Genomic DNA, 121,896 nt, shown 5'->3' on the forward strand with positions numbered 1-121,896 from the left:
CCTTGTGCCCTGTACACTGTAAACTGATTCGAGCACAATATGTTAACCAACAAAGAATTGTGAAATCTTTCGTTGTTAAAGGACATCTCTTGATTTTCATCTAATTTTGGCAATGAGCATGAGTTTTTTTGCAGTGTATAGTAGCAATTCACATATAAGAGCCAGCATATTTGCGGCCGTATTGTGTCGGGGACACTGCAAATAACTTCCTTACCGTTAACAATGCTTGTTTGTTTGAGCCTGTACACACTCACTCACACACGCACACACACGCACACACACATGTGTGCATAACATGGCATAGCACTTAGGCGGAGAAAAACACGTATACGTATTACGTATACGACTAGTTTTCCATTCTCAAACGCAGACAGCGGCCAGAAGGCCGAAAGCGAAACAGAACAGAAACAACGCCGACGGTGAAGAAATCATCTCGAGAGTTTGGCGAAAATGTGAAAAATTCAAACCTCGAAGGGTCCTCTAAGTGCAGATTGTGCACGTGAGCTGAAATTTTAATGAGCAGCCTACGTAGTCCTGATAGAGGCATATCCTCGGACACGGACACTGGCACTTGGGCTCCAGTTCTGGTTCGGGTTCGGGTTCGGGTTCAAGTCCTTCCCCCAGGATCGACAGCCAGCTGCCTTTGTATGGTAAATAGTGGGGGCTGCGAGTGTGTTTGGTGAATGCGTTCGTTAGACTGCTAAATACATGGAAGGGTGACTTTTTTCTACACTCCAGATGCACACTGCAAGAAAGACATATTCAATTCATGTGTTGTCATGTGTGTTTTCCTCTAAAAGTGTCGTTTAAGCTTGAGTATGTGGTTTTCAGTGCATGGCCACTAACTGAGGTGTGTATAAAAACCTGATGGCACTTTGTTAAGCATACGCAACGTGGGCCGCAACGAAGGTAAGTGATTTTTAACTTATGCCAGTCGGTGTGGAAAGCATAAGTGTTGTTTGCGGTCTCCAGAATGGAGGACGATTTCAACCCACTCCCCCAATTCGACTTTAACTGAGCTTTATCCACACCTCTGCGCGAAAGTTTCATGGTCCCCATGATAGGATAAATTTATTTTGCAAATAAGAAAAAGGAATTCAGAAGACAGGGGACGGGAGACGGGGGACTAGAACAAGGTCGATTAGAGTCGGGAAAGAGGAAAGTTTTGCCTGGCCTTTACGCTCAATAATAATGCCCACCTAATGCGGAGGGGGCTTTGGTTGGGTGGGTGGCATCGAGTGGCTGCCAAAAAACTGACGCAAAGTTTCTTCAACCGGAAATTAATTGTCCTGACCGCAATTTCCAATGTCCTTAAAGACCAGTCAGCAAACTTCAAAGCAGCAGCAGCAGAACAAAGCAGCCAACTAAAACAAAAGGCGGCCAAGAAAAATGGCCCAAAAGAACAAGCAAGAGTACAAGGGTAATATGTTTGAGTTCTTAAAGGCGAAAGTCGGTCTGGGGCGGCTAGTCCCCCCAAAACAAAAAAATTTCGACAAGCACGAGCAGATAAGCTCCCAGAGAAATGTCCCTATCTGCTCTGCTGTCCTGCTCTTCTTTTCGTCCTTTCTTGGGCCAGAAGACGATGTCGTCGTGGACAACAAAATGTGCTGCTAAGCATATTAACTCAAAAATGCACAAAAGCAAAACATAAAGTGGCCAAGACGTCCAGAACTCGTCCAGACAGCCAACGAGCACCCAGATAAGATCCTAGCCGGGTCTGGAACATGTAAATGACTTCAGCGGGCGGAAGAGGAATTGCTTGTCGCTGTCACGCGGCCAGAAGACGAGGCGAAAGCCTGAGAAATCGCCAAGGAAAGGTAGTGCTGCACAGTGAAAAAAAAGATACCACCCATTTGATACGCAAATTGAACCCACTATCTTAGCAACCTTTTTTAATTACTCACGAAGCAGCCTAAGCCTGTGCAGTGAAAGAAGCAGTCAGGAAATGCCTGGTTGCACAATTTTTGGACACCCTTCCCCAAATACTCTTACATGCATTGCGACAAAACATTTTCCATTCCAAAATGCAGTACATATATTTGCCAAGTATATCGGTGGTGCATACTACGATTATCCGACAGCCAGTTAGGTTTTAGAAAGATTTTATCTGCGGTGTAGGAACAAGGGCAGTGCAAAAGTGTAACGACCAGGACGATGGCGCTGTGCTGGCATTTACACAGTCGAGTAATAAAACCCAAAAGCTATGCAAACATTATTATGCGCCGCCCCCTGCCTGCTTTCCACTCCTCAAAATGTTCATGAAGAGTTTATGAGATGGCAGCACAGTCGAGTTGACCAGGTCCGTGAAATGACGTCGCACCAGCATCTTGGGTGGTCAGGGACACTCGATGGACCTCGGATGGATTGCAGCTATGGAATACTTTCTGTCCAGGAATCCGTACTCCAGACTCTGGAGACAGGCCGCAGGCCTAAGCAGCTTACAGAGATACAGGGCTTCCTAAGTGGCAGATTACTTGGCAGCGGAGGCGGCTCTGCACAAAATGCTTCTACACAGATGCAAAAAACAGCCCATGTCAATTTGAATACTAAATTATTAATAACTATTTACTAAGTAAGTATTCCAATCGCCGGATTAATATTCATGCAAGCACTGCTATTCAGTTTTCAAAATCATTAAATTACTCATCATAGCAAATCAATCAAGGCTTCTCCGCTTGAGCAAGTTGATGAGCTTTTGTCAACTGAAATTTATTTAAGTCCCCCTTTCAGGCTATGAATACTTAATGCAAATCAATTGCATTAATCACTGTGAAATGTTGAACTTTCCCAGCCATGAGTGCAACATCATTAATAGAAGACTTAATGTCAGTAGCCCTTATCCACGTCTATCGATTTTGGACAAGGATGCGAATCCTATTAACCCTTGAACCGGGATTACTCAGTGTCCCCTCGTTTTGTATTTTCTGCTGTTTATTGTTTAAACTCAAGAGTGGCTCATGTGAGTGGAAAAGTGGTGGATGGCATCCGAACTGGAAACTGGCACATTGCGCCATCTCCTTGGCATCCGGTTCGGTTCGGTTCTGTTCTGTTCTTCTTTCGTCTGGTTTGGTTGCAATCATGCAATTTTAGCTTCAATTGAATTGAAACAATATTTTTCTTTTCCGTTTCCGCTCTGCCGCTTGTGCTATTTTCCCCGAGATGCCCCCAAAAAAATATATATATACTATTTTATATATTTTCGTTGCTTGTCGGTTGTCGACTGTCGGCTGCTGGCTGCTGGGTGAGTTTACAATACATCGCGTGTCTTTCGCTTCAGTCGGTGGAAAAGTCCTCCACCTGTCGGTGCTTTTACCTCTTACCTTTTACCTTTCAACGGCGGAATGCACCAGAGGATCCTGGCAGAAAACTGGGCACACCGCAAACAAGGCAAGCACGGCAAGGATGCGAGGAGCAGCGAAAAGGAAAAATTTATAAAATGTGAAAATAAAGCGGGTTTACTGTATTTTTCATGGCTTTCGCTGGCCCTCCTCTCTTCCGTTCGTTTGTTTGGTCCACCCTTTTTTTTCCAGGGCAAAAAAACAGCAGACGAAAGCGGATGAATCCAGGCCAGGGAGAAGATAGAAGATGTGCACATTGAGGAGTCCAATTGCAGCAATTCAATAAGGACAGCAGCCCTGCAGAACCAGGCAGAACCAGCATGAGTGGCTCCTTCGGTTGGAATCCTTAGGTTGGGCTCCTTGGATCCTTGGATGAAATAGCAGTGCCGGAATAGAAAGGCCGGTCGTGGAAACAAATAAAGAATTTGTGATTTGGAAAATTAAATTTTTCGCTCAAAGCACACTGATGCCCCGTAATAAAATTAGGTATTTTGAATTCGTTCGCGATTTCAGCGAGTGCTTTTCACTTGGTCCTTTTGTTGAAAGAGTTTTCCCTGGATTCTTTCGCCTGATGCCACAATAATTGGATCTTTACTTTTTGGCTTATGATGGGGAAAAAGCGTGTTTAGAAATAAATGTCAATTCAATAAATCGAATTTAAGCAAGAATTTGGATTTCTTCACTCAGCAGGTTGCCTATTATTCTAGATGATTCAGTTGAGCATGATTCTGTTGAACTGAAAGGGAGTAATTAATCGACTAATAACGCCCATCGCCACCAATTACTAGCCATTGAAATCTAGCCACCTGACAGAATGGCCAAGTTGCACAGCACATGTCCTTTTGCAATATCAACGTTCGTGGCAAACAACAAAATTAGTGAGCAAAACAGGGCTGCTCTGCAATTAGCATCATGAGCACCATGCAATTTTGATGACCAAATTGCCATAAACCGGTCAGTGACACATACTCCGCAGTCTGCAGTCCGCAGTCTGGACTCTGAAAGTCCGGAGGACACTGTACTCAACGGGGCGATAATCACGGAACACTGCACCGCACGCTGATGCCAATCAAAATTCAAAATTTCGACAGTCCGGCCGACCACGCCCCCCTTTCCCCACTCCAAACAAAGGGGGCGGACGCAGCGGTGCGTGGCTACGTCGATAAGTCACGGACAAAATGGTCAAATGTCAGAGGAGCAACGCGGTTGAGATCATCACACCGACCGGTGCACTGGAAAAAAAGTAGCATACTATGCACACTTTATTGGTGAGTGAATATCACTATGAAGAACATGAATACCTGGGGATATTTTCGTTGAAGTTACAGCTTCCTTTTACTGCATACAATTAGACACCTCTATAAGTAATTTTTTGTGATAAGTCAGACGTTTGTTTGATTGCGTCTAAAAGTGGTTATTCCACTCTTTCAATGATTTGTTTATAATATTGAATTTCCTGCTTCACACCACTTTTTTTGTCCAGTGCATCGTTGAATTTCGGGTCACTCGTGGTATTAAAGCAGATAACACATGCAAATAGGCGGCTGGGAATATTCAGAAGTCTGCGCCATGGTTAAAGTGCAGTTTCGGTGACTTGAAAGCGCGTAAGAGTCCGCACACATCCGGCAGTGGGACGAGGTGGAGATGGTGCATAAAACTCCATTAGAGCCATAAAAGTTAAAAGCATTTCGCCTGGCAACTGGCAACTGCCAACTGCAGATTCCCGACGCGACGCTTCGGGCCTCAGACTCCAGAATTCAGACTTCAGTATCCATACTCCATACTGCAGTATCCAGACTCCTGAATCCAGAATCCAGAATCCAGACTGTCGACTGCCAAGAGCCGGGAGCGTACGTTCGATTGTTGCTGCTCAGTGATTGGAAATGGAGGAGGATTGGGGACTGGGGACCGGGGACATGGCGGTGTGCTTGGATGGCATTCTATGGGTAATGGCAAACGCAAACGAAATACAATAAAAATAAAACGAGTAAGCGAAAAGAAAACGTTTGCCGGCGTAGTGGGTTCCGTTGAGAAGGAAGACGGCGCATTAACCAAACACCGTGAGTGCCAGAGGCAACAATAACCGTGCTCCTTGGCTCCTTCCCAGAGTTCTTCACCAACCATTACCTCCTCCCACGGTGACAAGCGACATGTGCATGCGAGCGAGCAGGATCCTTGGTCCTGCACAAGTGTTGCCATCTGCCGATTTCAAAAGTCAACAGAAACAAGCTACTCCGATAGATGGAAATTATCTTTATAGTTTCATTATTTCTATGGTTTTAAAATCACTTTTAAAGGTATCTTGCTGATTAGCTTTAAGCTATCTTAATACTTTCCAGATTGCAGATGCAATGAAACTGGCAGCACTGCGCTTCACTTCACTTTGGATGGCTGGGCACTTGACACCGGCGGCAGCTGCATCTCCGGGATATCCACACTGAGAGCTCCGTATGGCGGCTGACAACGGAACTGGACACTTATGCGCTCCCGCTCCGTAATTAGCAAAGCAGGCCAGGCCGGCCAAACAAATGTGAACTTTTAATGAAACGGAATGGCCTCAGAAAACCAGAAAGGAGCTGCGTGCCCCGGGTCGCATCCCATTGCTTTTGTATCGATCTGGCCCCGATGACGATGACGATGTTGGTGGCCAAGCCAAACAGAAGGGGGCATCAACGCACGTGATAGCGTCGAAGTCCACCTAGTCTGGTCCAGGAAGCTGGAGATAGGGATGGAGCTGGAGCTGCCTGGAGCTTTTAATCCAACCCACATAATAAACGAATCCGACACGTCCATGCAGTTGCTGGTTTCTGGTCGACGGCATCGGGTTGTCAAAATAATTAAAGACGACAGCCGAAGGAAAATGATTATTTTTTCGATACAAGCCCGCATCCACACAACCCATGGTCAGTTACCCACAGTGGAGTTAAGTTACACGCAGAAAAAAATAACTTAATTACCCACCAATTCATCATTTTGGTTTAAAAGTCGAATCAAGTGTTTGAGCTGATTTTTTAAACGATTTCACTTTTTATAACGATTCCATTACGAATTCTGACGCGAAACCGTGATTATACATTTTTCCGAGTGCTGACGTTCTGCCGTTTATGTTCTGCATGTGTGCGATGGCTCCGAGGTGTTCACCTCGCTGGATGCGCTGCTACCTTTGACCGGACCCGGCCAAAACAATTCCTGGCATCGAGGGCATCCATCAATAACCACATCACGTTTTTGTTATAAATTTGTTTTATATATTTTTCCATGGCAAAGCAGCAAACTCCGCCGCCCACGAACACTGCCTGCCGTTGAACACTTTATGTGCAAATTTATATGGCAATTCGGGCGAACACACACACGCACACACACGAAGGTGAGGTGTAAATCCTATTGCCTTGCCAAGTCTGAGTGTGTGTGTGCCTTTAATCAAAGTTCTTGATGCGTCAAATCCTTGTCGCGATGCCTACAAATTAACTTTTCCACCAGCGAGTCGCAAAGTCAAGCCGAAAGTTTCCAAAAAGAAATTAGCCCGATTGCGCGCCGGTTCATTGTGCGAATGTGTTTTAATTTTTTTCACCAAATGGGGCTCCTCAATGAGCTCCTCGCGGAAAATTAGGGTAGGGATCTCCGAGCAGCACTCAAACTGCAATTATGGAACTTGAAGTAAACTTGCTGGGAAACTCAAGCTGCAGTCACAAAAGCTGCAAGGGAGAGAGAGCGTGTTGCATACATGGTAGTAACCATTAATGCAACATCACGGGGGGAAATACATTTGCAAGGAAACTTCTTCGTCGATGCATGAAAACGTACACAGCAAGAAATGGCAAAAGTTGTGTACTCATACTCATCAAAAAGAGAAATCACCGATTTGTAAAGCACCAATATATTTAATGGCCCAAGGAAGGATGTTCTCCTTTTCACTGCATACTTTTAGGCACTGTTAAAGGCGATAGCAAAACTCATATGGTTTTTCTCCCGTTTTTACCTGCCAATACCCATTGAGCTGTTTTTTTCCATCCGTGTAGCCCACTTTAAGGTGCTTTCCTGCATCAAGGACCCTCTTTAAGCCCACGTTCATTTGGGTAATGACATTTTATTCACATCGCAAGCATAATGAAAAATCTAGCGAGCAAGAAAGAAAACATTTCCTGTTTACATTCTCAAAATTGCCAAGTTGCAATTTATGGCGCGATTTGTTTATTTTCATTTTTTGCTTTGTTTCTTTTATCAAATGTGTGTGTACACACGCTGTGCCAAATGCATCTGTGTCTGTGTCCATGCCTCTGTGTTTGTGTTTGTGTTTGTGAGGGGTTGTCCTGCTTTTGTTGCAGTGTGTGTGTGTGTGTGTGGGCGTGCCAGTCTGCTACACATTTTACAGCTTTGTGCGCTTGAAACGTGCCTGCTGGACATTAGTCGCCGTTCGCATTGAGCCCGGTCCACTTGTCGAACGACGCCGGACGCTGAGTCGCAGGATGGCATGGGAAATGGGCGGGGGGAGGTGGCGGGTTCAGAGGTTCAGGAGGTCACACACATTGAGCAGAAGAATGCAATAATACATGGAACGCAGCAGGGAAAACAGTTCGGTCAGACAGGCATTTCTTCTCGAGAGGAGCGCACAATAACCAGCTTGAAATAACATGGAAATGGTGTTTTGACGACTAAAGGATACTCAGTGCTGACAGGTTGCGTTATCCATACAAGTAGATATAAAGTGCAGAAGAAAAATTAATATTTTTTAGATTAAACTGTATTTAAAAAGTGGATTATAGGCGAGTTTACCGAACATTAAACGATTATACGTTTTGGTAAACGAGTTAACCTAATAGTGTCCGATATCCACGTTATCCTTCAAGTGAATGTCGAATGACCTGTAGCTTTGCCAGGTTTATTGACAGCTGTACATCGATTGCTTGCACTGAAGGTGTGATTGATTGGCACCTTCTTGCCGCATTGCGTATACGCCCCGTGGAGCTGCTGCTACAAACGTCACTCATTATCTCACGGTCCACGGGCCAGGCATATGCAACCACCCTCCAACCCGCCACCCACAAAACACATCGCACCACTTAGATAGAACAACATCCAACAGTACCCAGTACCCAGTACCCACCCACTGGCCATTTTCTACACTCTTAGATAACTTTTCACGCTGCGCTCTGTGGGCACGTCTTTTTGTTCTGAATACAAAAAACGCGCACAATGTGCAAAAGTGTAATGAATTTTTCCGCTGTTGGTGCACATAAAAGAAATGGACAACAAGGGGGGGGGGGGGGGGGCCAGGAGCGCCAGGACAAGAGCAAGAAAATGAGGGAGAAGGACCAAAGGACCCAGAGCAGCTGCATAGAAATATACTTTTTGTTTTCAGCACTCACAAAGAGCGGCTAATTAATGTCATTGTTTTTTGACGGCGCAGCGTCCGTTGCATTATTAAAAATGCATTTGCCAGCGGACGAGAAGCAGCAGGGATGCGTGGGCGAAAGGGGAAGGGAAAGGGGGGAAGAAGGAGGTATCACTTGGGAGGCTCCTTGGAAACCCTTTTGGAGATTGCCTGCAAGCATGCGTGTCCTTTGCGTTCGGTTTTCCTTCCTTTCGGCTGCTTTGTCTGGCCCAAACATCACATCCCATCACTTTCGTGGGCAAATAAACGGCGGCGACTCGCATACAAAGGACTAAAAGGATGTTTGCATAACAATTTCTATTGATTATTTTTGTTTGTATTCAACCGCCCTTCGTGGCAAACAATGCAGCAAAGTATGCAGGGAATTTCTATTATAGCCACAAAACAAAGGACACCCAAACAGCAAAGTTACAATGAAATGTCCCATACTCAATTGCGTGAAAAGTTCGCAAATATTATAGCTCCGAATAATTTGTGCCGCCAGCGAATTTTGCAGTGCCCAGGACATTGGCTAATTGAATTAGTTCACTTGACAACCCCATCCGCACCACCACCACCACCACCACCATCAGCACCACCATCAGCACCACCATCACCATTACCCGGCGGAATTCCTTCGAACGGACGTGCAACAAATTCATTTTGCAACTTTCGTCCTGACTGTTGTGTCTGTGTCTGCTGACCCGACTGTTGGTAATTATAATAAACAACAACTGTGTCCTGTTTACTTCATCATAATTAACATAATGGGACTTCAAGTACAAAGATGTTGACAGTAAACAAGAAAAATATGACAAGATTTTCATGTTGCCGTCGCCGTCGCCGCTTTACGATGCTCCCCTCCTTTAGCCAGGATTCAGGATCCAGGATCCAGGACCAAGAGCAAGACCAAAAGGAGTAGGAGCCGTAACTCTTTGCCCAGCTTGTCCTTGCGCCGCTTTGGCCATTTTTCCCTGTTACTCGATGTTTGTATTGTCATTGTCTGTCGCCTGAGCCGCCGCGTGTGAGTTTGTCAAGTGCACAGCAAGAAAAAAAAGAACTTAAAGAACCAGCTAACTTCGAGTTTAAGTACAATCAAACTGCAAGGTGCATAGAGATATCATATGCTATGAATACTATAGTGTTTTATCAAGTCATGTTTCTTATTCTATATAAACTTTAAAACACTTCTTTCAGTTTTCTTCACTGTACTCTTATGTAAGTGTGCAAAGGAGCCGCTGTAGGTCGTTCTGTATCTGCCGCCTTCGCAGGTCCTTTCTGCTCCTTGTGCTTCATCTGTGACGGCTTTGTTGCGTTTCGACCGTGCTGCCGTGTCCTTCCGCGTTGTCCTGGTGTAACGCACTCAAATTAATGCGACTTCATTAACACTGTTTACCCGTAAATGTGTCTCGTGGTCAGAGTGAAATGGTGGCGCCAGTTGGGGAAAAAGGAGATGCTGAAATTCCAGCATGCAAATGCTTTCACTTTAAGGCGCGCATATTCAAATTACACCGCACGAGGCACGAGGCAGTCAAAAAACCAACAAAGCACTCTAAAACAATTTACCCACCCATCTTCAGTTTTATTATTTTTTATTCCCCGTTACAGAAGCCCGATGCCTGAAGCCAGAAGCCTAAATTCAGAATCCTGAGGCTGACGTTGACGTTGACGCAACTTTAAAATGCGACATGTCATTTCGTACTTTTCAGTATTTCCCACCGAGTTGACGGTAATTTGGTTGGGGCCACGCCCCCTCCTGCCCCTGTCCCGTGGGAGTAATTTTGCGTTTTGTATTTTGCGGTTTTTGTGTGCTCAGATCCTGTTCAGCAGCTCCTTTTTTCGCGTTGCCTTCGGCTGCTTTTTTATATCACAATTTCACAAATTTACCAAGCTCTGTGTATGCCCATATGCCAGTCCATATGTGCGTTTCTGCACTGTTCAAAAAAAAACATATTTATAAAAAAAAATTGCATATTAACAACATTTTATTAATCAAAGAATTGGAGCCTTGCTGGAAATAATATTAAATTCGCTCAACCAAAATATTCAGCTGTGTATATACGAGTATCTGGCTGCACTGAGCGAAAAGCAGGCGACCGCAGTTTGAGGAGAAGTCTGCAAACCGCAGCACTGGCTGATAGGCTTTAGTCTGTCGCACTAATCAAACTTTATCTGAGTAAGTTTATGCTCGACTTTGTTCCACTCCCCTCTCACCACCTACCACCCACACCACCCAATCGTCCTTGTTGTCCTCAGTCTCATTTTGGCAGCTCCAAAAGCCGTAGTCAAACACAAAACACACACAAAATTTTGGCCATGTAATCAAACACATGCGGACCAGGACCAGGACCAGAACCAGCAGCAGCAGCAGCAGCAGGGGCAGGATGAGAAGGACGAAAAGGACGCGGGTGCTTCGCTCTTATGTAAGAGCAAACACACAGATACACATATACACAGAAAGCGGCGCACTCGCATGTATTTGTTTTAAGATGAGTTAGAAATATTCGTGCTTGGTTTGTTTTATGGCACCATAAATGCTTGTTTCATTGCAAAGTCGCACATTTATTTCCTTTTGGCGTTTTGCGGTTACAGTTTGCGCCAGGCGCATCCTTCCCAACATTTAGTTATCCCTTATACCCGATAACCTCCCTCCCCCATTAAAGGCACTCTTTCGTTGGTTTAAAGCAGCGCATGCTGTAGGAAATCGAATAACCTTACTTTATGTCCGATTCGAGGCGGTATATTGAAGTTGATGTGCCGAGCAATCGGAGGTTGGGGACGGGCAAGTCAGCGCGTTGTGATAATAAACGCAAATGACTGCTACGGGAATTCGGGAACAAGCGACGCCTTTTGCCCCTGGACAGAAAACGGAAACAGAACTGGGAGCTGCGAGCTGGGAGCTGGGAGCTGTGAGCTGGAAGCTGGGGGCACCAACAAAGGCAAGGGTGTCCTGGCGAAAAAGCGTGAAGAAACAGGACCACAACGGTAGCCCGAAGTCAAATACACAGCGAGACGAGAAGTTCAGAAATAAATTAAACAGAATTTAAGCAAAAAGTACTTCGCAGGTAGGCAACTAACTACTTTAAATCGGGTAGCATGAAGCATGCTTCAATAAAAGGTGACTTTTTATCTCAGTGTAACACGCAGTTTCGTATTTAGAGCGCGCGGCGAAATGATTTTGAAATTACAAAACAAGAAACACAAGATGCTGGCGAAGGAGAAACCCGAGCCGAGGCTCATTACGCATGCCAGCGTTTTGGGAATACGGCAAGTTCAAAACATAAGATGATGCCGCCGAGGGTTGAGGAGGCCGAAGGAGAAGGATACCAAAGGAGAGTGTCAAGCAGGAAGCAGCGGCAAAAGGACAAGGGCTCCGACTTCTTGAGAGGCGTTCCCTGTCCGTCGCAGTCGTTTGGCCGTAATGAGCTAAAAATAAGTTGGCTAGACCACAGCAGAACACAGTGGTAGCTACTGAAAACCCGCACCAAGGCGACACCGATGTGATGTGAGTTGCCTGCTGATGTCTGTGCATGGTTTATGCAATAGCAGCAGCAGCAAAAGCAGCAAAGCGGCAGCAAAAGCAACAAGGCAGCAGCAAAAGCAACACGGCAGCAGCAGAAGCAGTAGAAACAGCAGCAAAGTAAACCTCAATCAAGCGCGAGGGAAGATAGTACAAGGGGCCCACTCGTTGGGCGCCATTAACGTCTTCAACTTCCTGTTAGTGAATATTTCAATTATTAATGCCGCCGCTCACATCCACCGCCCTTTTGGCACCCGGAATACGGAATACACACACACACACACTCCCATAAAAATGTAAAGCAGCCAGGAGTCCTACCTGAGTCCTTTATCCTGCTGCGTCTTCGTCTTTGGCGGCTGCCTAGAAAACTTTAAGCTGATGACTACGGGGGCGTTTCGAGGGAACCAAGAGCACTGATGACGTCGTTACAGTAGTCGTTGGGATTCCCCCCTTCACCATCAACGCCCCGTTCATCCTTCTAAGCTCGGTGTGTTGATGGCACATTGTGCATTTTTCATAATATGCCTGCAATCGTAAGTGGGAAATGTCGCCCATGCCCATTAATGCAGTGTGCCCTGAATGGGGCATCTTCGGTGCGTCCGTGGACCACACAAAAGTGGCTTAGCGCAAAGCTGGAAGAAAGCGCGCTTCTCGCAGACCACTCCCCACTGTTCCTGTCTCCCGGGTACGGTGTGCTCCAAGCTCCAAGCTCTGTGGTCTGTGCGCTTTGTTAACTTATCCGTCGGGATTGAAAACAAGCTGGGTTCCTGGCTATAACTGAATGACTCACTGGCTGACTGAGTGACTGACAGAGTGACTGGCTGACAGATAGAAAACAGAGCAATTCGCAGCCGGCTGGCATCTTGACTGCCGTTGACATTTGAGGCAGTGGCCAACTGGGAGAAAGAGTGCTACACTGTGGAAATAGACAACTACGTAGTGCGCCTAGTTTATACATCGGTACAGAATCTTCCGGCAACAGCTCGTCGTATTTGGGTTTTTATTTTAGTAACAAAATAGCTCTTGCATTCCCAGTGTATCTGAGTAATTTCTTACGTTCTAAGAACTGGTAAACGCCTTGGGATGCAGCGCTTTGAATTATGCAGATGGGCAGAGTCCAAGTCGCGGCCAGTGAACTGGGAGCAGAGTGGGAACGGTGAAGATTGATGCCCTCTCTCTGGGACGGACCATTGAAAGTCGTCGAGGCGACGGGAACACGAACCACGTGCTTGGAATCCAACGGAACCATCCCTCATCAGTCATTGATACGCCTTCGTAATCGTTGTCATTGCCGCAATCTACGCCCAGTTCGGCAGCTCGATTCCGGACTTTGGCATATCCCCGGACTTCATTACGGCGCCGTGTGCACGGCGAATTCATTTACATTGGTCCTCAGGTTAATTTTGACAAATGGCTTCGATCTCCCTAATGTATTGGAGTAATTTAGCAAAATTAATGCCCTAATTAATCAGGCAGCAACCTCGTTTCCATACCCTGCACCACCCAGCCCATTCTACTATCCTACTACCCATAGACAATCTGTCCGTTATCTCGGCCTTATCGATGTGTATTGGCTGCCTGTCTATTTAGCAATCAGTTGCGCAGCTTGTCTATGTCTTACCGGTACTCGGATTGGGTTTGGGCATGGACACGGAGAGATGGAGATGGTAATCGGGATGGGGCTGTGGATGGAAGGTCGTATAATGAGGCTTAGTTTGTAGCTTAAGTCGGGCGCATGAGGTGGAACTCGAAACTCGGAACACGGGACTACGTGAGACCGTGAAAGGAAGTGTGCGGCCGGAGTGAGCACAATACGCCAATCAGTGTGGCAAATAAATTGGCATAGTTCGACCCACCTCCTGATGAGCACCGTATGCGTGTTGGCTTGTGTGTTCCTGGTCTCGTCTAATACGCAAAGTTTCTGATTTAATGCAGCCGCCGCTGGCTGGACAGCTGGATCTCGATTACGACCCTGATTCGAGATACCACATCTTGGCAACTTAGACATCCCAGTTTTAAGATGTTTGGTGGAACTAAGGAACCTAAGCTAACTTTAAGCTAAAGTTAATGGAAATGCAAATACTTACATCAGCTCTATTTAATACGCATATTGAAAGCAATATGAATTCCATTAAGGCAAGCCAAATTTAAATTTACTTCGGCTGTATCCCCTAAGTTTATTTACGTACTTTTAAAATTTTACCATTTGCCCCTAATTATGTATGTTATGTACCAGCATTTGAAATTTAATCTTACATTTGGGGAGCGCTGCTAACGGAAACCCGAGTCCTTTCCTAGCCCTTAGATTGAAATCAACAGAGATGGGCCCGGTATTTTATTGCATAATTATGTCATTAATATCGGAATCATAACAGAGCGACAGAGCGAGGAGATGCTTCCTGCGAAAAAACTCAATTGGTAACAAAGATATTTAGCAATTTCCGGGTGCGCGTTCTGCCGCCATGTTGATAAATTCGCCTGAAAATAATTTAATTTTGTAATTTTGCCGTTACGACGACGAAGACAACGACAACGAAAACGACAACGACGCAGACGACGGTGATGAGGACGTGGAGCAAAGGAGCCGAAGGACTTTGCCTCCTCAGCCGCGTAATTTTTCCACTTTCGCTATCGACTTTTCCGATGTCGCGTCGTTGTCGCCGTCGCCGAGAGTTGTCAGCTCGCCAAAACGCAAATTGGCATAAATGTTTTCAGCATTGACAAAACGTTTTTGGCATAAACACGAGGCCCTATCGGTATCCTTGATCTAAATTGTGCACAACCGCAAGCGATCAATAAGGACCTGGACTTGGATGAGTGTATTACAGGTCTAGGCGCCATTCGCCATCCGCCATTCACCATTCACCATTCGACGAGGTCAAGGATGAATGGGATGAGGTGAAACTGGAACTTTGGCGCCGATAAAGTTCATCCTGCCATCATGCCATGCCCCTTGGCAATACGTACTTGTGCCCACAATAAAAGGCGTTGTTATGCAATTAACAAGTTGTAAAAGCAATTTTAATAAGCATTTGTGATAGTAATTGCCGTTGTCGCTGGCTTTTAGCTGCAACTGCACATTTAGGGGCGACAAGATAGAAGAGTCCTGGCTGTCGCACGTTTTCTGCTGCGCTGGCACATTCTTTTAATTTCGCAATTAAATATTTAATGAGCTGCGCCCCGGCGACAGCAGACTCAGCATTGCGGCACTCATTAGGAGGCCAGCGATGCCAGCGGAATCTACAGATCTGAATAATTGTGGCGCGTAACGAGGCAGTTCTGCATTTTGGGCTCGCTTTAATTGCCGTAGTTCAGGATTTTAGCCAACTTAGGGGGCAGCAGCTCCGATCCGTATCATCGATCCATTCAATTTTAGCAGCAACTATGGCAGGGCAGCCCTCTCATTCGTCATGCAAACCAAAAGACGAGGGTTCAAAGGTTGATTAACCGGGCCAGTATGCACTGTATCGATTTATTTACTACTGCTGCATCAGTCATATAAGGTATCTTTGGAAAATGTGTCTAGAACTGTGCTGTGATATATGTTTTTGTAGGCCCTCTGTAGTTTGTAGCATAGAAAATGAGCTAATTGATGGGGTTACCTATTTCTTTCACGTGTACCTCGGCCGGATTCGTGGAAATGGGAACTGGGCCTGGTCAGGTGCTTAATTGTTTCCCATGTGCATATGGAATGTTACTGCGAATTCGAATGCCATCGTTTTATGTGCACTTCACATGCAATTGCAGAATTAATTGCATACTCTCAGCTGCTCTGCTGACTTAAAGGCTCCGTTCGTGCCGAATTCCCAACCGCAAATGCAAAAAAACTGGGCTTTAATCGTCGCAGGACCACAACCGCGACCACGCCCACCCTCGCCATACGCCCTTCGCAATTCGCCATTCGCCATTCGCGATTCGAGACTGGCGACAGGCAGTGCTATGTGCAATGGTCTTGCAAATCGAATGTCAATTTTCGACTCATTTCACGGAACACTTGAATTGGTTTGCAGGAACCAGGAACCAGGAACAGGAGCCAAAGCAAAGGCAGCTCGCAGGACTTGTGTTTGTGCTCTTTTCGTTTGGCTTAATCGCCGAACTTCTGTTTTCGATGGCATCGGCGACAAGTCCACTACACTGCTCCCTGACCCCAACTCACCAGCCAGTTTTGTTTCCTCGCCTTTATTACAGCTGCCTAGCTCAGACGATTGTCGGGGCATTTAATGGCGAGGGTGGATCGAAAAGAAGTGCCTAGGATTTGGGAACTAAATTTAATACATTTCACCTATCATAGTATTCAGTATTCATTGAGAATTTTAGTTCATGTCTTACTTTTTACTAGTCTTAAGTGGCATTAACTTTATTCTGAGCTGCATATGATTTAAAAATCCTGTCTCATCCCTCGCATTACAAACGCATACCGATTCCGGCGTAATTGCGGTGCGGATCGCTTTGGAATTCGCTGGTCCGGCGTTCGCTAAATGCTCTCAACTTTCAATATATCGTTGATGGGCGGCCGCGTACTTCAGCTGCAGATAGCAGATAGTATATAGCATTTGGCATATGGCATACAGCGCCGTTCAAGGCTCGTCGTCCAGTGGTTAAGCCCCCTAATTGCGTGGCCCGTAACGCCGGATTCTCTGTCGAGTGTGTGTGCGTGTGTGTAAGTGTCCCAAAAGTGTGTCAGAGTAACGGAGGGGTGGTGGGTTGGGGGCAGCGTGTGTTGCAATTTCTGAATCGCTTAAGTTGTTGCTGTTTCTGCGGTCGATTTTCCATTAAATCGAATCGTCCTGGCATTCGTATTGGTTTTTGCGGTCATATCACCGCCGTCCGGTGGTCATCTCACCCATTTCTCCAAGCCCACATATGCCCCCATCCAATCGAGAGCCGCCCACCGCATCATCGGCTCTTGTAATGGACGTGGTCTTGGCTATCGAGTGTTTACGGTAGTCAAGGAAATGGACTCGTGGCTCGTGTGTCTGTGGGGACTCGGCTGTGGGGACCCTCAGCTTTTTCGAGTTATCGAAGGATACGACAAAGTTGCATGGTAATTCCGTTCGCTGTGCATACTTTCCTTATGTGTTTTCGTTCAATAAGCGACAAAGTTCGAGGAAAAAGTGCGGAAATGGAAATGAAGTTGTGCAACAATGTTTTCCAACCATGGCACATAAATTATTATCGCGCGAGAGGGCAGCAGGACGAGGTTTGTCATGATGTTGTATTATGATGTTTAGTGTTTAGTTTCAACCCAGAGACCAAGAACATATGTATAAAGTATAGACTGAGGCGCACTTTCAACCCGTTTTTGGTGGCCTTGATGTTGGCGGTGTCCTCTGCTTTTGCCCTCTGCCATCTCCAGCACTCCATGTCCTTTGTGCAGCCAAGTGCAAAACTTTTCAATGGGCAGCCGAGTGGAATTGACTGCACACGTAACCGAAACGTTGGAAAAGTGCTCTCGGCAATGCCAGCAGCTGGCTGCGGGGCTTTTCCACTCCTTTGGCAGGACTTTTAACGAATTTCATTTAACAAACTGCCGGCTCCCCGGACACATAAAAGGTGTCGCACCAGAAAAGACGAAACAACGACCACAAATGCGCCAATTGTGTGTGTTATTTATGTGTGAGCACAGAGAAAAATGTGCGGATGAGCCAAGGCACCTCCGTAAAAATTCCTACCAAAAACATTTCAGTGTACTCGATTTTCTGCGCAGTGCAGAGTTCGGGGAGCGCTTGTTGATTATTTATGGGCCACCGAAAACGGGAACATTCATTAAATTTGTATACACAGCCAACGAGTTCGAGGATGTTGGATATTCATGCTGCGCCTGTGCTCCAAAATTGGTACATTCTATTTAGGGTCTTTCCAAGGAATGGGTTATGACCCCCTCCTGCCTCCCTGCCCCTCTGAGTCTCTTCCCTTATCCGGTATACATACTCGTATACTCATTAGCGCGTTGCCCGTTATCATCAATTTGCATTAAATAACGAAACGCTAAAAAAGTTTAACGACTAAACAAATTGCCAACTCCCCGACGCCCAGTAAAAGCAGCAACAAGAGGAGCTTGGGAGGCATTGGGTTGGGGGATTCCCCATTTGCCGTTGATTAACAGTTTGTGTGCAATTCCCCTTTGCCCTCTGAACCGAAGGAGAAGTGAGGGGGTGGTGGTGGTGATGGGGGTGATGGGGGTGGTGCCTCTTGATGTATTTATTTATGCGACACGCGAAATGATAGATTCTGCCCTCCACATATTTATCAAAATGAAAAGCAGAAAGGAAAGAAGAGAAACGAAAACAAAGCTCAAGGGAGCTGGCGATGCCGCTGCGGCACTGAGAAAAAATAAGGGTTCCTGTTAATAAGAAGGCTAAGGATCCAGCTTGAGGGACACTACCAACTATGCCATCAAAAATTGCATGTGAGAAATGCCGGCTTAAAGGACCAAACTGTAGTTTAAAGTTCATTAACTGAACATCATTTGAAGATCTGGAATAGATGCTCCAATTGCTGCCTGTGCATTTCCCCATATATGGTGAGTGGCGCTTCATGGAGTTGGGGCAGGCCATGTGGCACTTGGGTGGCACTGTTGTTGGCCTTTCAGGGCAATGCTAGGACGCAAGCTGAATGCCAAAAATGCGCTGATAAATTATATGACATGGCATCATGTGTCACACTGGAGTGGAAGCGATGGAGTAGGCAGCGATTCGGCACACAGGACACGGGATTCGGAACACAGGATTCGGAGCACGGGATTCGGGAGAACAAACACAAATAGACGTGCCAGGTTTCGAGGCGACGACTTCGAGTGCTGAGGTGACTTTGGCGGGCTGTCAAATTCGAGAAGTGGGAAATAATTTGAATAATCCCCATTGCTGGCGGAATTTGTCTAGCTTCGGATTCGGATTCGGATTCGGGTGCGGATGGATATGGATCACACCTGATTGCTGCCAGGGAACGCGCACAAATATTTCATCTTTATGGCTTTAATATCCTGTGTGGCTGCAAGCAGCTGCCAATATCCTGTCTGCATTTTGCTAAATTTCGGGGGATCAAAGCTGCGTCCTTTGCCCCCTCCCCCTTCCCAAAACAGATCAAACATATTAACTTAATATTTCGCAGCCCCCCCGACATTTCCAACAAAAGGGAGCGTTCGTTATATGAGCTTGTTTGTATGAGTATGAAATGACATTTTAATGCCACGTTATATTTTCATTGTTGTTGCTGCTTGTCGCCGTTGCCGTCGCTGTTGTCCTTGTTGTTGCTGTCGACATCATCGTCCTGACGCTGCGCCCTCACGTCCTGTGACGCAAGGATTCAGTCGGCGAGCGGAGCGCGCAAGGAACGCTTTGTGGCAACATGTAAAATCCATTTATTTTGACATGAAACACATAAATCTATATTTGATCCATTCCTTTCTCTCTAACTTTGCCGAGGGGTTGAAGGTGTGAAGTCATTTCCTTGGCTATAGAAATTCCCCGCTTTTCCGGCTTTTGTCTGCGCTCGTTGCTTTAAAAAATCAAATTTGACGTTTCTTATGGAAAATGACATTTATGCTTTCCAATTTCACGTTGCGTACACCCGTCCCTATATGAACTTAGTGCCACTGGGATAAAACCTTGAGTGCTCCAAATCGAATGGAATCGGATCTTTATGGCTCGCCTGCCATCGATGATGCTCTTCCGACTCCTGACAGCTGCACACTGCACATGGCACATGGCACACTGCATCATGTGGGTGAGCGTCTGGCATCAGTGGCTATTACCCATCCGGCATAATTGATTGCAAACAGTGTTGCAGTTGCAGATAGTCGGCTGCATCAGCAGTGCATCTAGCTGCAGCAAATACAGTGCCCTGCCGAGTGCCACGCCCTTCTGGGCCACGCCCCCGTGCCAAAGGCAAGTCTGTCATTAGCACTCTTCATTTCGGCCAAGATCTGGACTTATTCTATACTTTTAAAGCATACTTATCTAATTTTGAAGTTTCTGTTTTTTAGCTTCAAAAACTTGCATTTATGTATATAAAAAATTGGTTTGATCCGGCTCGCAGGACCAAGATTCATATTTCTTTGGAACTAGGTAATAAACTGCTGACATGCTAGCAATGGCATGGGTAATCATTATTTTATTCGAAATGCATTACCTTTCATTGGAAATAAATGCGCAACTGCAGTAGAGCATTTCGCACTCGACTCGCCAAGCTGTTAATGTGAATTATGTTGTTAGCAATGTTGCAACAATATTTGCTCCGCAAATGTCCTTCCAAGCTTGCCACGAGGGAGGGCTCTAATTCTCGATGTGATCCTGATGGCGGGATGCTGTTTCTGTTTCTGTTTCTGTTTCAGTTTCTGTGCCTGTGTCTGTGGTGTTCCTGCTGCCTCAACAGCATGCTGTTTCTGCTTGGCCTGCTCTTCGATGATTAATTATATTGCTTTTGTTCTATTTCTGCTGCGTCTTTTGCAATCCAACTGAGTGTGCCACTATTTGTTATTGTACGCGTTCGTGTGGGTGTGACAACCCGCCCGTATCTCGCATAATTTATATACGTATGTATGTACGAGTATTTACATATCTGCGTACTTACGAGTATGTACATGTAGTGTACATGTTACATCCCTGTGCCTCCTGCATGTGCAATTCACATTGTTCGCCAGCAGTGCATTCAAACAATGCGGTTAACACTCGACACTCACACGTTTATTGTATTTGACATTGTTTCAAAAGTTAAGTTGCGCTGTGGCCACATCGACTCACAACTTATGCAAGTCCTGAAACAGTCGTGTGCATGCTGGGCAATGAATTCATAAATCTGGCACGGCAATTGTAATCATGTTCCCGACATCGAGCTAACGTGAGCAGTTAAATAGTAGTTGTTGCATCTGCATCCTTTCAATAAATATTTTACACGCGCAGAAACACGCAGTTATTAATTCTCAAAAACACGAAGAGAAATACTCATACTTCTCAAGTATGCAGGCGGCTTTGTATACACTTTCTTAATCTTTTTTTTTTAGCAATCATTTAGAACAAAGCAAAATTAGTTAGTGATATAACAAAATTATTAAAAAATAGCTAAATAGACCATCATGCAACCAACAAGGCGAGCTCGAGCCAAAAATGTGACCAGGAAAAGGATAACTGGCGCTAAAGTGCCTAAAACTGATGCTCGGCAGCAGTTTTACCTAAAGACCCAATTCAAGGCAACTCGTCCTTGTCCAAAACAACAATCTACTGTGCCGCGGAGCCAGCGGATCTGGCGCAGGACAGTGGTGCAGACCAAGCCGAAGATAAAAACCAGGATCCCCAAGCTATTTCGCATGGATCGCCATACAGGACTTCCCGTGGACTACGAGAGGACTGTCAACCAGGTTATGCACTACGTGAATCCCCATTTGCACAATCCACCCAGTGCGGAAAAGGTTTTGGAGCATTTGCTGACCAAAATGCTGACCGAGGTCGTGCGACAGGGTGGTCACTGTTGGCAGGACACCACTCAACTGTGCTCCTTGCTGAAGAACAGCTGCCAATGCCACAGGTCGAGTCAGTTGCGCACCAAGGAAGAGAAGGAGAGGCGCGAAGCGAACGAGAGTTTGAGCCAATTCCATAGTGCTTGGTAAGTTGAAAGGGACATCCTGTAAGCCGTAATCCCATATACTTTATCCTTTTATTTTTTATCAGCAAACGGGGACCCTGTCGCGTACCCAGACCCAAACTTGGTCCCACGTACATGAGTAAGTTTAACTTTAACCAGCTGAGAATCAAGAGCTCTTAAAATAAGTTGGAAAACGCCACGTCATTAATATGAAAAGCTGGACTGTAAAAGCTGTAAGAGGTGTAAAATTGATTCAGGTGTAAAATTCGAATAAATATTTATGTCTTTTTTAAAGAGAGATTCTTTACAATTAGTCGTGATTCGGATAATAAAATGTAGTTATTATTTAAGCCAACTAATTCTTAAATTCCTCAAAAATTCTGTGCTTTTGTATGAGAGAGAGAAAATAAATCCCATAATCGGATATTGCTACCATTTCAGTTGTAGCTGTTGGTAAATTTAGTTAAACGTAATTTTATATACTCGTTTGTGCGTTTGGGTAAACTAGTTATGAAACCTAAGTCCTTAAATTGCAACGCTGTCTAATGAACAAACTTCTTCGCTCCAGCGCCTCATACTCACCTTGCACATTTAAATGGCCTCAAAGGCAAACATCAACATTGATTCAAATGGAGTTTCCAGAGCTGTGGCTCAAATTAAATTTCCAAATTGCATTTGTAAACTGTGTTCAACACTGCACTGGTTTGCATAGAGCAACGCTACATTTTGTGTAGAGGCTCTCGTTAAACTAACAACTGCCGTAAATAAATTCGTTCGTTCGAAGTGCAATGTCGAATGGTGAGTTGGGGTCATTCGGTCGGCTTCATATCTATGAATTTATTTGGCGCTCACAGTGCAAAAATGAAATGAGATTTATGGCCAGGAATTGTGTGGGTGGCTCTGATCCGTCGGGGTCACCAACTGGTGACCGCAGCCAGCCAGGCAACCGCAGTGTTTCAAACCCTGGCAATTATCGCCGCAGACAATGGCACTCGAATGCATTTAACAAATTGAATATAAATTCCTACCTTGCCTTTTACCTTGGCAAACACCCAATCAGTGGGCAAATCTTTTAATTAAGAAGTTTGCTCGCTCGGGGCAAAAGCTGCCATCCTCCATCGGGCATAATAAAATTCACGCTAAACTTAACTAATTTCGCGAAAACTCGATTGAACGTAAATAAAAGCCAAATGAAAATTTCACAGCAAGACGCCTTCGCCAAGGAATCCTGCTGAATCCTTACTGCTGTGGTGTTGCCTTTGGCTGGCAACGCGAATCAATGCGTTTGCGAATAATTCATAAAGGAGCAAAAAATAATATCAGTCGAGCGTGCTAACAACTTGGCTGCCACGCCCACTTTCATAACCGCCTTCATCTCCACCATCTTCTTGCCCACTTTTCACCTTCATTTGGAATGGAAGGCGAAGCTGTCGGCTTTAGTTATTGATGAGGCTGCTGTGCGTGTGCTGGATGAAAATAAAAAGGAAATGGGGCGCTTTTGCGGCATTACGTATACGTAATATGCAATCAATTCTCGCACAAAGAAATCTGTTCGCTTGTATGCAGATTGCATAAACGGTTTTTGAGCCTGCTCGGACAGTAAAAGCTGCTTTCAATATGACACGGCATGCCCGCCATCTCCACAGAGAGAAAAAAATCTAGCATTTCGTTCGGGAAACGAGCCTATTTGCAGGTCAGCGAAGTGGTTTTCGAATCTAAGTGCATTTAATTGGAAATACGAGTAATTTCTTTTGTTGCCGCCGAGCTGAGCGATTAATCCTTAATATAAATACTTTTGTAGCATTAAAATGATGCGATTAAGGGCATATGCAATTTTAAAATGAGCGAAATATGCGTTAAGCGTTGCGGCAAGTAAATGGTTTAATTTCTTAATAATACTCATTGTACATTAAATGTTGAATGATCAAAATTTTAGATTGTGACTTTGGTGCTTTTTTTGGAACAGTGCTCTGGATGAAGAGGGTATCGATGGCGGGGAGTGTTAGTAACAAATGCCAAGCCACGCCCATTAGTTATTCGCTGGAAATTATGCCAAAGTGTTTGGCCAACACCACCCACTTCGTCCTGCGTCCTGCGTCCTTGGTCCTTAGTCCTTTGCCCCTCATTGCTGCTCATTGGGAGCGACAGCTAAAAAGCCAGCTGCGATGCATTGATGTCAATGATGGCGACAAGTGCACTCCGCTTCCTCAGCCGCGTCCGCGTCCGCATCCGCGTCCACATCCGCATTGTGTCCCTGTCAGAGGCGGGAATCGATCGAGTGGCTGGCGGTGGAGGAGCTATTGGCCAGAGATTGGGGGCTTGGGGAATTGGGGTATTGTGGAACTGGGTGATTGCTGGATTGGTGGATTGGGGGACCACTTGAGCCAAGTTGACAGACAGCTCGCAACGAGCGCGCATTTAACATTGTCTGAACGAGTGCCATTGTAGAGGAGCACTTTTGCCAGCGGAGTGGAGCTGGAGCTGGAACGGGAGCTGGAGCAGACGCACTGCCAATATATATTTTTTGCCGAGTCCCGTGCGTGCGGAAAGTCGGTTAAGCGTCTGGTAAATACGCCAAGTAGCCAACTTGGTAGTAGACCACCCATTTTGCCATTCTCGCCATCCGGCGGAGCTTTGTGTGCACTAATTTGAAGGGGCAGCTCCTCCATTCCGGAGTGGATGGCTCTCCTCCGGCATAATTTGATGCGTTTTTAAAGGCAATTCCACGCCGTTTTGCGCAATACATTTGCCGGAACATTGCCAGCTAACTTTTGACCCAAGCGAATGTACTCGTCATCGGCTAATGCCAAAGGCTTGGCCAACTTGCCCGGTGGGCCATCATAGTGGGGAGCTTGAATGCAGAGAGGACAGGGTAAATATTGGAGTGGATAATAATGACGGGCTTCTGCTTACACTTGGCGGAAATGTGGAATATTTAGCCATCATTTTTAAAAGAACCTATTGCAAGCAATTTATTGCTTTTGTACTTTGACACGCCCATAGTGAACTACCATTGATAATCATATTTTTTGCCAGTGTCGACATTAATTTCAAAAGAGGACAAACCATAGGCTCTCGTTCATTTCGGTCTTTTGGGCTGCGCAACTTAAAAATGTATAATTTAATTTTGTGGAAAGTAACGCTGCGCGTGGCCGCTGAATATTCATGGCTAATTTATCAGCTGTCCTCCGCGTTGCGACTGTGACTCTTGCTCCGGCTGCTAATTAGCATTTACAAGAGCTAATTGGCATAAATGCCCAAGGAGCTGCACGGAAAACGGATTCTCGAGAGGTTGCTCCATTTCCAGCTGGAGTGCCACAGCCTTTTTGGCCTGGGATTTGGATGACCCGTTTGGATGGTCGAATCTGCAAAAGATTCGCTTTCCACCCACTCAAAGTGTGTGTTTATTTTGGCCAAATGTGTGTCCACTTAAAGCTTAGCAGGAGTGTTCAAAAGTAATCGTGTTTGCCCAGCGAATGAGTACTGCTCATTGGGCAGGACTTACAATCCACAATCGTCCTTATTTCCCCTAGTGAAACTCGCTATTTGCTCGAGTCCTTCATATGGGGCGTGTTTCGCCGCTGAAGAGCTGAAATCTTGTACTGTCTTTTGAGTTCTGTTTAACTTGCCCCAAAGTTCACTTCTCGCCCGAATTACTATCTTATATATTTTTTTCACTTATTGCAATCCTTGCTAGTGAAACAAAAAACGATTTAGTGAGGTGATGTGCACACACAGTAATGATTGCATCAAACATGAAAAGTGCAGGTCTTTGATTTAAGGCTGCAAATTATCAGAATCATATTTCTCTTTTAATTTTATATTTCTTCTGCAAAGAAGGCCAGTTGTTTACTCTCCGCGAAGTTCTGCATGATGGCATTATTTAGACAGCTGCTAATCTCTGCTGTTTGATGGCTGATGCCATGTTCCTGTTGCTTCGCGTGTTGTTTACCTTGATTTGGAGCACTTCCTTGCGAATGGGATCAGGATAAAAAAGGACGTGGCGCTGACTGCTGGCGACAGATGGCGTCGTGGTGGTTGGATATCCTGGTCACTTGGGGTGGCAGCTGCGTGTTGCCGACTAAATAAACAAGTAGTGACCCCCACATCCAAACGTCAGCGGCATTGTGTCTAGTTGTTCGGCTGCTCGGTTGTTCAGTTGTTCAGTTGTCCAGTTGTCCCATTGTCCTGTCGTCCTGTTGTCCTGTTGCTCTCGACATCCCAGCATCCAGTTGATTGCTTTTGTTGTCCTGTTGCTGGCGTGCAACAATATTGAGATATCGTCTCAAGTGTAAATTGTTATTGACACTCTGCGTGGCCCTCTGTTCGGCAAAAATATCATCGATGCCAACGTTACCCAGTTATTTCTGCATGGCTTCGACTTGTTTACACCAAGCTTTGTTTGCTTTTTGCATTTGAGGGAGTGTCTTGGTCTTTGCACTGAAAATTTAATTAAACTGCAAAATGTAGTTTCTCCTCTTTATGAGTTGCATGCAGTTAATTAAAGTCCAACTGAATGCAAAAAGACACTGGTATAAGTATTTCAAATCTCTTTAAGCCTTTGAATCAGATGAAATGGATGCGACTGTCGGGTGACTTGAGTAGGGTTCAATGCCTCAAAGTCAGGATCTCGACTTGTGCTGACCTTCATGCGTCAATTATACAGACTTACTATACCATAGTCGTATGTATTTTCCACAGATGGAGAAGGAAAATGATTGAATGGGACATCATCTGCCAACCCGCTCGTAAGCTGGGAATTTCGCAATAAAGTGAATCGTTTCCTGGCGCTCATTTCAATATTCTGTTTAAGCATTTTATAATATTATCATTGTGCCTTTTATATTAAATTCCGGAGGAGCGAGCAAACCAGCAGATTCATTTTTTATGTGCCCACATCCCTCATCCTCATCCTCGTCCATGTCCACGTCGCTGACTCCGACTCAAAGTCGTCCTTTCCGCCTGAGTATATGTTAATAAAGTGCGTAAACTCGACCAAAATATGTACATTGGAGGCCTGGGAAATATGCATGATTGTGTTTCCCCCCATAAAGCAAACACACAACACACGTACGGCCGGGAAATACTCGCATGCATACGAGGAGGACATAAACCAGCCCGAAATGACAAGAAAATCGTATAAAACCCGTCCGTTCTGCCCGCTGGCAGCCGTAAAGTGCAACGCAGTCACAAAATAAAGAAATATGGAGTCAATAAAGGCAAATGTTCCTCCACGGATCCGATAAGGCAGCAGGCAAATTGCAATTTTCTTAAGATTCCAGAAGGAAGTCGTTGACGTTGAAATTAAAGGCATCCCTTGATGGAGAATATACTCTTGGATATACTCCTAAGGAACCTTACACGATTATATTGATCAAAATTATAAGCTGGAAATGGTTCCTTGCTAATACCCTTCATGTAAACTCTCCCTCACAAGTGGCCAACAATCCCTTATTGTGAACTTACCCTAAGCCTAAAACCCTAAACCCTAAACCATTTCCAATCCAGCAACTTTCTATTAAGCATAATTTGTTTTCATTACGCAAAAGTTGTGCTGAAAACTTTCCCTCTATTTCACAGGCGCAGCTGAAAATTTAATTGGGCCCATGCCGAGAAGTCGGATGAAATTTATTTGCATGGGGCCTCCTCCATCATCACACAGAGGCCAAAATCATGCAAAATCAGAAGCCAAAAATCAAAAAATTGCCCGGGGCCTCTTATTTGTTCTACAATAGATGGAGGGGCCATGGGCATGGGCATGGGTTTGTTTCAGCAACCACAACAAACTTACAATCAAAGTTAAGTGCAAAACTTTGCTGGCCGAGTTCAGAGTTCAGAGTGGAATGGAAGTCATTTTCATTACTGTCGCGGCGATTACTCAGCGAGTGATTTGTGTTTGATCTCTGGGCCACTTTTCAGGGGGGGGGGGCAGCGGGGCGTTGTTAAACAAATGATTCGGCATCCTGATGGGACGACGGTAACAGTTCATTTGTCTCGTTTGCGAGCCAACTTCTAGTGCTCTAATGAACGATATCCTGCCAGATATCCTGTCGCTTGCTGTTGGATCTGCTGGCAACTGGTTTTCGGCCCCAAAAGCGGGGCTAATATGCAAAGGCTCTTATCTGAAGTGTGACGTGGGTAGGCGGCTATGCTTTCAATGCTAGATTCTCGATGGTTGATGGTGCTGCTGATGGGGATCGGTCCAGTCGAAAACAAACCCGCACAAAGCCGGAAAACGTGGCAATTGTGTGCCGGCCCAGCATCTCAAAACCATGTCCTCCCTCTACTGTGCACCTGGAGAAAAAGTTGGTCTAGAAGTTGTACAGTCGATGTTCAGTGATGTTCATAGAAATACCATCAATGTAAAATCTAGCTTTAAATGGAAAATCAGCCATATGTTCTTTCTAGCAGTGTAGTCCCCCCCAGTGGCTAAGGCGAAAATGTCCATTGTCTTCGACTCGTTGTTGGTGTCGTTGCCAAAATACAAATATTCATTTGTGTATAAGCTGTGAAGGTCGTTTTATGAGAGCAGCCAAACCGCAACAAGCCATTTCCACCGAATCCAGCGAAGCGTGTCGTCCTCTCGTCCTGACGTACAGACGTCCTGTCGTCCTGTCGTCCTGCGGTCCTGTAGTCCAGTGGCCCAGACCCCAAAAACCCAGACTCGAGCCCAGGACCCTGCCATTCATTTGGCTCGTTGTGCTTCATTCATTAGCTTGCTTTCCGTTTCCGCTTCATTCAATTCTCCCGATGCCTTCGCCGCTGCCATTCCACTGACTTAATGCCGTCGACATCGACTCCGACATTGACTTGGATCCGTAACTGTAGCCGTACCCGTACCCGTACCCGGTAACCGTAACCGTACCCGTGCAGCCCACAATCGTGGTCTATATCCTGCGTTAAATGTTGGCTGGATGTTTATTTCAATGCGGCAATTTTCGACTGACTTCTGCGGCACCCAATCCTCCGTCCCCAATTCGCAATTCATTTTCAATTTATCTTGCCTAATATCGACATGCTTTTAGGTATCGCCTTGGCCAGGATGCTTGGCTCCGTCGCCTGGAGAGCGAAGGAAAAAGGACCCCGCCCGAGATTGTGCGGCATTTGGTGTAGCTAAGCTGCCATTTCACTACTTGGCTTATCGACTTTTATTTGAGCATTATTTCAGAATTAATAATTCAATTTCGAGTCGCCGAAAGTGGAGCAGGCCAAAGACGCTTTTGGCCCAGGGCTGCTGGCTTGGGTAACTTTTCTTCTAGTTGGGTAGTTCTTCCTTTTCGGTTTTGACCCGCATTTTGGGCCGAAACGGAATCCCAAATACCGATTGATTCATTTGTGTGTCAACTGCACTACCATCGACCATGCTCTCGACCATTTGCTTGTTCCCATTGTGGACGCTGTAAATCTTTTGTTGCACTGGCGTCGCCATCTCCACGAGATCCCCCACTTTTTGTATTAACAATTCCGGCAAAGTGCTCCTCCAGCCAGCTCAACCGGCTCTGCCCACTTTCATCTATTTTAATAAAGTTAAAAGCCACCCGAAAATGGCTTCAGCTCAGCTACACTGAAAATAATGAATTCCCTATGTCTTTTTGGTCAGTTTATAATATGAGATAACTTTACAGTGTCTTGCTCAAGTGGCCAACAAGTACTTTCTTTTCATAATGCATTTTTTGCCTTATCAATATCATCAAAAAATATATCACACCGAAATGGTTTTCTGTGTAGTCTGTTAGTCTGCAAATCTCTGGTTCTTTTTGAAAGCTTGACGCACTGCCAGGCGCTCCTTGCAGTGCAGGATTCCAAAATTTAAACCAGTCTTTTGGTTATATTTACCGGTTTAGTATATTAGAGAGTGGCTGCACAACTTGGGCAAATCCTTGCCAAGGATGGGATGAGCGCAGAAAGCAAAAGGGAAAGCAGCGCACACAATCATTCATAAACATGAAGCGGTTGCTCCAGGTTTCCAACGCTTCTACCGCTTCTGACAAGTCAGCCGGTTGAGTTTTTCCAGTTGCACTTTTCCGTGCTCCCAGTTCACACTGCACAGTGTTTCCCAGTCAGCCACCATCGTCCTTTCGTCCTTTCATGCTTTCGTCCTGCTGGCAAGTGGAAAGTGCTTACATTTTTCTGGCAGCGGAAATGCATATTGCTTCCGGCCTTTTATTCATTTCCCCTTTGCATTTTTTGCGCATTTGCCTCTGCTGCTTTTGCCGCTTCTGTTGGCCAACATCTATTCCAAAGCCCCGCTTGCGATCCCAGTTTTGCTTTTGGGGGGTTTTTTTGGGGGGGGGGGGAGGGGATAGATAGGAATGGGGCTTCAGGTTTTTGGGAGCCCCGTCGAGGGGCTCTTTACAAATTTGTATGCTGCGGTCATGCCAAAATGCATTGTAAATGGAATGAGTGTGTATGTCCGTATGTCTGGCTCAGTGTAAATAAGTTTTGAGTTTGTCTTTCGCTGATGTCGACCGCACACGGTCTTCCTTTACACTCTCTCCATTTCGGAAGGCCAGTGCGAAGAATCAGCGGCAAAAAAAGTGCAGATTGTTATGGCTGTCAGGACCCGAAGCGAGCTACACCACACTGAGCGAAATATTTCAATGCGAGTGCATATGGCATCATGCTGATATATATATGACTTATAACACCACAGATTAATCTCTTAAAAAAAGTATTTCGGGAGTAAAAGTAGGCAATAATCTTGTTTAAAAATAAATATATTTAAATTCATCTGAAATGTAATTTATTTCCTCTAGCAGAATAGTATTTTGTTATTTGATTTTTTGATCCTAAAAAATTCCGCTTGGTTTTCTGTTTCAAATGTTTCTGCCTTCATTTCATTTACCATTGCAAAATACACAACATTCTATGGCGGTTTTTTGCCACTTAAAGGCAAGAGAAAAAAGTGAATACTCTTACACAACTTCAAAGACATTCCAAAGCGCTTGGCTTCCTTTTTAACATTCCAACATTGGCATTACCAACACCATATCCGATTCTTAAGCAACATGACCCGTACATTTCGTTTTATGGCGGTCTAATTTAAATTTTTCCAGTGCAACACGGTTTCAGTGCCAAATTTCACACACAGATACTGAGCGGTTTTCCCCGGTCTTTTTTTTGTTTCGTTTTTCGCCTTTTTTTTTTTGCCCGAGTCTCCGACTCGCTTTTCTCTCCTGACTGCTGATGATGTTTTTGTCGTTACGCTTTTGTGGCGTCGTTGGCTGGAGCTGATGTGTTTCTGCGGGTCAGGGGTCAGCTCCTCAGCTCTGTCGAGTGCCGTGAGAGGGTATCGCCATGAAGCGAGCCTCCTCCTGCAGGCCATCATTCGTGAGTGCTACACTAGAATTAATCTTTGTCAAACGGCGTGGCTTTCGAGTCCAGATGAGAGGCCCCGCCACATGGCAATTGAGATACATTGACTGGGTCTGGACTGCAAATCGAAGGACTTCAATCCAATCCCCAATTCCATCCACTACCAATACCAATACCAGAGCCAATACCGATACCAATACCAATGCCACGACCAGGATACGTGCACTATCTGCCGATCGGGTTGAGTTGGACAGGCCTAAGCCTCTTACACGGCCAAAAGCAACCCTTTTGCCATGCCATCCTGGCGGCTCATATGCATAACGTTCTCCGAAATTCGCCTTTGCCCGAAAGGCCTGGCAAACAAATTTGCAACCAAAGTGCTTCGCTCCGTGCACATTGGCACATTTTTAATACACTCCACTCCCTTCTGTGTGGGCGGTACGAGAAGGCTGAAGGACGTTGTGCACACCAAAAAAATTGTACAGGATGTTCTTTTCTGACTTTGGATTGTTATACAAGCGCTTTAAGTTTATATAAAAGGTGTAAGGTGCACAAATTAAAGGCTTAAACAAGTGCTGTGCAATTTTAAAATATTTTCTTTAATGTAAACTTATGCTATCTTTAGATAATTCTATAGAATTTCTTTTGTGCTTAGTTTGATATATTTTTGTTTCATTCTGAAGGACTCGTTCAGCTATAATTAATGGATTTCCAATGATTTGGCGCCCCAAGCATTTTCTTTCAGGGTTAAACCCTGAGGGTAAGTAACTCTAATCTCGTTCCGCACACAGAGAGTCGCCTCCTCGTCGAGTAACACGTGTCTGGTAGTTTTCAAGTGCTTGCAGCTTGATTTGATGTAATTTATTGAAAATTTATACAAATTTGTGCTTGTCTTTGCACAATAGCCCTCGTGCCCAAGGCCCAGACTCCAGGACCCACCAGTACCCACCAGTACCCACCAGTACCCACCACCAACCAGGACCACCCATCCACACAGACGCCTCGCCTCGTCTGAACTCGTTTGTAGTCCGTTATTGGCAAAAACTCGAACAGCCCGAGCTGGGAGTCTTGTGCATGTGGGTCACGTAGCCATGTGACTTATACGAAATGCAAATGAAATAGTATATTGGGTGGGTGGTCCTGTGTATCCTTGTGTCACGGCGGGTGCAAGTGGCAAACTGCCCACATTCGCCGGGGCTGGAGGAGTCCGAGTTTGAGTCCGAGTCCAAGTCCGTGTCCGTGGACACTTTGTGTGCCATGGCCATAGAATTTGGAATCCATGCCAGCAGCTGTAATAGAATTGGTTCTCTTTCGCTGTTTTCTTCTGGCTTGCATAAGATAAATGTGCGAATTTGCGCCAAGTGAAAGTGTTTTTGATAAATGTGCGAGGGACTACCACATCTCCTGCAATCGTAAATCGTGCCATCGAAGGACGCCCACTGATCCTTTGATTATTCAACAACAAACCTTTAAGGACTCGCAGCGAGTGTTTCCTGCCGATTTGCCGACTCCATGGCAACCAACGCTGCCCAGCATCCCATTGTCCGCCGTTTTGATATTTGTGCCATCCACACACTTGTCCAGTTTGGTGGACCTTCGTCCTTTTGCCCAGCCACCCGCCTGCTTTATGATTTCGTTTGATTGTTCGGTTGCTGGCGCTACTTTGTTGTGGGCCCAACCCAGCTGACTGTCTGCAACTTTGCTGATTTCATTCCTTGATTTCCTCCCGTTGATACCCTGCCTTGCGTTCCATAAATCATTTTGACACAGAATTTTAAATTTACATAGCTCAAGAGTTATTTGTATATTTCATTCGGATTTTCATCCCAAACGTACTATTCACTTTTCATGTGGAAAGCGAAATGTTAAGACTTCTGCTTTTCATAATCAAACACACAAATGTCCAGAATTTATATGGAAAGTGTATATTTTATACCTTAAATATATACAATGGAAGTTCCTTACTTGGTTCTGCGTTTTTTGCCCTTTATTTTCTATTTCAATTTCGTTAAGTTTTGCGCTTCTGGTGTCTGTCTTGGCTTTTCCTTGGCAGATACGTGTGGGTTTACGCTCGGACTCCGTAATAGAATTATTTGTATCAAATTGTGGCAACCGAAAAAATGAAATGAAAGTGGAGCAGCCAGGCCGCAAAAGGAAGACAGCAAGGCAGGAAGGCAGGAGCAACGCCAACGCACTCTAACACAATTGGAAACTTGCACAAAGGCATTTTTATTCGCCTATGCCCAGCATGCCCAGAAAGCAGCGCCCGGAATTGAATTAAAAGTTACCATTTTTTTTTTGCTGGCTGGCTGGCTGGCTTATCTGGGCCGCAAACATTCTGGGCTTTCTCCCCTTTTGGCTTTCATTGGCAAAAAGTGTTGAGCTGTGAAAGTTGGCTGGCTGGCTGGCGCAGGGCGAAAGTAATTCTCAGTCCAAAGATTCCCAGTTGCAGTTGCAGCTGCAGTGACAAATGAACTCGGGTCGGGGTCACCAGGCAGCAAAACCCGACTCTCAACCACCAACCACCAACCACCAGCCAGCAGCCCCCCAGCGAATCTGGAGCATATCTGGAGCATAACTATTCGATTTTGGCATGCGAATGCAATCAGCACCTGGCCGCATTCCCTCGCCGCTCCTCTGTCGTTATGACACGAGCTTTTGTGATCAATATGTTTTCGAGGACCGGGGAGCCACCTGCCACGCCTTGCAATTTGTTAGCATCGCGGGGGCCCTTCCTTTGCTCACAGATAGCAACTGCTGACAGGAGTGCTGTCCTCCTTCGTCCTCCATATCCTTTTTTTTTTTTTTTGTTCCACCCCCCAGCTGCTGACAAAGACGAATGGCAAGTGCGACGTTCGCGCAATCAGTGGCGGAATAATCAAAAATGAAAATAAGCATTGCATACTTTTCAGCGCGCCGCACGAGCAACGCGAAAGGAATCGTTGCCGTGGTAAAAAGAAGCTCGGAACACTGGATATATTTGCTGCGGGATTTTCAGTGAAGTGTGTATTGATTAACCTTTTTGCGGTTAATATTTCAGGTGGTTCCGGCACAGCATAAACCCATTTGTGTAGGTCTAGTTGCGACTTCAATTCTAATAGTCGGTTATTGTGGCAAACGGGTACAATGATTTATTCATATTTAACCATTTTTTTAATGCACTCCACCTACACTGCTCTAAATAATTGAAGGTGTAATCGTAGAGCATTTAATTTTATAATCTGTCTGATTTATATTGGTAAGTTGAGAATAGAACAATTATCTGTGAATATGGGGGTGTTTTTTTTGCTAGGCCCTGATTCCACTTGAGCTCGGCGGTTCAGAAAAGTTGCGCCCACCCACCCACAAACGACATTTTGCCCCCATTCCTGTTCGATTGATTTATTGAGAGATTAATGCCAACGATTTCCTTTACTGCTGGCGCGTTAGTTTTTTTGCACTCTGCCATATTGGGGCCATGAAAGCGCTACTGTCACTCCACTCTGCGGCTTTCTTTTCTTCCAGTGAGTCTGGGATGCTGGATGCTGGAAAATCCTCGGTTCGCCGGCAGCGTACACATGAGTTATTGGCCCGATAGTGCAAACACTTGCAAATGCGGTTTCGCATATACATGTGTACACATATATCGGCTAACCGGGGCTAAAACAAGACTTTGTATTGCACTAAAACATTCATAAGTTTGAGCGGTTCTCGGCTACCTGCCGACTAATCAGTTCTGGGGCCTCGAAACGAAACGACTAACGAAGTTATGCAAATTCCAGCCCACTGTCGGCATGAATCTCAATTTGGGGGCCGCCAGCAAAACTTGGGCATCCTTTGATGTTTGCTCAATTAACATAGGCGAGAACCTCACAGTCTTACAACCTCTGAACCACTGAAACTCAGAACCTCTGAATCTCAGAACCTCTGAACCTCAGAACCGCCGGGCCTGCAACACTTAAGCGGATTATGAAAGCAGCAGAGACTGGCAGGCGTAAGTCGTGATTTTTTAATAGCTAAACTTCGGCAGCGTCGCGAAAAGCGAAATTTTCCTGAGGAACGTGACTGATTCGCTGGGGAAACTCTAACCACAATGGCTCAGACACAATGTTTGTGTATATCTGGGCGCTGCAGAAGCGCAAAAGTGCAGTGGCAACAAGTTTATGAGTTTCACTCACAGCTACCGATAAGAAAATTTGAAGACATAATTACTATTGAATTGGCACCATCAAGTGCAACATTTGGGTTGTCATAATTTGGCAACATTTGATTCGACTATGAAGTGTAAGTACAATGCATAAGGCTGATAAAATCCACAGTTCATTTTCTTGTAGTGTACTTTCGGGAAACTTTCGCAGCCTAGTGTGCTTTGCAAAACTTTTCAACTATAGCTACATAAAGAGTCCTCTTTCGCCTCCGACAGCAATGTTTATTACGCACACACACACACACACAGAAACACATTGAAGCACCGTGCGCACCGCATCTTGTATCTTGCCACCGTGAACCGCACACTTGGAAATGCTTAATTTGCTGCCAAATATACATATTCCCGCTATCTGCCGCCTTCCACGGCTAACCAGAAATGAGCTTCGATGAGTCCAAATAGTTTCGTATTTCAGTCGAGCCTGCCGCTGCTAAGTGCTTCTCCTCCACATTCACGCTCCGCTCTCCAGGACACCGCTCCTCATCGCCGCCACAAGGATGCCGCGTAACTTCATCAGCGCTCCTCAATGCCTACAGAGAAAAAGGTTTTCTTTGTTTTAAATTCTAAGCAAATATGTTCTAATAGTTCCCAGTACTTCCAATTGTTGAATGAAACATTTAAATGTAAATAATGCTTATATAATATTGACTTGCTTACATATAAAGAACTTAGTAGATATGGAGCTCACTTATAAAGATCTTTATTGATATGCAGTTTACTTATGAAGAACTTCATAGATATGGAGCTTAGTTCTAAAAAAAAGAATAGAGAGAAAGAAAAGAATAGCTCACTTATATAAAACTTCATAGATATGACGCTCACTTATAAAGAACTTCATGGATATGCAGTTCACTTATGAAGAACTTCATAGATATGCAGTTTACTTATAAAGAACTTCGTAGATATGCAATTTACTTATAAAGAACTTCATAGATATGCAGCTCCCTTATAAAGAACTGCATAGATATGCAGTTTACTTATAAAGAACTTCATAGATATGGCGCTCACATATAAAGAACTTCATAGATATGCCGCTTACTTATAATGAACTGCATATACATATATATACAATTTTGAACAGTGTATCTAAGCGTTGCGGGTGTTGCACCTCAGCGTTTCGGGCGCTAAATGCATTTCGGCTGCTCCACTTCCACAGTAAGGAGTAGGTGAGTAGGTGAGTAGGCTGTGAAGTGGGTGGTGTGGCTGCCTATGGGTAATTTCCTACGCGAAGCCGCCAGCGAAAGCAAAGTTTAATTAATTTTCCTGCGGCTTTTGGCTTCGGTGGCGTGGCTCTTAAGTGGTTCTCCTCCATCAGATGCTCCCTTTTTTGGGGGGGGGGGGGGGGGGGGGGGCCCCCAGGTTTTATGTCTTTGTCAAAATACTGGCGCCTCGTATTTTCCAATTTTCACTGCTCTTTATTGCCCCGCCTGCGGGAAATGGCAGTTTCAATGGCATTGGCAGTTCATTATCTACAACAGCTACGTAAATTGACCGCGCTCGGCATAGTTGCAGAACTATATTTACCACAAAATTACACAAATCAAATGCATAATTCTGCTCTAATGCCCGACCAATGAACCAGCACAAAAAGATCAAATGTAGTGACAGCATTTGTTTATAGATTTGCGAACCGCAACGCAATCAATTGCATCCCAGACAAACGGGGTTGGGCATTCCAGACAGCCACCCACCCATTCATCCATCCATCCATTCAACAATCCATCCATCCACTGAGCCATTTGCTTTTGTCATGTAGAATCGACCACAAAAAAGTATGTAAGTGGATTAAACTCAACCACTCATTAAATTACGAGTGCGCTGCTATGAAATGGGGACCACAGCAACCGCAAAACATCCTTTGACTACGAGCCTTGTATTGATATGTCCTAATAACATAAATTGTCAAACAACTGAAATGCCAAATGTATGCGAATCAAGCGAATCAAGATTTTGCCCCTGAGTTCACACTTCCCGAGCACTTTAACGTCTAGTCTAAAAGTCAAAGTACCAAAGGGAAATGGCCGCAACGAAATATTCCATAAACTGAATGGATTTGGTGGCCATTAATGCGATTGTAGCACTGTCTGAAAAACCGCACCGGCAAGCAGCTTAAAGAACTGTCAGCTTTTCTCAAAGGCAATATCGCAGACCGACTTAAGGGCACCCACACTCTAACAAATTTTCCAGACTGGCAAACAAAGACTCCTTGTTTTGGGTAAAAATTACACTTAGTTTAAGAAATGTTTGCAATTGTCTTGTTGTTTTGTGTAAAAATGTATATTTATTACTTTAAACTTTTAAAATAGGTGTACATTTTAAAAAGAACATTTTTTTTGCAAGATAATTTTTGTAGGAGACATCTGAAGTAGCAATTGACGTTGCGATTCAGTTACGGTCCTTCGAGTCAAGTGAATGGCAAAGGGTCTCTGGCATCCAATGGACATATCGCACCGCAAGAAAGTATCCAGCGGGCAGTATCGGTGAAAGGAGCCACAAAGAAAGGCGCATCGGACTGCCAGATGCCACAAACGGCAAGTGGGTGGTGGCCAAAGGTACATACAAGGACCAAGGTCTTGGCCCCCGCAGTTGGAGCTGCCAGCATGGCATATTGGTTTTAGGTTTTTTTTTTCACTCCAACTATTTGACTTCCCCGTGGCGTGTTTACCCCAACTATTTGCGTTCGCCTGTTGTGCTCGTAAGCTCGCTATGAATATACATACATTGTTTGCATACCGAAGATGGTGTATTGAACCACAGCCAACTGAGACTCTCTTATCAATTAAAAGTGGGAAGCCACAGACAGAAAGGTAGGAATATTGTGTCAGGCATTCGTACAGTTAAACAATTTCGTCCTGAACTTGCAAGGTTATTTGGCACATAATTTCTTACATTTCTAAGAACAATTTGTACGTTGCATTGCATTTAAATTGAACAACTGAGTGAGTCAGCTCGATTTTTGTTTGGAGGGAATTTTTGCTGGCGACGGAGAAAACACAAAAGGCAGCCAACATTAATTGTCAGATGCCTTAATTGCCCGTTGTCGTTGCACCAAAATTCGCAGCAGTTGCAGCAGCATAATAAAAAGTATCTGAGGCACACGAACGAAACCCATGGCTAAGTTAGAATCACGCTGCAGATAGCTGGGTCAGGTCAGTTCGGTGCAGTTCGCTTCAGGTCAGGGCAGGATCTGGGATTCGGGTGTGGGATAGCCGGTTAAGGCCAGCCACTTGGCCAGAGGACCGAGCCTTGGAGCTCTGGGCTCTATTCTCCGTGCTCCATGCTCCGTTCTCCGGAGGTGCTGCAGTGGAGCTGACACGGTGACCTAAAGGCGACAACAGCCGCGTGTAGAATGGAGCTTGCAAAAAGGTACACGGATAGAAAAAGCAGCCATTTAAATTGCAAATATGGATTAAGGATTCAAAACATGAATATAAATATGAATCCTGTTCCATTCTCTTACACCTTTGTTGGTGTTTTTAGGTGCATTGTGATTGTTTTTGTACCGCTTCAATCCATTTTGCTGCTATCCGAAATCAAAGATGAAACTCATCTCTATATGCTATAGTTTTTTCACCGTGTGCCCGCAGCAGCGGCACAATGGAAGCAGCCCACAAACAACACACTGAAATTGTTTGCTTTGTGCCTTTAGCTGGATGGTTGGCTGGTTGGCTGCGGGAAAAGCCAGCAGTGCTAATAAACAATGGGCCACGGCAAGGGAAAATGGGCTAGAATGGGTCCAAGTGGGGCTGGGTGCTTGGGTGGACGCATCTGAGACTTCCTGGGCGCAACGAGCTGTCGCTACTAGATGTTTTTAGCTGTTTTACGCTTTTAGGGCAATTTGGGGACAACGTGGCGTATGCGTGTCGTGTCTACTGTCTACGCTGCCTTTGCAGGTGTCAAGTGCCAAGTGTGTAGTTTACCGCAAAGTGCTGCCCTGTATAGTATGTATAGTATATATGCATGTTTTAGTTTTCATAACCCGGAGCGCTAAAAAATAACAACAAAGGGCATTACATTTTCCATTCGAAAGGCACTGCGGCAGCTATAATGGCCACCGCATAACAGGCGCTCATATACATTCACACTGACACACACACACACACACACATACAGGGGCGAGACAGGACCTTAAATTGTTCAATTCAAAGGCTTCTGCAGAGCATTTACGAGCAACAACGGGAGCAGCAGGCGAATCCTGGGCCAGGACCAAAGGGAAACTCGTTAAATGCCATGGCTGCCTCCTGCATATATTGTTTGTGGCAGCATGTAAAGATGGGCCTCCTTTTCGAGGCGACTTCAAAAGGGAGTGAAAGTTTTCTTTGTCATCTATTAAGGCATTTCCTGCGAATGATTTATCCAGGCAGAAAAACCTTCAAAGCGAGTTCTTAAAGTTGGGAAAAGTTGGGCCCAAACACTTAGGATGTATCCACTCCTTTAACGGAGACCGTAATATTGCAAACATTTTCGCCTAACTATACGACTGTGTGTGTGTGTGTGCCCGAGCCAACAAATTAATTAGTTTTCAACACTCGAGTTACTTTAAATGGCAATTCGTATAATTAATTTCGCACACATTGGCACGAGAAGTGCAAAGCAAATCGAAATCGAAATCGAGTAGTAGTAGTAGTCGGAAGTGCTTAGTATGCTTAGTATCCTAAGGCCCAAGTAAAAGGACCTGTTCTGGGCCAGGTCAGGGGTCACACATTCAGAGACACGTATTCATATTGAGACTTCGAACCATCGACAGCCAAAGGAAGCAATTTTCCTGCCGAATGCGTTTGCACAAAGCGAAGATATTGCAGAATACACAGATATCTCTGCTTGAGTGTGAGCATTGGGATGTGCTTGCAGTGGTTTTGGGTTGTGGCCAGTCGCCCAGAACATCCAGAGCTGCCAGGACTTTAAGGACTCCCTGTGCAATCACTCAAACGGCTAAGAAATCAACTGCCAAAGTCATAAATTTTCGGTTTGCAAACTGAAAATTATTTCAGCATCATCCTTCTGCCGTCGCTGGCAAAAGTTAAATAATGCAAGGACTGCAAGAACTGCAAGGACGGCATGCGAGTTTGTGTGGGTGTCTAGAGCCAGTGAAAAATTGTGCAGAAATATTTAAACTGCAATTCCAAAGCGATTTGTTTTATGGCCCCCAATGCTCGAGCATTGTTTCGTCGGCAGCCAGAACCTAAGCGCTCCGGATCCGGATGCGGATACGGATCGACTTCCGGATTCCACTCCGCTGCAGCAGGCGGCGCGGAAAACTTAACTCGGATTTGATGTGGCCAAGCAGCTGTTAATGCTGCATGATTTATGCCCCCATTCCTTCTAGGCAGCTCATTATATGCCACTATATCAGGGCTGCGATGGCTGTGTGACCACGTCAATGTCGTTGGGAATTTTTCGGCTAGTACGTCCTGCGAGAGAGAGTCCTGCGAGGAGGATGTGTGGTCAATGCACTGCCACTTCCGGTTCCCCACACTTCCGCTCGGCGGTCGTAAATTTTATGCAGCCGCTTTGCATGTCCTCCAGTTCTACCCACTTCCCATTCCCCATTTCAGTTGGTTATTTTATCGGAGGGCAGTCTGCACTCCGTTGGAGCTGCCAATTGTCATCGCCAGCCTTGCAAGTCCGCGCTCGCATCCTGGCCATCCTGACAGACCATTGTCCGCCATTGTATCCTTTGGCCCATGATGTGTTTGGCCGCCTGCAGTTGGCTTGTTTTCCTTGGCCACCGCGATAAATCAACACGGGCAACCTCCATTTTTTGGTGGTGACCCCAGCCGAATGGCCTGAGCTTTAGGATTACTATGCATTAGTACGAAATTAGAACTATTATATTTATGGCGCAAATAGTCTGCACATCATTTATGCAGCGCACAGGTAAATGCCAAAAGGAGTAGAGCGACAAAAGTGAGGGAAAAAAGCCTAAGCTCATGCACTGCAAAAGAAATATCGAAAGGATTAATTACAAAATGCTACATTTTGAATTCCACTGCATGCTTAAAGACTTCTTTTCGTCATCCGTTGCATCGAAGACCCAGCTCAATTAACTAATATTCTAGGTAGATCTCAAATAAGTGTTCAAGATGTACCTTCCCGATTTTCTCTGTGTATCCACACAGCCATTAGACACGCCTAGCAGTCACTGTCTGGCGTTGGGCTGTAATAAAAACATAAAATGTTGCACATTATGCAAACAAACCCACATGCACAGTGGCTCCCACACGCACACACACACACACAAACACATCTCAGCTTTGGCGATGGCGCCGCATGTCTAACGGTTTCGTTCGCCATTTGCAAACACACACGCACGCACACAAGGACGAGGGCGAGGACGCACACAGACACGGATGGATACCTTGTGCTGAGCAAACTTTAGGCGTATCTCTGTGTGTGTGTGTGGAGAACATTAAATTTATTTGAAATTATTATTATGCGCATTTACCTAACATTTGCATAACCGTCAGCGGTTCGCAGGATAACAGCAGGAGCCCTTCTCAGTGGGCCAATTTGCGAGTAAAATGTGGCTGGAACTGGAACTAGAACTGGGCTACTGGGCCAGAGCACAAGCAAATGCCAAACAGCTTATAATTTGATTGAAAAGTCCGCGCGGAGTGATCCAGAATGAATCTTTTTTTTAGGGGGCCACGATTTTGCGAACTGTTGGCGCATTTATCATGCCGCAGGATCTGCAGTATTTAAGTGAAATAGTTTGAAAATAGTTGTGGCAAACAATATTATGCATTCGCTTAATGCGCTAGTTTATGGCGTCAACTGACCGGCATAAATAAGCGGCGATAGAAAAAATGCCAAATGGCATCCAGCAAAAAATAAATACCTATGAAAATAAAAACATGGGGCATAAATTAAAAGCAACGCGCACTAGAGCTGCCCACATCGCACACACAACGCACACACATCGCACAACGCTGCACACACATCGCAAAATTGTTTTAAATAATTAAATGCTGGCGCTGCACTTATTTACACATTTGCCCAACTGTGTGCACTGCCATAGGTGTGCTGCAGTTGCCAGAGGATTTGTAACTTCGAGATGCCCTACCACACATATCAGATTCAAAATTATATGTTTTATTTACATTATGCGTAGAGGATAAGCGTTTTTTGTATGAACCAAACCATCCTTGAAGTTGAAAATAGATTGCTGCATAAAAAGTAGCACCTTTTTCCAGATTAAGGGTGTTGCAAAGTTATGGAGTCCGCAGCTCTTTCCTGAATCTCCAGCACATGTATGCAACGGAATGGAATCTGGCATAGAGATGTTTTTATGTGTGCCTACACACAATAAAATTATATAAATATAGCACACGGGCAATGTGGCTGGCTTTTGCTTTATTTAACCGGTCGTTCATTTTATCGTGATCCGACGATATTTTGTGTTCCACTTTTGGTGCAAGGCTCAACACAGCGTGAGGGGATTGGAGAGCACAAAGGACTGATGGATGGTAACCGACTTCTCCCTGCCATCGAAGTCCACATAGATGTCGAACTCCATGTCGAAGATGCTCTCCTCGCTGGCCTTCATGGTGAACACGCCCTTGATGTACTCACCTGCCCTAACTGGCAGTGGCGTCTCCAGGTAGAAGACCGTTTGGTTCCAGTGTGTCCACGGTGCACAGGGCGATGTGCTGAAGCTGATCCTTTGGGTGCTCTTGCTGAATCCGACATCGAAGTAGGCCACCAGGGCGTGAACCCAGCCATTTCGCATGACCTTCAGCTCGAATAGCGAACGAAACTTGGCGGATTGCCGGCGCTCGGTGTACAGATCCAGCGATTTGACCAGGCACACCCGGCTCATCAGCTGGTCACCGGTCACGTGCTCCACCACCGCCTTGGACTCGCATCTGCGCCGGATGGCCGACAGGTCGAAGCCGTGCACATCGTGCCAGTAACCAAGATCCTGGTCCCGTCCCTTGATGGCCGCCAGATAAAGCTGCGCCGTATCCGGATAGATGTGGCCCTCGGCGGACAGCCACTTGTCCCGCGCAAATAGCACCGACTCCAGCATATTGCCAGAAAACAGGCAGTGGCTGTGGCAAAATGGTTTGGGGTATAAGGTTATCGGTGCGGAAAATAACTATCTGTATACAAATCAGATGGAACTCCACTGAGAATAAATTTACTGAATAAATAAAGAAAGTGGTATAACTGCAGGAAGTAGCTAACCATTTGGGAACTGCCTTTGGCTTGTCTACTTACCCCATCCAGTCGCACACTATAACATCCACCTTGTCGATGTCATCGGGCAGTTCAATGTCCTCCACTTTTCCGCGGATCACCGTTATAACATTGCCGAATCCATTATCCTGGGCTACCTGTTGGGCATAGTCCGAAATGGTGGCCGCATCTACGGCCAGGACCTTTTTGGCAGCCGCCTTGGCTGCAAACACCGAAAGGACGCCCATGCCGCAGCCCACATCCAGCACGATCTTTGGGATTGCAGGAATCTCTTTAGGTGTCTCTACAGGTCTACAAATACCAAACTACCCACCTTGTGCCTAAAGAACTCGTTGTCCTGAATAGCCTCGCGATAGGCTTTCATTTGCACCGAGTCCTTCAACAGCCATTCGTGTATCTCGATGCGGCCATAAAGTTTGAAATAATGTGCCTCCTGTCTTCGGCGATCCTCGCTCCTCTGATTGGCATGGCTATAGTCTTTATCGATCTTCAAATCGTCTGTTGCAAAGTCCTCCAACATGTTCAGTCGTAGAAGGCTAGCTTTTGCGAAATTAGCAAAATATATTCCAGACTGACTAAGCAAAGGTGTATTAATGTCAAGGATTTCGTTTTATCCAGGGCAGCATGCGCAAAATGGCTTATTTGGCAGGGCTAGTTTTTCATAATTAATTTTTTAAATTACCACCCGCCGCGGCCCGCACGTGCATTAACTAATTAAAAAGCTCATTAGCGTACATAAATCAGCGTTATGCAGACATAAATTTCATTATTACATCCAGCCAGCTCCGCTGACCCACTACACCCGCCGAACAAAAGGACGATGACGAGCAGGGGGGCAGCAAACAAGTTTGGTGGAGGAAGCCACCGGACGAGGGATATCATTCACTCCGCCAAAGACGACATCTTCGTCATCGAGTATCCCTCCTCCGCCGACTCCACGGAAAACAATGTCTTCGTCTAGTCGGGCTCGCAATTATGGTCACACTGCTTCCGGGCATTCCCAATTCGATTGTGCAGATGAGGGAATGGGACCGAGAAAGTGAAAAGCGAAAGATGCTCTTCCATTCGCCCGCTGTTCCTCTTCTTTTTTTGTATTTCATTTTTTTTTCCTTTTGCCTTCAGCAGCAACAATCGCTGGTTTCTTGACTTAAGCAGGGCACAGCAGAGCGTGAAAACATCATAAAGATGAGAAATTATTATCTGCCCCATATCCATGGGACAGTGGACGTGGGGGGAGAGCATTTAGCTGCTCTGTTAGCGGCCCTGAATGAAATATCACATCCTGCAGAGGAATAAAAATCAGCGTCGGTAAAAAATACACATAAGAGAAGTAAGCAGGAAGCATCCGGAGCTCGAACAGGAAGACGAGGATACACACCCACTCCCCCGGACGAACGATAAACGCTCGCAGCGTCAAAAGACAATGATGAGGCAGGATGGACCGGGAATGCGTACACTGAAAGAAAAATGTAAGTCATGACACATTTGTATATCAAATTGAATAATATGTGTGTATAAGCCTTAGTCTTGAGAGTATAACCTAGTAGAAACATACCTTGTTTGGAACACAATGTCCTTCGATTTTTGCTTGCCTATTCTATGGTTAATTATTCATCAGATATATACATAACATATATGATATTTCTTAAGGTGTATAGGTCTTTTGCAGGGCCTAAATCGGGCCAGGAATATGGTAGCTGGCAAATACAGAAAGTAAAGCCAAAGCCAGCATCAGAAGTGACGAAAAATTGTGAAAATAAAATATAATGGCAACGCAGGACTTGCTCGTCCTGGACTTGGGCGATAATTTTTTATTTGTATGACCGCCGTAGGCCAAAAGCAGGACAAAAAGGGTGATCGGTGTGGGTGGCTCACACACACCCACACAGAGACACACACACAGACAGAAGAGACAAATACAAACACAAGCACTTTGCGGCCATCGCCGTCAAGCTGCGCGTTATCCTTTGTGTAATTTCTGGTTTAATGAGGCGGCATTGGTATGGACGCGCCCACCTCTACAATCCGCCGCCCCCCTGCAAGGCCATAGGTAAGCATTTTTACACTCATACATTTTTACGAGCCGAGCATTAAGTTAAAATTTGTGTTAAATATTTTATTGTTTTTATGGCCACATGAACACCTTGCAGCGACACGAGCCGGGCAAATTATGGGGCAGCCCAGCAGCCACTGGGGATCCGGATTAAGAGACAATATTTCTGTGTCCTTGGCTATGCACATCGAGAAAGAGGCCACAAGGAACAGGACGTAGTTTCATGTTGATACCAATTTCCTAATCGCCTGGTCTGTAGATGTGTACAAAATGAATTTCGACTTTTACTACCAGAAGGTGATTAGGGTTGCTACCTTAAAGCAAGCATGATAAGCCTGTTTAATCGCTTTTTTTATATGGAAATTGGAATGTATGCTCTAATTGGAAATAAAGTTTAGAATATCATATATAGTATATAATATGGCTTGTTTTATAAAACTTCAATGTGCTTTGCCTCGGCAGCCTGATTGAAACTACGAAACTCTTTGCAACGAACACAAGCAGCAATAATCTAGTTTTGAAACTAACTCATTTTTCTCAATGTTTGTGAAAAGCATATTTTCACCCATAACACGTGCGCCTGTTTCTCTAGAGAACTGGACACACTCACTACGTGCGGTCATTAATAGTTGGCAACAGCACCTGGATCAGCACCTTTGAGCTGAAACAAATCGAGATTTGGGCGATTATGAAATTGGCAATTAGTTGACTGTCTTGTGACAGCTGTTCGATTCCAGGTAGTCCACCTGACTTCGAGCCCACCATATGGCTCTTCGACGCACTCGAGCATTCAGGGAATCGCACTTGACAGCCGTGGGGCGTCGACTCTTAGACGAACGAGCCACTTTGCGAGGCGTTCACCTGTCTGAAGTCAGAAATTAGTGACTTCGTCGAGAGAAGAGGGGGAGGGGGGAAGGACCTATTAACGGGCCGGGTGAATTATGATTACGGACGGGATGGCATGCATGGCTTTATAGCATGTAGCCCCCGATTATGTGCAGATTTATTGCAGCTAAAAATCAACGCTAATATAATGCATAAATCAGAGTGCCAAAATCAACATATATGTATAGTAGTAGGTACTTCGCTGTGTGTGTGTATGTGTGTGTGTGTGTGCTAGTGCACCAGAAGGAGGTCCTGCGAAGGATTCGGCAGAGTGGCCTGTGAACCAAGTGAAATTCAGCGAAAACGAAACATTTGGGCAAAGTCGTTGGGTGGCAAAAGTGGGTGGTTGCGAGTGGGTGGTTCCGAATTGGATGGTGGTGCTCAGAGAGCCAAGGAGAGTGGCCAGCATATTGAGGGCGTCTCTCGGCAGGAATTTCTCTTTTTGCAGATTTTCGCGCAGTCGCAGTGCTTTCCACGCCTTCCAGTGGCGGAGTTTTCCTCTCGCACGGCGGTCTGCAAGGGAAATATTTGGCACTCGAGCACGGGGAAACTGGGTTTTTCTCGGCCACGGCAGCAGATGTTGGCTAATTGAAGCGTTACAACGTAGGTCAGGCTCACCGCGAGCCGTGGGAACTTTATGACTGGCCAAAAGTGACGATGCAAATGGACCAACGAGATGCATAGGCAGCGTCCAAAATGCAGGTAGAAAACGTAGATCATCATGGCTGATGATGTACCGCATTCTTGGGCATAATTAAAAAGCCATTTAAGCAGGGGGGTTTCGCTCGCATTAACCAATTATATGGCCCATGGCCATGGGGTTACGGTTCTTTGGCTACTCAAACTGAAATGTTTTGGGTGTTTGGCACTTAACACATTTCCACATGGCTTCACTTTTTCAACTTTGAGCGCGCTGCGCAGGCGCTTTTCGCCTTTCCTGAGCGCCAAACGAGTTGGGAGTTTGGCGGAGAAACTGGTTTTTGGGTCACAGTCACATCGAAGGGCCCGCCAACAGTCGAGAACAGGTAAACTCGAGATAATTATTCAATGAAGCCGAGCGGCCGCGCAGAAGGGCTTCCCACACACGAAGAAAAACATGGTTAGTGTGTTGACCAAAGCAAATATTTGCTATACTCGTGAGATAGTACGATTATGTATTTATCGAAAGATATTTAAAGCATGGAAATCCTGCAAATAACCGATTAAATAAGCGTGTTTCTTTCGCTTTAGTGTTACACACACAATCGCCACATGAACTGCACCAAGGTTTTTTTAGAGTGCACTGCACTCCCCTGAATTCTCGGGTTCTCTGCGGTCCGGTCCGTCGGAAAGCCATGTCAAAGGGTTAGGACAGGTTCGCTTTGGCCAGCATCAGAAAGTATAAGAGAGTATAATCCGTCTCTTTCTGGACGAAGCAGCGCTCTCTTTCTCTCTCTCTCTCACACTCTCTCTCTCTCTGTTCGTGCAGCAAATGCTGTCTCTTTTTCGAGTGGCAAATCGAGCAGCACTGACGCAGATTCAGTACTCAATTGTTGTTCCACCACGGCGTACGTGAACGCGGACGAAATCCGTAGAGTCAAAAGCAATCAGAAATCCCATTTCAATCGCAGCGTTCAGTGGCCGTAAGTGCTGTCTCGCTCTCGCCATTTCCCAATGTGTGTGAGTGTGAGTGTGTGTGCGACTAGGAAAATTGTTCAAGTTATGGATACGCAAATTGATGGAAAATGATGGAGAGTTTAAAAGAAAAACAAAGCAAAAAGCGGGCGGCAATCAAGCGGAACGTCACAAATTCAAATCACCACCGGAAAAAGGGGTGGGAAAACGCTCTCCCAATTGTGCGTGTGTGCTTATGCGTGTGTGTGTGTGTCTGTGCTAATGTGGAAATTCGCTCGCGTTTTCGGCGTTTTTCACGCTCCTTTTTGGCCAGAATCGGAAAAACAGGACCACACCCGCGCGGGTGCAAAACTTGAAAATGTGAGGGGAAAAAAAAGCAGCAGAACAGCCAAGAAAAACAGCGCTGCAAGAAAAATTCCAGTTTCCCAAAGGATCGCAAAGAGAGTGACTGAGAGTTATAAGAGCTGAAAACTTGTACTGGCTGCAAGTTCTCAACTGGGGGGGTTTTTCGGGCCAGGACAGTTGCGCAAGTGAGCAGTTCCCGTTATTGGGGAATTTTGGCCAACAGGATAGCCGTTACGCATCAGCTGATTGCTTGGAAGGGAAAATATATAAGGTCCTTTAACTGCAGAAATGCCAGCTTAAGCTAGCGAAATAGTTTGATATTTCTAAAATTTTAAAAAAATTCCAATTTATTTTTATTAATAAGTTTCAATAACAGTATTCTTAATCGCGCTAATGTGATATTAGGCAGCGTTGTAAATGTTAAACTACCAAGTTTCCCATCATATTATTTGAGTGGCAGCTAGAAAACTCGTCGAGCATTTATAGCTTGCTCCAAAAATTGCCAAAAATTAAACCCCATATTTTCGCGCTGAGCGCTTTTCCCCGCTGCCTTGGAAAACTGGTTCTCTCTGTTTCTGTTTTTTGGCCTGTGCAGCCGCCGCGATTTTCCAGCGAGCTGTTCGACAGAGCCGTCAGTTGGAGTTTTCAAAAAACGCCAGGCAATTGGTGTGGCGGCTACGCACAGCTGTGAGTTTCAGTTTATGGTTTCGACCTGTGATTTTGGCCCGGCCAAGTGGAAAAAAAAAAACAGTGGGAGGATGCTAATAAAACAGCTCGTCCAGTGACAATTATATAATGCATATAAGGCTTATGAGGCGTGTAAGGCGTAGCCACCGCATTGACCCATGAGTCACGTGTTCCGGGGTGTGTGTGCCGCAGTGAAACTTGCGAATGCCAAAGGACCTTTGTTTGTTGACCAGACCCATACTCATATCCCCCTTGCTTTTATGCCGTATTGATTTTATTTGTTGTGCATAAAAGGCGCGTTTATTTGCGGACCCCTCGCATCGCCATCGGCATCGCCATTCATTTTACGCCTTATGTCTTATGAGTTTTGCCTTTGTTCTGAAGCACTCAAGCAACCATTTCCCCCCCAATCGAATTGGAATAACATAAAAAATCCTTTGTGCAGCCCCACGTAAAAGTCAACGGTTTCAAAGTCCTTCGTCAAACGCATACGCCCAGTGTACTCGAAGTAGAAAGTGTCATAAAGTATGCGATTATCCTGTAAACAAAGTGTAAAACGCGCCCAGTAAACGCCGAAAACGAAAGGCAAACAGCAAACAGCAAACAACTCCCGGATTTTACGACTTGAGCAATCAACTCGCTTGGTCACTCCACCAACTTGAGGACTCGTAGGACTGCAGGAGTGCAGGACTCTTGCAATTGGCCAGTACAAAACTATAGAATCGGATCTGGGCACGTCGTATAATGATTGCGCAAGTGAGGTGAGTCACCCATCGGCGGCCAAAACGTCGATATACTGAATTGTAATGTATGGGAAATCCTCGGGGAAAACTGTAGCTACAACTAAAACTAAAACATCGCAAATTGCACACACATTGCACATCGCACATCGAACAGAACAATCGAAATGCTGCCATGTCCGCAGGCTAGAATTTAATTAAAATTTATGAAATTTCAATTACACTGGCAAGTGTAAATAAGTGCGAGTGCGAGCATTAGGGGCCGCAATTCAATTACGAAATTTTCGAAAGGCCAGAAAAAAGCACTCTGGCCCGGAAAAACAAACAATCCAACTGGGCCAGAAAGCAGAAAAACAAACGGCAAATGTCAAGGCGAAGGGAAGGGTATGAAATCGAAGGGAATCGAAGGGATCGGTTTGCGAGAGGGGCTTGCAGTTTCGATGGCTCCAAAACGGATGGAGGGGCTTGATTGGTTTTGTGGCTTTTGTATCCACATCTTGCACCGAGCTAGCTGCCAAAGCGACTAGATTGACCATCTGCAGTTTGATATAACGAAGCAGCAAACATGTGTAACCACCGATGACGACAAAGACGGGGACAGATGATAAAGACAAAGGGTCGGTTATTAGTGGTTTGCCGGGCCCCAGGAAATTGCAATTCCCATAGAGGGACACCATACGGATACGGCTCCATGGCTTTGCGCTCCGCTTCACTCGTTTCACTCGCTTCTTGGCAGTCATTTATACGAATATTCGAATTTCGCCCGCCCCAATGCCTAATATTGATAAATGAAGTAGTTGTTTGCCCATTTGGCTCCACACAGGATGGGGTTACTCCACCACCCTCCTGAGGAGTACTATATGGAGTAAATTTGGGCCTGTCTGTCGACAGGTCCCTGAAATGCCAGCAATCATCGGCGGATCGATTTACCATTACATTTGCTGCATGCCAGATATTTACATGTAAATGTATAAAGGCTGTAAGTGGGTGCTTGCGTGACTGCCGACTAAGGTCACTTGGTAACCTATTCAAACGAGTTACGACCTCGCTTAAAGGCGATAACGATAACGATAGCGATAACTGTGCTCGCACACGAATGCAGTCAAAAAGCGACGCGCCATAAGTGTAAACATAAACAAGAAATTGGGGTCACAGCTTCGATTATCGGAGATTTGGATACTCTTTTCCCGCTTGGTGTATGCAATATTTTATAAAGTCAAATCCAAATATTTACACATTGCTTTATCATTAAGGGGATTTTCGTAACTTACTTTGCATTCAGTGCAGGTATATAATTTTGCAAAGAATGTTTAAACTCTTAAGCTTTTAAACATTCTAGAAGAAAGGAAGACTCTATTGCTGACCAAATCTTGACATGTCCAAACTTATTTTAATTGGAATTCATTCGGTCACTATATAAACTGTTTCAATGCTTTCTTGGGTCACCAAATAATGAAGTTCGGTTTCTTTCAGTTACTATATAAACGGCTTTAATGTTTCCTTGGGTCACCATAAATTTTAGTTTGAATTCTTTCAGTCACATTATGTAAACTCTTTCAATGTTTTCTTGGGTTACCTAGTATACTATTGTGAATTCCCTCAGTTACTATGTAAACTGTTTCCATGTTTTCTTGGGTCACCAAATTCCGCTTAAAAGAAAGTGTACCTATAACTTTGCTACGAAAGTAAAGCACCCACATAATTCAAAACAAAAGCCATGCGGGGTACGGAAGCTGTGGTCAGTCAGTCAGTGAGTCTGCTTAGAGTTTTTTGTTTTTTCGTGTTTTCGCTGGAATTTGTTGGAATTTGTTGGCTTCGTGGTCTCACAGCCAGATTATCCAACAATGTGAACTAGAGTGGACCCAAGCCTGAGAACTTTATCAGCCGCTTTTGGTGTTTTGGTGTTTTGGGTATACACACTCCGCACTCTCTCGATCGCCAACTCGATCGGACAACTCCAGAGTTGGCGCCCAAAAAAAAAAAAAAAAAAAACTGGCGCACATAATGGGACCGAGCGAAACTCGAGCCCAAAACACAAAACACAAAGTTCGAGATGAAGGCGTAGAAGTTTTGGATGTCGTCGGTTGGATGAAGAAGGGGAGGCCTGAGATCGGCTTACACTTGGAGCTGTGTGGTACATACGGGCTATGTACATCTACATCATTGGACTTCAGGTTCTCCGATCCCAGGTCTTCACGTATAAGAGAGCCGGACGTCTCGGCTCGAACTTGTTTTTCTTTTGCCACGATAGATACACAGAATTTCCTGCAGCAGCCGTTTGTTCCTGTATTGACGTCAGATGGAAACACCGAATGCAATTCGCAGTCGACGATCTTGGTAACGACGGCAATGGCAGCAACAGAGGACAGGTAGAAACACTGAGAAATATTACAATACCATAATACAACAAAGAAAAATATACAATCTTAAGGGAAAATATACGAAATACAATTGATACATGCCTCTGCTTACAATTTTGAATAATGGAACAAACAATTATGTTGCTTTACATTCTAGTTAAAGGGACTATATGTTTGTAATTGTTGGCTGGATTTTTGCGCAGTGCAGGGAAACCAACTCCCGAACATTCCCACACAAGTCGCTCAGGTGGAGTTGGGCGGGAACGGTGAACGGTGAATGGTTGGTGGTGGTTGGTGGTGGTAGTTGGTAGTAATGGCACCACATGCAGGGCTTCGCCTGTAGGTGCACCACTCAGACCCGCACTGCACTCATCACACCTCTCGGCACCACTCACCCACATCCTGGTGACGCTTTGTTCTGGGCTCTTGTTTTTCTGTTTTTCTGTTTTTGTTGGGACTTTACACTCCATTGGCAGTGAAGCGTTAAAATTGACCCAGTTGTTGATTTATTTTTACTGCTCTTCGAGCTGGGCAGTGCACAAGGCGAGTCGTGGCATTTCGCCTGCAATTGGATGATGGCCCGGGACCGGCAAAAATAATTCAAATTGAAATACAGGAAAAAAACGGGAAAACAATCCAAATTTGCGTTCCCATTTAAATGCATGAAACTCGCATTTCCGAATATTCGAGGAGTCAGCACGATCTGACTTCACTTGAATCGAAACGAGTCGAATCGAGTCGAGTTGAGTTGAAACAAAACGAATGAATCGCTTTAAGGTCTGGAGCTCCGTGCACGAATGCATTTTCAATTTGCTGGCTACAAATTCCGGAGTCGAGATGGCTGAGAGGCAGCAAGTTTGCAGTTGAAGTTGAAAATTGTTTGCATTTTTGCGCTTACGATAAAAAATAAGTACTGCTTTTATATGGCAGAAGGCCCTCTTCCCAGATAAAAAACGAAAACGATAAAAAACATAAGAAAACTCTGGCAGAGACAACTTGGCCGTCCCTCTTTTTGTCTCGTTGTTACTTCTCTTTTAATAACTATGCGGGTTGCTTTTTGTTTTCCTTGGGCCAAAACTTCTGGCCCAGAGAAAAGGGGTTTGCTGGAATTGCTGGAATTGCCGAGCGGAAAGAAGCTGAAAGTTGAAGTGCAAAGCCGGGGAAATTAAAATATTTCCATACTGCAACTTAAAGTTGCTCATTTGAATAAAATGTAGCGAGATTGGGCAGCCATAAGTTGTATAAGTTGGTTAACCAATTCGAAGGACACGAAAAGGAGGTAGAAAGCAGCCCTAAATACTTTTCCCAGGCCCGTTTCGGTGTTCATTATTTCGTTGCGACCATTAAAGTAATTTGCCACACTTGTCGCCGGCCATTAGGCCCCATTAAAGCGCAATCAGAAATCTGGTTTCCCTTCCACTCCTTGACCAATACTTGAGTATCAATTTGCAGAACGAAACCAAAAAGTTGCCAAAGTGTTGCCGCTGCACGAACCCTTTTTATTAGTTTTGAGATATCGACAGGACGAACCAGGACGAACAGAACCAACAGGACGACCAACAAGGGACTGGCTTTTAATAAGGCCATTCAGGCCACAGCGGCAAATAGTTCAATGGACTCGTCAAATCGCCCGCCTTGCTATTGGTGTGTTTTTCGCCAGCTTAGCCGGGAAAATCAATATCCTGGCAAGGTCCTGTGCTCCTTTGTTGGCCTGCGCTCGCTGAAAAATGTTTGAGTTTTAAAAAAATAAGTGTCCATTCATCCGCTTTGCCTGCACGGCACAAAAGCTATGAAATACTTTATTTAAATTCCAAAGATTTATCTTTGCAAAGGAAAACGAATTTCCAATTGCTTCATTCATTTTATTTCTGAAATATTTGTGCGCACTTTTAGGACTTCATTTCGAATTCTTTTGATGCAAATTAAAAACTAATTGATTGTTAGAAGTTTTCTGTAGAAGACATTCAGGTATTATGTGCAAAACCATGTACAAGTGCCTTTCAAATGAAGTTTATATGATTCAATTGAAATATATTTTTTTGGTTGACTGTTCACTAAGTTTGTATCTCGTTATTTCTCTCTCTGCACAAAACAAACATTTGCATCTGGTTGGGAGTGGAGGTCCTGGCTCTGGGGCGTTGTTGTTTACTTATTCAATTTGGAGCTGTTTGAACTGCGCTGATATGCCCATTACAAGGTGCCCTGCCAGCCATCGAGTGCGAGTATACGACGTGCTCCATGGCGTATACGTAATTACGTTTGTCGCTGCCACATCGCAGCCCCCCCTCCCCGCCACATGCCCCTCCGATTGCCACTTTAAAGCATGGAAATTTATTTATTGCATAATGGGAAAAGTTTTGCACTTCAGTCATGATTTGCCACTCCCTCTCCCACTCCATGTCTCTCACTCGTCTCCATCTTGTGCTATTCAACTCGCAGCATTTCATTTGATGCAGCGACCAAAAGACGTGCGTAAACAGGGTGGCCAGGATCCAGGATTCAGGATCCCAGGACCAGGGACCCAGAGACCCAGGGATCCTTTAGCCAAGTCGAGCGTCGAGTGCTAAACTTTTTTGCCCGAATCCCGTTTGGCGTTTTTTCTTCTTTTTTTTTTTCACCCGCCCGAACTCGAAATCAACTTTATGCCGAGGCAACGGCAGCAAAGTTTATGGTCATGTCCGCTGGCCGGGGGTCGGAAAAGCGAGGAAAATCGGATGGCGGGAGGCGGGAGGCGGGAGTTTCCAGGGGTGGCCGTTCATTAGCGTTGCCATTACATTTATTTATTTTTCTTCATTCCGTTCTGTTTCGCTGTGCGCAGGATGTCTGATATACTGGCACAGCGACGAGGAGGCATCCATCCATCCTCCTCCAACTTCCCATCACAGTCAGTCCAAAAAGTCCTGAGCAGAGCAGAGAAGCTGGAGACTAAAGTCCACTTTAGTTAGTGCGAGAGCTTTAGTTTCAACAAGTTTTAAAAAAGTTAAATGAGACACACGAACTTCACATAATAGTAAAGTGGGGGAAAGGAGCTTCCAGCTCTAGGACAGTAATCAGGTTTTGAGCGGCTCAAAGTCAAAGAAAATTCCCGTGCACGCATGTCTGCAGTTATTAGACCTGCGTGTCTTCGCTTGAATTGCGGTGGAAAAGTTTTTATTTCTGGGGATCCTTACAGGATTTATGAGCAGACAGACCCGCCACAGCCGACAGAGGAAATGAATACAACGCGTAAGCCAGAGCGAGCCGAGATGGAAAAGTTTGCTAAATTTTCACTTCCGCCGCCGCCGCTTTTCTTTTGCGCCTTTGATATTCCCTTTCACATCGTCCATTCTCCGACTGCATAAATAATAACACAAACTTTTATTATTAATTTTGCTTAATCGAAATGCCGCAATTAAGCATGAAGCGTAAAAGTTTTCCTTCTTTGTCCTCGGCCACTCCTCCTCCTTCTTTTGCCTTAACGCCCAGCTGACCTCCCCGTGCTCCATCATTTTTAGTTCGCGGAATAATTTTGCACTTTTACTCCGCCGAATGTTTTCTAAGAAAAAAGTTGGACGGCACTGGCGGTTTCTTTCGTTTCTTCGCTACAGAAACAGTGCGCAAAGTTTTCTGCACTTTCCGAAATATTATTAAGAATTTAATTGCTTCAAAGCGCCAACTTTTTCCCGTTGGCGAGTTGGGCGTTTCCATCCAGGATAATTTCGAAAAAACTGTAAAGCGCATAAGCGGACCCATCGTTGTGGCCAAGTAAAATTGCCAAGTCACATGGCCAAATACAATGGTCAATAAGTAAGCGTCACAAGTGAAACAATCCATTACGGCATCGTTGTGATGTGAATGAAAAATATGTTGCGTAATGGGGCAGTGCGATAAGAAAGTGAAAACTACGAGAATGGGAAGCACAAATAAATTGTAAAAAGTGGGCATAAACGATACACAAACACAACACAACACAACACCAATGCTCGACTCATTTCCTGCCCGTTGCCCGTTGCCATCGCACATCGTTCGAAATTAAATTTCAAAGGCCCGGGACCATTAGATGGCCCATTACTGGCCTCCTTTTTGTGTCCAGAGGTCCTGTCTGTCCCTCTCCTTTCCACTAAAGAACCTCCCACCTCTTTTGGTCTTTTGGGGGCGGGACAGGAACCCGCAAACATCCTGTTGATGTCAGCAAATTTTATTTATTTGTGGTTCGTGTTGTATTACAGCATTTTAGAGCAATTAAAATTGTACAATGGCCGGGGCCATTTTTGCATGGCCCACCGAAAAACTTGGCCGCAGTCTATTTGGCCGCATTTTTTTCTAGATCATTTAGCCACACAAGTGGCTAATGATATATTGACTTTGCCTGCGCCCGCTGCTGTGTTTCAAACTTTTATGGCTATTCTTGGTCTAATTGCCCGCGGCGGGAAGGTAAAACTCATTAGATTAAGTGATAGCAGTTCTCTTTATGGCCCTATCTCGCCAGGAATTAACTGAAAAATAGCCATGGATGCTGGACGCTAGATGCTGGCTGCTGGACGCTGGATGGTCAGCAAAAAAATAACGTTTAAGAATAATCGAATGGAAGTGGTTCTGCTCCATAATGTCTGCTCTCCAAATAGCCGAGTACTGTCAATGCAGCTCGGGAATTGCAACTGCTATCCATTGTTCTCTCGCTTTGGCCTACTTATTCGGGCCCTCTCCGGTTTTTCCACTTCGCTAACAAGCTTACGGACTACTGGCCTACGGGTTCATTCCCCAAACGTAATCCAAACAGGCGGAGAATGTAAAGTGGCAAGGAGGTGGGGTTGTTTCATTTCATTAAAGTTTCAAGGCGTGCCACGCTGCGTATGAGTGATACTAAAAACAAAGCTACGGCAGTTAAATGGGGCAAGGGGGATACATTCAAAACACTCGCTAGAGCTTTGAAGTTTACACGGAAATTAGTGAATAATGTACAGGTTTGTAAAAGTGCACAGAACTTAAATATGCGAGCGTAAAATATATTTTATATATATTTTATTTAGGTTCCTATTTAAAATCCTATTTTAATGACTTTTTTCCTGTGCACGAGTAGAAAACTCGCACATGAAATGGCCCTCTTCTTAACAGTTTTCAACGCAGTGTGCAAAAGTTGTAAAATTTGTTGTTTTGCGCCAAAGGGCACACACCCAAGATACATACACAGCACTTGGGGCGAAAACTGGCAGCCGAGTGCCTGTCGAAATTTCTTGGGGTGTGGCAGCGACAAGTCCGTAAAGAAGTCCGGAGTCCGGAGTCCTCAGTCCGTAGTCCTCGGTCCAAAGTCCTTACTCGCAGGTTCGGAGTGTAGGCACTCGCCTTTATTGGAGTGCAATGAGCTGTAGTCTGGTGCCCCTGTCCTAATGCCAAGTTGTTGCGCACAACATGCTTAATTAGTTTCTGAAACCAAAGGGGCTGCGGTCGGTCGGTCGGTGGGCGGTGAGCGGTGGGCGGGGCAGTCCTTGGCCATGTGTGAGTCAAGTGAAAATTATTTGCGGCTTCCAGTTTCGGTTGGCCAGCAGCGAGGGTTTTTAATTAAAAGTGCCTCTGCTGCCCGCCAAACCTGGCCCCATCCATTCCCGTCCATCATCAGCAATCCCCAGAACGCAATGCAAATGAGCCCGCCAAGTAGCCCGCCGTCGTCCGTCGTCCGTGGACTGTGGACGGAAGATCCGCAACGGAGATGTGGTGGCTGTGCTTACGGCGGAATCCCGAATCCTCAATTCTGCGCCGTGTGTGCAGCCAACCAAAAAGCAGCAACCAGCAAACGGCGGCGGAAGCGGATGCCATAAAGTGCTGCCACCGCATGGGTCGAAAATAAAATGGCCGCCGTGCGAGGCGAGCTACACTGAGCGGAAAAGTATATGGAAATGGGTGTTTATTATAAAAAGAAATGCAAGATTTCAGTGATTGTTATCACACTTTGTTTCCCCAAAAATGGATTGCATTTAAATATTAGCTTAGGTTAATGCGTTAGAATAAGTTACATTGTTTTCCGAGTGTATGGAAATGTGCAGCTAGCTTCGTGACGAATGCTGCTGCGTGGGAAAGGGGCACTCACACACACACAGACAAACACACATTTTAATGACATCGACGTGGCCGACAATTCAGTTATGGGTCTCATGGCACACCAACCAGCATAGCACACAAAAACGCAAATGGACGTGGGCGGGAGAGGGAGAGGGGCGAACCAATCAACTGATTTAGCGCACGATGAGCTGGCCCCCATGTCCTTCTGCCCATGCCCATGCCCACGTTCGTCCTTTTCGTCCTGGGGTATCAGCAAATGCAATTCGTTTGCTGATTTGTCATTGTTTGGTATGCCGGCTGTCCCCACAGCTCAACTTGAGCTGATTTACAAATGAAATCATACGCCATGGCGGGCATTTCGGTAATGAAAATTCAGTCATAAGGGAAATCATTTTTCCGGCTTTTGTTCTATTTTGGCTGTGCCTGTGTGCCAGTGCCTGTGCATCCTTTTTTCAGCGAGCAGGACGAACGGGCACCGCACAGTTAATGCGATTTTTGCTGCTTGCTTGTTGCCTGGTCTTTCAGTTTGGGTGTGGTTGTGAAGGAGAAGGATATATAGGTGAATGTGCAGGACGAGCCCAGTGGTGCTGAGGGATTCAAGTGTGCTCTATAAATAAATTTCGTTTTAATAAACTTGTCATAATGGCGCTGGCAGCGCAAAAAGTTTTAATAATGCTCCACAAACCTTGACGTTATTAAAATTTTACATGTCATGCCAGAAAGGATTAAATTCAACGCACATGGACTCCCAGTGCGTATGTGTGTGTGTGCGGGTGTGTGCTAGTGTGTGTGCCGATGTGTGCTTGTGTGTGTACTATTCTGTTCGCTACTCTCTCACCGGATGTATTAAGTTATGCATTAAAATGGCACTAATGACGTTTATACAGCACTGTCAGCCACGAAACTTTCAACACACACACACACACACAAACACACATCCTGGGGGAAGCTTTGCTCGAGTTACTTAATTGCAGTGACAACATTGAGTAAGGAAAAAGCAAAGGCTTTTCACCCTTCATCTTGTTTTCTCCTCTGGCATCCCTCCAGGAATGAAAATCGCTACAAAAATGCTTTGCCTGCAATTTAAAATGTCTGTGTGGGTGGCTCCTGTGGCTTTTTGTATTTCTGTGTACTGGGGGAAGTTTTACGGCAGCTGCTTATATCTCTATGTGTGGCCATGTAATGGCGTAGAGTGCGGCAAAAACCGGAGACAGAGGGTTTCATTTTGTACGAATTGAGCGAATTCCGTTTAACGCATTCCGAATAATTTAATTAAAAGCACGTTTCCCGCTTTGTTTCCCCACCGCAAATGACAGGGAATTTCCTTAAACCTCAGCTTTTTTTCCATACTGCATACTTGTGTGGGCGATTCATAAAACACGCTTGGGTGCCATTTCAATTAACTGCAGCGCTACCCGAAAGTGGGGCCCCGATCACGATCCTGAGATAAAGTAGCGGCTGGAAAACTATCACACAAAGGCAAAGGAATACGTAAACCAAAGCCTAGCATCGCACCCATTCTGCCATCGACTTTCAACACGAGTTTTACATTAAAACGCAAAGTTTTATTGCCAAACAGGCGAGGAAAAGTTTGCTCTATTTGTATAGGAGCCTTGTAAGTTTCTGGGCCGCTCTTTTGTTGGGGATACCAACAGCACCAGCACCAGCACCCCCATCTCAATCTGCTAAGTGGTGTCCTTATCAGTTGTAGCTACAACATATTAGCTGCTTAATTTCACGGACGTGTGTGTGCGCCCTCGCCTCGGAGTGTTGAAATGGAAAACTTTTGTTTATTAATTTGTCAACGGCGCTTAGGACGCTGTTTCACGTTGTCCAAGATGGTCGATAAGGTCTACCTGTCTGCAAAGAAAACTTTTTGGTAAGAACGTCGCTTGAAGGACGTTATAAATATGTTAAGCTGATACAGCTAACATGAAACGAGTTTTGGGATAGTTTGCTAGTTTTTAGGATAAAACTTCTACATAAGTATCTGATAAATGGGATTTCTAGATGGCTGAGTTGATCCATCCCCAGAACAGGGTATGGGTATGGAGGCTAGTGGGCGGCTTGGGAGGATCGCTGTTGACACTTGACGTCTGACACTGACGCCTGTGATGGATGACGGCTGAGGAACGTGACAGCTTCATCAAGTGCAGCCAGGTGCGAGTGTGAGTGTGAGTGCGAGTGCAAGGCGTTCATTGATGGCAACATTTACCGCAATCCAGCAGCGACAATGCAATCCCTCTGACAGAATCTCACCCATTCTTCTTCTTTTTCCAATCCCTCTTCCAGATGACGCCACTGAAGGTGAGAAGGATACGTTAGGAGCGGCGTCGAACTATGGGAACAGAGGCATGGGCGTGTGCGCGGACCTCGGGTCTCATCGATGGTGTCGGGCATTGAGCACCCAGCACAAAACCGAGAAATCGAAGGAGCAGCAGCTACAGCAGCAGCAGCAGCAGCAATCCCAATCCCCGGAGAGCCCAGAGGAGCGTGCTTCCAGGTGTCGAGGAGCCATTGACAGGACAACGACAACGACGATTCCCGCTAGCAAAACGCTGACGGCATCGCCAGCGAAAACGGCAGCATTCACAGTGAAAACGACGAGGAGAAGACGAAGCCGACGAAGGGCAGAAGGCAGCTCCATCTGCGTACCCATCCCGCGGCGGGGTCAGGGGTCAACGCCAACGTTACAGGTGCTCCAGTTCGTTTTGGTCTCGTTGCTGGCCCTTCTAGCGAAACATGCCCAGGCGCACAATATTCCAGGTGAGTGAAATCGCAATCGAGTTGCTTAATTAAATCTCTCGAAAGCCTCGACTATTTGCGGCCAAAAATTTCATATGAAAATTTGATGGACGATGCGCTCTTATTTCTGTTTTCATCATCTGAAGAGCGAAAAATGCGTAAAAATGCGCATGTGTGGAACTTGATTTTTATCTGGTGTTCACGGCGCTCGGGAAAATTTAATGGCGCACAATAAGCGGCTTACGTGCGCCCAAAGCTGATTACATTTGGCAATTAGTGGACAGTTGGGCGCAGCATCGGCCATCGGCCATCAGCCATCGAGTTTTGACCAGTAAACCACTGGCCAAAAAAGAGAGAGTGGAGCTTTTGTTTAGCCCTCTTGATTTATTCGTTCCCAGCTCAATAGGTGCCCCTAAAATTCAGTAATTCGTGATTGTAAGCTTCAATGGGCGTATGCAGCAATAACTGGCTTAAACCATTTTCGATAGCCGTTTTAGTGATTACGCTATAAAATCAAAGAGAATTTAGAAACTGCGCTTGAATGTTGTAATACATTCTCGGCCAAATTTAGTTAGGTGACTGCGATCTAAGAAAGGTTACCCATAACTTTGAAAATTTCTTCGGAATGCCTTAGGTTAACTGGCCATCAAAGAACCTTTTGTGAACTACAGCAGCCCACTAAATTCGATGAGTTGACCTTCAGGCGAATATTCTGCGCTATTTCCTGATAGTCCTTCCTGCGCTGCCGAAGGACATTAAAAGTTGCCACTGGCTGCGCTCAATGTACCGTGACGTTCTTCGTTCCCAGCTCGTCGAGTGAATTAATTCAATTTAATTTAGCCGAAAATTGGAAAAACCGCTTGAGATTCCTTTGCCATGGCAGCGCAATGGCCACTTTGCAGAACGTTCGAAAGGTCAACGGCAACGGTCTACGGTTTTTCCGGGGGGCGTGACACTGCCACGATGGGAAAATAGCAAAATAAATTCCTCGATGGCGACTCCACTTGGCTCAAATCAATGAAAACAAAATGCGCCTCGCTGAATAACTCAGGCCAAGACTCGTGTCAAGTGCTCGGCGGTGGGTGGCTAAGTAAAGTGGATTGGGGGCTTGGAGCTTGGGGCTTGAAGGGAAGAGAAAACGTCTGCCTTTGGCTGAAGGACATTCTAAATGGAATAATGAAACCACTTTTGCATGTTAACGCCATCAAAAGGCGCGACGGAGGCGAAATACACGCGGGTACTTTGACATCCTAGCTTCCTGACTTCCTGACTTCCTGCTACCCTCGAGTACTTCACTTGGCTCTCGGCGACATGTCTGCAACATTATCAAAGGGCAATAGACGAACAAGTGCCTTGGCAGTGCACAGAGAGAAAAAGCGTGCAATTAACATTAGCTGTTTAGTAATTAGTCAAGGTTAGGTTAGGCAACCATCGAACAAAAGTATAGCTGCATACTCTCCCTTCCTTCTAGTAGAATCCCAGTAACTTTCTATCGAATCTAATATATAACTTATCACTCTTTTGTCCCAGTGCACGCCTCTCGGCATAATCACCATTGCCAACCCCATCAAGTCGTTGTCGTTATTGTTTTTGTGTCGCTCCTGATGTTGTGCTCCGTATTTTTTTCGGTAGCCGGAAAGCGGAGGCTGAGTGGCGATGCAAATAGTCTGCCAAAGCTGGCCAAGTTAACATAAATTTATGCAAATGCCAAAGTCAACAAGCAAAGAGTGCATAAAGCGACCCAGCGAGTCAGTGAGTGAGTGAGTGATTCAGTGGATGAGTGAGTGACTGACTGGTTGAGTGTCTGGTGGAGAGCGGCTAACAAAGACCTCATGTAGCTGGAGCCCAAGTCCTTGACAGGCTTTTTCCACATCTCCGATGGATGATGGGACGAGAGCTGATGGGGGAATTAATGCAAAACGCATTAAGTTGATTTTTTGCCGGACAACGCCCCAATCAAGAGCGGTCTGCCCGCCCGAACAATTGCCTTCGGACATGGGTAGTTTGCTTAACCCTATTACCGACACAGATACGGATACAGATACAGATACAGTTGGATCTACAGATACAATAGAGGGCGTGGGGGGATGGATGGCTGGTGGTGGCATGTGCAGGCAGGTCAGAAGTTGTTTGTTAACAAGTTTAGGGTCAGAATGCCAGGGCCAGAGATTCCGGGTCCTCGGCAGCAGCTGCACTTCGGTCACCATCGCCATCTTCAAGTGGCGTCCACACCCACACCCACACCCACCACCTACACCCACATGTGTGTGTGTAACAGGATATGCTCCCATATTGGATTGCTCCTCAGTTTGCTGCTGTTGTTGTCCTGCTGTTTCCGACAATTCATTTGCATTTCCGTTGCCGTTTGCCGCTTGCCGGGCTTTGAGCTCTGCTCCAATTGTAAACGAAATTTTCAGCTTGGCTGACCATGTCAACGGCTCAGAATAGCTCACTCCTCTCACTCACCCGGAGGCGGACTCTAGGTTTGTGAAGAGGGGGTGCGGTGCATACATAAATAATGCCCAGCACATTCGCACCTCGGGGCAGTCAGCAGGACCAACCAACCACAGCACAGAAATAAAGCGTCCATCAAAGCCAGGAACAAGGAGCCTAATCAGCGCCTGTCAAGTGCCCACCGCAGTCCATCCTGCAATCCTGCCACCTTTCTCCCAGCCGCAGACAGGTGACAAACGCTAATGAAATGTCACTACTCGTTGCGTTGCCAAGTCAGAAATACTCTGTTAAAATGCTAGTTGCTAGTTGGGAGGTGTTCGTCAAACTGATTTCTTACTCAGTGTGTGTGTGTGTCTGGTCAAGATATTAACTCAAGGAAAATGTTCCACAACTGAAATATGTACAATGGTACAATGTCGGAATATTTAAATACCTAATAAATACTTTTCTGGGGAAATATCTCGATAATGTTGTCAATCTAAGTTGGAACCATTAAGCTGACGCTAACAATTTCTCTCAGTGACTCCTGAGTGCATTCCTCTGCATAACCGTAGTTTCCAAACCACACACATTCACCGACTTTGAATGGGATAACTGATTTGAAAACCAAAATGGAAGCCGGGTCAGCTATTGGTCCCTTGGGAGAGATGGGAGGGCAAAAACATCAGTCAATGACCAGCACTTGACATGTGACCGACATAGCCATCAACAAATCCATTTAAAAGTAACCCCTGGCATGTTGGTTTTGCCATTCTTTCTGTCAGCGCGGAATGGGCACGAAATGGGCAGGGAATGGGCACGGAATGGGATTGCATGGAATGGGAGATGACAGGCGCAGGACATTTGTCGGTCCACGTAAATCGTGCTGAATGTCACGTCTAAATAGGAAGCAATAACGAGGACGGGACTGCGGCTGCGGAATTGGCCGTATTATGGGCGCATCACGTTGGGGCATCCTTGCTGCGGCTGCCAATTCGCATACACAAGTTGCAAGTGGTGTGTATCTAAAGAACCCCATATCCCTTTTCTTTATCCATTACAGAAGACGCCGTGCACATCACGGCCATCCTTGGCGAGGGCGTCATCTTTAACTGCCATGTGGAGTTCCCCAACGACCATCCCGTGCCATATGTCCTGCAGTGGGACAAGAAGGTGAGCGAAACGGTACGATATCACAGTTAACATTTCTTCTCTAAACTCTCTTTTTTACATTGTTGTTCCGATACGCAAAAACAAGCAAGAAAAAGTAAGATACAGTCAGTCAGAACAGACAGACCCACGCAGTAAACGCATATATAAAGAACTACCAGCCTATTCAGTGTATTCTCAACTAATACGTACAATACCATCTCTACTCGTATGAGTCTTGTTTCCCCCCACCCCCAAAAAAAAATCTCAGTTACTCAGCCTGAGTTTCATTATTTTATGTTGATTTAATGTGCCTTTAACGTGCTTAAAGCCCCCAAAACAAATTAACCAAGTTGATCCGATAACCGAACTATCCGAACTAACCGAACTATTGCCAATGCTCGTGTTGTTTGTTGCTGTCCATGCGATACCGATAACTATAACATATAGCTTGAGATGTATGTGTTTATGTGTTTCCATATATTGGTAATTTGAATTTGAATTTAAATTTGAATTAAAATTTTCGACTTGATTTCCCTCAGTTTGGTTTCAGTTCGCCTTGGTTCTCATTCAACCATCAGCCCCTATCCTCCGGCCTGAAATCGGGGGACCATCCCGATCCTGAATCCCGCGACCCGGACCCAAAATCACAAGCCAAGACACACCATTTGAATTAGGCAGGCTTTCGGCTTTAGGCTTACGGCTTTCCAGCGGCCGCTTCTGATTTCTGATCGGTTTTGGGATCGGATTCTTTGCGCCTCCTTTCAGTTCGCCCACAAGCCACAAGCCACACATACACAAGCCACACATATACAGAACACACTTCAGAATACTTCAGAACACTTTGAATCGAATTATTTTTGCGGCATTCGAAAACACCAAAAAGATGAAATTAATCAAATTATTTGTCAATTGAAGGAACGGGCTTCACAGCACCCGGACCAAAGAGAGCGAAAGAGAAGAAAGCAGTCGAATACGAAAAATTCACAATCCACCAAATGAAAGAAATCGAAAATGAAATTCCATTTGCAAATCAAATCAAATCGAAATTCGTTCGCAATCGACAGCATACACAAAAATCTAGCTTAGCTGCTCACTGCTCACTGCAACACACAAAAATGAATACAATTTCCACTACCGTTTATTCCTCAACCATGCAAATCCCCAACAATTAGCCACAGCCATTTATAGTCGAGCAAAAATATTGAAAACAAATTAGTCACATTGCCAAGACTTTAGTTGCCGAGTGTTTCGAAGCTCCATACCGCCTGCACCACCCACATGCCAGCCAACCACCCAACCACCCAACCACCCAAAAGTGGCAGTTCGAGTTTGCAGAAATATGCTAATGTTTGGCAAAGTTGAGCCGCAGATAAAGCGAATGCCACTGCCACCAGAATGACTGCACAAAGTTTTCAACTCTGCCACTCGGCCAAACGATTGATGGCATACGAGTCGAGTCGAGTCGAGTATGGCATATTTTTGGCACTATCAACTGCCGCTGCACATTCCCGTAGGATAAGCAAATTTAATTCCAATCAAATAAGCAAATACGCAAAAGGCGCAACGAAACTCCCATCACATATTGAGCACCGCCACCCAGTCACGTCTTTCTCTCCATTCATCTTTTTCAGTTGGCGTTTTTGTAATGTAATCCAATTATTTTCCCAGCATGCTTAGAGTATACTTGTAGTAAACTATTTTACCTGGCCCCATCTACACTGCTAGAAAGTAGTGTTACGTTGTGTTTGTATAACATATCAATATGCAGTGTAAAGTGTAGTATTTAGCATGAATCCAACATTATTTATTGGTAAAATGTCTTGAGAATTTAAGAGTAAGCTTCGAATATTTTTATAGCAGTGTATGTTTCATGCGGCAAAGTTTGATGAAGCCAACTAACGCGGGCAACCTCAGCTAAGCGACTTCCAACTAAACCCCGACCTCAAACAACTTACTTTCCATAATTTCAAGCACGCCTAAGCCAACTTTCTTCGGGGCTTCGGCTTCGGCTTCGACTTCAGCTTCTGCTTCAGTTTTAGCTTGGTCTGCAGGCTGATAGGAAAAAGCGAGGAGAACCGCAAGGATAATAAAGTGGAAAATGCCAGCAATGGCAGCCAGGATAAAAAAAGGACGAAGGCGTCGTGGGCGTCAAAGTCACGACTGTCCTTCGCTTAGCGTAATGCAGCCAAAGTTATGCGACTATGTATATGTTGTGCTGGGCAGATAACGTCTCCTGTTTTTTGTGCCAACTTAAAAGTTTTACAAGCAATTTTAATGCCAAACAAAGTTTTAAGTACTGCAAAAAGTATGTTTATGTTTTGTCGCGATAAAAATACCCTCGACCGCAGAGCGGGGAGGAGAGTCGGTAAATGGCCGAATTAAAGGGATTAACATGGCTTTAGCTTTTAATTTATGCGCTCGTATATCTCCTGCCCGCATTCCCGCCCACTTTTCCAGCAAAAACACACATTGCTGGCCCATAAATGCGAAAGAATTTCGCTTTTGTCAGTTGGCATTCATTAAAGGTTGCCTACTTTTGCGGGCTTACTTCCTTTCTCACTCTCTCTCTCTCTCTCTATATATATATGTCTCACTCTTTAAAGAGAGAGAGAGAAATCCCAGGAGGACGAAAATGAAAGGGCGTGAGACGGCGGCGTTGCCTTAGTTGCAATCTAAATTAATTGCTACTGAATAAATTAAGCGGAAAAATGTTTGCCAAGCCAACTTATGACGCTTCTGCGAGTGCGAATATTAATTTTGGCCCGGGCCAAAGGACCTCCTCGCCCGTCTGCGTGTCCTGTGTGTCCCTGAATGTCTGCCCCCTTTTTGTGCCTCGCCGTGCTGCTGTGCCTGCCAACGCAAATTATTTCATACGTCAGCCGAGAATATTATTAAAACGTCTATAAGTTTTAATAAGCGACATACAGCCCATCTAGCCAGGCTCTCTCGTCTAATTAGGGAAATAAATCGATTAGCTCTGCCTGGGATAACGTGGCGTATAAGCAATTTGCTTACCAGTTATTTATGTATACGCAATTACGCCGCTATCTTTGGCACACATCTCGGTATTTAGAGATAGGGAGCACAATCTGGTGTCCCCAAGTTGTTAATGCTTGGCCAGGTCCAGAGCCAGCTCCTGTTGGTCATGCGAGAGAATTCGAATCGAAAATGCACTCGGTTCAATGCATTCGCAGGGGGTCCTGGAAATAAAATAAACAAAAGGGCAAGTTGCACATGATTCTCGTTGTGGGGGGCGGGGGAGATTTTTTGGGGGCGAGTGCAGGTTAACCCCAATTTTTGTTGCCTGCCTGGATATATATGTATGTATATATTTTACATGCACATTTTTTATCTGCACAAGCTAGAATTTCAAATGTATCTCTTTGGCCCTCGTCCTTTTCGTTGTTTTAGTTGCTGTGCCACACACACACACACACACTGAGACAGATGATTTATTGTTGCCAGCGTGTCCCTGGCACACTACAAAAATACTGTGTGTGGGCGCGTGTGTGTGAGCCCACTTTCCACCGCCCCAGCACTTTTCCACTTTCCCTCCGGCCGTTGATGAGCATGCAAAAAGGACGAAGGGGCCGCGGGACAAGTGGTGAGCCCAGGATCTGGGGAGTTTGTGTTGACAGTGAAAATGTGTGACCATGTCTGTATATACATACATATAGTTTGTGTATCTGCGAGAGCGCTTGTTTGTTTGCCTGGCATGTTTACCATGCGGCAGCGCAATTTCTCCACGTTAACGTGATGAGTTTTTGTTTTGACTGTTTGTAGATTTTACTTTTGCAGACAGAACGCAGTTATGTTCCCCGTAGCCTTGTATTTATGTATGTACTATATGTTGTACCTATGTCGCAGCTCAATTTATTTGCGACAGTTGTTAGTTGTTTGCGTTGTCTCAGCGGGAAACTTTTGAGAATTCCCGATTAGCTTTAATGTGCACCCGCACCTGCATGCCACCGCCAAGATTTGTTGTGTGTCTTTCAATGTAGAACAATGCATGATCCTAGCCCCAGAGCACACACTGTTTTATGTATGTACATATGCCCCAAAAAAAAAAACTCGCGACTCATAAACCGAATCATAACCCTAGGTTAAATACTGTCTGTACCTGTAAATGTGTACCTGTTCCAAGTTGAAGCGTACCAGAAAGCAGACTCTCGTTTGTCGTTTGTCGTATGTACAAATGCCATGGCACATTCCATGCATTAAACGCATTCCAGACAGACCAATCAAGAATCAACTCTAATCACTTGCCACAACCCATTGAGTCAAACTAATGTGCGCATATACATATCCTCCTCTATCAAGGGCTCCGATCTGCCCATCTACATCTGGTATGAGAGCTATCCGGAGCACATCGAGGAGGGCTACAAGGGACGCGTGTCCCGCGTGTCGCAGGACTCGCCCTTCGGCTCCGCCTCGCTCAACCTGACCAACATCCGGGAATCGGACCAAGGATGGTACGAGTGCAAGGTCGTCTTCCTCAATCGGGACCCCAAGCAGCATAAGAACGGTACATGGTTCCACTTAGACGTACATGCACCGCCGCGCTTTAGTGTTACGCCAGAGGATATTATATACGTTAACTTAGGTGAGTATGAGCTTTAATGTTAAAATGTTTAAAGCAAAAATAGTGTAATATGGAAATAATCGAATGAATGTATTGTAAGTTATCGCAAATATCGAAATGTTATCGATCAAATTCGATACTAGTTTATCACTAATATCCGTCGACACAGTTATCGGCTTGTCCTACCATCACTAGCGTTCAAAACCTGCCGCTTTGCTGCCTGACAAATAGCAAGGCCATAAATAAGCGCATATTCAGCTGGCCAACTTATTTGGGGCCTGTCATCTCACAGAATTAAGTGGAGTGCGACCCCCGTACGCTTTTGGCCCACTTTTCGAGTGTGTCAAATGGCCGGCCATTTGTTGCAGCGCCCGAATGAGTTTGTCACCTTGAGAACTCGTATTCCCAGGAGTCGTAAAAAGTGCCACCAGCCGGGGCGGCTCACGAAACGAGTTATGGCCGCCCATTTGTCATCTTCCGTTGGAAGACGCGGCCCAAAGTGGAAGAGGTAGACGAAAATCGATAGGTGCTTTATGCTTGCAATCGTATCAAATCAAATTTCCGTCGCTTAATCAATGTGAAAATGTTTACAAGTCCAAGTGGCAGGCGGCGAAACAAAACAAAAGGCAGTTGGAGGTGCCGGAAATGCGTTGAGCGAATATGGCGCTGCAGCGCATAAATCAGACAAACACAGAATCAGAAGACAACGGGGCCAGTGAGGCGAGTAGGGAACTGCAACAAAGAGCCCGGTTTCATTGTCTGCCGCAAATGGTGGCAGGACGAAGGACAATAGATAAGCCACTGCCGAGCCGGAAGGAGGCGGTCCTGTGGCCTGTGGGCTGTGAGCTCATGCTCATGCCCTCCTTGAAACCAAAAAGCGTAACAATTGCCACCACTTACCTTATTAATTCCTCGCTCTCGTTCTTGTGCCCATTCTCATTCTTATTCTCGGTTTCGTTCTCATTCTCATTCTCATTTCGTTGTGGCACCACATTTCCTTGCAGGTGATTCAATTATACTCAATTGCCAGGCAGATGGCACGCCCACGCCGGAAATACTCTGGTACAAGGATGCCAATCCCGTCGATCCCTCGCCCACGGTGGGCATCTTCAACGACGGCACCGAGCTGCGGATCTCCACCATTCGGCACGAGGACATCGGAGAGTACACTTGCATTGCACGCAATGGTGAGGGACAAGTCTCCCATACGGCCCGTGTTATAATCGCGGGCGGCGCTGTAATCATGGTAAAAACCTAAATACAAATCACTTAATTTTGAGATACATACGGGGCTGTCCCAGGAATCTTCTTTAGAAATATCCACTTAGACGGAGCTCATGCCAATTAGTCTTATCAAAATCAAAATCACAACGTTTCTAAAAGTATATAGTATAAGTTAAATAGAAATTGATGCGTGCTCTTGAGCAAACATTATAGTGATTTCTGTGGCTTCCTGTGTTCAATAAATTCGCATGAACTCCAAACTAAACCCCCCGCCAAAAACCATCAGAGATTTCTGGGATGCCCCTGATAGAAAACCCAAGCGATACAAAAGTAGCATTAGGAGAAAAGTTTGTGCTGGGACAATGGCAGGAGGTGATGAGCATTGGCAGATAACAACCAGGGTGTTCGATCAGGTTACTAATATGCAGTTTTGTTCTCTACCCCCACGTTCAATACACCCAAACCAATTTCCCAACAAAAAAAAAATAAAAAACCCGTAGGATAAGGCGGCGCCCGACAAACACACACGCACCAAGTCCAAATCGAATGTTGTGAATGAGAGGCTGACCATACGTGTAAGTCCCAACTGAAAATCGCTCCTTTTGCATTTTGCATTCCGGACTTCATATTCCGCATACTGCATAAACTGTTCAACGCTTTATCATTAACTAAGACCCTGGCAGCTGGCTACCGACTCCCATTCACAGCAGACCCAATCAATTTGAAACTCCGGGCTTTAGGATTTGGAGAGCAGCCGCCAAAAACGGCTTCAGAAATCACCAGACCAAACCATGTCCAGATTCCGATCCCGTTTCCGTGGCAATCGGCAGAGCAGGCCCAAAAACGGAGGAAAAAAAGCCGTAACAAGCGTGAAACTTTTTGTGCCGCCATGTGGCCTCCATCCGGCCCGTAGTTTTGCATGCCACTAGGGGCAGACTGCCCTTACTACCCCCCACAAAACAGCTAAACAGAACGGAACAGAACAGAACAGAGCAACCAGCAGAAGGAGCACAGGAGCGCTCGGTACACTTGACATGGTCATTCGCCTAGACTCAGGCAGATCCCCCTATTTACAACCTGCATACAAGCATGCTCACATGGCCCTAACCCACACACACACACACACACACCCACACCGTCCACATTCTGGGAAGCCTTCGTGCATGTGTGGGTGGAAACATGGCCGTCGTCGTCGTCGTCTGTATAGCATACTTTTGTGCGCCCCGCTAATGCATTTGCATTTCGGTTATTTACAGTTAGCTGCAACTGCAAGAGGGCGGGATTAGGGGAGCGGCTAAGCCTGCACAGTGAGAAAAAGGTCACGCTTAAGAGGTATCACAAAAAACTATTAGGTGTTCGAATAATTTTGTATTACCTATTGCCAAAGGTTACTCTCATTACTACCAAAAATTAGAGGTGTCTATATTTAATCTTAACTCAGACTGAACCTCGAAAATCTTTCTCTCTGTAACTCACAAGCAATCCTGCCTTTTTGGTCTATCCTTGCTGGCTTAGGGTTTTCCGCCCTACATGCACAAGCGGTTTGCCGTCTTGGAGCGCTTGAACTTTGACCTTTTGCTGGCTTTTCAGGCCAGCCAAGAATGACATGCAGCAGCAGAATGGGCAGTGTACATATAGTACATAGCTTGTGCTTCAATTACAGCTCAACCGTTTTGCAGCAATCTGCGCATAAATATTGCAATAACATTTATCTGACCGCAGGCAAAGTGGACATTTTATAGATGACCCCAAGGGAAATCGAAGCAAATCCGAAAGGCAAAACCAGCCAATTCAATTTACGAGCCCATTTCGGCCACCAGCAGTCGGAGTCAACCCACATCAATTTTGGCCATAACTAAAACTAATTCAAATGAAACAGTCTGCCAGCAAATTGCCCGAAAGCAAAGCGGCAGCAGCAAATGTGCCCATTAAATAAACCAAGCCGTACACAACGGACCCCAGAATGCACTCATGCAATTACCAGGAAGGACGAAAAGGGGTTCGCTTCGTAATGTTTGCCTCCTGACATTTGACTGACAACTTGTCAATGGCAGCGAGCACGGGGTAGCTAAGGAGCGGGGATTTTTGGGTATACTGGGTTGTGGTGGGGGATACTCAGGAGATGGAAAGCGGGGCACATTTCATAGCTGTGACAGCAGAAATGTTATTTCTCGGTAGCGAGTGCACACAAAGGGATATCGATGACGGCGACAGCCAAAAATTAGCTGTCAAGCTCCAGGCTCCAAAAAGGCAACGACCAGGGTTGGTTCCTTTTCACGATTTGAATTAGTCAACAGTCCACAGTCAACCGTCATAAGTTTGCAGTTCGTTACCCGTTTGTTGGACCCTCTTCTCTAAATATATTATCAAACCATTTTCCCGTACCCAAATCAGGTGCCTCCGACCAACCAAACGAAGCTCGAGGGCGAAAAAGTGATATTCTCCTGCGAGGCTAAGGCCATGCCCGGCAACGTCACGGTGCGCTGGTATCGCGAGGGCTCCCCCGTCCGGGAAGTGGCCGCTCTGGAGACCAGGGTCACCATCCGCAAGGACGGCTCGCTCATCATCAATCCCATCAAGCCGGACGACTCGGGCCAGTACCTCTGCGAGGTGACCAACGGCATCGGCGATCCGCAGAGCGCCTCCGCCTACCTCAGCGTCGAATGTGAGTAACTCAATACATACTTCTTATAACTCCTAAATATCAATTAGCTACCAGTATCATCCTGTGTATTATCTCTATCTAATTTGCCACTCCTCCTTTGCAGATCCCGCCAAGGTCACCTTCACGCCCACGGTGCAGTACCTGCCGTTCCGGCTAGCCGGCGTCGTCCAGTGCTACATCAAGTCGAGCCCGCAGCTGCAGTACGTCACCTGGACGAAGGACAAGCGCCTGCTGGAGCCGTACCAGATGAAGGACATCGTGGTGATGGCCAACGGATCGCTGCTGTTCACGCGGGTGAACGAGGAGCACCAGGGCCAGTACTCCTGCACGCCGTACAATGCACAGGGCACGGCCGGTGCTTCCGGGATCATGGACGTGCTCGTCCGGAAGCCGCCCGCCTTCACCGTAGAGCCGGAGACGCTCTACCAGCGCAAGGTGGGCGACAGCGTGGAGATGCACTGCGACGCCCTGGAGGCGGAGGGCACGGAGCGACCCACCATCAAGTGGCAGCGTCAGGAGGGCGAGCAGCTGACCGAGTCGCAGCGCAATCGCATCAAGATCTCCGGCGGCAATATCACCATAGAGAACCTGAGGAGGGAGGACTTCGGCTACTATCAGTGCGTAGTCTCCAACGAAGTGGCCACCCTGATGGCCGTCACCCAGCTGGTGATCGAGGGCACCCAGCCGCATGCGCCGTACAACATCACGGGCAAGGCCACCGAGTCCTCGATAACGCTGCAATGGCTGCCAGGATACAGTGGTGGGTCGGAGTACAAGCAGGACTATACGATCTGGTTCCGGGAGGCGGGCGTCAACGATTGGCAAACGATCTCTGTAACGCCATCGGGCAGCACCCAGGTGACCATCAATGGCCTGGCCTCCGGAACCACCTACGAGTTCCAGGTGGTGGGCCGGAATGTCCTGGGCGACGGGATGATGAGCAAAGTGATGACCGTGCGCACACTGGGTAAGTCCTCTGGATCCTATTCACATATCTATCTTTCGTTCGCTTGCCTCCTTCCTTTTACTTTTGATTTTTGGGTTCTTGCTGCAGTCGCTCCCCGGCATATCCTGCACATAAATCTCATGAGAAAAAAAAACCTCTGCACAAAACTGAAAATGGATTGGCTCTAACATAACGCTCTTGTTTTTCTCTCGTTTTCTTCTCTTTTTCCTCACCGACCTCCATCGAAAAACAAAAACCGCTACTCGATCTAACTTTCTCATACTAATCATGCGCGCAATCAAATGCAAACTGTCAAATGCCAAACCGCGACCACGAATTTTTCCTGGGAACCACGGAAAATTCGGGTTCAATAGAAGACGCTCCGGCAGCGCCACGTAATGTCAAGGCTGCAACACAACCGCCCGACTCATTCTTTCAGCTAATGCCAGACGAAGCTGGTAAGAGAATAATACCCAAAAAAAAAAACCAAACAAACAAAAAGAATCCCACCGAAAATCCCTAGAATTCTTAGTTGTATATAAGAATCGCAGCCATCGACGTACAAGGATTAAATCTGTTTGAAATCTAAATTCTTTATGTAGTTGCGCCAGCATTTTCTAACCTTTTTACTACCTAAGACTGAATGATGTATATACACTAAACATTTGCAAACGGGGGCTTTCCAAATTAAAAGGTTTCCTTTATCCAAATCTAATGCATGATTGAATAGCTTGTTGTCCTTCTAATTGTTCTGCTGTTAAGAAACCAAGAAGAAGACGAATTTACCTAATAGCCATCTATCATCTGCAGTTCTATAAATCAGTTTTAATTGATTTTATGATTTCTTAAATTGTTGTATAAAGACTATAGTTTGTAGAAAGCAAACGTTGTAAGATGAATCCATTTGAAAGCACATTGCAACCCCAGCTTAATAGTTTCTCCGACCCCTTGCCCAGTTTGCATGAGGCTTGAATGAAAACCAAAACCCTGAATTTATTTTTCGATATTTCACAAAGTTCTTGAAAAGTGTGAGTTCTTAACACCCGAAACAATTTTCCAGCCGACTGGTGGCTTTGCCTCCACTTACTCCCTTTCTGGCAGCCGCAGAGCCATATCCCACCATCTCCCCAATGAATTCAATATTCATTTTGGCTTTTGGAGCCTGGCTATGGGGAAAAAAGAAGCAACAATTAAATATTCAAACCAATTATACACGGCTCCCCATTTATTGGCTGCCAAAGCACGCCCCGAATTCGCGCCATTTCCCATAATTTGGCACATGTGCCGGGGACTTGGTTCTCGGGTTTCGGGATCCAGGATTCTGGGTCCCCGCGTCCTTTTGGCCTGGATACGAATATTACATTTGTGGGCCACACGCACACCGCGAGGACTATCTGCGTTGATCTCCGTTCGCGTGTGTGCGTAATTAAAACAGTTTGGCCCCGCATTTAATTATTTAAATTAATTGAACTGTTTTTACAACTGTGCTGTGTGTGTTTGTTGTCCGTGTCTTGCAGGTTGTGTGCGGTCGATATGACAACGCCCATTTCCCCAACTCCCACTCTCCGTCCCACTTCGAACACCACTCACCCACTGCCCCACTCCCCCTGCTCCCTGCTCCACGAAAGAGCGTAATTTAAACAACCATATTACCAAATGCCGAGGCACATTTAACAAGCACGCCTGCCACGCCCCCCGCTAGATCCTTCCGCCCCTTTTGCGGGGCGCCGTAGGTGCGGCAATTTGAATGCCTTTGTCGACGTTGCCGCGTGTTTTTCCAACCGCTTTGCGATAATAGTTAATTTTATCCTGGCTCGCTCTGTCCCCCTCGCTCCCCTTGACGCCCCCCTTGGTTGTGTATGTAGTTTCACCTCCTGTATTTATGTATGTGTATGTAATCCCCCTGCCCCCCTCCACTCGCCCACACACACACACACAAATAAATGTTTTCCCCCATTTAGCGTATTTAATTTACTTGTGTGTGCGTGTATCACAGTGCGTATACGTGTTTGGCGCACGCGTAGGTTTGAAAAATAAGGAAGAACGCTACAAAATATCAAATAACAACAAGGACGAAGCACTGGCAGCGAAAAACAATAAAAAAAAAAAAAAAACAAAAAAGGCGGCAACTCTGGCGGCAAATGTGCGCCGTGTTGTGTAATGCAACCCTGGATTTCGTGTACGTGTGTACCTTTTTTTGGCGCTTGTAACGAAACACCTACCCACTACAAGAACCATCCAATGCCACCGCCCATCTGACCGCCCATCCGCCCACCCATCCCACCACCCACCAGAAACCACCCACCGCCTCATTTCATCCTCAGCAGCCCAGTAAACTCCAACAACAACAAACACAAGAACAAGAACCAGAAACAGAAACAGAACAGTAACAGCAACTAAAACAAGAACAGCAGCTAAAGCAAACGCCTCGCAGAAATTGTACTTCCTTTGGCATTTATTTTCGTTTGTGCTCCTTGGTCGCCGCTTTATTTTTCTTAAAATATTTCCTTTATTTTAAATCCTGCATAAAACATCAACGGTAAACCATTCGCCCACTCACACACACACACACACTTGTGCATCACTCTGTGTGTGGCAGTGTGAGTGCGTGTGTGTGTATGTGTGTGCGTTCGTGCCGCATTTGTTTATGTCGAGAAATTTTCATACGCCACGTAGACCCGCTGACGGTGGCACTTGCTCACATTCACCATTCACCGCTCAACCAACCCCCCGCCACCCCGCCATACACCACCTCCCCTCCCCCACCAAACTAAAGTGGGTGGTACAGGGCGGTGCGTGCTGCTTTGCCTGCTGTTTTATCCATACGGCGCAGCGCTTAAAAATTAATAACAACAATGCGAGCAGCAGGCAGCGCACTGCTTCAGCATTTGCAACATTTCTGCCCTGACATCCTGACATTCGGAAAATTAAGTCACGGAAATATAAAACGGGGGATACCCTATAAAAAGGCAAGGTTTAGCATAGAACTACATAGTTGCAAAGTTATATAATTGGTAAAATTAAGCAGCTTTAATCGTCATATTTAGTGCAATAGTAATCAAAATTTGTTAGTAGATCAATATGTAAAGTGGAAACAAACAGTATAGATAAAACCTAAGAAATAAGCAGTGAAATAAATAGATAAATTTCTTTCACTTCGAAAGGTTTTCCTAATCGGAACCTTGCAATACCCTGCAGAATATTGACTCTTTGTCAACTGCATAATCCTCCGGATCCACCAAGAACCCAACCACTTGGCATGCCCAGCGGGAGAAGGATGCAAATCTAACCAGAGAAAATGCATGTCAAGGCTGATTATAAACGAAAGCCCACACACATGTGCACTTATGAATATTCAATGCATTTCACTGTCATAATTACGGCAAGGTTCCGGTTGCCGTGCGAGTTTTTCTCTGTTCTAGGCAAGAGGATTTTGAGTTTGCATTCGATCAAGGTAAACTAATCGAGGACTCGTTGGCGAGCGATTGAGATTCTTTCGCTGAGGTAGCGGCCTCTGACCTTTGAGAACTGTGACCCCGTAGTTAGCACAACTTTCGGTACTTGGATTGCACTTTCTTTCAATTTTCCAAACACGCACTTCACCCTTTTTGCACACTTTAGCTTTAATTATTTACTCGACTTGATTTGATTTGAATTTTGTGTTTCGTGTTTTGTGTTTCTCATTTATTTGCAGACCTCTTAGCCTATTTTGACATTTACTTTCACACCGACTCGCGTGGCACTCTAGTTTATTCGCCGCCCAAATTGAGAGTCAAAGGTACTCGTATTGAACATCATTACGTAAAGCGTTGTTGGAGTGTTCTAGTTAAGTCTCTAGTGTGTAAAATAGCTTCAGTTGAAGGACTCTTAAGCAGCATATGCATCATAAGTTACCAGTCAATATTTATTTAGCTTTTTCCATTAACTTTCGCTAATTATCTGTTGTTAATGTTTTTTAAAAACTTTTCCACTGCAAATTGAAACACCTAGAACTTAACTGAACAACCTACATCAGTGCTGCCCTGCATTACTTCTCCCATATTTTTATTTTCCCTGCCAAGTGGCGCTCAAGTAATGTCTCTGTCTTGTGAAACAGCTAGTAATTCCTGCAAGCGGACTGCAGATTTACTGCGGGTCACCATGAACCTCAATCCCCTGAATCCCCGATCCCCACAGCTGCAGTCATAAATAACATTTAACCGTGCGACGACGCCCAGTGCCTTTTTGTACCCCCGACTTTACCCTTGACATTTTTACAGTCCGTCCGTCTGCTACCGTCTACCCATCTCATTTAGGCCTTTTTTTTTCCCAGCCGCTTTTCCCGGGCCATTTTGCTTTTTATGTTTGTCACTTGTCTCGTTTATGTTATGTCAAATCTGCGCACATTTTTTATGCGGGTCGAGAATTAAAGGGTTGCCACTGCCACAGCTACTGCTCACTTCTGCCCCATTCGCATAATCAACTTTTGATATATGCGAGTGCGAGGAGTATGCGCTTTCAAATCCCGCGAGGGCTCTTTAAAAGCATTTTTAATTAACATACATACATACATAATGAGCGTGGCATTTTTCGTTAGCACCATCGTCACAATAAATGGCTTGCACTTATTTTCCGCACGTGGAGTGTGTGGTTGGAGGGGGGCATCGTGGGGAAATCCCCGAAAATCGCGAAATATCCTTCCATTCGCACCGTCAGCTCATCGGATACATACACTTTCCATAAACACACATCGTTTTATGCTGTTTCGAAATTTCATAAGCGCCATTGGGAGCCACCACGAATCGAGCGCCATTTACATGACATATTGTGTATTACTCCAAGCAGTTTTAATTTGCATTTGCATGTGCGACAAGCCGAAGCCAGAATACAGAATCCAGAATACAGAGTCTACGGTCTACAGCGCCGAAATTCCATCGAGACTGGCAGTTAATTGCATCCAGCAGGAGTTCTCCAATCAGGAGGTCCTGACAAGCGTACGGGGAATTCAGGTTATCCTATGCCTATAATTCGTTTGCATGCACTCAGCAGTATCCTTGTGTAGTATCCTTTTTTTTTTCTGTTGCCACTTTTGCCATTTGCAAACACGAACGGAAGTTGGGGACCCACAAGTATTCAAATGCGAGTACGAAAATGGAAAGTTTTATGTGTGTATGCTAATTAAAATGTGTTTTTGTCAATCCCCTCACAGCCGGGACTCTTTGTCATGAATAAATGCATGGTGCAAAAAAAGGAAAGGAAAAGGTTGCCAAGAGTTGCAAAAAGCCAAATGGAATTTTCATAAAGCTTTTAAGCGTAGCCAAAAATGAAATAAATAAAATCGCCTAAAACAGAAAGGGGCGACAGCTTACACTGCGCCATTTTTCTCAGATATTAAAGTTTAGTAATTATTATAATTAAACATATTTTTTTAGAGCTTTCAGGCAATATTTAATTCGATCAGATTTAAAGTAGGGCTTCTTTTTTAAGAGACAATTGGAAAAGCCTAGCGACAGAAGGTAACAAAGAGGCAGTGGAAAATACTTGGCGCAAACAAACAAGGCATGAAATGAAATGCAAATAAATCAAAAATAATGCAAACGATTTAACAAGCGTACACTGAAAATAAAACGCTTTTCAAGGGGGGGAAAAACAAATAGTTAAACGCTAAGGGTTAAATTATTGAAGCCAATTTAGCGAATGGTGGCCTTTTGGCCCAAGTGGCCTTTTAAAACGAATTCAACGATTTATGAGTGAATAGCTCCCGTAATTGATTTCAATGTATGCATATTTCGTTGTCGGATTTCACCTTTGTACGTTGTTGGCAATTGAAAATGGTTTAAATTGCTGACTGGAAAACAAGGCAGGACAAAACCCCGTTTCAATCTACTTTTTGTGTACCTACTAATGGATCGTTTTTTTCTCTACCACCCATTTTCGCACCCCTTTATCAAAACTAGGTCCCAAACCAGGACCACCGAGGAACGTGTCCGTGACGGAGGTCTCGAATGGATTCCTCATCACGTGGCAGTCGCCGCTGGAGCGGGCGCACATCGTCAAGTTCTACACCATCAAGTACCGGACGGATGCGCAGTGGAAGACACTCAACCGGGGACAAATCCGGCCGGAGGAGACGCAGTATCTGGTGAAGAACCTGGTGGGCGGAAGGACCTACTACTTCCGGGTGCTGGCCAACTCGGAGAAGTCGTACGAGTCCAGCGACGAGGTGAAGTTCCCTGTGCCGGCACGTGTCAAGCACAAGGCGATTACCGCCGGCGTCGTTGGGGGCATCCTGTTTTTTATTGTTGCGATCATTTTATCGGTTTGTGCCGTAAAAATTTGCAATAAACGTAAACGACGAAAACAGGAAAAAGGTAACACTGAGGCTAAAGCTAACACACACACTTGAAATGGTTTTTGATGACAATCACAACTTGATAATGCTAATGATAATGCTAACGATATAGATGTACCGATACCGATCCGTGCGATACTAATATTCTTAATAATCGTAACAGTAATCGTAATAATCGATGACGATGTTCTTGTTGTTGGCGAACTCGAACCCGAAACCGAACCGAAACCGAAACCATTATCGTTATACATACGAATATATAATACTAACATACTAACTAACTAACTAACTAACAGCCACTAATTATTGATTATGTACGTACATTTCGAGTTTCCGACGGCAGAGGCCATCCAATTATCGATAACTTTGAACCGATTACCGATAATCGTTATTTGCTATGCTTTATGAGTTTTGCTTGGGCCATGGCAGCCCCTTTAAGATAGCCACTTCCGTTTCCCGTTCAGTTTGGAAAGATTGGTTTGTTCGGCAACAACAGCACATTGGAATTTGCATACGAAATCGTTTGTTTGCCCAAAGTAAAATATTTGACAAAATTTCTGAGCCGCTGAGGCATTTGATATGAAATTCTCCATAAATTATGCCTGTCTGAGAAATCTGTATGATTTGTACGTTTTCGTTGTAGTTGTGCAAGTAAAATTGAGTTACAATTTGGCAAAAGTTGCTGAAAAATCTCTGTATATATATATTTACATACTAATTGGATTTTGGTTCGCTTTTCCTTATTTCGTTATCCTTATTTTCTGAATTCTCAATTCTGTATTCTAATTCTTGATTTCATTAGCTCTGAGTTTCTCGTTATCCGGGCCCAAATACCCCCCCCTGGTCCCATCTATCCATTTCCGTAGACAAAAGTGACTTCCCCCCCAGATCTTAGTTGAAAATTGGCCACCAGACCTCGCCCCCTGAAATTATCAGTTTTGTTTGCATTCCATTACTTAAGCCTTCTGTTCGTATCATTGGGCCCATATGCGTATTATTTCTGTAAACTCAATCTGGCTTCATAGCGCTTTGCAGCCTGTTTGTTTTTTGAATTCATCGCATGAACATATTACTAGTTGTTGCCACTTTAGTTAAGCATTAAGCCAAGATGCCAAACGCAATCGATTAAGCTCTGTCCCCGCCTTTTTCCCGGGGAAAACCCCTTTCGCAAACCAGTATGAATTTCCCGGCCCAAGTTACCAGAGAGCGGAAATTGAAAATGCCAGGTCCAGAGGACATCCAGTATAGCCAGGACATCCATTATTTGACGCCCGCTGGCTTTAATGCAATCGAATCAAACCCGGACCGAATAATAATAACCAGCCCAAGCCAAACCGAAACAAAACCGACCATATCGAACCTCTGTCTCTGCTTTTTGTTATGGTTTTTGCTTTAAACTGTATTTTAAGTGGATTAATTAATGTTGCGTTGTTTAAATCAATTATTTATGTATACTTTCCGAGACCCCCCCTTCCCCCACACACTTACACAACACGGAAAAAAATAATGAAGAAGAAACATACAATGAGCAGGGAAATTGCGAATTTTTAAATCAATGCAGCCCATTAGCTGTGAAATATGATGAACGTATTCTATACAGAACACATTGTTCTCAATTTTATCCTCAATTTTTTTTTTTTTGTCATGCTGTGGTAAACACATTACGATAGATTAACGTAAATGCGGTAATAATATATGTAAATGTGACAAGCCGATAACGCTGATGGTAGAAATGCCTTTATCTACAAACCATTTACAAGCATGTTCTTGGCCAAATCGTCGTTGTTTCTGCCCAGGGCTGAGTTCATGACAGATAAAGGCATTTTCAGCACTGAGCATAGACCTACATCATCTATATACATGGCGATTGACCATTTATATAGCGCAATACTGGGCAGACGTTTTTTGTAAACAATTCACGCACAAAGATGGTAAAATAAGCCCCACAAACCAAGTCGATGATAGAGCATTCGAAACTAGAAAACCGAATCCGAAACATAAAATGATCGCGTCGCCAATTGATCGGTTATATCCGGTTCATATTCGCCCTTGTCCGCCCAACTTTCGGGACCTCAAACAGGTGGTTCTGACTCCCTGATTTTAACTATACGAGTATATATATATATTTTGGGGTCCGAGTTGGGCAGTCAAAGGGCGGAGCGACCGGGCCAAGTAAAATATATGAGTAATGCGCATAGTAAGACCCCCTAAAAAACCCCAACATCGATGCAAGCAAGGGTAAGTTTTTGCAATCATTTTAAGTCGATGTCGTGTACCACAGATCCTGAGTACTGACAACTAAAGGTTATTTTCAGACGAGTTCCCACCACCACCACCACCACCCCAACCAACCAACCAACCAACCAACCAACAAAACAACCAACCAACCAACTAACCAACCAATCAAGAACCAACAACCAACTAACCAACTAACCAACACTGACATCACCACAACCATCGATTAAGCATCTGCAATCCACTAACAATCCGCAATGCTTGGGTCTCAAGTTGTCAGTGCCTCTCTTCTCGGGCAGATCGTTCAGATACTGCTGCACTTTCTCGCATATATATATTTATATATATTTCTCAAGCACCCCACACATTCCAGAGCTCACAGATTTCATAATTACCCAAAAAGCAAAAAAATAAAAACACAAGCACTGCCAAGCAAAACATGAGAAAAAGGCCAAACAAAAACACAACTTCTCGAACACTTTTCGGTTTTTTGTGTGAATCACTTGTACTTGGGCAAAAGTTTTTTTTGTCGCTTATCCTCAGTTTGTTTTTGCATCCCCATTATTCCCCCATATAATCAGCAATATTTGGTTTTCGATTTGCATTAAAGTTCAGTTCTAGTATCGCTCTCTCTATCTCTTTTCCGTTGGCACAATTCGTAACTTGACCATTTAAAAGCCATTTCACGTGTCATTGTTTTTTTCCCAACCATTCGAAGCCAGATCCTAAATAAAATACTGCGAAGAGCACACGGCTGTGTATACATGCACCTCGTTGGGTGTGTATATGCTATATGTTGTTTGCTGTGAGGCCAAGTTTTCGCATATAGCCGTATATGTATGTGGGGGTTCCCCTTCGACTTATTCGATTTAGTTTGTCATCAGCCGTCAATCGCAACTGGCCGGAGGAGCATTAGGTTTCGATTTAGTTGGCATTGTTATTCCACGACCCCGTAGTCGCCGTTCAATTACCCAAACTCCGCGAAATTGGCCCACTGGTTCACTAATTGACGCCTCCTCCTGCTCCACACATGTAATTGCAATGTAACCCCAATCGAATGAAACTAACCAACAACATAGTTTAGTCGTAGTCATCTAACTGCTAACTGCTAACTGGTAAATGGTAAATAGCAACTGTTATCTGCTAACTGGCGGGTGTTTAGTAACCCAGTAACTGCTAAAATTTAAACAATCTAAACTTATTAGCCACGACAACTGAAACAACAAGAGTGTGTAATCTGACGATGCTGGCATGCAAATGGGCTTAATCAACGTGACCAGGTGCACAGAGAGAAAGAGTCGTGTCAAATTCGCTAATAACAAATTAAACAAATTAAAAGAGTTAAATCTCTAGCTGTTTTTAAACTATTTGTAAAGGTTTTCAAATGCAGACAGTACTATATTTTGTATGTGAAATGGTGAAGATACAAAGATACAGCATTTTATTGCATACTTTTGGACGCAGTTATTAGTGATTTTCAAAACATGGTGATTTCTGTGGCACCCGACGTGTTGCAATCATGCCATTTCATACATATTAACCCAAAATCCCAGTTCCAACCATGTGAAAGACCTTTCTCTCTGCAGGACCTTAATTACGCCACGTCCCCGACAAAATGCAAATAAACATAGGCGTTATGCCAGTCTGTCCTCGATTTAAGCAGAGTTTCGAAAAGAGCGTAATCGCATTTATATACGTCTATATGTAGAGAGCACCGTAGTAGATATATGCATATGCATAGACATAGAGATATAACCCGTGAACGTCGTGTGTGTATATAGAGTGTGTGTGCTTGGTAGCTATACGTACGGTGTACGGGTATTTTATTTACCGGATTGGACGGCTCACGCTGCACGCCAAATTAATTTTAGAAATTATACGTTTGCAGAGTTCAACATGGTAGCTTGCAGGATAACGGACGCTCGTAACATTGCCGCCAATAATCATCATTTGCACAATCGCAGTACGGGCTCAATTTCCTCTGGTCAAGTGCCTTTAAAAAAGTGAGTATACATTGCATCTGCATTAATCTGACTCCAAATTCCCTTCGCCGCCCAACTGCCAACCTAATCTGAATCTGTATCTGTATCTGAAACTGAATCTGAAACTGAATTTGAATCTGTATCCGTATCTGTAACGTTGTCATCTATCTGTCTACCCATTTCACACTGATTGGCAACCGCCATGCACGTTCCACCGATCTACTATCGCTCCATAGCAATACTGAACATTACCGTGATTATGAAAGCGTTTTTATAGTTCCAGGTCCATCCTGTCATAATCAAAATCGTAAGCAAACTTTTCTCAAACTTAAACAAAGTTTTCTTCAGTTCAGTTGACTTCTGTTAAGTGATTTTCTTAGTTTCTCTTTCTGTTTAGTTTTGAGTTCCTCATTTCTGTGTGAATTAGGTGCTTCTTTTAATTCATCTTAAAAGATGTTGAAACAATGATAAAGTTTTCAGTTAATTGAAGCATGTCTTTTTCATTTTACTTATTTTGTTCAACTTTGATTGACTTTATTTCTAAAGATTGAGTTTTATAATTACCTTACCCATTATGTACACCCATTAAACCCATTTCTCCTTAACCATACAGGTACAAACAAACCCGAATATCAAGTCTAACCGCCATTCTCATTGCCATACTCCACTGGATCTGGCCACCTGATCGCTGCACCAACTGCCACTCCATCTACAGTTCGCCAAATCTCGAGGATGGCGATGAGGACGACGGGGCCGGAGGACGAAGGCGTTCCGTAAGCCGCATCCAGCGGAGCCTTGACGGACGCTTTGTGCTAGATGTGGAGGGTGTCTCGAAACTGGGTTACTCGCAACAGACGCTGGAGTCCGGCAACGTGGATGTGGTGGACGGCGGGCTCTTCGAGCGGCGGAACAGCAACGTATCCCAGAAGTCCTCCAGCGATGATGGTGGATTTCTATCGCGGCGCAACTTCATCACAGCTCGTGCCTCGTGGCGTCGTCCCTTGGTGGCCTCCTCCAGTCAGCTGAGTCTCCAGTCGGCGGCGGACTCGGCCAGGGGCTTTCTTCAGGGTCTGCTGAAGATCGGGGCCAAGCAGTCGGCAGTGCCGCCCAATCCGCAATCCTACTTCGATGAGGCAGTAACAGGTGCCCGCTACCAGAATGTTCTGCGTCCCTACACCAGCAGCAATAATTTGTACGGCAATGCGGACAGAAGTAGGCCACTGCACATAAATACGATTAGTGGCAGCCTGAGTCAGCAGCAGCAGCTTTACACTCCCTCAAGGATCTCCAGGATATTCTCCAGTTCGCCCCAGCATCTGCAGCCACATCATCAGCAGCTTTTGCTCTCCAGCGGCGGCAGTGGCGCCTATCCCACCCACTTCAGCGACCTGAGCACCGTGTATCCCCCCAACTCCGCGGAACGTTCGGCGCACAATCTGAGCAGCAGGTATAGATACTACTCCCAGGAGCTGCCTTCGCTGAGAACCATTCAGGAGGAGACGCGCCGGCAGCAGCAGCAAAAGCAGCATCCGCTGGAGGATCACTTTGTGCCACTCCAGCTGCCGTCGCCTCCGTCGTGGAGGAGCTACTACCAATCGCAGGCCAGCTATCGCCCCCGCACACGCTGGTATCCACGTCATCACTCCCGGCTCTTCAGTAACCGGCAGCAGCAGCACGAGATGCTCTCTCCTCTGCCGCAACTGAATCTAAATCTGCGCAACTCCATGAATCCCGGCGGCCTGGAGGCCTCGCCGGAATCCCGTTCCAGTTCGAGTGGTTTTGGTTCGAAGAACACCTCCAACCACCCGGGCAGTACCAGTGAATGGCGATTGCTGCCGCCGTATAGAGCACCGCCATCGCCGCCGAAGCATTCGGGCTACTTTGGTGGCCAGCAGGCCCAGGGACAGACGCCACATGGGTCGTACTCGTATCCCAGGGCCACAACGCCACCGTACACGATGGCCCACTGGCTGGAGATGATCTCAAGACTGAACGCGGCCACGGACAGTAATCTACCGAAGGCGCCGTGTCCCGTGGACGTGGGCAGTGTGGATGGGCACTACGAGTTCGATCCGGCCACGCCCACACCGAGTGCATCCAGCATGCTGCGCGAAGATCTCAACCTGCACATAGATACCCATCCCTACCACCATCACACGGTGGGTCCCCTCAGTGGGAGTCTGCTGCACAGCCACGCCCCCTACGCTGGAGGGGCCAGAAAGCAACGATCTCTGCCAGCTCAGCTGCCACGCTATGACAACGTCGAGGTGCGACTGCAAGCCATGAGGGAGGAGTTCTATGCCTACCGCAAACGCCAGGCCATGCAGCAAATGGAGAGCGTTTGCTGAGCCAATGAAGCATTTAATTGAGCCACACCCACACCCACGCCCACAGCCACTCCTACACCCACGCCCACAGCAACGCCCACATGGAAGCAGATCCATCGATATATGACGACTAAGTTGGAGAGCAGCGATTCCCAGAGGCAATCAGACGCGATATGATATTGGATCAGACCCCCCAATTCACAGATGAACTTTAAAAGTTTGGCCCCCTGCAAACTCACATCCAGAAAAATAACAAATAAATAAAAAAGAAAAATAATAAAGAAAGGAGAAAGCAAAACAAAACACTTAGAAGCCAGAAACAATTAGTAGATTTAAACGAGACGAAAGCTGTGTACATATATAGTTTGGGGGCTGAAGGAGAGCGCCCAGAAGTTTAAGTATAATATTTAACAACTATAGCAATTATAGCAACATATTATTACAAAATCGATAAACGTAAAATTGACATTTAACGCAAGTAAATGGAGCAAACATTGTTTGACGACATATGCAAAGAACAAATTACAATTACAATTAACTATTATTTACGAGTGTATTAGATATTGATACTTAACGTAAAACACAGATCGAGATATGTTAAACATTGAGCATTAAACATTAAACATTAAACATTAATTAACAATCCACAAGCGTAAGCCTAAATTATGTTACATTACAACTAAACTAAATTAATACGGAATATGCTAGCTGTTAAGCATTTAGTTGTTAACAACTAGAGCAGAGATGATCGAAGTGGCGACGACTCAAAATAAATGCGCTAAAAGTAATTAAAACAACATATAGAGAAATTGTTTCATAATTAAATTATTTAACGACAAGAAACCTACAAAGCAAATAAAAGCGAAATGCAAAATGCAAAATGCGAAAAGCGAGATGAAAACAAATACAGTTTAACGAAAATTAAATGAAATATAACTGCTGCATATATGTTTACTGTTGACCTACACACGATAATTAACTCGAACAAATATTTATTAACCCAAAAGCAAAAAAAAAAAAACGAAACACAAAACAAAAAACTAAAAACAAAAAAACATATGAAGATGATAGGAACCCCGAAACAAAGCGTTGATAGGCTATTTTTTCCGGTTTAAATCACAGCCCAAGACTACGTCAATATAAACGATAGATAGAGCAGAGGATCCCCAATCCAAACCGAAATCCCCAAAGGAGAAGAGAAGAGTTTCCTGGGTTCCCGAAAGCGATGATATTTGGTCTTAGGTTATAGGTCAGTTGTGTAAGAGACAGCTCCCCGGATGCAGCTTAGTTTAACGAGTTTAATGAGGCGAGGCGTTTCTGTTTTTTAAGTACTTGTTAACGATAAACGATTAACGATAATTGATTAACGATTAGCGATAAACATGTCTAAAGATCAAATTGTACGGATTGATGGTTTGACACAACTTGACGCCAAAACACTGCCAGAGCGAGAGATGCGAGAAGACCGCGAGTGTGTATAACTTGTGTAAATTACAGAGCATATACAGATATAATATGATACCGAAAGCGATAACGATAACGATAATGATAACGATAATAACGATTACGATAAAACTATTCAGGGGACGGTTGGAGCGCGAAACAAATCAAGAAATCAACTACGAATCAACCGACTAATGATCTCAAGCATTTCTTTTTGCCTTCGACTGCAAAGCCCCCACTTTCATTTCTAATATCAAATTTCTAGCCCCAAAATATATGAGCCCGTCTGTCTGCCTGTCCGTCTGTCCAATCCTTCAAGCGCCACCATTAAGTCCTAACCAAAGTCCTAATCAGATGGGATTATCCCCAGGAGTTGGACTTAAAGTTCGGTGCTTGTTGTGCTTCAAAGCCACAGAGAAAATCGCACTTAAATTGAGATAAACTAGGATAACAGTTCTGAGATGCGAGGGAAACTCGAGTTGTGTTGCATGTATTTTGTAAATGTTGAGGGTATTCAAGTAAATAAGTTGTTTTTTGTAATGCCTAGGACACCGACTCTTTGACACGCCCACACTGAGAATACACACACACTCACACAAACACTGACACACATACACGCGAACACATTGAGCGTTTAACTAGAACGAAATAAATTAATTAATTAACTGAGCATTAATGGCAAGCGAACGAAGTGAGAAAAGCGCAAGCGAATAATTGCAAAATTGCGAAATGACAGCATAAATTGAATTTTAATTGAGCGATGTTAGGCGCAGGACTTTAAGGCAAATAGATACATATATGATTATTTATACGAGTGCATGTACGAGTATATATGTATATGCGGTAGTATACATATGGATATAGATACTGGATTACACGGCATGTACATTAAGTAAGAGGAATACATTATAAACTAAGTTAAGTAAATCTAACGCTTTAGTCTGCCACTTTGATTTTTGGACAAGGTGCGCCAGTTAACTTTTCGACTCAACTCGATTCGACTCGACTCAAATGAAATGAACAAACATAGGAACTATCAAAAGAAAAAAACAAAAATACAGAATTATAAGAATGGGAATCTATATTCTTTTGCACCTCCTTCCACTTCGACGACCATTTCGCAAACCATTTCCCCAAACACATCAACTTACCAACTTTCGCCTCACTTCTCCCTGCCCGCCAACTCACACACTTTTCACCTTTCACTTTTCACTTTCTAGACCTCTTCCCACTGCAATTCCAATTCAGCATATATAAATCGTACAAGGATAAATCAGTTTAGAACGAAATATATTGTAATTAATACAGACACACAATTATAAAGAGAAATTAGCAAAATGAACAAAATTTTTAAACAAATAAAACTTACAAAACAAAGCAAAAAAAAAAACAAACAAACAAACAAACGAAAAACCAAACAAAAACAAATAAAAATACAAAACTTGAAATTGATCAAATAAAAACGTAAACCTGTGTTTTCATTGCCTCAGTCCATCTATGTACTATGTATCTAAAATATCCCGGAAGTTGGACTTAATTGATGCCCCTTTGCTTGCACAAAAATATCACTCATACGCCAGCGTGGCCAACCTGAAGACGTCGCTGGCATTGGGGCAATTAAAGTAATGAAATTCACAAAAATTCCGTACAATTCGGATCCTCACTGGATATATCCGACTAGGAGGAGCGATTGACCCCGTTTTTTAGTGTGTGAATTCCCATAAATGGGAATCAATGGCGAAAATGGCCTAATCTTCGCCTTTTGCCGCTGGGATAGTTCACTCTGGAGGCCAAATGCAATATCTGCAACACTTTGGCGATCGGCTAATTACTTAAGTGAATAAACGTTTGCGAAAGCGAATTGTGGGGGAGACGCGTTCCAGACAAAGGAGACCCCATCAAAGCAGCTGGCGTGGGCGTGTGTCAAATGTCAACTGCAGTCAAACGTTTGACAGGCGAGAGAAGAGAGAAGATCACAGCATAGAAATGCTGATCGGCTGGGTAGGTCGGCTTTTCAGTGTGCTACACTGAGAGAAAGAGGTACAACATTCAGATCACCTTATACTTTTCTATGCTGATAACGAGAGTATGTCTCACATGAGACTGAATAATCTCTGCTACTCACAGCTTCCTGTTTAGTACATTATTTTGGCACTCAATCAAACCAGCCACCACATTCTTTCTGTGCAGCATATATCAGCACAAAAAGCTCGGCCTTTACTGTCACTCGTTCTGCAGTCTGATCTCGATTCGGACTCGGCATTCAGTAGCGCTTCTCCAGCCGCTCAGTTCAGTACGCGACCCTCGAAATCGAGCCACAACATAGCTGCCACCGCACCACCGTATACTATGTCATACAAAACCTGAACTAAAAACGGAACTGCGCACAAAGATATAGTAAACAACGGATCGGGTTTCGTGCGCCTTAGAAAAATTCTGTATTCCGCGTGAGAGGCTGCGCTTCGTTTAGGCCCCCAATTGACCTGATTTCGTGGCTGGATTTTAATTTGATTTTCTGCATTCTGGCAACGCGGAAACATTATGCAAGACACCGCGCGTGTGTGACTGACCGAGTGAAACAAGTGCAGCCAGTGAGAATCGCCAAGAATACATAAATCATACATCAAAATGCCAGCGAAACGCAGCAGAACATTCCGGCAATCCGGATCCGCGCTGCTTTCTCTGCTGGCGATCATCTTCTTAATGAACATATCCTGCACGAGTGGTGCCCGCGATCACAGGCGACCCAGCAACCTGGAGGCCAAAGTGGGCTCCCACGTGGTCTTCAACTGCAACATCGACTTTCCCTTCGATGCCCCCATTCCCTACCTGGTGCACTGGAGCAAGGACGTAAGTTTGGTCCTTGGTGTCGTTTAAGGATATGAAGTGATTATTTTGTGGCTATCAGAAAGAGTGCATAACCTGCCAATATTATTATTTAATATTACTTACGCCACAAAAAAGATGCGAGAAATGTAAATAAAGACTAGTGTTTTTCTTTTTTTTTATCTGAGCTGCCCACTCAGTTATTTATGGCTCACGCCGACGCGCACGCAGTTCTTAAATGAAATTGTCGAAATTATTATTTTATCAGACACGTAGGTGGCTCGTACCCCGGACCCCGGACTCCGGACCCCGATCCCCGGACTATGAACACCCGGAATACGAACCACGGACGGACTGACTGCCTGACTGACTGACTGACTGACCAGGGCCCGTCCGGAATGCTTGGTTAGCCTTAATTGCGTCTGCTGGACGTTGCTGCTGGTGGAGCGCAGCATGGAACGCGGCTCCCACATTCATTAAAAGGGCCAGACTTTACGACCCCACTGCGAGAATCCCAGTGGGCGAATCATATAAAAAGTGTGCGAATTTAAATAAGGAATTGAAGGAAAAAATACAAAATCCCTATATCCTTGCATTTGTATCCGTTTAATTTAACAAAATATTTTATACAGTTTTTTGTGCGATTTAAATTTCAATTCAACGAAATTCTTTATAATTCCCCGGGACTCCAAAAATGCAGTTTTTCTATAAAAGGAAATTTTTTATTTGGTTTTAAAGCATTGATGAGTCGACGGCTTAATAAAAGCACTTAATATTAAACTTTTTTCATTTTACCATAAGTGAAATAATACTTTAAGTAGGCTATTCCTAATTATTTGAAATATCATTATTTTGCTTTTACTGGTAATCATTTAACATGGTTTTTCATTGCTGCTGTTGTTGCAATGTACTATAGTGCATTATTTTTGACCAGTGCATCGCATCGCAGAAAATGCAATCGTCGTGCCAGTGGGGTGACTCCCCATCCACCATTCCCGCGGAGCACGGGGTGACCAAGGTGGCTGTGTTGGTGGCTGGGGGGGCTTGGTAGCTGGGAGCTGGAAGCTGGTGGTGGGTCCCGCCCTTGGCTACTAATTAAAGCGCAACCACATGCCGTCGATCGGGTTGCATCCTGGTCGAATCCCTGCCCTTGCCCGCCTGCAGTCGTGTTGCATTTAAATTAAATTTGAGGCATCGAGAACTGATTTACAGTATCGTCAAACACTTTAAATTACCAGCACAGATGGCATAGAGACAAAAAAAAAAAAAACAAATCGCAAAAAGCGTAGAGTGTAGAGTATCAATGTGAAGTGTGACATCAAAGACGGCGGGGCAAGTGGACCAGTTGAAATCAATTTCAATTGGATTCAATCGAATTGAATGGCTGGCATTTTGTTGACAACTGTGAGTAATGCAATTTAATTCAATTGCAAATTCATCGCATTGCCCCCGCGCCTCCCGCAGACAATCAGTGCGAGTTTCAGATACAAATATGTTCCGCGCGCGCGTTAGTATTTAAATCGAGTGAATTGCCATTCATCGCACACGCCCGTCATCAGTGGCCATCAACTGTCCACATCTGACCCCCTTAACCCTTGATGCCCCATGCTGGTACCGCTTATGCTTTTGCCTACTTAGCTGACTAACTTAATTTGCTCTTTTTCTGATATTGTTCCGCTTTCCTCGGTGGTCACTCCCCGTTTTTCCATTGTGCTCCTCTGCTTTTTGTCCACTCGGTCAGCGGGTCATGATGTCATTTTGATAGATACACTACTTTAATTGCGCTGGAAAATGGGCTTTGGCATGGGTTTTTCGCTCCGATACGGAATGGTGGGTAATTAAACAAATATTCGCGGTACGCGGTATTAGAGTCCGCGCTAATATGCATAATCTGTCTGATTTATGGCAAGTTCGTACTACCGAGTATACTATGCATAGTAGTATGGTATAGTATAGTATATTTATTCCATATTCTATATTGCCGAGCGACTTTCACGGCCACTGCGAGGCTGGGCTGCATATTTTCGCGCCACAACGACGGCAAAATCACCGGATAAATCAAGTTACGTTTGTAATTGGTTAGATAATGCTGATAAATGTGTGTGCGGCGGCAGACGACACTTGGCACACAGTTGGGTGTACTGCACATAATCATAGTCATCACCATCATCATCATCATCATGAGATTGCAAATCGCAGGACGGACTGGGCGGATCTTGAGTGCATCATAATCTAGTCAAGGCGGCTGTCTACCTACGAGTTCGAGTACGATAAGTACGGGTGATGCCATGTGGGTGACATTGATGCCGCACGGTGCATCATCATCATCATCTATCTATCTATCCCGATCTCAATTAAAGCACAAACCTAATGTCAATAGATCAACTGACACCCGCACTGCATCCGATGCTGGAGCGGCACACAATTAAACGCAGCCCATATCCCATTGCACAGCTGCCTTTCTGCGGTCGCTGGCTATCAATAACCGGGAAAACTGAATCCCTAGCATGCGGTTTATGGGGTATTACAGTCCTAGTGCCAGTCCGCCTGGCAAATGCAACAATCTATATGGCATATATCTATATACTATACTATACTATACTATACTATAGCATATGAGCCACATAGACGAAAGTCAAGTGCGCAAACAAAGCGAGCATAAAAATGTGTGTGGCAGAGCAATTAGAAGAGCGGCCAGCGACCGCAGCAGATTCGATTGCATTTAAATAATTTAAGCTTAACGCGGTTTTTTGCCCAACTCTTTGCCATATGATGCAACGCAAACACATTCTGTTTACTCGCATCCCATTATTATAATTTTGCCTGGCGTTGTTTTTTATTCCCACTTTTGTTTCGCCGTGTCGCCTATGCATGAGCATAATTGCCAGGCCGTATATTTAATAAATATTGACAAATATATTCAGCATTAATTAAAATAAAAATAATTTAATATGCCACCAGGCAAAAAAACGGCAAAGAAGCTAAAGCTTAAACAAAAAACAGCTTTCGAATTGAATTATTATCCATTTACCATGGCCATAATCTATTGGCCAGCTTAGAACTTTTTATGCGCATTTTTGTGTGATAATTTTGACTGTGGCAGCCACAAGATATTTTATGCAGCTAAATGCTTAACCGAGCTATTTCATTTTAAATCCGTAACTTTGAATGGTTCACTAGTTTTTGAGCGCATCAAACTGATTTATGGCGTGCACTTTTTCACTATAATGGACAGCTCACAAATCCGAAATGAAGTGGTGTTTGAATAATAAATTGATGCATTAGTTCGTCATCGACCTAATTATTGTGATAGCTCACTATAATACTCGATTATAGACCACTATATGGCAGCTGTTGAACTAGAATCTCTTTTTGGTCTTGAATAGTACGATGTGCTGAATTAAATTCGAATCCCATTTCAGGGGCGAGCTAGCATTGAGCACTTCAAGTGCACCGCGCCACGTGTGCCCATTTAAATTTGTCAACAAAGTAGCGGCATGGGTGCCACACCCCTTCCGGCATCCCTCCCCTCGCCACACGCCCATAGTTATTGTTATATTCTTGTGGGGTTTTTGGGGGCCCACCGCTGTGCTACGTCACCATCATGGTTACGGGAAAATGTGTAACTGGCGGTGGCTGGGGAAAATGGGTGGCCCTCTGTTGTGGGGCCACAGCGGGAGTTTGCGAAAATGATAATGGTGCATGGGTGGGAAATTGGGGAGAAATCGGGGGGCATAAACAATCGCACACACACACGTCGCACACCAACGGTTACAGAGCGAGTGTGCGTGGGCGTACACTCCATATAGATTCCGCATTGCTCATGATTTATAACTGCAATTGCATGGCGAGATGGCGCAGCAAAATCACTGCCAAGCAGGGACAATTTTGTATCTACATAGGTATATCGCACGCCAGAGTTGCAATTCTCAATTGCAATTTTATGGTTGGTATGTTCTTACACAAACTATATACATACGCACACACCTTGCCTCGCCCACAGAGCAAGAAAATCTTCACCTGGTACGAGCAGGAGACCTCCACCAATGAGCTATTTAATGGCCGACTGCATCTGGTCGAAAACCATCCGGAATTTGGACGCGCATCCGTCAATCTGACCGCCATCCGGGAATCGGACCAGGGATGGTACCACTGCCAAGTTAGCTTCCCCAATCGCTCGCCCTCGGTCCGCAACAATGGCACCGCCTACCACCTGGCCGTCCAGGGTGGCTCCCTCATCCGCATTCCCCCAGTGAATCAGACCATCCAGGAGGGACAGACCGCCTTCTTCCATTGCGTTAAGAAGAATCCGGAGAACTCGCAGGCCTCGTGGTACAAGGACGGGGTGCTGCTGCAGGAGGTGCAGGATCTGGTGCGTAGATTCTACACGGGTCCCGATGGCAGCCTCAGCATCGATCCCACCATGATGAGCGACCTGGGCGAGTACGAGTGCAAGGTGCGCAACAGCGAGGGCGAACTGCAGACGGCCAAGGCCTTTCTCAACATACAATGTGGGTATTTTAAATTAAATAATAAATTGTAATTTACATTTATATTGATAATACCCTTTAATGTGGCATGCCCCAGATAAGGCCAAGGTGATTTACGCCCCGCCGGAGGTTTTCCTGCCGTACGGCCAGCCCGCCGTGCTCGACTGCCACTTCCGTGCGAATCCGCCGTTAAAGAATTTGCGCTGGGAGAAGGATGGCCTGCTCTTTGACTCGTACAATGTGCCCGGGGTGTTCTACAAGATGAACGGCAGCCTGTTCTTCGCCAAGGTGGACGAGAATCATGCCGGCAGCTACACTTGCACGCCCTACAACGACCTCGGCACGGACGGACCATCGCCGGTCATCAGCGTGATTGTGCTCCGACCGCCCATCTTCAGCGTCACGCCCAAGGCCATCTACATCCAGAAGCTGGGCGAGGCCGCTGAGCTGCCCTGCGAAGCCATCGACCGGGACGGAAACAATCGACCCTCCATTGTCTGGAGCAGGGTGAGTCCATATGGTCCACATTGTCCACATTGTCCATATTGTCCATATTGTCCATATTGTCCATATTGTCCATGTGCTCTCCGCACTGTCATTTTGCACTGCCTAAAATGGCGAAAGGCGGCTGAAAAATGGTAATGCCAAAAGGGGAGAGCGTGCAGTCTCACTTGATTGCATTTTTAATTATGCATACGGACAGTACTACCTGTCCCCGTGCACAGCATGAAAAAAGTGGTTACATGTGGCCATGGCTATTATAAAGGCACACCATCAAAGTTATATTCTCTGCCATTCCATTAGATTTGCTGCCATTAAAAACTTAACTTAAGTGTATAGTTGCTACCATTTTCAGCTCATACATTTCCCTATTGATACCCTATAAAAGGCCTCAATTGCTTATTTTCTTATGATTTCCTTTGATTTTCCGGTGTAACTCCGATTTCGCCTCCGGTGCTCTGACACTCCACTCACTCTGCATCCGACCAATTTGCAGAAAGACGGGGAGCCGCTGCCGGCGGACAGGTTCAGTCTCAGCGGCGGCAATCTGACTATCACGGGATTGGTGGAGGGGGACCGTGGAATATACGAGTGCTCGGCGACCAACGAGGCGGCCACCATTACGGCGGAGGCCGAGCTCATGATTGAGAACATCGCGCCGCGGGCACCGTACAATCTCACGGCCAACAGCACGGAGACCTGCATCACCATACGCTGGCAGCCAGGTGAGAAAATGGGTGTAATTGGGTGTGGAAATGGACGCAGGCCAGATGCTCCGCACCGCATTCGATATGGAGTGTGTGTGTGTGTGTGTGGGGATTTCGTTGATGGGCTCGCACGGAAGCTTAGTGTGCAACCATCATGTGCCAACTGCATCACAGCTTGCATGTCAACTTGAGTCCTCAGTCCAGTTAACTCTTAAAGTATATAGTTTCTAAGCTCAGTTTGTTTTATGTACCCTGCCTCTTAGGTTACCTGCGCCCAAACTTGGAGTACACTGTGTGGTATCGGCTCATGGAGGCTCCCGAATGGCGAACCCTTCGCGTGCTGGACAAGAAGGTGATGGAGGCGACCGTGCAGCATCTCCAGCCGGGAAAGGAGTACGAGTTCATGGTGCTCAGCCAGGACAAATACGGCGACGGCATGTTCAGCAAGCAGTTCCGCTTTCAAACGCTACGTAAGATTCTGTTTTATCCTCCGGGGTTAAAAATATTTATGAACAAATCCTTTTTGTGCAGCCTCGCCCATTAGAGCGGATGACTTCGATGCCCAGCAGCTGCAACACGATCTGGGTCAGGTCACAGCCCCAGCCGGGGGACTGGGAGCACCCTGGAATCTCACTGCCATTAGCAACCAGCAGGGCTGGCTGCTCCACTGGGAGCATCCCGTCCAGGGATTGGAGGGCTTGCGCCTGTACGCCGTTCGTTGGTGGAAGGAGCCGGAGCACTTCCTCATCGGCCACGCGGAGACCTTCGACAACTACTACCAGCTGCGCCACCTCAAGGAGGACACGCTGTTCAAGGTGCAGGTCCTGGCGGTGGGCACCGAAATGCAGCAATCGGTGCCCAGCCACGAGCTCCTCATCGACGTGCCATCGCAGCGGAAAGTGCGTGCCCTGATCATCGGCAGTTCCGTGGGCGTCATCTTTCTGCTCTGCGCCCTGTGCGCTTTTTTATACGTGAAGCGGAGCTGCCTAAGGCACCTGTTCGCCAAGGATAGCTCCGCCGGCGAGGATGAGGACACCGCCGAGAGCGGCGACTGCGACAGCGACGAACAGGATCATCGGGAACGGGATCGGGACAGCATTAAGATACGCCAGTCCACCTGAGGATTGCTCCAGATCCGCTGGCGATTTGACAGCAACCATGTTGGCCAGTGAAACTAAGCGACGATAGAGGAGGAAGTGGGAGGTTGTTCAACGTGCACCACCAGTTCGTGGAAATCTGACTTTTAATATACGTCTAGCTGCTATCTGTACCATAAACTCTACTAATTGTAACGCCAAACTAACCGCATTCGAGAACCAAATAAAACAATTAAATAAATGAAACATACTTGAATGGTATTTCCGATATTGGGATCCGAATCATTGGGAATTTCTCTGATTAATATTCTTCGGCTTCATTTCAAATAATCCGCCTTATGGGCACTATTTTTCGAAATAAGCTTTTTCGAAATCGCCGTATGCTTATTTCGAAAACTTGCTTAAGTCGAAAGCTTTGTTTGAAATGCAGCTTTCGCGTTTGTGAGCTTTTCCGTTACGAATGGCAAGATTTGAATATTAGTCACCGCGGGATTTTTGAAAACGAGTTTGTTAACAGCCCCCGAAAACAGTGTGTCTGGCACGTTTTCCAGCCACTGACGCATTCGTTTATAGCCAGCTATCAATTACGTACCCGAGCACTTGGTTATGCACTGACAATTGTTTTGGGTGCCCATAGCTGTGATTCGAGATTTTAAGTCCGCAAAAACACCTGAAAGTACTGCGAATGCACTGCAATTTGCACCCAACTTGGCTTAATGGCCAAACGTACCTGCCAGATTCGCATTACATTACGGCAAAGTGCAGCTGCACTTGGCTCTAAGCGAAAGGCAATTCCATTAACTGATAAGACTCGATGACACTCCAGACTAATAGGGCATTCCCATTGCCATGGAAGCCATTGAAACCGAAACCGAAATCGAGTTGGCTATCGTCCATTGGCACTTTAGTATATATTTCAAATTGAGTCTCGCAAACAGTTTCACATATTAGTAGTGCTATATGTAGGCTTCGTTCAGAGCTGGCACTCAATTTAAATATGTGCATAGAAGCTAAAAACAATTGGCGGCTGATATGAAAATAAACTATTATTAAGGTCGATGCGATTAAAGGTCCCCCGACTGCGCATTTTCCCCGAGTCTTGCTGCTGGCAATATAGAATCACGTTTTGGCTTTGTTTGAGATATGATATGCAATTTAATAGGAGAAAATGTGGAAACTGGGGGGAGGATTACTCATGCTGCTATCAGCTCCCCTCTTTCCATTTGCCCCCTCCTCGCGTTTCTTCAAAGAAATCGCAATTGTTTTTGTTTGCTTCCAAGTGCTTTGTTCTGCGATCGTGCGGTTCAAAGTTCGCTATCACTCAGACTAATAATGTAAGCGAAAACACTGAAACTCTTCAGGGATATCCAGTAACTACAGTGTGAGAAATCAAGCTGGTAGCTATAAAAAGTTTATCAGGGCTTTTCTGATCTAGACTTTAGACTGAACATGGTTTGAATACGTGCGCGTACTGCCAACTGCCATTTGGAAATTCTAGATTTAACCTCTATTAAAAAAAGAGGGAATTGCCTAATTTAATTACAAAATAACCGCTTTTTTCGCCGTGTACCCCGCTCTCTCTCCTCTCGGCTTCTCTGGGGAGTTTCGCTCCATCAAATCCAAGTGCAGCTGAACCCAAATCGCACTGGATTTCCCACTGGGCCGTCCGCCTTTGTGTGTGTTTACAGTCAGCTGTTTTCGGAGCAGCGGAACGCCAACGCACACCTATGCGCCATGCGCACTACCGCTCACACACACACGCACACACACACGCACACAGGCGGATTAATTCAAGTGTATGGCAGCATTTGAATTGAACGTCGGACAAAGCGAGAGAGCTGCGACTTCCCCATTGACGAAACAGCCGTAGTATCCGAGTGATGGGAAGGGCACTCTCGCTACGTACCTGTACCTAGTACCTCATTCAAAGTTTATGGTTTACAGGAAGTAGATACTACGTGTATCTGGCAAGGCAGAGCGTCAGATACAAAAGTATCTCATAACTGCAGCTATAGCTGCTGTAACTACCAAATCGTACAACATATGTATATACGAACAAAATACAGCGATAGATACATTATGTAACTTTATTTCAACAGTAGAGGAAGCATCAGATACATGAGTATCTTATATCTGCATCTATAGATGCTGTAACTACAATATCTTACTACTCCTAAACGATCAAATAGAGCGATATATACATTTTGTATCTTTGTTTCAGCACATACCAAGTATCTGAATGTCGATGTTCCACATGAGGTACACAAGCAGCCAGCCAGCACTGACGCTATCCGGATGGCTGCGCTGGCTCACACAGATACAGATACGGGTACCAAAGTGCCAGCATGCCAGAACGGATACTCGCGAGCGAAAGCGCTCTCAGCTGGCAGCTGGTGGCTGGTTGCTGTTCGCTGGTAGCTTAGCAGCCGCCGCAGTTTCAGTTTCAGTTTGCGTTCAGTTCTTCGTCGTTCGCGCTGCCTGAATGTTGTTGCCTCCTGCGGTCGAGCGGGATTTTCGGGGCAGGAATCGAGTCGAATCGAGTCCAATCGGAACAGAACGGATCGGATCGCGTTGAATCCAAAAAAAACACGTTTCGCCTGGGCACAAGATACACTTTGGCGTATTGGCGTATTCCTGGAGTGCTTCGCTTACCATCTGTTAATGGTATTTCGGTGCTGTTGCTCTCACTCCCGTAGAACCGTAAAACCGTAGAAACGTCGAATTGTGGCGCATTTAAATAGCTGGCGTTGTTTGTTTGTTTGTTTGCTGGCTACCGCGACCATAACACAGAGTACAACAAAGAAGGCAATGCACGAGCACGAGTATCTCGCAGTCTTAGCATTTGAAAGCGCTCCGAAAAGTATCTAATGTGCGCGGGAGCGGTACAGTGAATACGGTCTCTTCTGGCAGCGGCCAAAAAAAAAAAAAGAAAACAACAAATATATAATGCTAATAAACCAAAAACACGTTTTATGCCATTTGTGTTTTGCTCTTCTCGGAAATAGGCCCCAACCTAATAGAAATCCAAAGGTGAGCACGAGTGGAGTAATTGCGTCTTTTTTTCCTTTTCTTCTCGGCCTTCCTGCAATCTGCAGTCGCAGTTGTGAACCCACCACCATAATAAACTTCGCAGCCGGAGTTACATGAAACATACCGCGCCCCCCCCCTTGCCCACTTTCTGTAGGAGCCATATGTATCTTTAATGTTTTCCTGCCGTTTGTATCTCAGTAGAGCGCCTGCGCTCTCTCTGCAGGAGCAATTATTTGCAAAACGCTCCCGGCGGTGGCTGTTGTTTTCAAATGTTTATGCCCCACGCCATTTGTTAATAGCAGATGACACATCTGAGCAGGCTGAAGTCTTCAGCCGCTCACGCCACCCGAAAAAAAGACAGAAAAAAACCAAAAACCAGATCGAGCCAGCACAACTTTCGGGGGTCAGAGTCTCGCGAGGGGGTGTACACTGTACAGACTGACCTACTTGGATTTCGGTTAGGGTAGGACCTCATCTCGGGTCATCCACCCACGAAATCTGTGAACGCAGTGCCCAGTTCTGAGAAACCCCAAACTCGAAACTCCCTATCGTCCGGCGGCCTGATTGCCAGATTAGTAAATCCGCAACTGTGCGTGGCCAGTTTCGAGTGCCGGTGTGCCAAGTTGCCAGCAGATAACGATGGCCAGTCGATGGCCGTCAAACAGCTGGCCGTCCAGTGAAGTCAACTTGAGTCGCACGGATAAGCCATATAACTACGGTAGTATACCCGTAGTTCGCAGTGTGTGCCGATTACGCGCCTTACATCTCCGATGAAGGCGATTAGCGAGAAGGAAGCCCGCGCCCAGTAGCAGGAAGCCTATCGGTCGGCCCATCTAATCGCGAATCGAACTGCAAACAAATCTGTAATAAAAACTCGTGTACACTGAGAGAAACGCGCCTTCCTAGCATTACATAAACATTGCCATAGGCTGCAAAGCGTATTTATCATGCTCCGAAATCGAACTACATATCCGAGCAAGTAATTCAGTTTTTAAAAACCAAACATCCTCTCAATTTGTTTACATGCTCAATTTATAAAAGTGTGGAAACTATTTCCTATTACAAAAAAGAATTTAAAATTGGCTTGGAAACAAAGAAAAAGAAGTTTATTTGTGATGAGATGATATTTGGTATATAATAGACAGTACAGAAAATTTTCCAGAATTTTTTGTTGATAAATAAATAAATTGTTGTAAATAAACAATGTTTTAAGAGTATTGGTTAGCAACAAACTTGTAACTTATTCCATTTATATACCAACTTTAAAATATAGATAAAGGTATTAATGGAACCTGAATCTATTCAGTGGTTTTAAAATCTTGTAGAGAATTCCAGACTTTCCCCATAAAGACTTTTATAGCTGATTCGGCTGATAACATTTCACCCCAGTGTAGGAGTAAGTCGGAATTCTCATCGCCAAACGGCACAAGTATGAAATCTTATCAGACGGCCACCTGCAAAATTGGCTCCCAGTGCAGGCAAACCCAGCTCCCAACTCCCGATGCAGTGGACTTTGGGAGCGCTATGAGCTCTATGAGCTCTGGGAATCACTATATCTTCGAATGGAACCCGGTGCTAATGCACTGGTCAGTGTTTCTTGGCCGGACAGCGGCGAATACAGCTGTTTGCGAAGCCCATTCCCTGAGCCCTCGAGTGTCTGGCATTGAATTCAGCGTTTATCGGTTGTTCTTGACGGTGTCGTCGTTTCTCAACTGGGCCTTTGTCTGTATTTGTATCTGTGTCTGCGTCTGTATCTGTATCCGTATATGTATATGTATCTGAATCTGTATCTGTGTCTGGGCCTCTGGGCATTGTTCAGTAATTAGAAATTCATGCTGCTAGCTGCCATTGAGCAACTATTGAGCCGAAGACCTTTAGAACTGAGTGGGGAGGGGGTGGTGGTGGTGGGCGGTACTTCCTGGCATGTGATGTAATATGCCGAGTGTGTGTGGACAGAGTGTTTAAGAGTGCTTGATGTACGCATATGGCTGTGTGAGCTTGTTAAATCAATAGAGGCAACACCTCCATTTAAATTATGCTCGATTTGCATCGCTTTTCCCATTTCCCTTTCGTTGCAGAGCTGAAAGCTGAAAGCTGAGTGGTACAGCCTACATTAAACGTGTACTTCCAATGCAGATGCCAATGCCCAGTGTATTCAATTAAACAATTAAATAGCAGCATACGAGTTTCGCAAATACGTAACACAAAACTATTTATAAAGCATAAATCAATTGAGCCAAATGCTGATGCCATATGCCAATAGCGATTGCAGCAGTAACTAAAACGCATTCTCAAATCATGAACGAACTGCAAGCCTCCAGTGTCCCGCTGGTGGACAAGTGCTCCTCCTCCCACGCCGTCATCCTGCCGGCGGCCAAGAGTCCCAACAAAGTCTCCGATTCGACGGCCACCACGGCACCCAATGCCGTTCTCTACACAAGCGGGAACATGTCCCTAACTACGCTCTCCACGGCCAGCGACAATCCGCATCCAAATCCTAATCCAAATTCGAATGCGAGTCCCAATTCCAGACAGGAGCCAGTGCCACTGCTCAGCCAACTGAAGCTGACCAACGACCTGAAGCAGAACAACCACGGGTGAGTTGTTAAACTTATAATAAACTTAATATAACTACGCACCACACTTGCAATGATGTAACACACATTTCCAACTACAAATCATCAAATGTACCGAAAGATAATTGCATTAGCCGGGATTAGGCTGGAATGGGAGACCGTTTCGGTTTAGGGTTACCCAGGAACCTGTCACTCCAGCTGCGTGGGGATTATGTAGGCGGCAGTGTACTGAAATGTGTCCTCTGACCCTGAACTGCTGGGTATGGTATGGCATTCGTTGCAGCGGCCACACTGCAATTTCCGCTCCTGCAAGCTCCAAGGACACTCACTTTCCTGTGGGCAAGTGGCTAAGTGGGTGGAAAGGCGAGCGGGTATCAGGCAACTAATCACGCTGTCACAAGTCATTTTTCCACTGAGCTGACACTTCTATTTTTAACACCTAACCGCATAAAACCATTATAAAAATCAAAGCGACGCGTGGGGGGAGTGGTACTTTGGAGAGGGAGCTATTAATAAGACCGTCGAGTCAAAATTAGCACGCATCTGTAATGTTCATATCTTCCTTCCGCTCCGAACATGCCACCTGCCAGGACATTAGAGGTGTGCCGGAAGAGGATGAAGAGGAGGAGAAGAAGTAGAAGCAGCAGCAAATGGCTGGAAAATCGATGGCTCGACTCCGTCTCACAAATCGCGTGTCAGCAGGGAAATGGTGCCAGCCACGCCTCCTCATAAATTATGCAGAGTTGTAAAGAAATTCTAAAGCTGCCGCTCAAGAACTAAAAATCCTGCGTCTTAAGTTGCATTAGAATTGAAACGCTGGCACACTGAAACACTGTCTGCCCCATCAGCCTAGGACTTTTTTTTCCTAAACAATTTAATTAAAATGCAAATGGAAAATCTATTGGCATTGAAACCAATCAGTGCAGGTACACCAAATGTAATTAAACTAGCGGGCAGATGGGCAAATGTCCTTTTTAAGGACAGCCTCTCCGAATGCTGCACAATTCCAGCATTCAGGTTGCTTGGCGGCGTCCCAGGTCCAAGGATTCGATGGGGCGGGTAGCCAACAGGAAGGCAGCCATAAAGAGCGCCTTAAATGCCAACCTATCCTACGTGTCCTTTTGACCCGCTCCACCCCCTACACCCCCTTCTCTCCCGCACTGTCGGCACTGCCATAAATAATAGGCCACAAGCAAACGCACATATGTGCGAGGGGGGAAAAACCAGAGGAAAAAAACAAGTAACAGTGAATGAAACGCCGCCAAAAGGCAAAGAGCCGTAAAAGCCATAAGACCAAGCAAAACAATACAAGGCGGGCAGACAAAGGAGGTCCTGCGGGTCCTTAGAGCAGCACCGAATGTGGGCTTCCCTCGCTTTAAGGCTTTCTATTTTATCAAAATCCCATGCCCACAATGGTCATAGCCATTTTAATATTTTTGTTCCAACAAATACTTAGTTGAAGAGAATGCAAAATATTTTGCAGCTTTCAAAGTGTTTTTAAGCTTTCCCAAAATCTATATATATAAGTGAAGACAGTTTCTGATTTTTGAAAAGCTTTCACATATTCGTGCCAAGTTTATTTTAATAATTTAAGAAAGTAAATCAAGGAACTATTTATAGTTGCCAGTTTAGGCGATATACCCTTTCACGTGGCAGCAGGATAGCAGGCAGCAGAAGGACCTCGCGGCGCCGCATGCCTGGAAAAATCGAACAAGCCGCCAAGCTGTCCAACGTCGTGCCGCAGTCAGCAGTTGGACTTTGCTCGGCTTTTCAGCCTTTTAGTCCTGCGGCAACATCGCGTCTGTGTGCGGCACTCCGTCAGTTTTGGTTTTCGGCCTCAAATATTTATGTGCTTATTAGAAAAAATGCTTCAACAGCCAATTGCCACCCTCTATTGAACCACCACGTGGCTGACTTTTTACGTGTGATTTTTCCTTCTTTTTTTTATGTGACTTTTTGGCAAGTGAACAAGAGTACGCGACGTGTACGCCGGCCGGTTATGTAATGTGAAGTTTGCCGCAAACTCAGCAACGATAAAAGTGCGGACTTGCTGTGTTAGACTTTGAGGCGCCACGCCGTCCCCAAAGTTTTTCCCCACTCGCTTGACAACCTGTGCACCCTTGAGCCGCGCGGACGACCGCAAAAGTCAGCCAGCCAACACACACACACACACTCGAGGCAGGTTGACCTTCTCCCCATCCTCCTCCAGTGAAGCAGCGGTCCTGGACAGGACCTTCTCCCACGCTCGCCAAATGTCCGCCCCCACAACCATTTCCCGCCCACATGTCCGTTTGCATATTTGATTGGCCTTGCCGCGTTTCCCTAATAGCGTAAATGGTCCGGGAATTAAAGCCACATGATTGTTCCCATGCATAATGCTTAAATAATTTGACTGACTCCGACTTTGAGACCACGTGTGTTTTTAAAGGCATAGATATAGATAGATGGGTCCATAGCAAATGCTGACTAATTTCATTTTCCTAAAAATTGTGATTAACTTAAACAGAAATGTTAACGCCATATAATTGCTACCCAAAGTTCGGGTCTAAGTGACCATAAACTGTTTATTACTCCAAAAATGCTTGCTTCATCATATTTTCGTTGCTATATTTCAATACTTATGACGTTTCCTTGGCAATCACTATAGACGCACGTTTAATTGAATTCTCCTTGAGAGCTCGTAAAGGATCTTAGACTTGTTTTTCACCACATATATATAGAAATTCCACATGAATACGTAGGAATTTATCAGCTTTAATTGGCGCTTTTCGAAAAGGCGCCACTCCTGCTGTCCAAGATACCATCGTTGGCACACTGGCTTTTATTAATACTTTTATTAATCGCAGTGGACTCACCGCCCCCCTCAGTTCCAGACATTTATAAATCGCTTAATTGTCGTTAAGCGGGGATGATCTAACGCCAGCTGATATTTCCGGTTGTGCCTAATCAGTGCGAACACAATGTAATGTAGCTGGCCCCGCGGCCCCAAGGTTCACAAAATTAGAAAATGTAGAAACTAGAACTAGAACTAAAGTGTGCAATAGCCGGCAGATATCAAGTGATTGAGTTACCAGCAGTAGCAGTAGCAGCTGCTGCTTTATGACTGGCTATCAATCAATTAAGTAGGGCCGCCATCGATGCCTTCGAAGTTCGAACCTGGCAACAATTACCACGCATTAAGATTGATAAGCAATCAAAGAACCCGGAAGGGATTGCGTGACCGACTCCATTTGAATCCAATTGAGTGCCTGAATCGCAAAGACAACTTGCCTGGAGTTGCGCACAATTGTTATTCTATTCTATATATATATATATATATATATATATATGGTATATGCTTGCATACTACATCATATCCCTGCCATTAAGAGTGCATTTCGCAAGACAAAAAGACAAAGTGCTTCAGACTTCGTCGAGTCTTCGTTGAGTTGAGTTGGGTTCAGGTTGGTTCGTTAGCATTGCACTCCGGGTGCATGCGCACTTGAAATGTACTCGCTCTGGGTGCTCGTGCACCGGGATATTCGCGGGAAATGATTCGCAATGCCATCAATATACCAACCAACACACACACCCATACAAAAGTTGTCCGATACTGAGAGTCATATTTATCGTAGCTGTAGCTGAAAGAGGCCAAAGCAAAGCAAAGCTATTCAAAAGCAAAAGCCAAAGCAAAAGCAAAGCAAAGCAAGGCAGCAGTTGTTTATCGGAGTGTGTTGGTACTAGTCTCGCAATTGTATCTGTATGTGTATCTGCATTTGTATCTGTATCTGTATTCACTTAGCATGGCCCACCGCCAACAGCTGACTTTCCCCGCCGCCTGGCCCCCAATTTCGATTTAATGGCTTGCCATTTGCGAGCGCCTCGAGTTGCAGGTCCAAATTATAGAAATTATATTGCAGCGGATTCCAGCAGCTAATTGGTTACTCTACGCAAATGGAGTCTATGATGCGTGTGCTAAGTTGCTAAACGAAACTGCGGAGCGAGGAAACAAAGAAGACGCTGTGATATAGTACTTGTTTATGAATTTATATGCAGCTTTATCTGAAAATGCACACTAAAGAAAGTGCTTTTATAGGACTTCTGCTGGTCATTCAGTCCACACTCTAAGGAGTCCATCATCTTGCAGGCTTCACTGTTCCGCCTTACATTGTTAGGTTTCCCCGAGTTCTCAGCACGCCAGTGATAAGTAGTTCAGCTAGATACACTGACCTTTAATCCCCGCGTGCTGCACACCCCAAAGCAACTACTTATTACTGACCGCTTTGCACGTCGTTGGCTTCCCAATCAATCAATTCTGACCAATAAGCTCAACTAATTTGCACCCAAAAAGATGTAATGTTAATTGGCATTGGCCCGCTGCATCGGCGGCGTCGGCGGACTTATCAATCGAAGTCGGTCGACGGCATGCGAGCAGAGCACTAATGGAAACGCACTCGGCACTTTGGCCCAAGGTATGACTGGCGTTTCATGAATGAAACAACAGCAGAGTGAACTTTGCTCTTTCCAACGTGGGATGGATGGATGGATGGATGGATGGATGGATGAATGGGTGGCGGCGGATGATGGCTGTGACACAATGTGCAAATCGTTGAGGGGGCACGAACTAAATGACTGACGCTGCTGATTGATCCATTGATTGACGATTTAGGTCGCTTAGGGGCGGCATCATGAGCCGCTGACAAGTGTTGTGCTGGGATAATTAGAGGATAATTATGGAGCTGACGTTGAGCCGGTGCGTCAGCGCGGAAAGTGGGGGCATTCAGAACTCCAGTTTCGAGACCGCTGCCTCCCAATCGCAATCCCAGGAGGATGTCGGTCGCCGGAGGTCCGCCGCCTATGCTGCGGCCTATGCGGAAATGCTGCGCGATGCAGGACACCAGCGCTCCATGTCCTTGGTGCAGACCAAGCTGACCAAGAACGGCTGCTGTGTCAGTGCCCTGAAAAGAAGGCCCAAGTAGGAATCAACACAATGCACCGGAGATACCAATCAAATAGCTCGCAACTAAGCAAATCTCATCTCTGCTTCCTTTCCAGGTCACAGAACAACCTGTGCAATGGCAGCTTGGGCGGTAACAACCATGCCTTGGCCCCCAAGGTGGCCAACAACAGCGGCGGTAGTCCGAATGGCCAGAAGAAGGGCACCATCGCCTTGTCCCATCTGCCCCAACGGCCGCCGGTGGACATCGAGTTCTGTGATATATCCTACTCAGTGACCGATAGCCATCGGCGCGGATGCAAGACCATTCTGAAGAGCGTATCGGGCAAGTTCCGGAATGGAGAGATCACCGCTATCATGGGACCCTCTGGAGCCGGAAAGAGCACGCTGATGAACATCCTGGCGGGCTACAAGTGAGTCAGCCAACACCATTTTATCGGTTTCACTTTGATATGGGCACGTAACTGAACTTCAAGCTTTTTTAAGCCAGATGACTGTAGAGATAGTGGTCATGTTAAATGACTATAAACTGATAATAAAAACTTAATAATGTTCAACTAATGAAGCTACCCACCTTTTACAGAACCTCCCAGCTCAGCGGCTCAGTACTGATCAACAGCAAGGAGCGGAATCTGCGCCGCTTCCGCAAGCTCTCCTGCTACATCATGCAGGACGATGTGCTGATCGCCAATCTGACTGTTCGCGAGGCCATGATGGTGGCCGCCAATCTGAAGCTGGGCAAGAACATGATCAGCTACGCCAAGGTGGTGGTGGTCGAGGAGATTCTCGAGACGATTGGCCTGAAGGAGTCGGTGAACACGCTGACCTGCAATCTGTCTGGTGGCCAAAGGAAGCGACTGTCCATTGCCCTCGAACTGGTCAACAATCCACCCGTGATGTTCTTCGACGAGCCCACCTCCGGACTGGATAGCTCCACCTGCTTCCAGCTCATATCGCTGCTGAGATCGTTGGCCCGGGGAGGCCGCACCATAGTGTGTACCATCCATCAGCCGTCGGCGCGACTCTTCGAGAAGTTCGATCATCTGTATCTGCTGGCCCAGGGCCAGTGTGTTTACGAGGGTCGAGTGAAGGGACTGGTGCCGTACCTATCATCACTGGGCTACGAATGCCCCTCATATCACAATCCCGCTGACTATGTCCTGGAGGTGGCGTCCGGCGAGTACGGCGATGCTGTACCCAAGCTGGTGGATGCGGTCAAGAGCGGAGCTTGCAAGAAGTATGCGCACAAGGATTATGTACGAACGCTGGCCGAGAAGGGATGCCACAATGACATTATCAAGGGCACTGGCAGCGGAGCGGATAATGCCATGGCCATCTTGACCCTGGAGGACGAGAAGCCGCCGCTGGAAGACAGGCAGCTGGATGCATCCTTACCCGTCGAGGATCCTGCGGAGCTGAAACCACCAAAGCTGGAGACGCAGCAGTCCCAGAACTCCGACTGCAGCGTGGTCATCATGCCGACCAATGCCGTGGACGACAGTTGCAGCTTTAGCTCCTCGAAGGGCACCCAAAATGCAGTGGGTGGTTCCGGATCCGGAGGACCGAGTGCCGTTGTGGGTTGCATGACATCGCTGCTGGACTCGCACGAGAGCGTGGTCACACTGCCCAACAAGACGGGCTTCCCCACCAGCGGCTGGACGCAATTCTGGATCCTGCTCAAACGCTCATTCCGCACCATCCTGCGCGACAAAATGCTGACCCACATGCGACTCTTCTCCCACGTGATCGTTGGTGCCATCATCGGCATGATCTACTATGATGTGGGCAACGAGGCCAGCAAGATCATGAGCAACGCGGGATGCATCTTCTTTGTCTCACTGTTCACCACCTTCACGGCCATGATGCCCACCATTCTGACCTGTGAGTTGATCGATTTCGAGGTTTTGGCAGCCAAAAATAATCTGGAATCTTTAATTCGCAGTTCCCACCGAAATGTCAGTGTTCGTGCGGGAGCATCTCAACTATTGGTACTCGCTGAAGGCCTTCTACTTTGCCAAGACCATAGCGGACATGCCATTTCAGGTGATTAATCTTAAACAATTTCATTGAAGAATTATCTAATTCGATATATTCCCTTGCAGATTGTCTTCTCCAGCGTCTATGTCCTGGTGGTGTACTACTTAACCTCACAGCCAATGGAATTGGAGCGGGTCTCGATGTTCGTGCTAATCTGCGTGCTCAACTCACTGGTGGCCCAGTCGCTGGGTCTGCTGATCGGGGCGGGGATGAACATCGAGACGGGCGTATTCCTCGGCCCCGTGACCACCATACCCACGATATTGTTCTCCGGGTTCTTTGTGAACTTTGACACCATTCCGGGCTACCTGCAGTGGGTCACCTACGTCAGCTATGTGCGCTATGGCTTCGAAGGTGAGTTCGAATCTGTTTATTTTGACACTATCTCTTAACTTACATAAATCTGTATTATTCAGGTGCCATGGTAGCCATCTATGGAATGGATCGGGCCAAGATGCAGTGCAATCAAATGTACTGCCACTACCGAGTGCCCAAGAAGTTTCTGGAGGAGATGTCCATGGATAACGCTCTGTTCTGGGTGGACGCCGTTGCCCTGATCGGAATCTTCTTTGCCCTGCGCATCATCGCCTACTTTGTGCTGCGATGGAAACTGCACATGATCCGCTAAGCGGACAGCCTGTGGGATTTGTTCATAGTCTAGGCTTATCATTATTACCATACGTTAGAGATCACCTGTACATAGAATGGGGTTTTGGGGCCTAGTGCGGGGGGCGGTTGGGATCCCAGGAAGGCAGGATTGTAGCTAGACGTAGCTTTACCGCATTCTGAAACTTCTCCCGTCGCGCTTTGTACGTTTATACAGACAGACAGACCTAGATGCACACACGCAACGCATCGGTATCCAGAAGACGATTCTAAATATATACCCATGGATATATATATATATACACCCGTACAGTAGCTGTTCTGCATACCACAAAATACAAAATGGAATTAACATAGAACTATGAATAGATATTAACTAGGAGTACCCACGTAGAGCCCCACTTCAACACACACTTCAATCGAGGTATAATTCTTGTGACCAAGCAGAAAAGAGTCTGAACTTAAGTAGGTTGAAAACATAACAAATTGTAGACAAGATCCTTTAGAGCGGAAACCGAATCGGTGCAGAGTTTAGGACACGACTTTCTCCCAACGTTCTTCACTCCGTCCCTAAGTTGTACTCCCAAAAACAAACTCCACCTTTCTGTACTCTTCTTTTGACAATCGATTTTGGAACCCAGAAAGGACGCAGCGTGCAAACAAACGGAAGTTGGGGCGAGTGTGGAAAGCGGAAACGGAAACGAAGGAAACATTCCCTTGTGATAGAAAGCGGTGCAGTCCGGGCTGGGAAATCCAGATCCCGGACGGGAAAGGTAGAAGCAACAAGTCGGAGAAGGGAACCTGGCCAACTGGTGATATAAAGCAATTACTATTTTTACGGTGGGATGCAATCGGATTTGTGTTAGCTGCGCGTATTTGTGATTATTACATATTAATTTAGTACATGTTTAGTTTAATTTTATACGTCTACATTTGTCATGCCAAAATAAATGCAATTTTCATTTAAGCCGGCACACTCTCCTACCAAAATATTCTTTAGTATTAGCTTTGGATCTAAAACAAATTGGAGTGATACACAAACCAAGTTTAACTACAGAAATCGGTGGCAACATATTCAGGCTCCTTTCAAAAGGACATTGTAAGCATTGTAATTATTTAGTAAGCAATCTGTTGAAAACGCTCTTGGAAATATCTGTTGAGTATGGTGTGTTGTATATTTCGGTAGTTCGTAGCCCATGTTACCCTGTACATTACCGTTAAAGAATGGCCATTACTGTACACAAAATCCATAATAATTACTGTCAAAATCTGGTAGAATATTTTTAATAAAGAACCCAATACATCATCGATACCTTAAGAAGAAAAATATAAATAAATATTTTTGTCGTATTTTAATAGGAATTTTAAATGAGGCCCACTCGATAGATGGCGCTATACGGCAACCTCCGAAAAGTATGCAAGGGTCTGCCGTATTTCTTTAGAATTCGCTGCGTTCGAATTCGTTTCGAAAGGGCTTGTGTCTATGCTTAGAATTTCGTATGTTTATTATTTTACATATATTCTACATATTCCTTACATTACCTTAACGTTCTAGCGAACGTAGTAAATGTAGCAGAGCGAATTCAATAGGTAAGAGCGATTTCGACTCATGAACCTTTAAAAAGAAGTCAAAGATTTTGGTAGCATAAGTTTAGGCGCAACGTGTTAAAATTTATTTTATTTCAATAAAATGAAAATTAAATTAACAAATCAAATATATTTTTGAAAATTTTGATTAAGCTAATGCCTGCTTAATATATGGATATATGGAATTTCTTCAAACTTTTTTCTTGAAGCTTTATTTGCTTTCTTAATTTAGATTATTACTTTCGACGCAGCACAAACTTTATTTTGTACAGTCTCTTAATCTTAATAAAATAAATTTGAATAAATTATTTTAATATAAATTTTTTTAATTTATACTGAAGCATGTATAGATGGTTAAAATTTATACTGTAAAACAGTTTTATTCTAAAAAGTTAAAAAAATTATAAATTTTTAATCTGTGCAAACTTAAAAGTTCAAACTTTTCTGAAAGTATTTGTGGGTTAATTAAATGATCCTCTTTTCATAATAAAGTTGATCGATTAGTTGCCCATTGAGTAATAGTATCGTAACGCCTAAAACAAAATAACCCACTTTATGCGGTCTTCAAAACCGAGTTCTTTTAAACTGATTGAAGAAAGAATGCATTCGGATACATCCAGATAGCGGAAAATTCACGTGTGTGAAAAGAAAAATTAAATTAATTCTCAAAATTGAATAAATTACGCGAATTATGTAACAGGCGAACAGGAATGGCCATCGAGCAGCAGCAGAAGCAGGAGCAAAAACGGAGGCAGCTGGGAAAACCGCTTAGGAGCACTCACATCCACATTCTCTGCCACTCTCACTCTGGCACACACACACACACGTTTTCCCCGGGAAATGCTTTTCCCCAAAAAGTCAAATAGTATTAAGTACGTGAAGAAGCAGCAGCAGCAGCCGACACACTCGAGAAAAGCGGAAAAGCGGCGGCGGAAGAGAGAGAGAGAGGAAGAGAGCCAGCAAGCGGGCCATAAAACACATTTTCACATTTTCCACTGCCACGAACGAAGAGGGGTGGCTTCTTCAGGGGGTTGTCACACTATCGGAAAATGCCAGGGGAAGAGACAGCGAGTCGGAGAGGGATGGCGAGATGTGTGGAGAATCATCAAAGGTTTGCCGCAGCGGCTTTTCCGTCTTTGTGGCAAATCCTCAAAGGAATTTTCCGATATTTGTAGCAGGCAACCAGCAGTCAGCAGCAGGAAAACTTGACCAAAGAAAAATCCAACCACACACACTCTCAAACCCGCCATCGAATTTTCCGACATTTTCGTTTACGTTTTCCTTTTTTTTTATTTGCTTTTTTTTTGCGCTCGGCCAGAGAAAATTCGCTTTTCATATGTGGCTGGCAAACACAGACAAAAACACACACATCGACGGGAAATTGCTGGCTGACGTCGATCCATTTGGCGAGCGATTTACGAGCATGTGAGCTTTTCTCCGCCGTCATGTGCTTTTCCCGATGTCGCCAAAGAGATTGGTAATGGTTTTGGCCCGGTCATAAAGCAATAGACGCCGCTTGATGAGCAGGCAACAAAGCCTAAGCCTTCGCCTTCGAGCCGCTACCAAATTTGGCCGACCATTAAAAACCTCATTATTGTGGCAAACAAAAAAGGCGCGACATAAACACGCGCATAAACATAAAAGTTTGATGATAGGAAAAAACGCGGGCCTCGCATAAATTTAGCGAGTCAATGAAATCGATTATCAGGCTTTGTAATGATGGATTCAAGTTGAGATTGAAAGAGTTGTCTGGGGATGCTGAAAGTGGCCACACGTGCCAAGGAAAACAGGGATTCCCGATTATTAATATATAGTTTAATAGTCTATGTACATACATGGTTTTTAAGGGCACAATAACTTCGGGGCAGTCATGACGAAACTCAACTTTCCGCTGTGGCCTTTAAAGTGAGTTAATGCCAATATCAACAGCTGGTCCATCGCGTAACCCGACCAACTATATTTGGCACACACGCGTGTCTGGATCGCAGTGCAAAGTGTTAGGGGGAAATATAGGGGATTTAAGGGGCTATCATCATCAGTGAGCTCGCTGAACCATTTGGCGCGTGCTCAAACACAGCGAGTTCGAAAAAAAAAAAGAAAGAAAACATTTGGCTGAATTTTGCATTGTTTAGTCTGCGATGTGCGAGAGTTGATCCCCCCTCTTTTGCTTTTTTGCCATCTAAACAAATGTTGCAAGCGGTGTTTGTTTTTGGCTAGCACACCACTGTGTTTTTCTTTCGATCTTTGCAGACGGCGAGGCGTCGAAAATGTTTGCACAGAAGTGCCAGAAATATATATTCATTATGAGCCTTTAAGATAAACCCAGCTTAAACGACATTTTTTATTCTTTTCTCACCGAACTTGAACTTTTAATGGAGACCTGTTAACATCCTTAACTTGCTCTCAAAATAAACTCCCCGCAAATTGGCACTTCTTTCAAGCACCCCAGCAAAATTCAATAAATATCAATAAAAATATTTACAGAGAACAGAGAGCGAGATCATCAAAAGCAGTGGAGCCGCCTCAGCGAAATTCTGGTTCCAAGATGCAGTGGATCCAGTGGAGCGAGAATAGCTGGGGGCATTAACGGTAATCATATTAACTAAGCGAGCGAAAAGTTAATTGAATTGCCCAAAAAGACGCGAATGGGTGGACCAAAAATCGGGGGGAAGCAAGAGTGAACCAGTTGCGGATGCACTGAGATGATTATAAAATATGCCAACTGCCCGACGACAATGGGAAACGCAAAAAGGAATTTTGCAGCACAAGTACAACAGGAACTTTAGCAGCAGCGATAACTACACTGAGAAAAATTCAAAACATTTTAAGACTTTTTTTTAAGGGCAAAAGTCATTTAAGGTGCGACCTAAGTAAGCCGATAGCAGTAAAAATAGTTGTCCAAAAGTGGAATGCCATACCTCGTTGAACTCGTAACAAAATTCCCTATCGATCCATGTACATACTTTGCAATGCTAATTTTTTTGCCATTTTTCGCAAATTTTGATGATGGTACCCCTTATCGAAAATGCAAAAATTTGCCAATTTTTTTTTTCAAATATCGCAAAAGTGGGGATAGAAATAGTTAGCTATATTTATTAGCAGCACAAAACAGTCTTCATTTTAGCTGTGTGGCCATTTTTAACCAGGTTATGGCGAAAACGCCGATTAAAAAATCCTTTTTTTTTTAAGAATTTTTTTTCTCGATCTTTTGATAAAAATTAATCAGTTTTTTTTCGATAGCAGTGAAAGTAGTTGTCCAAATGTGGAATGCCATACCTCGTTGAACTCGTAACAAAATTCCCTATCGATCCATGTACATACTTTGCAATGCAAATTTTTGGCCATTTTTCGCAAATTTTGATGATGGTACCCCTTATCGAAAATGGAAATATTTGACAAATTTTTTTTTTCAAAAATCGAAAAAGTGGGGATAGAAATAGTTAGCTATATTTATTAGCAGCACAAAACAGTCTTCATTTTAGCTGTGTGGCCATTTTTGGCCAAGTTATGGCGAAAACGCCGATTGAAAATATCAGATTTTTTAATTTTTTTTTGCGATTTTTCGATAAAAAATAATCCGTTTTTTTCGATAGCAGTAAAAATAGTTGTCCAAAAGTGGAACGCCATACCTCGTCATAAACATCAATGTAGCTATTTTACTCCATATATTACATTAAGTATATTTTTCTCAGTGCATGGACAATGCTGGCAATTACCGGGCATGAATGGCAGGAAGTTTGGGGAGCTGCAACAGCAGAAGCAGCAGCGGTTTCCGTGGCGACCTTGCAATGTCGCAACAACGATGACGAGCCAAGTCGCTGGATGTCTGTTAACTTTGCCGCCATTTGTCTGCAGTTGGTATGATGGTAGCTTAGTCACTTGGCAGCTCGGCGGCAACTGCCAACTGGCAACAACTAACTGTTAACTGGGCTTAGACCTGGGCCAGGCCGCCCCCAACATGCATTCCAACATGCCATGCGAAAGTCGAATCTAACTGCATGTTGCATGCCGCAAGATGATGGCTAATCATAATGCAATTTTAGTCGGGCTAACTGCCTTTGGCGTCAGCTGCCTGAAGATTTGGTTAATGTGTCGAGCACTAATTACCGGTACTTTTTTAAGGGCCGACAATTTGGGATGAGCGCGCAAAACAATGGATTTATTAGCACGGTCTTAATTGGAAACTGTGTACGGGAAAAATGTTAGCAAATGAGGCTGAAATGGCTAAATAAGGAGAAAAATTTGTTGCATTACTTATGCGCACTAAAGTCATGTAAAATGCATAAAGTGAGTGTAAAGTAGCTTTTTGATTTATATTCTAGTTGACATCGTGGGAACTGTGGAAAAGCAGCGCAATCTATCACCAGATGTTGGTCCAGATGGTAGGAAACTTAAGCCAAACGATTCTGTGTATTTTTCGCATATGCCGGCAATTGGATTATTTGAATGAATCAATTTGCGCAGGCGCGTGGTCTCGGTTCAGATGGGATAGCAAACAGAAAATAGGAACAGTTGGGTGGGATGCGATCTGTGATGCAACCCTCGTATCCTCACAGGAAAAACGCCCCCTAAGCAACTGGTAGAGATCCTTTTCCTCCCTTTTCTAAGGATAATAACAGTTGGTCAGCCACACATTGTTTAGTGATATACAGAAGGGGATCCGCTCGATGGTATCTAGCCTTCTAATGAATTACGGCACACTTTTCAATTAGTTGCATGTTTATACAATAATTTTGATGATTCTCGGGAACTCACGGCGGTGTACACCCCATGATGGAACAGCAGATAAAAGCCGTCAGCTGCTGAGTTCTAAAGAGTTTCCGAACGAGTCTGTGCAGGGTGTTGGCCATGATGAGGCTACCCCGTGGTGGTGTTTAATTGTTCGGAATATTGTTGCAACAGATCTTCACTCCAGCAGATTAACAATAATTGTTGCGTTCGAAACTTACACTTTTAAACTTTTCTTTATAAGTATTCTTTGACTACATTTATTACTAAATACAAATAAAATATGATTTGAAAGTGTTGAAAGTTATTACAAAGTTATTATTAGTTTAATCTCTATAAGGTGTTGTAGGGAAACCTTTCTGCCCACTTTTGCGAATACTCAATGAGTTTTAAAATAGCATGCACACGCTCGGCTAATCATGGAATGCAAATAAATTGGCGCCGCACTTTGTCTATGTGTCAAGGCAATCGGAACCACATCTAAGAACTGGACCCACAATTGGACAACTAGTTTGCCTACGCACAGTGCTCAATCCAGATTACTATTCGAGTGATTAAGAGGGGGCAAAAAACAAATCACAAATGTATCTGCAGCTGCAGCGGTTTTTGTCGCACTTTTTCCGCTAAACTTGTCATTGTGGAAAGAGTTTAGCTTTTTTTTATGTATTTATTTAATTGCAGCCTCTGGGGGACGACGACGATGCTGGCACTCAAGTGCACACTTCCTGTCATTTACATTAACAAAGTACTTTTTCTGCTAGTTTTTATTTATTTTCAGAACGCACTCAATGGCCATTGTTCGATTCGTAACGGGGCCTCTCAATCGGAACGGGGTTGGAGTCTGGATCCGGAGATTGAGTCCCATTCGAGGTTCCTGCAAGTGCACTTAAAGAAATTGTAGCCCTATTAATGTTTCAATGACTTAAATGATACATCAAAAACCATAAAACGGAAACATAGTTTTTTAATCTTCATAATAAAGTAAACAAGTATGATTGTACATTTAATAAAAAGTGTACAAGAAAATACAATTAATAAATATTATTATAACCTATTCTTTTGTCCCGTATCATAACTTTTTTAATATTTATATTTTTTCTGTATGTTTTTCGCCGTGTCAGCGGTTGCGACTGCGCGTGACGCACGTGGTTCATCGTGGTTTGGTGGTGCGTAGGGGTTGGGACCTCGCTTGGGGTTGATTTTAACCCGCAGCATTTCCAGTCTCGATGGCTAATGGGACTCGCCAGCATTGTGCCCCTCGCTTGTGCCTGCCACACGCATTCTTGACCCAAAATCCGAGACAGAAAGGGGCAGCTGCAGCTGCACCAGCAACTCCTTGGCCAAAGGGCGAAGATCAAGGCTGCCAGCAGTGGCGTGTCAAATGGCCTACCAACCAGCTGTTGCCATCCCACTAAATCAAAACCAGTCGGCGAGCAAACAATTGGAAATGGGAAACCCATCCTAGAGCCATTGTCCTTGCTGCGTCGACATATGTGCAGCTTCACAGTTCACTTGCAGGCAATTAGCAGGACTCGCACCCTCACTTTCTCACTTTTCACAGTTTCTAGTTTTCTAGTTTTCACCCATGCAAATGAGCTGAGTGTATGTTGATTACAATTCTACCCACTATCAAGCCCTATGTCCTTATTGGTCTACACCGAACTGGCAGCTGGCTTTCAGGACATGGCTGTTTTTAACTTTTTGTAGCCCTTTTCGTGGGCTACATTTTTCCACAATTTGTTTTTCGGTTTCTTACTTAATGTACGGGTTGTTAAACATGGTTAAGGTGTGCCAACTTAAGGTGAAGTTTAATGTATTTTAAAGCAGCTCTTTCTAAACTCCGAAAAGGTTACATTTGCTTTTCACACATCACCCATTCAGTCGATACGCTGTCTATCTTCCCTTACATCATACAATGTTGTGGCTTGCGTGATTAATTGCCATGTTTGTGGCTATTATTGCGAGTCCTGCTGTTGCCATTTGTCTGCTTTGTGTGGCATTGGCAAAAAGGATGCAGCTTTCTCGCGGCAAGGCCAATCCCAATACCGATCCCAAAATAATTGCCGACTGTTGGTGTCTGCGGCCAGCCAACAACAGCTGCTGCAATCACGCAGTCTGTTGACTTGCAACCGAAGAAAGCAAATATTAAAAACCACTTAGAGCGACGCGTGGCGAGCAATTAAAGTAAACACCCAGCATCGTTAAATCCTTTTAGCACTATGCCCTATAATTGCAATATGAGAGGCCACTCGACAATATCCATCCCCTCCTAGACAGCCTCCGCTACCCCTTGCCGCCGTTTTCCGTGTGTTTGGGCCAACTGGGAGTTGCCATGGCAAATCCCTCGAATTCTGTGTCTGCGCATGCGCGACGGAAAGGGGCAGCTGCAAGCGGTGCGCCTTGGACTGACTGAATGACCTCCAGCTCGGCGACTTTGTAATCCTGCGGAAGTTGATTTTATCACGTGTGTCCATTAGTTACCTTTTGGTAACCTGGAGTCCGGTTGACGGGTTCAAAGTTCAGACTCAAACAGAAAGGAAACTGAAACCATTCGACGGAATGAAAAGGGTTTTATTGGCTTAGTTTTGAATGTTGTACACACAAACCCTTTTTCAAACAGCTGCTGCTAGTACACTTCTCTTCTATTTCAACTGACAAAGAAAGCTATTTGAATTCTCCTTAACTAAAGTTGAAAATGGCTTTCAATAACTGTCAAGCTAAACAGATTAAAAAATCTTCCCAAATTAATCAAGCACTCAAGAGTGCCGTCCATTCACTTGAAAAAGCTGAATGATCTCGAAATAACTGGAGGCAAATATCTCAAAGTGCAGTGCTCTCTCAATAGCCGCTGACAGAGTTCCCATCAATTGGAATGTCTTTCGAGTGTGTGTAACCTCGGAGGTTAGACCAAAAATGCCATCAGTCATTAATCTAATTTTTTCTATTTATGGCAAACGATTGATGGGCTTAGAACGTTCGACTGCCGACGACTTGACAATTGGCGGCTAATTATGCAATGGCATCCCAAAAAGCCGTCCAGGAATGGGAACTTGGGCATCTCGGTGGCAACTGGAATTAATTGGTCTGCCAACCGGAGGCGCATACATAGATGCAAGTCTGGCGATAAGATCCGCTCCCGGAGACCTCTGAAAATGACGACTGATGAGCAGTCGGCACCGCTGGAAAACTCAGAATTAATGGGCCGAGTCAAGAGGCGACAGTTTTGTCGAGAAAATCAAATTACACTTCATTCGTTTGGCTTGCTATGTAAATCTGTGAGATGGAACGGCCGATTAATAAGATGCGATACTATCTCAAGGACGAGGTGGTCTCGCACAACAAGAAGGACGACTGCTGGGTGATCATACACAGGAACATCTACGATCTGACGCCCATGCTGAAGGATCGCTATGATCACTGGAATCGCGTGGGTTAAATGGTTGAGTTAAAAAGGAAAATTTAAATTTTACTATCACCTTAGACTCTGGACTATTTGGTGGCCCATGCGGGCAAGGATCTCACCCATTTCTTTCATGAGAACGGAGAGCCTCGCACAGAGATCTCTCCCAGCACAGGACGACCTCGTGTCCTGTTCCCACCCATTTTGGAAGTGGCCATCTCCGAGTTTTGCAAGACACCGGGCGAAATGTGGAGCCAGGATCCATTCTATCACATCGGCAGGGTAACAAATCGTGCACGGCTTATACGAATTGTTAACACCCTAACAGCGCAGACGCAGTACATGAACGTTTGCAACGAGGACAGCATTTATGACATCCAACAGAAGTACAAAGAGCGATACAATCACCATGCAGGCAGCTACGAGTGGCGGAAGTTCTCAAATGGGGTAAGTCATTTGGAAATTTGATAGCTACATTTATATTGACACAATACAAAAATATTGCTAGGGCAAAAGCTGCAGTATCCTGGACCTGAATGGCACCCTGGACGAGAATGGACTTACAGATGAGGAGGACAGCACCGTGGAGCTGCCACCGCCTTCAATTTGGCTTTACTACACGGACGACCTAACAATTGCTTGATCTTGATTACTATTCCGCCTATGTTTAATTGTTATTGGAAATTTGTTGTGCAAGTAGAGCTCATTTCAAGCTAGAGTGGAGTTGCTTGCTTGTTCGGGTAGTTTACAGGCATTTTAGGCAAATTTCAACAAATGTCATGGTCCACGGCAGGCGGTAATAATTCAAAAAGTGCAGCAGACTTGTTCAGGGTCGCACTGCGCACTATATGCCCGCCATACTAGTATATAGTATGCGCCTTATTGCTCCTGATCGCGGCTCTAATTTATGCGGGCCGGTGGAGCTGTGAACTCGTGTATGACGATCAGGGTGTCTGTTTTTTAGGTATTTTTCTTTTTTTGTAGGTGCCTTTGAGTGGTACAGCGCCTGCAGCTGCCCAGTTGGCACGCGTTACTTTCCGGGGGGAGTGATCACTGAACTGTGAACTTCGGGTGTTTTTCAG

General features: G+C 45.1%; 6 protein-coding genes across 20 annotated transcripts; 5 read left to right on the forward strand and 1 right to left on the reverse strand.

Annotated features, from left to right (window-relative positions):
- The first annotated feature begins 21,203 nt into the window (after positions 1 to 21,203).
- Positions 21,204 to 22,102, forward strand: LOC6526804. The gene is made up of 2 exons (XM_002087870.4): positions 21,204 to 21,829; positions 21,895 to 22,102. The coding sequence occupies exons 1-2, from the start codon at positions 21,303 to 21,305 to the stop codon at positions 21,986 to 21,988; spliced, it is 621 nt and encodes a 206-aa protein (XP_002087906.1). The 5' UTR covers positions 21,204 to 21,302; the 3' UTR covers positions 21,989 to 22,102.
- Positions 22,103 to 42,645: 20,543 nt separating this feature from the next.
- On the reverse strand, positions 42,646 to 47,658 carry LOC6526805 (protein arginine N-methyltransferase 8). Its single transcript, XM_002087871.3, has 4 exons — positions 45,064 to 47,658; positions 43,822 to 44,964; positions 43,530 to 43,759; positions 42,646 to 43,360 (listed from the first exon to the last, which is right to left on the reverse strand). The coding sequence occupies exons 2-4, from the start codon at positions 44,026 to 44,028 to the stop codon at positions 42,730 to 42,732; spliced, it is 1,068 nt and encodes a 355-aa protein (XP_002087907.1). The 5' UTR covers positions 44,029 to 44,964; positions 45,064 to 47,658; the 3' UTR covers positions 42,646 to 42,729.
- A 288-nt stretch (positions 47,659 to 47,946) lies between these two features.
- LOC6526806 (protein turtle) lies at positions 47,947 to 87,647 on the forward strand. Of its 13 annotated transcripts, none has more exons than XM_015197977.2 (14): positions 47,948 to 48,068; positions 49,538 to 49,853; positions 60,521 to 60,994; positions 64,470 to 64,591; positions 68,879 to 69,161; positions 70,145 to 70,386; positions 70,865 to 70,939; positions 72,759 to 73,029; positions 73,133 to 73,996; positions 74,350 to 74,433; positions 79,912 to 80,325; positions 84,430 to 84,544; positions 84,760 to 84,830; positions 85,137 to 85,303. In XM_015197977.2, the coding sequence occupies exons 3-14, from the start codon at positions 60,583 to 60,585 to the stop codon at positions 85,163 to 85,165; spliced, it is 2,982 nt and encodes a 993-aa protein (XP_015053463.1). In that variant the 5' UTR covers positions 47,948 to 48,068; positions 49,538 to 49,853; positions 60,521 to 60,582; the 3' UTR covers positions 85,166 to 85,303. The 13 variants fall into 13 exon arrangements, 10 of the variants coding, with proteins under 10 accessions (XP_015053467.1, XP_015053463.1, XP_039227524.1 ...); XM_039371589.2 differs by lacking the exon at positions 84,760 to 84,830 and adding an exon at positions 64,665 to 64,673 and having other exon boundaries at positions 47,949 to 48,068; positions 64,470 to 64,579; positions 85,137 to 87,647; XM_015197976.2 differs by having other exon boundaries at positions 47,949 to 48,068; positions 84,801 to 84,830; positions 85,137 to 85,279.
- Positions 87,648 to 90,549: 2,902 nt separating this feature from the next.
- LOC6526807 (protein borderless) lies at positions 90,550 to 98,164 on the forward strand. Its single transcript, XM_002087873.3, has 6 exons — positions 90,550 to 91,143; positions 95,123 to 95,630; positions 95,707 to 96,116; positions 96,607 to 96,835; positions 97,081 to 97,287; positions 97,349 to 98,164. Exons 1-6 carry the CDS (start codon positions 90,922 to 90,924, stop codon positions 97,936 to 97,938), a joined length of 2,166 nt encoding a protein of 721 aa, XP_002087909.1. The 5' UTR covers positions 90,550 to 90,921; the 3' UTR covers positions 97,939 to 98,164.
- Positions 98,165 to 100,363: 2,199 nt separating this feature from the next.
- LOC6526808 (ATP-binding cassette sub-family G member 1) lies at positions 100,364 to 112,432 on the forward strand. 3 transcript variants are annotated; one of them, XM_015197985.3, is made up of 7 exons: positions 100,364 to 100,944; positions 103,023 to 103,541; positions 108,555 to 108,869; positions 109,040 to 110,337; positions 110,399 to 110,499; positions 110,559 to 110,847; positions 110,910 to 112,432. In XM_015197985.3, exons 2-7 carry the CDS (start codon positions 103,198 to 103,200, stop codon positions 111,119 to 111,121), a joined length of 2,559 nt encoding a protein of 852 aa, XP_015053471.1. In that variant the 5' UTR covers positions 100,364 to 100,944; positions 103,023 to 103,197; the 3' UTR covers positions 111,122 to 112,432. The 3 variants fall into 3 exon arrangements, with proteins under 3 accessions (XP_015053471.1, XP_039226393.1, XP_015053472.1); XM_039370459.1 differs by lacking the exons at positions 100,364 to 100,944; positions 103,023 to 103,541 and adding exons at positions 105,297 to 105,698; positions 108,169 to 108,474; XM_015197986.2 differs by lacking the exons at positions 100,364 to 100,944; positions 103,023 to 103,541 and adding an exon at positions 108,055 to 108,474.
- An 8,174-nt stretch (positions 112,433 to 120,606) lies between these two features.
- Positions 120,607 to 121,532, forward strand: LOC6526809 (cytochrome b5 domain-containing protein 1). Its single transcript, XM_002087875.4, has 3 exons — positions 120,607 to 120,841; positions 120,896 to 121,261; positions 121,323 to 121,532. Exons 1-3 carry the CDS (start codon positions 120,695 to 120,697, stop codon positions 121,455 to 121,457), a joined length of 648 nt encoding a protein of 215 aa, XP_002087911.1. The 5' UTR covers positions 120,607 to 120,694; the 3' UTR covers positions 121,458 to 121,532.
- Positions 121,533 to 121,896: the final 364 nt, after the last annotated feature.

This window comes from Drosophila yakuba, chromosome 2L (assembly GCF_016746365.2).
Source record: "Drosophila yakuba strain Tai18E2 chromosome 2L, Prin_Dyak_Tai18E2_2.1, whole genome shotgun sequence".
Taxonomy (NCBI): Eukaryota; Metazoa; Arthropoda; class Insecta; order Diptera; family Drosophilidae; genus Drosophila; species Drosophila yakuba.

Coding starts and splice junctions, on each gene's coding strand:
- LOC6526804 (XM_002087870.4), top strand. CDS start 21,303: ATGCAACCAACAAGGCGAGCTCGAGCCAAAAATGTGACCAGGAAAAGG. Junction 21,830..21,894: donor AGCCAATTCCATAGTGCTTG/GTAAGTTGAAAG, acceptor ATTTTTTATCAG/CAAACGGGGACCCTGTCGCG.
- LOC6526805 (XM_002087871.3), bottom strand. CDS start 44,028: ATGTTGGAGGACTTTGCAACAGACGATTTGAAGATCGATAAAGACTAT. Junction 43,760..43,821: donor ACGAGTTCTTTAGGCACAAG/GTGGGTAGTTTG, acceptor GCAATCCCAAAG/ATCGTGCTGGATGTGGGCTG. Junction 43,361..43,529: donor ATAGTGTGCGACTGGATGGG/GTAAGTAGACAA, acceptor ATTTTGCCACAG/CCACTGCCTGTTTTCTGGCA.
- LOC6526806 (XM_015197974.3), top strand. CDS start 60,583: ATGGGCGTGTGCGCGGACCTCGGGTCTCATCGATGGTGTCGGGCATTG. Junction 64,592..68,878: donor ACAAGAAGGTGAGCGAAACG/GTACGATATCAC, acceptor TCCTCTATCAAG/GGCTCCGATCTGCCCATCTA. Junction 69,162..70,144: donor TATTATATACGTTAACTTAG/GTGAGTATGAGC, acceptor ATTTCCTTGCAG/GTGATTCAATTATACTCAAT.
- LOC6526807 (XM_002087873.3), top strand. CDS start 90,922: ATGCCAGCGAAACGCAGCAGAACATTCCGGCAATCCGGATCCGCGCTG. Junction 91,144..95,122: donor TGGTGCACTGGAGCAAGGAC/GTAAGTTTGGTC, acceptor CCTCGCCCACAG/AGCAAGAAAATCTTCACCTG. Junction 97,288..97,348: donor GTTCCGCTTTCAAACGCTAC/GTAAGATTCTGT, acceptor CTTTTTGTGCAG/CCTCGCCCATTAGAGCGGAT.
- LOC6526808 (XM_015197985.3), top strand. CDS start 103,198: ATGCCAATAGCGATTGCAGCAGTAACTAAAACGCATTCTCAAATCATG. Junction 103,542..108,554: donor CTGAAGCAGAACAACCACGG/GTGAGTTGTTAA, acceptor CTTCCTTTCCAG/GTCACAGAACAACCTGTGCA. Junction 110,500..110,558: donor TAGCGGACATGCCATTTCAG/GTGATTAATCTT, acceptor ATTCCCTTGCAG/ATTGTCTTCTCCAGCGTCTA.
- LOC6526809 (XM_002087875.4), top strand. CDS start 120,695: ATGGAACGGCCGATTAATAAGATGCGATACTATCTCAAGGACGAGGTG. Junction 120,842..120,895: donor GCTATGATCACTGGAATCGC/GTGGGTTAAATG, acceptor CTATCACCTTAG/ACTCTGGACTATTTGGTGGC. Junction 121,262..121,322: donor GGCGGAAGTTCTCAAATGGG/GTAAGTCATTTG, acceptor AAATATTGCTAG/GGCAAAAGCTGCAGTATCCT.